The sequence below is a fragment of the Hevea brasiliensis genome, chromosome 15, assembly GCF_030052815.1.
Source record: "Hevea brasiliensis isolate MT/VB/25A 57/8 chromosome 15, ASM3005281v1, whole genome shotgun sequence".
Taxonomy (NCBI): domain Eukaryota; kingdom Viridiplantae; phylum Streptophyta; class Magnoliopsida; order Malpighiales; family Euphorbiaceae; genus Hevea; species Hevea brasiliensis.
The window spans coordinates 70803294-70932036 of record NC_079507.1 but is presented as its reverse complement, the minus strand read 5'-3'; the positions used below and the strand labels follow the sequence as shown (position 1 = coordinate 70932036).

General features: G+C 35.9%; 10 protein-coding genes, 1 long non-coding RNA gene and 2 pseudogenes across 18 annotated transcripts; 8 read left to right on the top strand and 5 right to left on the bottom strand.

The window, feature by feature from the left end:
* Window positions 1-8034: 8034 nt before the first annotated feature.
* LOC110641059 (histone-lysine N-methyltransferase family member SUVH9-like) lies at window positions 8035-16367 on the bottom strand. 2 transcript variants are annotated; one of them, XM_058136000.1, is made up of 3 exons: window positions 14232-16367; window positions 12707-12947; window positions 8035-9261 (listed from the first exon to the last, which is right to left on the bottom strand). In XM_058136000.1, exon 1 carries the CDS (start codon window positions 16299-16301, stop codon window positions 14331-14333), a length of 1971 nt encoding a protein of 656 aa, XP_057991983.1. In that variant the 5' UTR covers window positions 16302-16367; the 3' UTR covers window positions 8035-9261; window positions 12707-12947; window positions 14232-14330. The 2 variants fall into 2 exon arrangements, with proteins under 2 accessions (XP_057991983.1, XP_057991982.1); XM_058135999.1 differs by lacking the exon at window positions 8035-9261 and adding an exon at window positions 12350-12626.
* Window positions 16368-18591: 2224 nt separating this feature from the next.
* Window positions 18592-20874, top strand: LOC131168852 (uncharacterized). The gene is made up of 2 exons (XM_058136001.1): window positions 18592-20439; window positions 20544-20874. Exons 1-2 carry the CDS (start codon window positions 19978-19980, stop codon window positions 20634-20636), a joined length of 555 nt encoding a protein of 184 aa, XP_057991984.1. The 5' UTR covers window positions 18592-19977; the 3' UTR covers window positions 20637-20874.
* A 7819-nt stretch (window positions 20875-28693) lies between these two features.
* Window positions 28694-30181, top strand: LOC131174121 (probable leucine-rich repeat receptor-like protein kinase At1g35710). The gene has a single exon (XM_058137192.1). The coding sequence runs from the start codon at window positions 28694-28696 to the stop codon at window positions 30179-30181; it is 1488 nt and encodes a 495-aa protein (XP_057993175.1).
* Window positions 30182-30369: 188 nt separating this feature from the next.
* On the top strand, window positions 30370-32945 carry LOC110641065 (MDIS1-interacting receptor like kinase 2-like). The gene is made up of 2 exons (XM_058137190.1): window positions 30370-31993; window positions 32384-32945. The coding sequence occupies exons 1-2, from the start codon at window positions 30370-30372 to the stop codon at window positions 32734-32736; spliced, it is 1977 nt and encodes a 658-aa protein (XP_057993173.1). The 3' UTR covers window positions 32737-32945.
* Window positions 32946-35132: 2187 nt separating this feature from the next.
* On the top strand, window positions 35133-38836 carry LOC110641061 (uncharacterized). The gene is made up of 4 exons (XM_058136002.1): window positions 35133-35505; window positions 37457-37527; window positions 37908-38043; window positions 38573-38836. The coding sequence occupies exons 1-4, from the start codon at window positions 35346-35348 to the stop codon at window positions 38656-38658; spliced, it is 453 nt and encodes a 150-aa protein (XP_057991985.1). The 5' UTR covers window positions 35133-35345; the 3' UTR covers window positions 38659-38836.
* A 650-nt stretch (window positions 38837-39486) lies between these two features.
* LOC131173776 (histone-lysine N-methyltransferase family member SUVH9-like) lies at window positions 39487-56678 on the bottom strand. Of its 6 annotated transcripts, XM_058135994.1 has the most exons (5): window positions 54450-56678; window positions 52920-53160; window positions 49425-49503; window positions 47741-49297; window positions 39487-47608 (listed from the first exon to the last, which is right to left on the bottom strand). In XM_058135994.1, the coding sequence occupies exon 1, from the start codon at window positions 56529-56531 to the stop codon at window positions 54549-54551; it is 1983 nt and encodes a 660-aa protein (XP_057991977.1). In that variant the 5' UTR covers window positions 56532-56678; the 3' UTR covers window positions 39487-47608; window positions 47741-49297; window positions 49425-49503; window positions 52920-53160; window positions 54450-54548. The 6 variants fall into 6 exon arrangements, with proteins under 6 accessions (XP_057991977.1, XP_057991976.1, XP_057991979.1 ...); XM_058135993.1 differs by having other exon boundaries at window positions 39487-49297; XM_058135996.1 differs by lacking the exon at window positions 47741-49297 and having other exon boundaries at window positions 39487-39990.
* A 14446-nt stretch (window positions 56679-71124) lies between these two features.
* On the bottom strand, window positions 71125-73134 carry LOC131173863 (uncharacterized). Its single transcript, XR_009144171.1, has 3 exons — window positions 72710-73134; window positions 71909-71965; window positions 71125-71333 (listed from the first exon to the last, which is right to left on the bottom strand). It is a non-coding gene; the product is annotated as an uncharacterized LOC131173863 (long non-coding RNA).
* A 27662-nt stretch (window positions 73135-100796) lies between these two features.
* LOC110660112 (membrane protein PM19L) lies at window positions 100797-101878 on the top strand. Its single transcript, XM_021818293.2, has 3 exons — window positions 100797-101047; window positions 101137-101314; window positions 101415-101878. Exons 1-3 carry the CDS (start codon window positions 100921-100923, stop codon window positions 101644-101646), a joined length of 537 nt encoding a protein of 178 aa, XP_021673985.2. The 5' UTR covers window positions 100797-100920; the 3' UTR covers window positions 101647-101878.
* A 578-nt stretch (window positions 101879-102456) lies between these two features.
* Window positions 102457-104109, bottom strand: LOC110660111 (ribosomal RNA-processing protein 14). Its single transcript, XM_058136267.1, has one exon. The coding sequence runs from the start codon at window positions 103836-103838 to the stop codon at window positions 102717-102719; it is 1122 nt and encodes a 373-aa protein (XP_057992250.1). The 5' UTR covers window positions 103839-104109; the 3' UTR covers window positions 102457-102716.
* Window positions 104110-107015: 2906 nt separating this feature from the next.
* LOC110660069 (endochitinase EP3-like) lies at window positions 107016-108343 on the top strand (annotated as a pseudogene).
* Window positions 108344-116406: 8063 nt separating this feature from the next.
* LOC110660110 (transcription factor MYB2-like) lies at window positions 116407-117707 on the top strand. Its single transcript, XM_021818291.2, has 3 exons — window positions 116407-116677; window positions 116901-117030; window positions 117143-117707. Exons 1-3 carry the CDS (start codon window positions 116521-116523, stop codon window positions 117645-117647), a joined length of 792 nt encoding a protein of 263 aa, XP_021673983.2. The 5' UTR covers window positions 116407-116520; the 3' UTR covers window positions 117648-117707.
* Window positions 117708-121273: 3566 nt separating this feature from the next.
* Window positions 121274-123029, top strand: LOC110660109 (pentatricopeptide repeat-containing protein At3g12770-like; annotated as a pseudogene).
* An 86-nt stretch (window positions 123030-123115) lies between these two features.
* Window positions 123116-127161, bottom strand: LOC110660108 (probable folate-biopterin transporter 8, chloroplastic). Of its 2 annotated transcripts, none has more exons than XM_021818288.2 (2): window positions 126385-127161; window positions 123116-125243 (listed from the first exon to the last, which is right to left on the bottom strand). In XM_021818288.2, exons 1-2 carry the CDS (start codon window positions 126887-126889, stop codon window positions 124093-124095), a joined length of 1656 nt encoding a protein of 551 aa, XP_021673980.2. In that variant the 5' UTR covers window positions 126890-127161; the 3' UTR covers window positions 123116-124092. The 2 variants fall into 2 exon arrangements, with proteins under 2 accessions (XP_021673980.2, XP_021673982.2); XM_021818290.2 differs by having other exon boundaries at window positions 123116-125232; window positions 126385-126435.
* Between the last annotated feature and the right edge of the window lie 1582 nt (window positions 127162-128743).

The following is a 128743-nucleotide window of genomic DNA, read 5'->3' as shown; positions in this document are numbered from 1 at the left end:
TAGATACCCCATGGACTATTGACATAGAGAATCTCATTTCATGAGTACCATCTTCAGGTCAAATATATTCACAACTCAACAAGAAAACCAACTAAAAATCATTGAAAATGACCTCGGGTATCTGTGCATGAACGGACAGATTCCTATAAAAGCTTATAAATTTTGAATTTTGTATATACAAGCCACTAAGTAAAAAAAGTTAATACAGTCCTGAGTACAAGCTTACAAAAGCCTTATGGTAATTATTCCCATGGGATTAGCGGGTGCAAGGCTTCCTAGAGATCCATTGAAACTGTGAAACCATTACATTGCATACAATGTTAGTGACATCTATGACATCCATATATTAGTGTTAAAATTTTTGATTCAGTTTTTGACACACTGACCCCTTATTTTGTTTAACCCTTTGACCGAATGTTAAGCAGCCTCTCACTCTGTTTAACCCTTTGACCGAGTGTTGATACTTTGACTGCCACGTTGGATCCTATGCCCCAAGCGCTGACTATTTGACTTAGTTTTGAGCAAGTAATATCATTAGTCTCCCCCCCTCCAGTCATTACGAATCTTTAGGTTCGAGCACCTCTTGTCCGGTCACCTAATACAGAGTGCCCTTAGGGGATGTGATCTAAATTAATTGTCGTGTGGTTCAAGGACAGCTGTCAGGCACAGATTGACAACGTGTCGCTTCAACATGGCATGCCCTAATTAATACTGCCCTTGAAAAGGCGAAAGACCATTTTGGCGCTTTGGTTTGGCAGCGAAAAATTTAAAATCTTACATTAAATGCCCCACAACTCGCTATGTAAACCCTCTTTTGTGTCCCTTTTCCATTTTACTTTCAGCTTTGCTATCTTCCAATTTGTGCTCTCAGCTTTCTCCTGTGACTCTCCGTGAATTTCTATTTCTTCCAATTCTCAGGTAGTCTTGTGTCTTTTCTTCTCTTTCCTTCTTTTTGTCCAACTGTTTGCTCCAATAAAATGAGTGACTTAAGGGAAGCTGGGGTTCAAGCGTGACTCCCTCCTCATCGATGGTTGTTTTCAGTCAAGGTTCAAGTATCTGATTACTTTTCTCCAATTCTGGTCACCCAGGAGATGTCCCTAAGGTTACTGGACCACCAAATACAGCAACTGTTGAACCCACAGTCGCAGTCGAGGCACCGTCCCACCATAATGTTGGTGCAAGCACTTCTAAGCCGAGCACGCCCGCTAGAGTCTCTGCGGCCATTTTCTCCTTGGGCGAGTGGGATCTTCTTGAGCAAGTCCTATGGCATCGACAATGAAAGATTCTGGCTGTCACTCGTCGAGCGTCAAGGATTGGCAGACAACACTTTTCTTCGCCCGGTTCAGGTAACTATCTATGAGGATCAGCATAAGTCTGGTTTGCAATTGCTACTCGATCCTCTCAACATTGAAATCCTCAAATATTACTGATTGTCCACCCCTCATATGCATCTGAATTCCCAGAGACTGTTATCAATGTTCAAGGCACTATGCCAAAGAAAAACACTACATGCTTCAGCTCGGGTATTTTCCACCTTTTTGCAATTGAACACACGAGATATCGTGGAGTATTAGCACTTCCATGCCCATTAGGGGATAGGCTTATTCACTAGTCTTCCTTCCTCACTGAGGAAGTGGAAGGATAGATTTTTCTGTGGAAAACACTGCCAATGAGCAATGGGGTGGAATCCAGACCGCCTGGAATTCTTTAGCGGACAAGAGGGCGAGCGACTGAGGCTGGATGCCAAAGAGAAAACAGTGGTTAACGAACTAAAGGCTATTGTTTGGCAGGAGAAAATACCGATCAAAACTCTAATAGAGCTTAAGGACAAATAATGGGAGGCCTTATATGGGTCTAAGAATCTGGTGGTGGCCGAACATTAAAACCTCCTGATCGAGGGTAAAGACTTGAACTCATCTTTTGATCATTTTTACTCACTGAAATTCTTTCCTTTTCACAGAAATGTCGAACGGGGCAAAGAATGTGGAGCAACTGATTCAAAAAAAGAAGGTCGAAGCTCGCCCAATTGTCACTACCACCCTTCTTGCTCCAAAGAGGGTTAGGGTTACAACACTCTTGGCCTCTCCTACTGGTGGCGAGCAACAGACGGCTCCCCCAGTCACTGAGCCGAGAGTTGAAGAGTAAGAGAATGTGCCAGCTGCACCCTTTCAACCAGTTAGGCAACAAACTGTTGAGCAGCTTCTATCCGAGCAGTCAGTGGTCGAGAACTTCAAATTGGCCGACTGGCTCGCCAAGTGATACACTCTTCCCATTGATCAAGCTTGCCTAGATCAAAACGATGACAATGAGCTTGCCCTCTGAGCCATGACACTGCAAATGTAGCAAAATATCTGCACACAGCTCCTTCGAGAGAGGAACAAAGCTTTGAGGGGGCATGTTTGGTAGTCAGGAAATAGAGATTGCTTTGTTAATTGAGTTCATCTTTGCCTCTAAGAAGAAAATTCAGAAGCAGGAGGGCAAGCTTCAAAAGCTGAAGGTGAAGATGTGCGCTCTTGAGGTCGAAGCTCAAAATTGCCCAGGCAAAACAAACCAAACTTAAGAAAAAGGTTGAAAAGCAAGAAGCGGAGCTCTCCACCACCGACGATCAACCAGTTAACATTTATGTCAAAGCCCAAAAAGACATTGTCATTGAGCTTCAAAGGCACTACCCAAGGAATCACTTCTCCTAGGTAGAGGATTTAGGTGGTGGCGAAGATGAGGCTGTAGACGTCAATGATGTTAATGCACCTGAGCAGGGGGTTGCATATGATGAGTAGGCCCCTATACTCGATAATCTTTATATCTCCTTTTCTCATCAATGAACAGTATTTTCCTTTCTTTACTTTTTGAAAGTTGCAAAGTACCATAGCTCGGAATAAGTAACTGAACACAACATTAAAACTTATTAGTAATAAGTGCTCGGATTCATAGGCCAAGTAAAAAATGTAATGACAATAATAATAAATGCTCGGACCCACAGACCGAGTAGAAAATGTAACAATAATAATTGAACAATCTTGATGAATTAACTTCCGTAGGTGATAAATGCTTGGACCCATAGGCCAACGTACCACTAAGGAAAACACCAGTAATTGCTCGGTATTCCTGCATCAACAAGTGTTAAAAATTTGTGTATAAAATTTCAAGTAATTTTTTCTCCGAACCTTAATTATTAATGAACCTTGGGTGCCGTGTATGAGTCGTAATGTCATAAAGCATGAAATTTCACTTGGTATAGAATGTGACAAGGACGACTGCTCGGCTTTACCCATGATCAAAACGTAATTAATAAAACATAGAGAAGATCACTCAAAATTTTGATCGAAGAAAAGCATCAATAAGACAAACCATTCGTGCATACAATGTGTTGCTCAAATATTTACAGTGATTATCTTTTACTTGTTCAAGACATTAGATCATAATCTAGGCAGCTTATTCGTCATAATTCTTATTAATCTTGCTATCGGGGTAGTTGCCCTTAAAGTTTGCTTATCTTGTAGCTCATCGATGGGTATGAGCTAAAGGCTCTTTAGTTTATTTTAACTTTGTGAACTATTGCCATTAATAGACTAAGCACCCTTAGATTATTTAGCCTAACAGACTATTATCATGGATGAGCTAAACACCCTTAAATTATTTAGTCTAGCGGACTGTAGTCATGAATGGGCTAAGCATCCTTAGATTAGAACAATTAGAGATTCTGAAAAATTCCTCTTTGTTTATAATACTTGCAAAAATTATAGATATTCAATGCTCAGGGCAAGACTCTGTCGTTTGTCTCGGCTAGTTTGTAAAACCCTAGGCAGATAACCTTAGAAATGACAAAAGGTCCAACCCAGTTACATCCTAACTTCCCAGCTTCGACTATGCTGCTTGTGACATTGTCTCCCTTAAGAACAAAGTTTTCCACCATGAATGCTAGATGTTTTGACTTTTTGGTTGTACATATTGATTATCTTTTATATGTACTGTGCCATTCAAATGAAAGCTATCTCCCTTAGCTTTTTTGTCCTGTCAAGATTGAACCATAGGTCTTCCTATTGTGAAGCTTCCTTAGGGTGCTCTGTTTGAGCTCTTGGGATGTTGACTCCCGAGGGGGTTACTGCCTCTGATCCATATGCGAGTGAAAATGGAGTTTTTCTTGAAGCTGACCTAGGTGTAGTTCGATAAGCCCACAGGATGCTCGGCAAATGGTTAGGCCAAGCTCCTTTAGCTCTACATAGCCGCCTTTTCAATCCTTCAAGTATTGTCCGATTTGCGACTTCAATCATTCCGTTTGTCTGCGAATGATAGGTTCAAGCGAAGCAAAGATCAATCCTAAGCTCTCTGAATTTGTTACTAGCGAGCTGAGTACCATTGTCTGTTATGATAACTTTGGGAACTCCAAACCTGCAGAAGATATTCTGTCTGATGAAAGCTATTGCTAGGTCAGCTGTTAAGTACTGTGATGCCTCGGCTTTTGGCCACCTGGTCAAGTGATCAATGGCGACTATGCGTACTTTCGGGAGCTCGATGCCATTGGAAAAGGCCCAAGAATGTATATGCCCCACTTGTAGAAGGTTCATGAACTGCCGATGGATGAAAGTTTCTTCACTGGGAGGCGAAGAATGATGCTATGCTCTTGGCATTTTCTGCATTTCTGAACTAAATCTTTGGCTTCCTGCACTGCAATGGGCCAAAAAAACCCTTGTCCGAGTGCCTTTTTGGCAATTATTCTTGCCCCTTCATGTTTATTGCACAGTCCCTCGTGGATCTCAAGTAAGACCAACAAACCATCCTCTCTATTAACGCATTTGAGCCATGGTTAAAGGTAGAATCTCCGGTACAGCCAGCCATCAAGTATACTATACTTCGTTGATCCCTGTACTATCTTTTTGGCTTCGTAGTGTGCCTTGGTCGAAGCAGCAGAAGATGGGTGTCATCCACGTTTCTCCAATATCGATTGGCAATGCCTCTTCCTTGTAATCGGTCGGTGCTGCGATCTCCTCAAAAGGGATGGATTGTGTCAGGTATTGTTCTCCCACTACTGCTGCCTTTGCCAGGTAGTCTACCTCCTAGTTCTCCTCTCTTGGTATTTAGAGAATGTTTACTTTTCCGCTATCTACTCAGATTTGTGCCAACATACTTTGCATTCATAGCTCATATCTGCCCAAGTTCGAGTATTCGACTTAATAACTTTCCTGTAGTTGTTTAACAACCAATTGTAAGTCATAAAAAATGTTGACTTTTTGGGCTCTTATGCTTTGATGATGTGCAGACCCATGAGAATGGCCTCATATTCAGCCACGTTGTTCTTTGCTCGAAATGCTAGCTTTGTCGCGTACTTTAGCTTTGCTGTGTGTGGTTCTTTAAGGATCTACAACTATGCCCGCACCAGTTGAACTCGATACTCTATTCGCCCATACATTCCATTACTCCTTTGGTTTTTCCTCAATTTTGGGTACTGGTGTTAGCTCAGCCACAAAGTCTACAAGTACCTATGCTTTGAGTGTTATCCTCGGGACATATTTGATGCCATATGGCCTTAGAATCACTGACCATGTCACTAATAATCAAGACGCCTCTGGTCTGTGTAGAATCATCGGCAGAGGGTAGTTTGTTCAGACTTCTATTGTGTGGGCTTTGAAGCATGGCTTTAACTTCGTCGCCGAAGATAGAACTGCATAGGCAAGCTTTTCTAATATTAGGTAGTTGAGCTCAGAGCCCTTCAACACTTGACTTGTATGGTACACCAATCTTTGCTCACCATCTTCTTCTCAGATGAGGACCGAGCTTACTGTCTCCTTTATTACTGCAAGATATCAAACAATACCTCACCCAATTTTAGCGAGTCAAGTAATGGTAGAGATGATAGAAAATGCTTCAAATTTTCAAAAGTTACCTGGCATTCTTCTCCCCACTTTAAATTGATTTTTGTTTTCCATGCCTGGAAGAAGGGCAGACATTTTCTGGCCGAATAACTCATGAACCTATCAAGATCAGTGATTCGTCCGTTGAGTCGTTGAACTTCCTTTATATTGCTTGGTGGTTACATACCCATTATTGCTCAGATCTTTTCTGGGTTTGCCTCTATCCCTCGCTCGGATATCATGAAGTCAAGGAACTTGTCAGCCTTTACCCCGAAGGCGCACTTGTCTGAGTTCAACTTCATCCTTGTTCTGTCCAGCACATCAAATGCTCCAGCTATGTCTCTAGCATGGTCCTTGTCTCTTGAATTTGATGATTATGTTGTCTATCGTCTATAATACTTTGATGATTCTGCCCTTCAAATCTTTGAACATTTGATCCACCAATCTTTGATATGTTGCCCTAACATTATTGAGACCGAATGGCATGGCCTTGTAACACAAAACTCCAGATTCTGTCATGAAAGCAGTCTTCTCTTCATCTTTCAGATCCATTCTTATTTGATGGTATCCGAACAAAGCATCCACCAGAGATACTACCACGTGCCCAGCTATTGCATCCATTAACTTGTCAATGGTTGGGAACAGATAGTAATCTTTTGGGCATGCTTTGTTAAGATCTGTATAGTCCACACATCCACCATTTTCCATTTGCCTTTCTGACTAAGACGATATTGGCTACCCAAGTTGGGTACCTCACTTCTCAGATTAGACCTGCGTCCAATAGCTTCTTAACTTGCTTAGCAATAATCTTCTATTGTTCAAGTGCGAAACACTTCTTCTTTTGTTGAACCTGCTTAGCTTCTGAGTCCACACTCAGCCTATGAGTGATTATGGCTGGATTTATGCCCTTCACATCTTTTGTTTACCATGTGAATGTTGCCATTCTGTTTTTTAATGTTCAAATTACTTCTTCCTTGCTTGACCCGCTTAATGCGGTTACGAGGCAAATTTTATTCCCTTCTTTCAACTCCTTTTCCATTACTTGATAAGTTGGTTCTAGTGAGATTTGACTCTCCAATTTCTCTAGCAGCTCGATCGATAAAGTCACCTATGTCACCACTTTGGTTAACTTCTGATAGCACTCTTATGCTAACTTCTAACTTCCTCGGACAATGGCTATGCCTCCCTTGGCGGGAAATTTCATGCACAACCATTGTATGCTAGTGTTGATACTATTGCTACTTAGGAGAGGGCAACCAAGAATAATGTTGAATAATAACAGGATGTCGATCACTATGAAGTATATATAGATCTCACGTTTATACCCCTCATTGCCCAGTATCACTGCCAGATTGGCGATTTCGAGTACAAGAACTATCTTATCTCCAAGGCCAACCAATGAGTACATCACCTTTGCCAAACCGTCTTGATTGTGGCTGAGCTTCTCAAACACTTCTTGGTGATGAGGTTGATCGAGATTGCCATATCGATCAACATTCTTTGTATTGTGTACTTGCTCATCTGCACAAACACCACCAAAAGGTCAGAATGTGATTGTTTTACCTCATGGTCACTAGGACAGAACGTGATGATTTCCTTGCTCAGCTCGTCCTTATCAACCGAGAGGATTGTTCGACTACTACTGCTACTCACCTCTGCTAACCTCTTTTTACCAGACTTCCCGACACACGGCCCACCTGCAATGACATTGATTATACCAATTAGGCCATTATGCTTCTCTATGATGGTGATATCTTTGCTTCTGAAGGTTGATCCCCTCCTTTCTAAAGGTCCATCGTTTCGATTATCCCTTGTGAACCTCCTAAGGGACTGTCCCTAATCAGTCGTTCAATCTCATCTTTGAGCTGCCTGCACTCATCTGTGGTAATCATGGTCCTTATGGAACATGCAGAAACTTGCTCTTGTCCTGCTTTCCTGAAGTGTCTACATTGAGCCTCTTTGGCCATTTTATGTATTTGCCATTCTTCTGGATCCACATGAGGACTCTGGATCTTGCCTCATTCAAGGGTATGTAGCTGTGGAATCTTTCTCTGCTCTGCTCGATGTTCTTGTCTGAGCTATAACCTCTTCGATTTGAACCATAGTTCTTCTTGTTCTGCCTCCCCTCATTGTTCTGTCTGAGCTATAACCTATCGCTCATCATCCAGCCGAATGTACTTCTGAGCTCTCTCCATCAGCTAGTAGTAGTCTATCACCGAGTTCTCGATCAACAAATCAGAAAACTTGACATTCCTTATCCCCCTTTTCAAAGCCACACACACGGTCCCATGATTCAAGTTTTTAACTTGTATTGCTTCAGCATTAAATCAAGCAATGTACTCCCTCAAAGACTCCCCCTCCTACTGCTTTACTTTCTGAAGATCCAAATATAGCTTTTTCGGTGAAATGCAGGAGATGAACTTATTCTTAAACTCAATGACGAGCTAGTAAAAATTCTAGATTGACTAAGGCCTGAGGTGCTGGTATCATTTCTGATCTAGGCCGATCAATGTTATTGGGAACACTCGACAAAGGTAGTAGTCACTCACGTTCTAGAGCATCATCGTTGTTCGAAAATTTACCACGTGGCTCCTCAGGTTTGTTGTTCCTACATACTTGTCCAGGATGGGTAGCAAGAACTTTGGTGGGAACTGCTCAACTAGGAATAGTTCGAACAATGGAGACTCATCCTCAATTCTTAAATTTTCTTCCTCCACCTGCTTCTGGTACCTCTGAACAGCTTTCACCGAGCACTACTTCACCTTTGGTTGTGGTGATTCATCAAAAAGTTCTTCTTATTCGTCCTTCCCTGTCTGCTCTGTCTTTATCCCTATGTTGTTGATTGATCGAGTAACCTCGACCTATTCCTCTAGGTTGAGCTGGATTGGCCTCTCCAAATGGTGGTCCTAGAGGAAGTTCTGCTCCAGAGGCAATTGCTCTGGGCAATGAACTAGTTCCAGGGATCAGTCCCATCAAGAAAGCAATTTGAACCTCCATTTCTCTGATGCGCTGGTGAACTTGGTCTGGTGTTAGTCCTTGTGGTAGGCCCTATTGGTCAGGCCTGATAGGAGGCATTCTGGTGTTGCGCAGCGAAGCTTGGCCACTAACAGTATTAGGACCAATCACACTTTGGATTGTTGCAACTACTAGTGGGTTGGTCCCAGTCACTAGAGTCCCAGCCAGCACATTCTTGCAGCATTTCTTGGTTCTATAGCCATTGAAAATAGCAAAAAGACACAAAGATGAAAATAAATTAGGACTAAATATTAAACTCACAAGAAGCACAGAAAATATAGAAAAGGAAAGAAATGGTTTCAAATGAGGGATATCAGCTAATAATATGAGTTTCCCATAAACGGTGCCACTAATGCTACCATGAGCCTTTGAAATCCAATCCTGGTACCACGTGACGCTGTAAAGCAAGGAAATGTGAGGTCGGTGGCAAAACAAATCAACATTCAAAGTTTAAATCAAAAGTTACAATCAAAATAATATCTTAATAATCATAGCCAGCATTAAAAGCTTAAATTAAGAGATTACAATCAAAATAATATCACAATTAGAATCTATATTTTTGCTAATAATTAACTATTGTCAATTCTCCTAGATGCTATTATTTACTTACTAATATTGTGATTTATTTGTTGTCACTTTCATTGCTATCAACTTCCTTATCTTGTAGTCCACTCCTTGTATAACCCTTTCTTATGAATGCATCCCCAACACTACTCTCCTCCTGAAAAAAGAGCTTGCCCTCAACCTCAAACTTTGGATAAGCATGTAGAGATACCTCTAGTTTCTTAGGCTCGGCTTGATTCTGGTCTTCTACTATATTGTCATGATCATCTATCTCCAGCAAGAATAATTTTTTACATTGGTGCCTAAAGAGTATGGTTCGTCACAATTATAGTACAACCCTTTAGTTCGCCTCTCTACCATCTATGTTCAACTAAGTTTTTTAACAAAAGGAAAGGATACACTGCTTGTGCTGCTATTTCCGAAAATAGTTGTTCCTCCTAAATTGTTAGCGGTGTGCCCAAAGGTGCCATAAAGTGCAGCTCATTGGTTATGAGTCACGATAATACTCCTTTTGCTATCTCCAGAGCTTTCTAGTTGTTGTCGTTTCACATAAGCCTCAGTGAGATTCATGGCCATTACCAAGTTGGGTGGGTTCCGCAATTCAACATCCATTCGAATTGTGTTAGTTAATCCAACAGTGAAGAGATTTACTTGCTGATCAAGGCGAACAGTAGTTGCTTTAGCTAAAAGTGATTGGAACTGGCATTGGTATTTTGTTTTAAATTCACCTAAGTAATTGCTTTGCAACAACGAACCAAAGCATAAATTACAATAGTTTTTTGAAGCTATTCCAATTCATCCCAACCTCTTCTTGTTCAGAGTCAGTAGAACCACAATTGAGCTTTCCCCATCATATGAAACGCCGCCAATCCCATCTTATTGGTTTCCATGGTTTGTTGATTGTAGAAAAATTGTTCACATTAATTGAGCATAGTTTTAAATCGCGGTCGTGGTCACGTTCATGGTCACTGTCGCAAGTGACAGAAATAACGTAATAATAACGCCTATTGCTATGCAAATTTTTTTGAAAATTTTGAAAAATTCATGAAATGAATAAATATTCAAAAATATAATTAAAACTAAGATATATAACTAAATAATAAGCACAAACATATCAAATAAAAACATTAGATCCACCATTCTTATACATCATTAGTATTAATCAATTTAAAATCAAAATAACTAAAAAGATAATAAATAACTAACATTATCAATACCAAAATGAGTGTTTAAAAGATTCTTAATTATCTTGACTTTGATCCTAAGATTGAGATGTGACTGGTTGTTTTGATCATTTGTTAAGGTTGTAAACTTACTTTGTAATTAGGTTATTTAACTTACTATGCAATTAGGTTGTAACGTTACTATTTAATTTAGAAAATAAATTTCAAGAGCTATTTCATAATTATTTATTTTTCTTAAATTTTATCTTTATCAAATATTATTTAAGCTTAAACTTTCTTTGATATTATTTTCTAATTATTTATGTATTTACCTTAAAAATGATTAAAAAATATCTAAAAATTAGGGGGGAAAAAATAATAACACACCCTTCAAACTCCTTTACTTCAAAACTACCTTATTTATTTGATGATCCATGCTCTTGAACTAAAAAATTTGTAGAGATGAATGATTTCACTTGAGTTGGTTTTCAAGAAAATAAAAAAAAAAATATAACTTATTTGCCTAAAGAGAATAAAAAGGCGCCAAAATGAATGAGCTAAGATAGTTTCTTATCAAAAAAATAGGCTCCCTCTACTATATTTCAAATTAAAGAGATAAAAAAAATTTTTTAAAAAAAATCTTAGTTGAAAAAGTAACAGCCGTTACAACCATTACATAATAGTCGGTAATGGCCGTTACCTTTAGATAACCAAAACGACCTTTACAGTTACAAATTTAAAAATTCATTAAATAACGATGATAACGATAATGGTAAGCCAAAAAACTTTTAAATAACAATGGTTATGTAATATAACGACCATTATTTAAAACCATAATTGAGCCATCAAAAAAGATCGTTGAACCCATCAAAGGAGGGAAAATCCAATTTGGTGTAGTGGGGAACCATTGGTGCTCCTTGTCGTCCTCTAGATCTTTCCCCACTACAATTCAGAAAATTGGTCTGACTGTTGCTACTAGATTCACTTTCCAATTTTGGGTTGTCTGTTGCTAGTGCTTTTGAAGAATTCCCTTAATTGGCGAGACAAATACTTAATCTGGGTTTCTACTCATGCATTTGATTTTTGCATTTTCTAAACCATTGTGTGTGTGTCCTAATGAAGGTCTCAACCTTATCCTACCAAGTTGAATCGCCCATGACACCTTGCTCTGATACCAAGTTATTATGTGCCTTAGATTAGGATTGAGTCATTGGCTGCTGAATAGGGTACTCTCCTTCAAAGTTGGATGGGTTTCCCTTGTTGGTGTTCTGGCCTTTCCGTAAGCGACCTATGGTGAATTGCAAGAAAACTCGTTGGAGGGAGCTTTAATCTTAAAATTGTAATGAAGCTCGTTGAATAAATTTCACTCAATGTCCTTCAAATTAATGTATTGTAACAATGTGATCCTTGAACTTCATTTTGTGACATAAAACCATCTCAACTTTCATATTTTTGCACAATAAAATCCCTTCAACTCCCAATAGCCGGTTTACACGTAATTTGTTTGCATGACTTTCTAGCGTGGCATCTATTATCTCTCTCTTCCTAGCATTGAGTAAATTTCATGAATCTCTCTCTCTCTCTCTCTCTCTCTCTCTCTCTCTCTCTAATCGAAATATTTTGAATCCTCTCTCCTTCATGCACGGACCTCTCTCTTGATTTTTCTCTCTAATAAACTAAATCTTTTCTCCCTCAATCCCCACTAAACAATCAAAGAGAAATCTCAAAATCCTATCTCAAAATCAATGCAATACAAAATTTGCAAATTGAAAAATCATAAATCAAAACCTTAATTGCATTTTAATTTACAAATTGTAAAATCAAATGGGCATATCGATTTACTCTTGCTATAGATTTACAAATTCTTCCTATTGAACCATTCCAATCCTTGCTCAAAATGACCCTTGTTAACAAATATATCAATGGACATCATCCATGAAATCCCATCCCTTTCAAGCATTTCATCAAGCAGCTTGATCACATCTTAATCTTGCTAGTTCTAACTCTTTGTCCAGCAACCAACGCCTCAAGGAAGCTAATGTATCAAAACTCATCAATTAACTAAAATACACTACACATTTAGAAAGCTATAAGGAAGAGTGAGAGTGTTGTTACCTCCATTTTCCATGGGAAAGCTTCCATTGCAGGAGCTTAGCATTCATAAATGTTTATTGCCGATGTAGTTTCAAACCCATGAGGTTCATGAGCAGTGATGCTGCTATAGAGTTATTGTCTTTTGATCTTGATTCCTTTGACTTTCTTCCTTGAAAATGTCTTGGGATGGAGGTCTATTCTCAAGTTGATGATTCAACATAAAAACTTTAATTCAGGTGACGTTTTGTGCTTCAAAAGCCACCTAGTGTAAATTTTGAGATTTACAAATTAATTATTGTTAATGACAATCAAATGAGGCAAAGATGAAAAATTTTTAAAAAAATTGATTTTAAAGGGGAGATCGATAGAATAATAATAAAAGGTGTGGCAATCAGAATTGACCATAGAGAGAAGAAGAAGAAGAAGAGAGTTTTAGATAAGAAAAGAAAGAGATGTGTTTTTCATAAAAAGAGTTATTGACCTCATTCTTGCTGTTGTGCATGCTCTATTTAGTTATGATAAGAAGAAGTAAGAAGGAAGGAGAAGGTATGGTTTAAGAGATTGCATTCTGCAAAAAGGAAAATAAAGATAAAGAGAAAGGATGTTGGGTTCAGCCGCGCAATGTCGATAAGAGGTTTGATGTGCCTAAATTCGAGCAAATTGGGGAAGACAAGCTAAGATGAGAAGGAAACCGAGAGAGAATCATGTTGGCGTGGAAAGAACAGAATTATATGAGAGAGAAGTGTGTGGCAGAGAAAGAGAGTTGTTTTATTTAAGGTTATTTAGTAAATTTCAATTTTTTTAAACAAAAAGTAATAACATATCATATTACAACCGACAAACCAATTATAATAGGTTAGAGAGCTTTTATTGTGAAAAAAATGAAAGTTAAGATAGTTTTATATTACAAAACGAAATTCAAGTATTGTATTGTTACAATACTAAGTTGAGAAACAACGTGTTAAATTTTTCTGAAGCTCATTAGAGGAAGCTTGCAACCTCTTAACAATGTTAAAGAAATCTGCTTATTTTATTTATTCAACATGTTCTCCTTACATAGAGATTACATGGTCACACAGAAATAATCTCCTAATTATAGCCAACATTCAAGGCTTCAATCAAGAGATTACAATCAAAATGATATCTTAATAATTATAGCCAACAATGAAGGCTTAAATCAAGAGATTACAATCAAAATAATATCACAATTAGAATCTATATTTTTGCTAATAATTAGCTATTGTCGATTTCCCTTGATGTTGCAATTTACTTGCTGATATTATAATTTATTTGTTTCCATTTCCATTGTCACTGGCTTCTTTATCTTGTGGTCCACCCCTTGTATAACCCTTTCCTGTGAATGCATCCCTAACACTCTAATTGTACTATGAATAGGTAACATTGTTGACAGATCAGACTATACCAGAATTACAAGGCAGACATCAATCTAAAACCAGCTTTAATGATGAAATGTTACAAACTAAAATAAGGCCAATTTATTCATGTTCAAGTAGACAAGGAAATGCAACAAAATAGTTAAGTTTACCTTATAAGATAATGTCTTCAGGATGCTGTGCTACACCACATACAAAGGGTTCCAACAACTCTTCTAGCCTATTTATTTGCAAATAAAAAGCTTCCTCGTTCACTCATCAACCACACCATAATCAAGGCTAAGCTTCCTCAAAGGAGGAATGTTCTCCATTGCAAAGAGCATGAGGTGAGGGAACATCAAATTATTGTGATCATACAATACAAACTGCACCAGCACATTTGGAGTTGAACTGTGGCTCACATAAGAAGCAACATTCCTCATTCTCGACACATCCAATGCAAAATCCAAAGGTGGAATAGATGGATAAGATGGACACACATAACCAGGATATATCTTAGATAAATTCCCCCATTCAACCCACTTTTGAGAAAATCTACTTGGATAAATCAAATTATCGCCATTCATTGTGAAAACCTCAGCTTGCTCTCTTGTAAGAACAACCCCTGCATATTCACATATAAATACACCAGCACGTATCAAATCCAATGACCTAACTCCCCAACCTTTCTCCCTTGACCTAAAGATCTCCAGTCTATTTTTCAACCCCTTTTGAGTTACCCGGTTCCGGCAACTTAGTGGGCACCTACAAAAAGCTCCACATTCAAATACTATCGGTTTCCCTCTCAACAAGAAACCATTCTGATCATAAGCAAACTCTCCCCCATTCTTCCTCGAGCAAATACAACCTGAAACACACTCACACCCTGTCCCGTTACTTACATGATTAAATGCAAAGGATGGAAACACTGTCCTCACCAGATACTCATAACACAGAGGATCATGATGATTATCAATATCATTAAACAACATCACTGGCATATTCTCCTTCTTATTGGAAATATCAAGACTAAGATAACCCCTAGGCCTCGCACTCAAAGGACTGGTCCTCAAACTCTGTGCAAACCTCAAAATGGAACTACCCATTTCCGGTTGCCCTTCAATCCTCAACAGCTTATACTTGTAAACGCCAAACCCAGATCTCCCCACATCAAACCAACAATCATGAATTTTATACAAACCATCATAAACGTAAATCTTATGAAAACTCCTTGCATATTTAAAACCTCTAATCACTCTTACCTCAATCCCATAACGCATACTCCTCTCCAATGCTAAATTCCCTCCTTCGAGCTTCTGTTGCATACATTGCCTCGAAAACTTATCCTGTCCACCGTGCCCCGTGTAGATTAACATGTCTCCGGAATCCTCATTGTCCTCATAGCCACCTGAAACAATTATGCTTGTTGCAATGGGTTGCCCATTCAAGCTCTGGCTTGCCAGAAGGTAATCAATACCTGCTTGGGTTTTTCCATGCAATCCAATCATACACAATTCCATCCGGGAAAAGAATACATCCCCAACTTCAACTCCAGGGAGGGGCCCCACAATCCGTTTATCACGGTTGAGCCAGAGCCCGTGGGCACGCATCTCAGAGGAGGCCAGGACATCGCCTCGGGCCCGGAGGTTGAGGCTGTTGCCACGGCGTTTCTCTTCCTCCAATACGAAGAATATGCGGAGGGCATCATATAGCATACGGGTTCGACGAACGGAGTCCCGGAAATACCGTTGGTCCTCGATTCCAAGGTTTGCCCAGCGGACAAGCTCAGAAGAGCGCTTCGGGTATCGACGAGGAGGTCGGGTGACGACAACCGAGGAGATGCTATTGTTTTCATTGCCAGGGACGATCGCGCGAGAATCCGGGTCTAACACTGAAATGTCGTCGTGCTTTTCCTCCAAGCGTTCGGTGAATTCATTGCGAATGAGCTCGGAGATTATATGATATTCGGAGTAGGCATCCTTTTCTTCAGAGAAGGAGAATCTGGAGGATTGCCAGTGAGGGGTATGTTCGGAATTAGAGAAAATGTTAGGGGTAAAATCGGGAAACAAAGAGTCCTGAGGTTCTTCGGGCTGAGGTGTCACAACAAGAATGTCAAGCGGCTTAAGTTTAGGATCAATCCTTGGGATTAAAAGAGGAGGCGGGGAAATGGCGGCGATGTTGATGGACGGCGCAGATGGAGATTGAGAGAGGTTCAGGTCTTGAAATGGGACAAAAGACCCCATTGTGTGATTTTCGTCTAAATATATAAAAAATTTATTTCCAAAGGCAGAGGATGGGCCAGCATAGAAAATATTTTCGGTTAGGATTTTTGCAATGGGGGAAGGGCTTCAAGGTGTTTCCATAGCGAATTTTTTTTAGAAGAAATGAAAGATTTTGGACAGTTATTATTTTTAGCAGTTGTAGAGCCAATATTAAGGGCATGTTTGGATTAACCGTTGAATACAACTGATAGCTGTTAGCTGATAGTTGTTACTGTTAGCTGATAGCTTATAACTGATAGCTGATGATAGCTGTTTTATATTAAGTGTTTGGTAAAATTATATTTAGCTGTTATTATTAATATATAAAATGACTAATAAGGGTATATATCATATAATTTAGTTTATTATTTAAATAAATATAAAATTATAAATTTATTACATTATATTATTTATTTTATTATTAAATTAAATATATAATTATTAAATTAATATATTATATTATTTAAATAAATATATAATTATTAATCTTTTATATTATATCATTTATTTTATTATTGAAATAAGAAAATAATTATTTTTTTAAGATAATTAAATAATTTTAAAAATATAGATAAAATAATAAAATAATTATTATTATTAATAGAAAAATTTATAATTAATTTTAAGTTTTTGGATATAAATAAATATTTTATATTTTATGTTATTAATAAAAAATATTTTAACAAAGTTGAAATACATTAATTAAAATATTAAAATTATAAATAAAAAAATAAAAATATTAATAATATTAATTTTCAAGTTAAATAAAAAAAGGATAATATGGTCAAAATAAAAAATAAAACCAGATCAGCTATCAGCTGATGAGAAACAGCTCTAAAAATAGAGCTGATACAAACTGCAGCTGATGGGTATCATATCAGTTGCCCATCAGCTATCAGCTCTATTTTTTTAAGCTTGCCAAACACCATAATTTACCTGTTTGGGTGTCTATCAGCTATCAGCTGAACCCAACAGGTAAACCAAACACCCCCTAAATTTTGCTCAAGTTGGTACCTAGAAGGGTATGGTACCTAGGAAGGTATGGAACATTTGGATCTAGGGGTGGTCAGTTATACACGCAACATTTAGCGCTAAATTGGTAATTAGAAAATAATATATTTATTTCTCTTTTTTCCTTAAAAATATAAAATATACGTATGCAGTGACGTATATAATTTTAAATTTAAAGGCGATTAATGACGTATGCAATATTTAAACGTAAATTTGTATTAAGAAGGATAAACATTTTTCTTACTTCTTTAAAAATATAAAATGCATATGCAATGATGCACTTAATATTTTAAATATAAAAGTAGTCAATAATATATGTAACATTTATAACTAAATTAATAATTAGGCAGCAGTATGCATTTCTCTTTATTTATGCATTTCTCTTTATTCTTTAAAAAAAAATGTGTATACAATGACACACACAACATTTGAATCTAGTAATGGTCAAAATGTATACAACATTTTAAGTTAAATTAGTAATTAGCAACAGGTATGCATTTTCCTTTTTTCTTTAAAAATGTAAAATATTTATGCAGTGATGCACATAATATTTAAACCTAGAGGTAGTTAATTATGCATGCAACATTTAGAGTTAAATTGGTAACCATGAAAGGATATGCATTTCTCTTTTCTCTTTAAAAATATAAAATATGTATGTAGTTGTCACGACCCAACCTATGAGTCGGACCGGCACTAGGACCTGGGCCAGCCTAAAGCCACCGAGGTCTGTAGTAAGCCTAATTATTTCTTAACCCAATCCTAAGGCCCATTTTAAGCCAAATTTCAAAAATTCAACCGAACAGAGTCCGGCCATAATATGGACTATACAACAGGGAGTTTTTGATTCGCCCGACCTGTAAACACAATACATAATCATTTGGGGAGCTCAGCTCACCCTCCACATACTCATAATATCATTAAATTCAATGAGAGCTCAGCTCCCTCATCCAATCCAGTCATGCATGCATTTAATGTTCTTACAAATTCAACATAATATTATATTACAGTCCCAAATTGGTTAAAATACTCATAACACATACGGAGTCTAAAATTTGACTAAATTATACAAAATACATTAGATATTACTAATTGACCAGCGAAGAAGAGGAGTAAGTTAGTCACAACAAGTAATCCTCCTGTATCTTGGAAAAATAAGATGAACAGGGGAAAAATAAGATGAACAGGAGTGAGCGGAAAATACAAATTTTAATTACAATTTCTATAGCTACCTAAAGCTAATGCATCCTAAGAAGTGGAATGCAACACCATCAAAGTTTTCATACATATCACATCATAACAGCAAAAAGGCAATTTGGGAGCTGATAATGTTCAAACAGTACATATATGGGAGCTGATCCTTATATAGCTCTCTTAATCCAACCTTTGTCAGCGAGTGTCTCTCAAGTCGAACTTTCGCTTGATTAACCAAATGCGGGGGCCAGCGAGATCATCTCGAGCTCTAAAAATTTTAAAACTTTACCCTGGAGTCCTTAGCAATATTATTAAGCTATTTGTGTTTCATAAATATTTGTGTTTTTAGCCCATAATAGAGCAAATTTAGACAAAAGTTTCAAGAATTTCTACTATATCATGAAGCAACAAACCGTTTGGAAGAACCAACAAAAAGGAAGTGCCATACTCCTTTGCCAAACGTGCTAAACAATCAGCTGAATTATATCCGCAAATCCTCACTAGGATCACCAGATTATCACATCCAAGAACCACTTAAGAGAGACCCAAAGTTCTACCTATTTTGAGACTTTGATATGTATGCTGCCCACAAAACCATTAATCCAGTTCCCTTCAAAGAGAAATTCTTGCCTAGACCTAAATTGAATATATCAATTCCTCGGATTCAACTTTCCCTATGTGATTTACAGACAAGATTTCTCACTATAAAATATGGAGACAATTCTATGTGCAGACCAGATTCAACTTTTACATATCATGCATTAATTGAAATTTTTATTTAAAGGGTTTAAGTTGGAAATTTATTAAAATTGAGGCAGTAGAATCATTAGGAATCAAGAAGAAATATCCAGCCAGAAGTTGAAGAAAATTGTAGACAATTCACTTAAACTTATGGTGGAAATTATTTGGACTGCTGTCCCTTACATCCACTGTAAACAGTGTTGGTAAGAGCCGTGCGTGTGAAAGAGAGAAACATAAGAGAAATTTTATTGTAAATGGGTGATTTTATATACGCATATTATATGAAATGGCAAGCATATAGAATTATAGTTATTGAATTATTAAAAAAATTACTTAATAGTTATAATTTTGTGAGGTCTATATATATATGTATATATATATATTCAATTTTTATAGCTATAGCCAGGCTACAATTGTTTTTCATTTTCTGAAGGAGGTAGGATCAAGGAAATTTTCGTATGCTAGGCTCAAGCAATTCACCCTTCATTAAAGACAATGGAATCAGACACTGGAAACGACAATTTAATTCTGTGGATGCATTTGTCCATCCAAGCTTGTACGCTAAGCCGTCTTTGATCATGACATTTTTCATTAGATAATTAAGATAAGCTTCAAAGCACATTGTTTTCAGAAAATTAATTCCTTACTCAGCAGCACCAACGCTTTCTCTTTTAAGAACAGGCTGCCACATGCATACATATAGATCCACATAGACATGGAGGAGATATCAGAGACGGCTAAAGCTTACTATGCAAACTTGTCAGACAAAGAGAAACGATTGGCAACCGATCTTTTCAAAGCAATTGATGTAAACGGAGATGGGAAAATTAGTTTCGACGAATATGCGCAATACCTGAAGCAGAAGGGCTTTAAAACGATTTCTTCTCCTGACTTCTTCAGAAAGCTAGACAAGGATGGTAATGGCACCTTGGATTTCGATGAATTTGTCACTGTGCACTACATATGTTCGAGCGAAAGAGTTTTCTCTTGCGACGGGTGCAAAGTCTTTCTCGATGGTGTTTACTTTACATGCTTTCAATGCTTTAATGGTCCTGGTAATACCTATGATCTTTGCTGTGCTTGTTATCGAGATAAAAATGTGAATCATCACAAGGATGCTGTGTTTCTTGATAATTATACACTGCTACAAGCCAAGAGGCAGCAGAATAAGGATCAGGTAAATACCATTGATTTGAGATTGAATATATATATATATATATATATATATATTCTTGGAATTAGCTAATCAAGCTCTCTATTATATCAATTTTTTTCCCTCAGTACAAAAATGAAGGAGTTTCAGAGGTTGTTGAACTTGCAGCCGCTGGTATTGAAACTACATCCAATGTTATCAGCTTATGCAACCAAATGTAACCTAGCAAGCAGCATCCCTTGTTGCATACAAACCCGACATCGTTTCCTTCTGCCAGCAGCTCAAAACAAAAATATACTCTGTTCTTCTGTTGCTTCTTTTTGTACTATCCATTTTTTTCCCCTATTCCTGAAGTAAGCTCTGGTATTGTATTTTTATTGACAATAAAGGCTGTGTATCTTTTCTACTTGGAGTTTTGAAGTATTTTCAATATATCAAATCCAGGGATATTGCTGCTCTTGCCCAATGGGTCAAGATCAATTGCAAATGAAAACAATTGAAAAAATTAGCAGCCCAGACATGATAACATGTTGCTTAATTCTTTATATAATTTCAGGTGGCAATCCTTTTACCACCTTTGCCACTAAAATTGTGGGAAATTCTTACACATTATTTAATGGGAAATTCTTAGTGAATCTAGTCTACCATGAAATAAAGACACAAAGTAAATCTCACTAAACATTCTATATCTTTAATTATAGTAGACCCAATTTAAGTAAAAAATCAAATCCTAAAATTGATATTTTTATATTATGGAATTTTTTTAAAATATTGTACTTGTTCTTATTTACTCCAAAGACTTCTATTTTTATTCTATACGGTAAGAAAAAGGAAATTATATTTGAATTTAACAATGAAAAAAAGAAGAGAAAGTGAAAAGGCACTAAACTTTACATCTTACATAATGGTTAATGACAAAAGAATCTAAATAAAAAATAAATTATTCATTTTGAAAATCTTTTATCTTAAATATTAAAAATTTTAATATTTATATCTATTATTATATGTTAATCATAAAATTTTTTAACCATTCATTCATTCATTCTTATATATATATATATATATATATATATATATATATATATATATATATATATATATATATATTTTAGAGAATGGAAAAAATAAGTATACCCTCTTTAAATTGTCAATGCGAGTTTAAATTTAATCGAGATATTAATTAGAAAATAATTTAATTAGAGTTTCAAATCCATTTTTTGTATTGGGGTTGGTAGCTTGTTTTCATGGCCATCACTAAAAAAAACAATCAGATTTGTAATTAATTATGGTAACTGATTTCAATAAGTTACTATTAATAATTAATTTTATAATTGATTTATAATTATTTTTTTTAGTAAAATAGTTAATTTTTAAAAATTTAGTAACCGATTCAAGAATCGATTGTTAAATTACTTGTTATTAATAACTATTTTATAATTGATTGTTAAAATCGATTGTTATTAGTAACTGATATATAATAAGTTGCTAAATAAGTTACTAGTCAATATTGTAAAAATCTTAAATATACGATAACGATTTTAAAATAAATTGCTATTAACAACTGATTAAGAAATCAGTGACTAAAATTTGTTGCTAATAGCAATCGATATTAAAATCGGTTGCCAACAGCAACTAATTTAAGGAATTAATTATTAAATTAAAGAATTATTTTAATTGGCTCTAAAGTTAGCAATCGATTGCGATCGATTACTAAAATCGGTTATTATTTGTAACTGATTTCTTAGCAACCAATTTTGTCACGACCCAACTTTTGGGCTGGGCCAGCCTAAAGCCCCCGAGGCTCGTAGTAAGCCTAACTATTCCTCAACTCAGCTCTAAGGCCCATTTGGGCCCAATTTTAAGAATTCAACTGGACAGAGTCCGACCATAAAATAAATCATTTAACGGAGAGTTTTTGACCGCCTGACCTGTAAACACAATATATAATAAATTAGGGAGCTCAGCTCACCCTCCACATAATAAAAAAGGTCATAACTCAAATGGGAGCTCAGCTCCCTCATCCAATCCCATCAAGCATACAGTTAATAATATTACAGGTCCAACATAACTTTTATTATACAGGCCCAAATAAAATAAGTGCTTCTAACACATGCGGAGTATAAAATTTAACTCAATTATACAAAATACATTAATTACTATCAATGGACCTGCGAAGAATAAGAGCATATTAGCCACAACAAATAATCCTCCTCTAGCCTGGAAAAATAGATGAACAAGAGTGAGTATTCGACTCAAAGAGTAAAATATCAATTTTAACCATAATCTCTATAGCTATCTAAAGCTAATGCACCCTATGGAGTGAAATGCAACATCGTCAATATTTTCATATCATAATAGCAAAAAGGCAATTTAGAGTACTCATACACCCAACACTTTCAAACAGTACATATAAGGGAGCTAATCCCCTATAAAACCCTCTTAATCCAACCTCTGCCAGCGAGTGTCTCTCAAGCCGGACTTTCGTTTAATAACCAAATACGAGGTCCCAACGAGTGTCTCTCAAGCCGTGTCTATCCCGAAGGACCAGGTCCCAGCAAGTATCTCTAAAGCAGTGTCTATCCATCCTGTCCATATCCACTACCATACCACATGCACGCCACCCATACACACTGCTCTAAATTACCACAAATAATATCCATAGCACTTCAACAATTTCGAATGCAATATAAAATGTGCCTAATATATAACTATATAGATACATATTTATAAGTGATGCATGGGTATGCTTGAACATATAATAATATCGAAATTACAATTAAAATTAATATTTTACTCACAAACTCAACCGAAGTCACTGTGGCGGCTGGACAGAGGAGAAAGGCTGTCCCGGCTTACCTAATAATTTTATTACAATTATTTAATACATTTGACTCAATACAAACTAAGAAAGACCAAAGATATCCTAAGTCGTGTCGAAAATCTAGCAGAGTCTCCCCTATACCTAAGATTTACCCAACCTACAAAAGAGCTTAAAACGTACTTCTATATCCACAAACCACACACCTACAACTCAATTACATCACATAGCCCCTCCTGAGCCCATCCAAACAGTCAACCATCACTATATGAAAAATTACAGTTTAGTCCTTATAATTAACCCTTTTGCAAAAACTACCCAAATGAGCTTTAAAAATTCTAAAACTTTGTCCCGTGATCCTTAGTATTATTACTAAGCTAATGCAAAAGAAATTATAATTTTCTAAGTTTCCACGAATATTTTATGAATTTTTAATCCCATTCAAGCACTAGATAATTACGAAAAAATAAGGTTCGGGTTTACCTATGCCGATTCCGATAAACTTTACATCTTACATAATGGTTAATGACAAAAGAATCTAAATAAAAAATAAATTATTCATTTTGAATATCATTTTTTATTTAAATTTTTTGTTAATCTTTTTATAATAGTTATTATTAGTAATTTTTTATAATATTTTTATATTAATTTTTTAATACTAATTTTTCATTAATAATTTATTATTTTAGTAATTTTTTGAAAAATTTATTTATTTGAATTTTTTATTTGAAATTTTAATTTTTTTTATAATTGTTTTTAAATTAGCAACTTACTTAATGATTGTAAAATTACAAAATTAAAGACAATTTTTTTGTAATTGATTGTATTTCAATTGTTATTAGCAATAGATAAGTTTTTATTAAAAATTTTATTTTTTTAAATTCAATTAATTTAACTACCGATTTAACTTTATTGCAATCAACTTAATTGATTGCTAAACTGATATCTTATAATTTAGCTTGCGTTCAATGTCAATTCAAAGTCTTGAACTTTTTACGAGTTAGTTTCTTTCTTTCTATTTTTACATTTATTTTCTTGACCATTGTAGCTTGCTTATTACCTGTTTGATGTTTTGCAGAGCTAGCTGTAGAATTGCTTGACTTCTAATTTGGATTAAATAATCGATAAAATATGGCTTCCACATTGTTTAGAAACATTCAAACCTACCCTTTGTTGCTATACCAAACTGTATGCATTCTTAGAAGAAATAATTTTGTTCTATACTGCACGATGAAAAGCACCACACAAAATCAAACAGCTTAGCATGCAAATTAAAGTTTCCCCGCAAACCCAGTCAAGAACCCTTGATTAACTCACGAAAGATTATGAGGCCATCATTGTTATAGAGACCCATTTCCAGCTTTCTACTTTAACCAAGGCCTTCTGCAGCTGCCCATACAACTGTGGGGGCGTAGACCCAAAATGGACCGCTTGGCAATTAGCATGCTTCAATTTAATCGTTGTAAATAGAATATTTGTTGGTTGGCTTCAATGTATTTTAATAGAACAGATGATTGAAAGGAAAAACAGGCATTAGCGTTTCCTTTTAATCTTTTAATGGTTAGTTGAGAACCCATTATAACCCAATATCGATGCATCTTTTGAATGGAAAAGGAGCGCACTTCATATGGTATAATTTTTTGCTTGACCCTGTTTGGTGGAAGGAGCTTATATGAACATGATATATATAATTTATAATATATAATCAAATCATAATTGCAGGGTATAAAAAGCTTTTCAAACAATGTGTTTATGATCCTAAAGCAAGAACACACCTAGTCACCATGTGAAACCGACAGCAAATTATATTATTTTCACAAATATATATTACACTACGTTGCATTGCTTTCAGAAGTAGGATATATATATCTAGAGAAAGAGGCAGTTGATTGATTGAAAGGAAAAATGGTGGAGAAAAGTGGAACTGGGGAAGAGAGAAGATGGTGAGAGAGGGAGATGGTCTCTTAATAAAAATTTTACAAGGATGAGCATTTAAATATCAACATTAAAGTTATGTGATAATATTAAAATATAATTTTTTTAATTAGGTTTTTTTAAATTTTAAACATAAATATTATTGCATCGAATCAATTTACTGAATTTATTTAATTAAGCTCCTTATTGATTCATTTATTAAAATAATATTTAATTAATTTAAAGTTAGTTAAATTAAAATAGAAATTTTTTATTATTACCTTATTAAAATTAAAGTGCATTTTACACTACATTTGGATAAATTTTGAGAGATAGAAAAATAAAAGAAGGAAAAAAAATTGTTCTTTCTTTTATTTTCCTTCTGAGTAAAAGTTAAAGAAGGAAAAATAAAAATTGGCACTAAAATCAAAATATAAATATGTAATTTTTTTAGTATAAGTTTAATTTTTTTCATTTGATTTTTTACTTTCTTTTCAATTTAAGGAGAAAATAATTAAAAAAAAATAATCTTATTTTTCTTTCCTCCCTTATTTTTCCTCTTTTATCAAATAAGAAAAAGTATTTTCACCTAGTTATTTTCTTCTTTCGCTTATCCACCTATCCAAACATGGTGTTAGTTTATCAATAATTATTTTTAATAATAGAAGTAATTTATATTTTATAAATAAAAACAAAATACTAAAAATTTAAATTAATTATAAAAGAAATTGTTAAAATTATAATTATCTATCATTTTTAAAAATTATTTTATTCATAATTATTTGTCATTATTGATTTCAATAAGTACTAATTATTTGTTTTTCAATTTTACTCTTATTTCTATTAAATAATATGATTTTTTTAAAATGTATAATATCTTTTTCTCTCTCCCCCTTAATTTAGGTGAAATAAAGGTGAATAGATGATAGATAAAGGTAGACAAAGGAGGTAAGATAAAAGAAATTATTTTATGTACTCAATGCGCATGTATTCTCTCTTTAAATATGTGGATCTCCCTCTATTATAAGAGAAAAACTTTTTTTTTTAATAAGAGAAAACACTATTTTTTTAAATATTTCTGGTATATGTGATGATCCATAAAAAATTAACAAACAATAAGAATTAAAACTTAATTCTAAATTGATTTGAGTTAATCATACGAATTATTTTTTTTTGCCATACAAATCAACCCTATTAGACACTAATCAAGCTTTTGATTCATGCTCAGATTTGCTTCTATTAAATAAAAAGAAAATAAACAAATTTCAAATTATTGACCATTAATAAAGCCGCTAACATGGACCGAACTAGGGGTGGCAATTTGGATTGACAGGTTGTATTCGTGTTGTATCAATATGCGACACAAATATGATTAAGATCAACATAAATCTAACAAAATTAATAAATCATGTAAAAAATTTAAATGCAAATACGATCCTTCTATTATACGGATTATAAAATACGATACGATTAATATTAAATTACATTATGTGTATTTAATACGATACGATCCATTTAACATGATTTGACACGACTTAACTCATTTAATACTCTATATAAGTAGGTTTATGGGTCATAGTGTATCAAATGGGTTAGTAGGTCATTAGTCAACACTTACATGAGTATTAAACCGTGTCATAAATGTATAAAATCGAGTTAGCGGGTTAACTTGTGACACGACACGATTATACCGGTGTCATAAATGGGTGGGTCGACACGAATTCAATATAAACACGAATGCATAACTCAAATCCCATATTTTCATATTGTATTTATATTGTATTCGTGGAGTTGTGTCTAAAATTATCACCTCTAACCTATAGCTAAGTATTTCTACTGTTGTCAAATCAGAACCAACCACCACGGCGTTGCTTGCCGGCGACTCCATACAAAGGTATAGATATTCTTCGTAGTGGATTGATATTTTGGTAAGACTGAACTTGGATAAAGAACAGGAAGTCTTGGTATTGTTTGTTTTGTCAAATTTGTGGTTGAAGCGACGCGTCTTTGAGCAGCTATACCACGGTGTCTTTACAAGGGATGACTAGAACGATCAACGACGAACTCTTCCTGACTGCCTGTAGAGAACAATGAATGCTCTGAAATGGGCCAAACGGTCAGCAAGCTTTTCACCCTTTTAGCTATTGTTGCTATTTTGTTAGTGTATTCCCATTACCAGTCCTAAAGTTTATCTGACCGTACTTTGAATTAATTAATTTATACCCACCTTTCTTAAAGAAGTAATGATGCATTCCAATTCAAAAATATTATCCCCTAGACCGCAATCTGATTAGTTGGCGTGCTATTGCTTGTTTTTTTTTTTTCCCACAAGGTGCTTGTTGCTTTGCCTGAAACGAATCATGGTGGGTTTCAAGCATATTGTAATCCCTTTTGATCTTCATTGGTTATATTAAAACGGTTGTCGTGGAGACTGGAATAATCTTACTCTGATGTGTATTATTAGAGTGGAAACTGGAATAATCAGCTGTCTTTTCTAGGTTTATATTTAATAATGTTATGATTATCATGTGGGCTCCATTCCAAGGTCACAATTCTCCGCGTCAGAGTCTCAAAAACTGAACATCAAGACTTGCTTTGTGTATTTATACTTTCTGGATACCTATCTTATGAATATTAATGTTGTTTCAGTTAAAAGTTGTGGTCAGCTATTTTGTTGGCTATTAGCAGATAAATTTTAACTATTAATTGTTATGTTTATATAGTTATTTAATGTGAAAATATAAATATTATTTTTTTATTCTAATTAAAACACTCTTTCAAAAGGTAACATTCCATGATTATATAATAAACTTCTAAATATTAATATAAATATTATATCGTCTAAGTATCATATGAAAATAATCATTTTGATAAGTACTAATTAAATTTGAAATTCATTTTAACTTATTTTTTTAGTTGTAAATTAAATTATTAGTATTAGATGCTTAAAAATTGCATAAAAATTTAAAAATGGGATCAAATAATAAAGTGACACCCTACAATTTTATATAATAATAATTTGAAAATAAAAAAAATATGCAACACATGGACAAATGTCTAATTTCATTGATAAACAGAGAATTTTCAAAACTAATGCTAAGTTTTTTTTTTCTTTTTTTCTTCATTTTCTTGGCTTTTCAAACTCTCTTTTCAGCTCTCACTCTTTTCTCTCTGCACAACATACTTACAACTACACTAAAGCTCTAGTACTCTTTTTTTTTATAGGTTAAGGAGTGTCTTCTTTAAGTCAACAAGTACCTTACTTGTTCAAATATTTTTTCACCTAATATTTACCAAAGACTCATCAACTCCAGCGAATACTGTAAAAATTTGCATATAGTAACCATATTGAAGCAATTATCAACGTCTCAGATAAATTATAGTTCGGTTGGGTATTGAAATCAATGATAAAGTTTTATCACTACGACTGAAATTAAGTTTTTAATAAGAATAAAAAAAGCACTTTATGAATTCATCACCTCTATATAATTTAGTAACAATAGCATCCAAGCCATTCTACCACCCACCTTCCTTACAGCTAAAGCCATGGCATTCTCACTAATTAAAAGATTGCCTTTCATCCTTACCATCTTCATTGTACTGTTATTTTCTTCCAATGTTGTTTTAGCTTTTGCTTCTAATAAATCAGCTGTCCAGATGAAAGGACAAGAAGTAGACGCTCTTCTCAAATGGAAAGACAGCCTTGACGAGCCCACTAATTGCCTCCTTTGCTCTTGGAATTTTGTTCATCATAACTCCACTTCTTCTGATCTCAAAGCTGACATCAATACTTCCCCTTGCCAATGGGTTGGGATCACTTGTGATGAATCTGGACATGTCATACACATAGACCTTTCCTTCAGTGGTTTGGGAGGTACTTTACAATTCTTCAACTTCTCATCTTTCCCTAACCTTATCAGCCTTGACCTTTCTCACAACTTTCTCCATGGAAGCATTCCCCCCCACATCAGTAACCTTTCCAAGCTCATGTATCTAGACTTGGCTGTTAATAATTTCTCTGGTAATGTACCATCTGAGATAGGTTTGATGGCAAGTCTTCGCTGCTTGCTTGTCCACTATAATCAGATTGCTGGATCTCTACCTTGGACGATAGGGATGTTAAAATCTCTCGACGTGTTTGTTTTTTCTTACAACAATCTGACAGGTCCTATTCCTGCTTCTATAGGAAATTTGATTGAACTAAGAGCTCTAAACCTTCGTTACAACAAACTTTCTGGTTCAATCCCTCGGGAAATTGGAAAGTTGAGGTCACTCAGTGCTGCCTTTTTGTCTCACAACAAGCTCACAGGTCGACTTCCTGCTTCCATAGGAAATTTGGGCAAACTTACCATTCTACACCTTCATGACAACAGACTGTCTGGTTTAATTCCTATGGAAATAGGAATGTTAATATCCCTTAAAGAACTTGTTTTGACAAACAACAGTCTCACAGGTCCTATTCCAGCTACTTTGGGAAACCTGAAAAATTTAACTTCCCTTTATATTGTAAACAACAAGCTTACTGGATTCATTCCCAAAGAATTAGAGTCACTAAAATGTCTTCGTGAGCTTTGTTTGCATTCTAATAGTCTTCAAGGTCCAATTCCCACTTCTATAGGAAACTTGAGCATCCTAGAATTTTTAGACCTTGGTTTCAACAAGCTTTCAGGATTCATCCCTCCAGAAGTTCTATTGCTGAAATCCCTGAATTGGATTGGACTGAATGACAATGGCTTAACAGGTTCAATTCCTGCTTCTGTTGCAAATTTAGGCAGTATAGAATTTCTATACCTTTATCATAATCATCTTTCTGGAACTATCCCTCTTGAATTAGGAAAGCTGCAATCTCTTATTGAGCTTGACCTGTCAACAAACAATCTCAGCGGTCCCATCCCCGCATCTATAAGAAATTTGAGCAACTTAACTCTTCTGTACCTTCATAACAACATGCTTTCTGGATCAATTCCTTCCACCATAGGGAACTTAACCAAGCTCACAGAGTTGGAACTATCAATCAATCATTTTTCTGGCTAAATTCCTCCAGAGATAGGAAAGCTCAAGTACCTTACTGACCTTAGGTTATTCATGAACAATCTTAGTGGCCCAATCCCTCTAGAAATGCATAATTTACATCTTTAAAATCATTGCAACTGGCTGATAATATGTTGTCTGGATATTTACCCCAAAACATATGCCTTGGTGGAGTACTTGAAATTTTCATCATGGGCAATAATAGTTTTGTGGGTTCCATACCAAAAAGTTTGAAGAACTGCACAAGCTTAATCAGAGTTAGGCTTGAAAGAAATAAACTAGATGGACACATATCAGAAGATTTTGGCATATACCCAAATTTGAAATTCATTGATCTGAGCTACAATAGGTTGCATGGTGAGCTTTCTCAAAATTGGGGGCATTGTCGTAATCTGACACTCTTGAAATTGTCCAACAATGGAATTTCTGGTGGGATACCACCGGAGCTTGGGAAAGCAAATCAATTGCAGGTACTTGACCTCTCCCAAAATTGTCTGGTAGGGAATATTCCAAAGGAACTAGGGGCATTGAAGTTGTTGTTCAAACTTAAATTGAACAATAACAAACTTTCAGGTAATATTCCCACAGAACTTGGAATGTTATCCGAGCTTACTGATCTTAGCCTTGCAGTAAATGATCTCAGAGGATTGATTCCAGAACTGAAAGACTGCTTAAAACTACAGTTCTTGAACTTAAGCAAAAACAGGTTCAGTAAAAGTGTTCCATTTCAAGTTGGCAAGTTACTTTCTTTGCAAATGCTCGATCTAAGTTACAATTTGCTTGAAGGAGAGATACCACCGGAGCTTGGATATTTGCGTGACTTAGAGACATTAAATCTCTCCCACAATGAACTCTCAGGTTCCATCCCATCCACTTTCAGTGAAATGTTGAGCTTGACTGCTGTTGATATCTCCTTCAATAAATTGGAGGGTCCACTTCCCAACAATAAAGCCTTTAGCTGGGCACCAGTAGCGGCATTGACTAATAATAAAGGTTTATGTGGCAACAATCCTTGTTTTAAAGCTTGCCCTTCTACAAAGATAAGCAGATTGAGCAGAAAAGATGGCAACAAGGCAATTGTATTGATCGCAGTTCCTCTTTCAAGCACCTTAGTCCTTGTATTTGTCCTTTCTGGAGTTGTTGCTCTTGTTGGAAAAAGAGCCGGGATCGCAGATGAAGCCAAAGAAGAAGGAAAGGATAATATATTTGCAATATGCAGCTATGATGGGAAAGTTGTGCATGAGAGCTATGATGGGAAAGTTGTGCATGAAAGCATAATGGCAGCAACAGAGAGATTCAGCTCCAAGCATTGTATTGGAGTGGGAGGATGTGGGACTGTTTACAAAGCAGAGCTTCCAACTGGTCAGGTTGTTGCTGTGAAGAAGCTTCACCAACATGAAGGGATTGAAATGTCCAATTTAAAGGCTTTTACAAGTGAAATTTGTGCATTAACCAAAACAAGACACCGAAATATTGTGAAGTTCCATGGTTTCTGCTTGCATGCACAGTACTTATATTTGGTTTACGAGTTCCTTGGAGGAGGAAGCTTGGGAAAGATACTACAGGAGAAGGTAAAAGCCGAGGAGTTAAAATGGATCACAAGAATAAATGTTGTGAAAGGAGTGGCCAGTGCCTTAACTTATATGCACCATGATCGCTCACCCCCTATTGTTCATCGTGACATATCAAGCAACAATATATTGATGGATTCAGAGCAAGTGGCTCACATCTCCGACTTTGGCACAGCAAGGATTTTGAAGCTGGACTCTACCCGTTGGACATCTTTTGCTGGCACCCTTGGCTATTTGGCTCCAGGTTATTTGTTCTTGCTCTATGTTTGTCTTGCCTTGGTTAATTACTTGAAAATAATTAAACTGAATTTTATATGATATATGGAAAAATTTGTGTTTTGCAACTGAATTATTCACATATCCCTTTATAATTTTTACTTTTAACTTTTGACTTAAAATTTTTTTTAATTTTTAAATTAATTTAAAAATAAATAAATAATTATTTAATAAAATTATTTAAAATTAACTTTTAAATAATTTAAATGTTTTGTTAAAATGTTTTTAAAATTGGTTAAAATGACAAAAAATATGTGATTGGGTGTTAGATTATGTTGATATTTTTTGCTTTCTACTTATAAGTAGATTTGTCTAATTTATCAACTAAATTAAATATCCTTATATATTATTCTATTAGAACTTGCCGACAGCATGGAAGCAAATGAGAAGTGTGATGTGTATAGCTTTGGAGTGGTATCACTGGAAGTGATCATGGGAAGGCATCCAGGGGATATAATCCTGTCTCTATCAACATCAACACCATCAGCTACCTACGAAATTCTCCTGAAAGATACATTGGACCAACGCCTCCCACCACCCACAAATAAGGAAGCAGCGGAAGTAGTTTCCATAGTGAAATTAGCATTTGCTTGCCTCCATGCCAATCCAGGGTCTCGGCCAACCATGCAACAAGTATCTCAAAAGCTATCAATGAAAGTGAAAGCACTGTGGAAGCCATTCCGAATGTTTACTTTAGGAGAACTTTTGTAGTTATACAATTTTCATTTGGATGCATCTCTTCCCAGAGCTGCATCCTGTTTGTGCATTTCTTGTTTTCCTTTTATTATCTTCCCTTTTCATTTCTTGTTTTTGCTTGCTCTTGCTTTGAATCGACGTTTAGAGAAGCAGGGAAATGTATTGGAATCAGGACTTCACCTGAAAGAAATGACCAAGACAATAATAAGGATTTGAATTGACTACCGATTTGTCTCTGAATGCTGGAAATTTGTTGGCCAATGCTATGCAAAGTAATGGTAAGTGTGAAGAAAGCATGTTTGTAAAGCAATAGAATGTAGTGGTTCTTAGCAAAGTAGATTAAACTTTAATCTGCTTTCAAGGCAGAATTGATGTGTTGATGCAAAAACGAATTGGAAGGAAAAACAAATAACAAGATCATCTGCTTTAGGTAGTGGGGACACAATTATCATGTGGTTAATCCATCTTTAAATGTTTAATATAATAAAAAAAAAAATCTATAAAGAGAGTGAGAAAGAAAAGGAAAGCACATCAACCCTTCGTTAGATGAGGCAACTTCAAAAAATTGACTCCCCAAATACTCTTTAACCACATTTATTAAGTCTTAATTCCAGTCCTTGGGAAGCAATTAACTTAAAGCAAAGTTTGATTGAATAAAATCGAATTCATATATTCTAAGATGGGCATCACCTTTATGGGTAGGGATCCCATGCGACCAGAGAATAGTTTGCAGCAAAACAGATTTCCTGATAACATGTTAGAAATTGTTAAATTTGTCCAAATATTACTTCATTTGCGCTGGAGTATTAATTGGCATTAAAATACTTGCACTTTCAGCTTATTGCTAACATAGTAAGCTATGTCCAAGGAAAAGCATAAAATGAAGCTAGAAACTGGTTGCGCAACAGACCAGAAACTGTTCAAGTCCACGACATGAAATGAAGAAGAAGAAGAAGAAGAAGAAGAAGAAGAAAGCAACCTTCCTTTCATTAGCATGGCAGTTTATGAATGAAAGCATCTCCTTTTCTCTTAAAAAATGTTCATCATCATCTTTCTCACAATTCATGTAGCCATCGCTCTGACGCTCCCCAAATTTTCATGGTGACGATAATAGATTAATTGCCTGTTCTGTGAATGTGAGATACTGAAAGAGATACAAAAAAAAATTACGAATCTAGCTCGTTAAGTATATTTTTTCATAAAAAAAAAAAAGTTTACAAATTGAGCTCGTTAAATATATTTTTTCATAAACTCAAAAAATTTTAAAATTTGTGTCTTAAGGGAAAATATGTGTATCAAGAAAGCCTTATATTTAAGTCTCTTAAATTTAATATATATATATATAATTTGTACATCACCTAATTGCTGATTTATCTAATTTAAACTTAATTATTTAATAATTAACATGAGTAACAATAATAACAAGACTAAAGGCTTAAGGAGTGTTTGGTTTATTTATTGGGTGCAGCTGATAGCTGATAGACACCCAAACAAATGAATTAGAGTGTTTGATAACCTTAAAAAAGTAAAGCTGATAATTAATATTATTTTTTTTATTTAACTTAAAAATTAATATTATTAATATTTTTATATTTTTCATTTATAATTTTAATATTTTAATTAACACATTATAACTTTATTAAAATATTTTTTTATTAATAATATAAAATATTTATTTATTATAAAAAATACATTTTTTATATTTAAAAACTTAAAATTAATTATAAATTTTTTCTTTATCAACAATAATAATTACTTTGTTATTTTATAACTATATTTTTAAAGTTATTTAATTATTTTTTAAAGAATTTATTTATTTTTTATTTTAATAATAAAATAAATAATTTAATATATTAAATTAATAATTATATATTTAATTTAATAATAAAATAAAAAATATAATATATTAAATTTATAATATTATATTTATTTCACTAATAAAATAAATTATATGATATATATCCTGATTAATCATTTTACATATCAATAGCAACGGCTAAACATAATTTTACTAAACACTTAATATAAATCAGTTATCATTATTTATCAGTTATTAGTTAAAAGCTAATAAAAACAGTTATCGATTAACAGTTATCAGCTATATACAATAGTTGAATTAAGACATTTAATTTCTTGAAAGTTTAAAGATTTAAATATGAATTTTACTTTTATTTTTTAAAATTAAACTTCAAATTTCTTTTTATTTTTTACAAAGAATATTAAAAGCATATTTAAGGATAAATCGATTAATTAAATCAACTTGAGCGAAGTTCATTTTGAAATCCAATATACTAATTAAATAAATATAATTCAATAAAGAAAGTGTTAATTTACAGTTTTTTTTTTTTTTAACCTCTGCAAACAGAGACAGCTATTTTATTTTGTCCGTAAATCTACGGATAATAGCTTAAACAAGAGTCAACATGCAAGAAAAAAGAAGTCAATCACTGTGTGGAATGTAATTGCAATTGCCCAATGGAGTTCAAAGAGGGGCGTCAAGCAGTTGACTTGGGTATTTGCTTTTGGTTCTCTGCTTAGGAAATGAAGAAACCCTTTTAAAACCATCGGAGGAGCGTGTGAATTGTGAAACCAATTGGTACTTTGAGAAGGTGAAGGAGAAGGAAATGGACATACAGCAGTCATGGAGGGTGAGATTGTCCTTCAAGAACGCGACGATTGTCTTGACAATATTCAATGTGATCACTGCCCTTTTCTTGCTCCAGGGCTTTCTCTCCTCTGCCTCTTACAGCAACAACAGACTCTTATCTAACCAATTTAATTCAGGCAATTCTTTCCATCCCTCTCTTTGACCATCAAATACTAGTATAAGCAAATGTGGGGAGGAATGGATTTTGTGGAATTTTGCTTAATTAGTATGAAATTTTTTTGTTTGTGTGATAATTCTACTGTATCTGAAAGAAGGGACCCGATCATTATCCTGTCTAACTTCTATATGTTTTCTGATTTTTGGGTAATTTGATGATAGATATTGAAATAAAGTTTTTTTTTTTTTTTTGGGTATTGCTTGTGTATGCATGTGTTTCTTTTCATTGATGAATTAGAAAGCCACTTCTGTTACGGTTTAGTTTTATGGTTTCCGAACTTGAATGTGGAAATTGGTGGATTGTTTTGTGTACTGGACAATGAAACTTGTGCAGATCCATTAGTTTTGAATTTTCTCGGGCCATAGTTGAATATCTCAATTTGGTTTGCCAATTGAATCTTTAGATCATACTGAGTTGAAACGAGGCCTCCAAGCTGATATATATATATATATATATATATATATATATATATATATATATTTTTTTTTTTTTTTCCACTTTTGTATTTCTGGTTATGAGTTATGAGCTATATCAATGGCTTTTATTTGACATATATATGATTAATCTGGCTGAATCCAGCCCCACTAACTTCAAGATTCAGATGTATTTTGAAAGTTTACCTCTAGTTGGATTCATTCTTTAAGCTACTTTGCTTCCCCTTTAAGGCTGGGTCCTGTTTGGCATACTCAGTTGAGGAAGATTATTGCAAATGTGAAAAATATGCTGACTTTCTAAATATGCTCAATTTAGAAGTTGTGCACTGGGAAGGCCCTTTTAATGATCAATTTAATTTTTAAGTTTTATTGGATATGACATTTTTGTTTTGTTTTATCACTAAGATATTAAATAAGAATGGTATACTGATCATGGAGAGACCACCATAGAATATCATGGCTTATTTCTATATAGATTTGTTCCCTTATGGTATATGCATATTCATTGTAAACTTTTTGCCAGCCTTAATGGAAATCCTGATATGGAATGCTTGGAAGTTCTGATGGTACATGCGCAGAACTCTCAGACAATTTTCAATCTAGATTGAACATTAGAGAAAACTCTGCCTATGTGAGCTTAACAAAGCATTACTGGTCCTGAACGTAGGAAAAGGAGGAAGGTTGCAGTAGTTTGACAGCCATGTAAAACTCAGTCAATTCTCATGAGTATTGAATGTTCAGTACAATCAAGTTTTTCTCTCTTCTGAATGTTTACCTAATCCTAAATTTTGTGACAAACCATTTATTCTTGTCTTCTTCTTGATCACATTTTCCGGTTTAAGCCTGAAGTTTATATTTTTTCCATGATTTTCTTTTGTCATCAAATAATTTTTATATCCTATTGTTTTAGAATTCTAAAGTGAAAATCATAATAAATTACTACATATTACAATCAGCACAATTGTGATGCATTCTTTCAAGATGCTACCTTTTTAAACTTGATCCCTTCAAAATTAGTTCACTATTGTTGACATTCTTGGTATCTGAGATTTTCATCAAGTAATTTCACCTTAATTGAGTAGAGTCTGAATCTAAACACGGGATTGGCACCAGCGGCATACTATCAACAATTGTTAGTCCCTAGGTGGTATGATTTCATGATTGAAAAAGCACCTGCTTTGATTTGGTGTATTTTAATATTCTGCCATATCTAAGACTTTTTGGTCAGTAAAATTTTACTTAACTTAGAAAATACAGCTGCTCAAGTTATAGTTCTTGAACAAAGTTGTTGTGGCATTATATATTACTAAGGCTTGACATGACTCTTCAAGGTTGCTGTTCTTTTACAAGGTTCACTGAGCTTATTGATCATATTTCTTGGTTTACAATGCATTTTGTTTCTTTATTTTTTTCTAGGCCACTCAATGAGCAATCAACATGTAATTAACCATGTTCAAATGTCAATTTGAAATGCAGTTCAGCTGAGGTACATCAAGGAGTCTGAAGAAATACGCCTTGCCAGGCAACCTTGGGCACTGATAAAAAGAGTATGACTGTGGCTTTAAACTCGTAATATTTTCAGTTACTAGTTACTATGGCAAAAAAGGATTCATATAGCTAATCCCAACTAGTTTGGGATTAAGACTTTGTTGTTGTTGTTGTTATGGTTACTAAATTTTCACAGCTGCCACATGAAAAGCTTTTTGGGTGTAAAGTTCTTTCCTTTTGTTTTCTTTGTTTTCAAGTTAGTGTTCTGAGAAATGAGGAGCTTGAATTGCATATTTTCATCGAGGTTGGACTATCGCTCTCAATATATAAATATATCCTGCTTGAAATGACCCATGAGCACCAAAAATTTGTGAAAATTCTGCATGCTCATGGTTTGGAGTTCATTCTTCATAGGACTTGTATCTTTCTGCATTTGCAGGTGAAGGAAATTGAACAGGAAGCATATGCAGAACCAGAAGTAGTACAACAGAAAGATACAAAGCAAACTGCTGCTGTTGATCTTTCTAAAAGATTAAAGGATTTGCGTTCTATTAATGATGCTGCCAGCTTGAAAGGTGACTCACCATACCACCCATTAACAAAATTCCATCTCTCTCTATCTGCAATTGGTTGCATCTCTGTCTGCGTGATTCATGATTCCTACATGGAATGAACTTATATATAAGGTTCTATGACATAGTAAGTTTTTTCTCTTTTTTTTGGGGGGGGGGGGGGGGGGGGTGGTGTTGGGGTGTGAGTGGTGGTTTAGAAAACTTACTGCTTAGAACCTGAACTGTGCATAGCTGTGAGTCTGTGACTGTAAGAAAGGTTTGCATCAGGGTTATTAAATAGAGATGATTTGTCAGTTTCATGGGTTAAGGAGTTAAGGTAAAGGCCTTATTAGTTTCATTGCTGTAATTCTACTACTAGAACACAATTGATGTTTCTGGATTCTTAAGACTTGGTTTATATGGTAGCCATGTTTCTTAGTTACTGAGGTGTGACATGATATTTTATCCTTATATACTAGGATGTCTCTTGTAAAGATGCATTTTGTTAATCATATAATCATGGTGATACTACTAACATCTACTACTTCCTCAGCTCTGGAGGAATGGCGTAAAAGAAAGATGGAACGAGCCAGACTACGGGAACGGGAGAAGAATGGAACAGGGACCTCTCAAGCTTGATGACCTTCCACAATTGGTTGTTCCAATAATTATGTGGACTTCAAACCTTCTGCTCCATAAAAGTTATTTCAAAATGTATACGTGTATATATTGCAACCATAATTCCATGAAAAATAGAGCACTTGTATTTGCCATCTCACAGATCATTTTATTATTATTATTTTTATTATTGCAAAAACTAGTTTTGTTCAATGTTTCCAGTCGCTGATGAACGTATTTTTGTTTCGGCAGCTAGAACTAAGATTTACCTGCATTCAGAAGTATACAAGTCTGATTATGATATTTGCTGTTTAAAATTCTCTACCCTTAGAATGAGATTAAGCCAGTGCAAGGAACAGCTTCAAAATTTTATTAAGTTAATTAGAATATGCAGGTTATAATGACGACCCCTGTTATAAAACAATTGCGAGAAATTTTATCTGCATCAAAACCGTATTTACGTTTCCCATGATCGCTTATGTTTTTATTCCTCTGTACAGCCGCTTTCTTTGCCTGATATGACTAATGCTAAAGCACAGGGGAAATTATCTCATCGAGGATGAAACTTTGAGTCGTTCCTTATATGGGATCTACAACTTCTGATTCAAGATAAATGAAACTTAAGAATTAAAAATCTCTAGATGTAGACTGATAGAGAAATTGAAAGCTGTTATTTGAATTGGATAAAAATAATTCTCAATTTCCAATTTCCTCTCCACTAAACCAGAATACATACCCCATGGACTATTGACATAGAGAATCTCATTTCATGAGTACCATCTTCAGGTCAAATATATTCACAACTCAACAAGAAAACCAACTAAAAATCATTGAAAATGACCACGGGTATTTGTGCTTGAACGGACAGATTCCTATAAAAGCTTATAAATTTTGATTTTTGTATATACAAGCCACTAAGTAAAAAAAGTTAATACAGTCCTGAGTACAAGCTTACAAAAGCCTTATGGTAATTATTCCCATGGGATTAGCGGGTGCAAGGCTTCCTAGAGATCCATTGAAACTGTGAAACCATTACATTGTATACAATGTTAGTGACATCACAACAGCAGCATCCATATATTAGCCGTTAAAATTTTCAGTTCCAGGTTTTTGACACCTGCCTGACCCCTTGACTAGGAAAACAAAAAATTCTGAACCACCTGTGAGCCTTTAGCACTTTGAGTTTGAGATTCAACGAAGAAAATAGAAAGATGAACCATGGCAGCATATAATGAGTGAAACTATCTATATTCTGATAACATAGGGAGATTTGCACAATCAATTATAAAGGTAAGACCAAACACTTCAGGACAGTGGGTCAGAAAACTGGCAAAACCATTGAACAGTAGCCACCTGCAAAATACAATCAACACGAGAACAATTTTAACTTTTTCATTATCCATATTCAACAATATAAAGGCCACAAAGGATCCAAGCATCCAACTAATCTCAGAAACTATAATAGAAGGTAAATGCTAAGTAGCAGCAAGAATGGTCATCACTTGGTGTGCAGCATTATAGACTATTAAAACTATCATTGTGATGCTGCCATGAGCCTCTGAAATTCAATCTTGGTGCCACGTGAGGCTACAAAATACAGAAATGCGAGGTTTGTAGTCTTCTAGCCAGTCACTCCGATGCTCAAGTTAGAATTTGTAGATAGAGAGTGTAAATGAAAATCAGATAGTAAATGAATAGTAATTTTGACAGAATTTTTGAACCTGATTCATGGCAGTTTCTAATATTTATAGGCTTAAGTAAAATAGCCATTGTAGCTATTTGTCACAATCTTGAAAGTTTAGTTGATATCCAGAGATTGTTTCCTATGAATTCAAGCTTAATCTTTGACTTGGCGATGTTGTAGCTTGGCATATATGATGCTCAGCTTGACAGGTGAGCTTTAACACTGCTGGTCATATCGGTCTGTTACTATCCAGTCCAGGCCTAGACCGAACTGTCCTCTGATCGGCTCAATCCTATTCAGTCTAGATGGTTAAGCAGCCTCTCACTCTGTTTAACCCTTTGACCGAGTGTTGATATTTTGACTGCCACGTTCGATCCTTTGCCCCAAGCGCTGACTATTTGACTTGGTTTTGAGCAAATAATATCATTAGTCTCCCCCCCCCCCTCCCCCTCCAATCATTACGAATCTTTAGGTTTGAGCACCTCTTGTCCGGTCGCCTAATACAGAGTGCCCTTGGGGGATGTGATCTAAATTAATTGTCGTGTGGTTCGAGGACAGCTGTCAAGCACAAACTGACAAGGTGTCACTTCGACATGGCATGCCCTAATTAATACTGTCCTTGAAAATGCGAAAGACCATTTTGGCGCTTTGGTTTGGCAACGAAAAATTTAAAATCTTACATTAAATGCCCCACAACTCACTATATAAACCCTCTTTTGTGTCCCTTTTCCATTTTACTTTCTACTTTGCTATCTTCCAATTTGTGCTCTCAGCTTTCTCCTGTGACTCTCCATGAATTTCTATTTCTTCCAATTCTCTGGTAGTCTTGTGTCTTTTCTTCTCTTTCCTTCTTTTTGTCCAACTGTTTGCTCCAATAAAATGAGTGACTTAAGGGAAGCCGGGGTTCAAGCGTGACTCCCTCCTCATCGATGGTTGTTTTCAGTCAGGGTTCAAGTATCTGATTACTCTTCTCCGATTCTGGTCACCCAGGAGATGTCCCTAAGGTTATTGGACCGCCAAATACAGCAACTGTTGAACCCACAGTCGCAGTCGAGGCACCGTCCCACCAGAATGTTGGTGCAAGCACTTCTAAGCCGAGCACGCCTACTAGAGTCTCTGCGGCCATTTTCTCCTTGGGCGAGTGGGATCTTCTTGAGCAAGTCCTATGGCATCGACAATGAAAGATTCTGGCTGTCACTCGTCGGGCGTCGAGGATTAGCAGACAACACTTTTCTTCGCCCGGTTCAGGTAACTATCTATGAGGATCAGCTGAAGTCTGGTTTGCAATTGCTACTCGATCCTCTCAACATTGAAATCCTCAAATATTACTGATTGTCCACCCCTCACATGCATCTGAATTCCCAGAGACTGTTATCAATGTTCAAGGCACTATGCCAAAGAAAAAGACTACATGCTTCAGCTCGGGTATTTTCCACCTTTTTTCAATTGAACACACGAGATATCGTGGAGTATTAGCACTTCCATGCCCATAAGGGGATAGGCTTGTTCACTAGTCTTCCTTCCTCACTAAGGAAGTGGAAGGATAGATTTTTTTTGTGGAAAACACTGCTGATGAGCAATGGGGTGGAATCCAGACCGCCTGGAATTCTTTAGCAGACAAGAGGGCGAGTGACTGAGGCTGGATGTCAAAGAGAAAACAGTGGTTAACGAACTAAAGGCTGTTGTTTGGCGAGAGAAAATACCGATCAAAACTCTAATAGAGCTTAAGGACAAATAGTGGGAGGCCTTATATGGGTCTAGGAATCTGGTGGTGGCCGAACATTATAACATCCTGATTGAGGGTAAAGACTTGAACTCATCTTTTGATCATTTTTACTTACTGAAATTCTTTCCTTTTCGCAGAAATGTCGAACGGGGCAAAGAATGTGGAGCAACTGATTCGAAAAAAGAAGGTCGAAGCTCGCCCAATTGTCGTTACCACCCCTCCTGCGCCAAAGAGGGTTAGGGTTACAACACTCTTGGCCTCTCCTACTGGTGGCGAGCAACAGACGGCTCCCCCATTCACTGAGCCGAGAGTCGAAGAGTAAGAGAATGCGCCAACTGCACCCTTTCAGCCAGTTGGGCAACAAACTGTTGAGCAGCTTCTATCCGAGCAATCAGTGGTCGAGAACTTCAAATTGGCCGACTGGTTCGCCAAGCGATACACTCTTCCCATTGATCGGGCTTGCCTAGATCAAAACGATGACTATGAGCTTGCCCTCTGAGCCATGACACTGCAAATGTAGCAAAATGTCTGCATACAGCTCCTTCGAGAGAGGAACAAAGCTTTGAGGGGGCATGTTTGGTAGTCAGGAAATAGAGATTGCTTTGTTAATTGAGTTCATCTTTGCCTCTAAGAAGAAAATTCAGAAGCAAGAGGGCAAGCTTCAAAAGCTGAAGGTGAAGATGTGCGCTCTTGAGGTCGAAGCCCAAAATTGCCCAGGCAAAACAAACCAAACTTAAGAAAAAGGTTGAAAAGCAGGAAGCGGAGCTCGCCACCACCGATGATCAACCAGTCAACATTTATGTCAAAGCCCAAAATGACATTGTCATTGAGCTTCAAAGGCGCTACCCAGGGAATGACTTCTCCTAGGTAGAGGATTTAGGTGGTGGCGAAGACGAGGCTATAGACGTCAATGATGTTAATGCACCAGAGCAGGGGGTTGCATATGATGAGTAGGCCCCTATACTCGATAATCTTTATATTTCCTTTTCTCATCAATGAACAGTATTTTCCTTTCTTTACTTTTTGAAAGTTGCAAAGTACCATAGCTCGGAATAAGTAACTGAACACAACATTAAAACTTGTTAGTAATAAGTGCTCGGATTCACAGGCCAAGTAAAAAATGTAATGACAATAATAATAAATGCTCGGATTCACAGGCCAAGTAAAAAATGTAATGACAATAATAATAAATGCTCGGACCCACAGACCGAGTAGAAAATGTAACAATAATAATTGAACAATCTTGATGAATTAACTTCCGTTAGTGATAAATGCTTGGACCCATAGGCCAACGTACCACTAAGGAAAACACCAGTAATTGCTCGGTATTCCTGCATCAACAAGTGTTAAAAATTTATGTATAAAAGTTCAAGTAATTTATTCTCGGAACCTTAATTGGTAATGAACCTTGGGTGCCGTGTACGAGTCGTAATGTCATAAAGCATGAAATTTCACTTGGTATAGAATGTGACAAAGACGACTGCTCGGCTTTACCCATGATCAAAACGTAATTAATAAAATATAGAGAAGATCACTCAAAATTTTGACAGAAGAAAAGCATCAATAAGACAAACCATTCGTGCATAAAATGTGTTGCTCAGATATTTACAGTGATTATCATTTACTTGTTCAAGACATTAGATCATAATTTAGGCAGCTTATTCGTCATAATTCTTATTAATCTTGCTATCGGGGTAGTTGCCCTTAAATTTTGCTTATCTTGTAGCTCATCAATGGGTATGAGCTAAAGGCTCTTTAGTTTATTTTAACTTTGTGAACTATTGCCATTGATAGACTAAGCACCCTTAGATTATTTAGCCTAACAGACTATTATCGTGGATGAGCTAAACACCCTTAAATTATTTAGTCTAGCGGACTATAGTCATGAATGGGCTAAGCATCCTTAGATTAGAACAATTAGAGATTATGAAAAATTCCTCTTTGTTTATAATACTTGCAAAAATTATAGATATTCTATGCTCAGGTCAAGACTCTGTCATTTGTCTCGGCTAGTTTGTAAAACCCGGCAGATAACCTTAGAAATGACAAAAGGTCCAACCCAGTTACATCCTAACTTCCCAGCTTCGACTATACTGCTTGTGACATTGTCTCTCTTAAGAACAAAGTTTTCGACCATGAATGCTAGACGTTTTGACTTTTTTGTTATACATGTTGATCATCTTTTATATGTACTGTGCCATTCAAATGAAAGCTATCTCCCTCAGCTTTTTTGTCGTGTCAAGATTGAACCATAGGTCTTCCTATTGTGAAGCTTCCTTAGGGTGCTCTGTTTGAGCTCATGGGATGTTGACTCCCGAGGGGATTACTGCCTCTGATCCATATGCGAGTGAAAATGGAGTTTTTCTTGTAGCTGACCTAGGTGTAGTTCAATAAGCCCACAGGATGCTCGGCAAATGGTCAGGCCAGGCTCCTTTAGCTCTACATAGCCGCCTCTTCAATCCTTCAAGTATTGTTCGATTCGCGACTTCAATCATTCCGTTTGTCTGCGAATGATAGGTTCAAGCGAAGCAAAGATCGATCCTAAGCTCTCTGAATTTGTTACTAGCGAGCTGAGTACCATTGTCTGTTATGATAACTTTGGGAACTCCAAACCTGCAGAAGATATTTTGTCTGATGAAAGCTATTGCTCGGTAAGCTGTTAAGTACTGTGATGCCTCGGCTTTCGGCCACCTGGTCAAGTGATCAATGGCGACTATGCGTACTTTCGGGAGCTCGATGCCATTGGAAAATGCCCAAGAATGTCTATGCCCACTTGTAGAAGGTTCATGAACTGCCGATGGATGAAAGTTTCTCCACTGGGAGGCGAAGAATGATGCTATGCTCTTGGCATTTTCTGCATTTCTGAACTAAATCCTTGGCTTCCTACACTGCAATGGGCAAAAAAAACCCTTGTCTGAGTGCCTTTTTGGCAATTGTTCTTGCCCCTTCATGTTTATCGCACAGTCCCTCGTGGATCTCAAGTAAGACCAACAAACCATCCTCTCTATTAACGCATTTGAGCCATGGTTGAAGGTAGAATCTCCGGTACAGCCAGCCATCAAGTATACTATACTTCATTGATCCCTGTACTATCTTTTTGGCTTCGTAGTGTGCCTTGGTCGAAGCAATAGAAGATGGGTGTCATCCACGTTTCTCCAATATCGATTGGCAATGCCTCTTCCTTGTCCACGGTCGGTGCTGCGATCTCCTCAAAAAGGATGGATTGTGTCAGGTATTGTTCGCCCACTACCGCTGCCTTTGCCAGGGAGTCTGCCTCTTAGTTCTCCTCTCTTGGTATTTAGAGAATGTTTACTTCTCCGCTATCTACTCGGATTTATGCCACCCCAGGTTCGAGTCTTCGACTTAATAACTTTCCTGTAGTTGTTTAACAACCAATTGTCATAAAAAATGTTGAATTTTTGGGCTCTTACGCTTTGATGATGTGCAAAGCCATGAGAATGGCCTCATATTCAGCCACGTTGTTCGTTGCTCGAAATGCTAGCTTTGTCGCGTACTTTAGCTTTGCTGTGTGTGGTTCTTTAAGGATCTACAACTATGCCCGCACCAGTTGAACTCGATACTCTATTCGCCCATACATTCCATTGCTCCTTTGGTTTTTCCTCAATTTTGGGTACTGGTGTTAGCTCAGCCACAAAGTCTACAAGTACCTATGCTTTGAGTGTTATCCTTGGGACATATTTGATGCCATATGGCCCTAGAATCACTGACCATGTCGCTAATCATCAAGACGCCTCTGGTCTGTGTAGAATCATCGGCAGAGGGTAGTTTGTTCAGACTTCTATTGTGTGGGCTTTGAAGCATGGCTTTATCTTCGTCACCGAAGATAGAACTGCAAAGGCAAGCTTTTCTAATATTAGGTAGTTGAGCTCAGAGCCCTTCAACACTTCACTTGTATGGTACACCAGTTTTTGCTCACCATCTTCTTCTCAGATGAGGATCGAGCTTACTGTCTCCTTTATCACTGCAAGATATCAAACAATACCTCACCCAATTTTAGCGAGTCAAGTAATGGTAGAGATGATAGAAAATGCTTCAAATTTTCAAAAGTTACCTGGCATTCTTCTCCCCACTTTAAATTGATTTTTGTTTTCAATGCTTGGAAGAAGGGCAGGCATTTTCTGGCCAAATAACTCATGAACCTATCAAGATCAGTTATTCATCCGTTGAGTCGTTGAACTTCCTTTATGTTGCTTGGTGGTTACATACCCATTATTGCTCAGATCTTTTCTGGGTTTGCCTCTATCCCTCGCTCGGATATCATGAAGTCAAGGAACTTGTCAGCCTTTACCCCGAAGGCGCACTTGTCTGAGTTCAACTTCATCCTTTTTCTGTCCAGCACATCAAATGCTCCAGCTATGTCTCTAACATGGTCCTTGTCTCTTGAATTTGATGATTATGTTGTCTATCATCTATAATAATTTGATGATTCTGCCCTTCAAATCTTTGAACATTTGATCCACCAATCTTTGATATGTTGCACTAACATTATTGAGACCGAATGGCATGGCCTTGTAACACAAAACTCCAGATTCTGTCATGAAAGCAGTCTTCTCTTCATCTTTCGGATCCATTCTTATTTGATGGTATCCGAACACAGCATCCACCAGAGATACTACCACGTGCCCAGCTATTGCATCCATTAACTTGTCAATGGTTGGGAACGGATAGTGATCTTTTGGGCATGCTTTGTTAAGATCTGTATAGTCCACACATCCACCATTTTCCATTTGCCTTTCTGACTAAGATGACATTGGCTACCCAAGTTTGGTACCTCACTTCTCAGATTAGACCTGCGTCCAATAGCTTCTTAACTTGCTCAGCAATAATCTTTTATTGTTCAAGTGCGAAACACTTTTTCTTTTGTTGAACCTGCTTAGCTTCTGAGTCCACACTCAGCCTATGAGTGATTATGGCTGGATCTATGCCCTTCACATCTTCTGTTTGCCATGTGAATGTTGCCATTCTGTTTTTTAATGTTCAAATTACTTCTTCCTTGCTTGACCCGCTTAATGCGGTTACGAGGCAAATTTTATTCCCTTCTTTCAACTCCTTTTCCATTACTTGATAAGTTGGTTCTAGTGAGATTTGACTCTCTGATTTCTCCAGCAGCTCAATCGACAAAGTCACCTATGTCACCACTTTGGTTAACTTCTGATAGCACTCTTATGCTGACTTCTAACTTCCTCGGACAATGGCTATGCCTCCCTTGGCGGGAAATTTCATGCACAACCATTGTATGCTAGTGTTGATACTATTGCTACTTAGGAGAGGGCAACCGAGAATAATGTTGAATAATAATAGGATGTCGACCACCATGAAGTATATATAGATCTCACGTTTATACCCCTCATTGCCCAGGATCACTGCCAGATTGGCGATTTCGAGTACAAGATCTATCTTATCTCCAAGGCCAACCAATGAGTACATCACCTTTGCCAAACCATCTTGATCGTGGCTGAGCTTCTCAAACACTTCTTGGTGATGAGGTTGATCGAGATTGCCATATCGATCAACATTCTTTGTATTGTGTACTTGCTCATCTGCACAAACACCACCAAAAGGTCAGAATGTGATTGTTTTACCTCATGGTCACTAGGACAGAACGTGATGATTTCCTTGCTCAGCTCGTCCTTATCAACCGAGAGGATTGTTCGGCTACTACTGCTACTCACCTCTGCTAACCTCTTGTTACCAGACTTCCCAACACACGGCCCACCTGCAATGACATTGATTACACCAATTAGGCCATTATGCTTCTCTATGATGGTGATATCTTTGCATCTGAAGGTTGATCCCCTCCTTTCTAAAGGTCCATCGTTTCGATTATCCCTTGAGAACCTCCTAAGGGACTATCCCTAATCAGTCGTTCAATCTCATCTTTGAGCTGCCTGCACTCATCAGTGGTAATCATGGTCCTTATGGAACATGCAGAAACTTGCTCGTCCTGCTTTCCTGAAGTGTCTACATTGAGCCTCTTTGCCCATTTTATGTATTTGCCATTCTTCTGGATCCACATGAGGACTATGGATCTTGCCTCATTCAAGGGTATGTAGCTGTGGAATCTTTCTCTGCTCTGCTCGATGTTCTTGTCTGAGCTATAACCTCTTCGATCTGAACCATAGTTCTTCTTGCCTCATTGTTCTGCCTGGATTTCCTTTCCTCGTGTAGAGCCTATCGCTCATCATCCAGCCGAATGTACTTCTGAGCTCTCTCCATCAGCTAGTAGTAGTCTATCACCGAGTTCTCAATCAACAAATCAGAAAACTTGACATTCCTTGTCCCCCTCTTCAAAGCCACACACGCGGTCCCATGTTTCAAGTTTTTAACTTGTATTGCTTCAGCATTAAATCAAGCAATGTACTCCCTCAAAGACTTCCCCTCCTACTGCTTTACTTTCTGAAGATCCAAAGATAGCTTTTTCAGTGAAATGCAGGAGATGAACTTGTTCTTAAACTCAATGAAGAGCTAGTAAAAATTCTAGATTGACTAAGGCCTGAGGTGCTGGTATCATTTCTGAGCTAGGCCGATCAATGTTATTGGGAACACCCGACAAAGGTAGTAGTCACTCACGTTCTAGAGCATCATCGTTGTTCGAAAATTTACCACGTGGCTCCTCAGGTCTGTTGTTCCTACATACTTGTCCAGGATGGGTAGCTTGAACTTTGGTGGGAACTGCTCAACTAGGAATAGTTCGAACAATGGAGACTCATCCTTAATTCTTAAATTTTCTTCCTCCACCTGCTTCTGGTACCTCTGAACAGCTTTCACCAAGTACTAGTTCACTTTTGGTTGTGGTGATTCATCAAAAAGTTCTTCTTATTCGTCCATCCCTGTCTGCTCTGTCTTTATCCCTATGTTGTTGATTGATCGAGTAACCTCGACCTATTCCTCTAGGTTGAGCTGGATTGGCCTCTCCAAATGGTGGTCCTGGAGGAAGTTCTGCTTCAGAGGCAACTGCTCTAGGCAATGAACTAGTTCCAGGGATCAGTCCCATCAAGAAAGCAGTTTGAACCTCCATTTCCCTGATGCGCTGGTGAACTTGCTCTGGTGTTAGTCCTTGTGGTAGGCCCTGTTGGTCAGGCCTGATAGGAGGCATTCTGGTGTTGCACAACGAAACTTGGTCACTAACACTATTAGGACTAATCACACTCTAGGTTGTTGCAACTACTGGTGGGTTGGTCCCAGTCACTAGAGTCCCAGCCAGCACATTCTTGTAGCATTTCTTGGTTCTATAGCCATTGAAAATAGCAAAAAGGCACACAAAGATGAAAATAAATTAGGACTAAATATTAAACTCACAAGAAGCACAGAAAATATAGAAAAGGAAAGAAATGGTTTCAAATGAGGGATATCAACCAATAATCTGAGTTTCCAATAAACGGTGCCACTAATGCTACCATGAGCCTCTGAAATCCAATCTTGGTACCACGTGACCCTGTAAAGCAAGGAAATGTGAGGTCGGTGGCAGAACAAATCAACATTCAAGGTTTAAATCAAAAGTTACAATCAAAATAATATCTTAATAATCATAGCCAGCATTAAAAGCTTAAATTAAGAGATTACAATTAAAATAATATCACAATTAGAATCTATATTTTTGCTAATAATTAACTATTGTCAATTCTCCTAGATGCTATAATTTACTTACTAATATTGTGATTTATTTGTTGTCACTTTCACTGCTATCAACTTCCTTATCTTGTAGTCCACTCCTTGTATAACCCTTTCTTATGAATGCATCCCCAACACTACTCTCCTCTTGAAAAAAGAGCTTGCCCTCAACCTCAAACTTTGGATAAGCATGTAGAGATACCTCTAGTTTCTTAGGCTGGGCTTGATTCTGGTCTTCTACTATATTGTCATGATCATCTATCTCCAGCAAGAATAATTTTTTACATTGGTGCCTAAAGAGTATGGTTCGTCACAATTATAGTACAACCCTTTAGTTCGCCTCTCTACCATCTATGTTCAACTAAGTTTTTTAACAAAAGGAAAGGATACACTGCTTGTGCTACTATTTTCGAAAACAGTTATTCCTCCTAAATTCTTAGCAGTGTGCCCAAAGGTGCCATAAAGTGCAACTCATTGGTTATGAGTCACGATAATACTCCTTTTGCTATCTCCAGAGCTTTCTAGTTGTTGTTGTTTCACATAAGCCTCAGTGAGATTCATGGCCGTTACCAAGTTGGGTGTGTTCCGCAATTCAACATCCATTCGAATTGTGTTAGTTAATCCAACAGTGAAGAGATTTACTTGTTGATCAAGGCGAACAGTAGTTGCTTTAGCTAAAAGTGATTGGAACTGGCATTGGTATTTTGTTTTAAATTCACCTAAGTAATTGCTTTGCAACAACGGACCAAAGCATAAATTACAATAGTTTTTTGAAGCTATTCCAATTCATCCCAAGCTCTTCTTGTTCTGAGTCAGTAGAACCACAATTGAGCTTTCCCCATCATATGAAACGCCGCCAATCCCATCTTATTGGTTTCCATGGTTTGTTGATTGTAGAAAAATTGTTCACATTGATTGAGCATGGTTTTAAATCGCGATCGTGGTCGTGTTCATGGTCACTGTCGCAAGTGACAGAAATAACGTAATAATAACGCCTATTGCTATGCAAATTTTTTTGAAAATTTTGAAAAATTCATGAAATGAATAAATATTCAAAAATATAATTAAAACTAAGATATACAACTAAATAATAAGCACAAAAATATCAAATAAAAACATTAGATCCACCATTCTTATACATCATTAGTATTAATCAATTTAAAATCAAAATAACTAAAAAGATAATAAATAACTAACATTATTAATACCAAAATGAGTGTTTAGAAGATTCTTAATTATCTTGACTTTGATCCTAAGACTGGGATGGGACTAGGTGTTTTGATCATTTGTTAAGGTTGTAAACTTACTTTGTAATTAGGTTATTTAACTTACTATGCAATTAGGTAGTAACCTTACTATTTAATTTAGAAAATAAATTTCAAGAGCTATTCATAATTATTTATTTTTCTTAAATTTTATCTTTATCAAATATTATTCAAGCTTAAATTTTCTTTGATATTATTTTCTAATTATTTATGTATTTACCTTAAAATGATTAAAAAATAGCTAAAAATTAGGGGGAAAAAAATAATAACACACCCTTCAAACTCCTTTACCTCAAAACTACCTTATTTATTTGATGATCCATGCTCTTGAACTAAAAAATTTGTAGAGATGAATGATTTCACTTGAGTTGGTTTTCAAGAAAATAAAAAAAAAAATAACTTCTTTGCCTAAAGAGAATAAAAAGGTGCCAAAATGAATGAGCTAAGATAGTTTCTTATCAAAAAAATAGGCTCCCTCTACTATATTTCAAATGAAAGAGATAAAAAAAATTTAAAAAAAAATCTTAGTTGAAAAAGTAACAGCCGTTACAACCATTACATAATAGTCGGTAATGGCCGTTACTTTTAGATAACCATAACGACCTTTACAATTACAAATTTAAAAATTCATTAAATAACGATGACAACGATAATGGTAAGCCAAAAAACCTTTAAATAACAATGGTTATGTAATATAACGACCATTATTTAAAACCATAATTGAGCCATCAAAAAGGATCATTGAACCCATCAAAGGAGGGAAAATCCAATTTGGTGTAGTGGGGAACCATTGGTGCTCCTTGTCGTCCTCTAGATCTTTCCCCACTACAATTCAAAAAATTGGTCTGACTGTTGCTACTAGATTCACTTTCTAATTTTGGGTTGTCTGTTGCCAGTGCTTTTGAAGAATTCCCTTAATTGGCGGGACAAATACTCAATCCGGGTTTCTACTCATGCATTTGATTTTTGCATTTTCTAAACCATTGTGCGTGTGTCCTAATGAAGGTCTCAACCTTATCCTACCAAGTTGAATTGCCCATGACACCTTGCTCTGATACCAAGTTATTATGTGCCCTAGAATAGGATTGAGTCATTGGCTGCTGAATAAGGTACTCTCCTTCAAAGTTGGATGGGTTTCCCTTGTTGGTGTTCGGCCTCTCCGTAAGCGACCTATGGTGAATTGCAAGAAAACTTGTTGGAGGGAGCTTTAATCTCAAAATTGTAATGAAGCTCGTTGAATAAATTTCACTCAGTGTCCTTCAAATTAATGTATTGTAACAATGTGATCCTTGAACTTCATTTTGTGACATAAAACCATCTCAACTTTCATTTTTTTGCACAATAAAATCCCTTCAACTCCCAATAGCCGGTTTACACGTAATTTGTTTGCATGACTTTCTAGCGTGGCATCTATTATCTCTCTCTTCCTAGCATTGAGTAAATTTCATGAATCTCTCTCTCTCTCTAATCGAAATATTTTGAATCCTCTCTCCTTCATGCACGAAACTTTCTCTCTTGATTTTTCTCTCTAATAAACTAAATCTTTTCTCCCTCAATCCTCACTAAACAATCAAAGAGAAATGCAAAATCCTATCTCAAAATCAATGCAATACAAAATTTGCAAATTGAAAAATCATAAATCAAAACCTTAATTGCATTTGAATTTACAAATTGTAAAATCCAATGGACATATCGATTTACTCTTTCTAGAGATTTACAAATTCTTCCTATTGAACCATTCCAATCCTTGCTCAAAATGACCCTTGTTAACAAATATATCAATGGACATCATCCATGAAATCCCATCCCTTTCAAGCATTTCATCAAGCAGCTTGATCACATCTTAATCTTGCTAGTTCTAACTCTTTGTCCAGCAACCAACGCCACAAGGAAGCTAATGTATCAAAACTCATCGATTAACTAAAATACACTACACATTTTAGAAAGCTACAAGAAAGAGTGAGAGTGTTGTTACCTCCATTTTCCATGGGAAAGCTTCCATTGCAGGAGCTTAGCATTCATAAATGTTTATTGCCGATGTAGTTTCAAACCCATGAGGTTCATGAGCAGTGATGCTGCTATAGAGTTATTGTCTTTTGATCTTGATTCCTTTGACTTTCTTCCTTGAAAATGTCTTGGGATGGAGGTCTATTCTCAAGTTGATGATTCAACATAAAAACTTTAATTCAAGTGACGTTTTGTGCTTCAAAAGCCACCTAGTGCAAATTTTGAGATTTACAAATTAATTCTTGTCAATGACAATCAAATGAGGCAAAGATGAAAAATTTTTTTAAAAAATTGATTTTAAAGGGGAGATCAATAGAATAATAACAAAAGGTGTGGCAATCAGAATTGACCATAGAGAGAAGAAGAAGAAGAGAGTTTTAGATAAGATAGATAAGAAAAGAAAGAGGTGTTTTTCATAAAGAGTTATTGACCTCATTCTTGCTGTTGTGCATGCTCTATTTAGTTATGATAAGAAGAAGTGAGAAGGAAGGAGAAGGTATGGTTTAAGAGATTGCATTCTGCAAAAAGGAAAATAAAGATAAGAGAAAGGATGTTGGGTTCAGCCGTGCAATGTCGATAAGAGGTTTGACGTGCCTAAATTCGAGCAAATTGGGGAAGACAAGCTAAGATGAGAAGGAAACCGAGAGAGAATCATGTTGGTGTGGAAAGAACAGAATTATATGAGAGAGAGAAGTGTGTGGCAGAGAAAGAGAGTTGTTTTATTTAAGGTTATTTAGTAAATTTCAATTTTTTTAAACAAAAAGTAATAACATATCATTTTTACAACCGACAAACCAATTATAATAGGTTAGAGAGCTTTTATTGTGAAAAAAATGAAAGTTAAGATAGTTTTATATTACAAATCGAAATTCAAGTATTGTATTGTTACAATACTAAGTTGAGAAACAATGTGTTAAATTTATATGAAGCTCATTAGAGGAAGCTTGCAACCTCTTAACAATGTTAAAGAAATCTGCTTATTTTATTTATTCAACATGTTCTCCTTACATAGAGATTACATGGTCACACAGAAATAATCTCCTAATTATAGCCAACATTCAAGGCTTCAATCAAGAGATTACAATCAAAATGATATCTTAATAATTATAGCCAACAATGAAGGCTTAAATCAAGAGATTGCAATCAAAATAATATCACAATTAGAATCTATATTTTTGCCAATAATTAGCTATTGTCGATTTCCCTTGATGTTGCAATTTACTTGCTGATATTATAATTTATTTGTTTCCATTTCCATTGTCACTGACTTCTTTATCTTGTGGTCCACCCCTTGTATAACCCTTTCCTGTGAATGCATCCCTAACACTCTAATTGTACTATGAATAGGTAACATTGTTGACAGATCAGACTATACCAGAATTACAAGGCAGACATCAATCTAAAACCAGCTTTAATGATGAAATGTTACAAACTAAAATAAGGCCAATTTATTCATGTTCAAGTAGACAAGGAAATGCAACAAAATATTTAAGTTTACCTTATAAGATAATGTCTTCAGGATGCTGTGCTACACCACATACAAAGAGTTCCAACAACTCTTCTAGCCTATTTATTTAAAAATAAAAAGCTTCCTCGTTCACTCATCAACCACACCATAATCAAGGCTAAGCTTCCTCAAAGGAGGAATGTTCTCCATTGCAAAGAGCATGAGGTGAGGGAACATCAAATTATTGTGATCATACAATACAAACTGCACCAGCACATTTGGAGTTGAACTGTGGCTCACATAAGAAGCAACATTCCTCATTCTCGACACATCCAATGCAAAATCCAAAGGTGGAATAGATGGATAAGATGGACACACATAACCAGGATATATCTTAGATAAATTCCCCCATTCAACCCACTTTTGAGAAAATCTACTTGGATAAATCAAATTATCGCCATTCATTGTGAAAACCTCAGCTTGCTCTCTTGTAAGAACAACCCCTGCATATTCACATATAAATGCACCAGCACGTATCAAATCCAATGACCTAACTCCCCAACCTTTCTCCCTTGACCTAAAGATCTCCAGTCTATTTTTCAACCCCTTTTGAGTTACACGGTTCCGGCAACTTAGTGGGCACCTACAAAAAGCTCCACATTCAAATACTATCGGTTTCCCTCTCAATAAGAAACCATTCTGATCATAAGCAAACTCTCCCCCATTCTTCCTCGAGCAAAAACAACCATCAATACAACCTGAAACACACTCACACCCTGTCCCGTTACTTACATGATTAAATGCAAAGGATGGAAACACTGTCCTCACCAGATACTCATAACAGAGAGGATCATGATGATTATCAATATCATTAAACAACATCACTGGCATATTCTCCTTCTTATTGGAAATATCAAGACTAAGATAACCCGTAGGCCTCGCACTCAATGGACTAGTCCTCAAACTCTGTGCAAACCTCAAAATGGAACTACCCATTTCCGGTTGCCCTTCAATCCTCAACAGCTTATACTTGTAAACGCCAAACCCAGATCTCCCCACATCAAACCAACAATCATGAATTTTATACAAACCATCATAAACGTAAATCTTATTAAAACTCCTTGCATATTTAAAACCTCTAATCACTCTTACCTCAATCCCATAATGCATACTCCTCTCCAATGCTAAATTCCCTCCTTCGAGCTTCTGTTGCATACATTGCCTCGAAAACTTATCCTGTCCACCGTGCCCCGTGTAGATTAACATATCTCCGGAATCCTCATTGTCCTCATAGCCACCTGAAACAATTATGCTTGTTGCAATGGGTTGCCCATTCAAGCTCTGGCTTGCCGGAAGGTAATCAATACCTGCTTGGGTTTTTCCATGCAATCCAATCATACACAATTCCATCCGGGAAAAGAATACATCCCCAACTTCAACTCCAGGGAGGGGCCCCACAATCCGTTTATCACGGTTGAGCCAGAGCCCGTGGGCACGCATCTCAGAGGAGGCCAGGACATCGCCTCGGGCCCGGCGGTTGAGGCTGTTGCCACGACGTTTCTCTTCCTCCAATACGGAGAATATGCGGAGGGCATCATATAGCATACGGGTTCGACGAACGGAGTCCCGGAAATACCGTTGGTCCTCGATTCCAAGGTTTGCCCAGCGGACAAGCTCAGAAGAGCGCTTCGGGTATCGACGAGGAGGTCGGGTGACGACAACCGAGGAGATGCTATTGTTTTCATTGCCAGAGACGATCGCGCGAGAATCCGGGTCTAACACTGAAATGTCGTCGTGCTTTTCCTCCAAGCGTTCGGTGAATTCATTGCGAATGAGCTCGAAGATTCTATGATATTCGGAGTAGGCATCCTTTTCTTCAGAGAAGGAGAAGCTGGAGGATTGCGAGTGAGGGGTATGTTCGGAATTAGAGAAAATGTTAGGGGTAAAATCGGGAAACAAAGAGTCCTGAGGTTCTTGGGGCTGAGGTGTCGCAACAAGAATGTCAAGCGGCTTAAGTTTAGGATCAATCTTTGGGATTAAAATAGGAGGCGGGTTAATGGCGGCGATGTTGATGGACGGCGCAGATGGAGATTGAGAGAGGTTGAGGTCTTGAAATGGGACAAAAGACCCCATTGTGTGATTTTTGTCTTAATATATAAAAAATTTATTTCCAAAGGCAGAGGATGGGCTAGCATAGAAAATATTTTCGGTTAGGATTTTTGCAATGGGGGAAGAGCTTCAAGGTGTTTCCATAGCGAATTTTTTTAGAAGAAATGAAAGATTTTGGACAGGTATTATTTTTTAGTAGTTGGAGAGCCAATATTAAATTTTGCTCAAGTTGGTACCTAGAAGGGTATGGTACCTAGGAAGGTATGGAACATTTGGATCTAGGGGTGGTCAGTTATATACACAACATTTAGCGCTAAATTGGTAATTAGGAAATAATATATTTACTTCTCTTTTTTCCTTAAAAATATAAAATATACATATGCAGTGACGTATATAATTTTAGATTTAAAGGCGATTAATGACGTATGCAATATTTAGACGTAAATTTGTATTAAAAAGGATAAGCATCTTTCTTACTTCTTTAAAAATATAAAATGCATATGCAGTGACGCACGTAATATTTTAAATATAAAAGTAGTCAATAATATATGTAACATTTATAACTAAATTAATAATTTGGCAGCAGTATGTATTTCTCTTTATTTATGCATTTCTCTTTATTCTTTAAAAAAAATGTGAATACAATGACACACACAGCATTTGAATCTAGTGATGCACACAATATTTAAACCTAGAGGTAGTTAATTATGCAAGCAACATTTAGAGTTAAATTGGTAACTATGAAAGGATATGCATTTCTCTTTTCTCTGTAAAAATATTAAATATGTATGTAGTTGTCACGACCCAACCTATAGGCCGAACCGACACTAGGACCTGGGCCAGCCTAAAGCCCCCGAGGCCCGTAGTAAACCTAACTATTCCTTAACCCAATCCTAAGACCCATTTTAAGCACAATTTCAAGAATTCAACCGAACAAAGTCCTGCAATAATATGGACTATACAACGGGGAGTTTTTATTCGTCCGACCTGTAAACACAATACATAATCATTTGTGTAACACCCCTAATTTTTAAATTTATTATTTTTGGGTAAATATTGATGTTTTATTTTATTTGAATTTTAGAAAATTATTTGAAATTTTTCAGATTTTAGAAATCGGGTTCGATTTTTCGAAAATAAAAAGTTTGATGATTTTTAAATTTTAATTTGAAGACCACGTGGCAAAACTAAAAATGTATTTGGAGTCTACGAATTTTTCTGAGTTTTCTAGAAATTTTTTTGGAATTTTTGGGCCTCGTTTTCGGTCCCAAGGCAGAGTTAAAAATTTAAAATTTTATATTCTGAATCGAACAGGCCGAATCGAACCGAACCGGATCGGATCGGCCAAATCGGGTCAGCTCCTTTTTCTTCTTCTTCTCCTCTTCCCACGTGCGTTCTCCTCCCTCTCTCTCTCTCCCGTTTTCTCTCTCTCTCTCTCCTCCCTCTCTCTCTCTCTCTCGCGTTCGCCTCCCCAGCCACCCCAGCTCACCGGCGCGCCTCCCCAACCACCCCAGCTCACCGGCCGCCGCCTGGAACGGAGAGAAACGTCGCGCGAAGCAATGCACAACGCGCCGCTTCGTCTTCCCAGCCGATCCGGCCACCATTTGGGCCCAGTCTTGTGTCAAACAACATCTACACCTCAAGAGCTTTTCATAAACACAAATAACACCAAAATCCATTGAGCAGTTTGTCCAATTTTTGTCCGGGAAGTTTTAGCCCATTTTGACTTTTGGGCTAGATTTCTTGCAAACCGTGAACCCCAAGAGGAAACTGAGATTACCAGAGCGCTCCGCTCGTCGAGAGCTTCGCGTGAATATAAATTTCAAAATTTTTTGACACCATTTTTTGGTGGGTCCCACGGAACTTCGTAGTATTTTTCCGAGTATTAAATGAGCTTAGAAAATTTAGTAAAATTTATGTACTAACCCCCGTGTTGTGGGCTTCATGTAGGTACCTTCAATTCACGGAAATTTGACAGTTGTCTAGGTCTGCGAATTTCCGGCCAAATAGACCGGCTACTAAAAAAGTCTCCGAATTGGATCGAGATTTTGGCTACCCCACCGTTGTCAGACGCCCCGAGCGCGTTCCCGAGATCAAAATCGACATAGGTAAACCCGAACCTTACTTTTTCATAATTTTTTAGTGCTTAAATGGGATTAAAAATCCATAAAATATTCGTGATAGCTCAGAAAATTATGATTCTTTTTGCATTAGCCTAATAATATTGCTAAGGACCGCGGGGCAAAGTTTTAGAATTTTTAGAGTTTATTTGGGTAATTTTTGCAAAAGGGGTCAATTATAAGGACTAAACTGTAAATGTATATATTGTGATTGATGACTGTTTGGATGGGCCCAGAAGGGGCTGTGTGACGTGATTGAGTTGTGGATATATGGGTTGTGAATATAGAAGTGTGTTTTAAACCTTTTTGTAGGTTGGGTAGGTCCTAGGTATAGGGGAGACTCTGCCGGATTTTCGGCACGACTTAGGACGTATTTGGTATTTTTCTTAATTTGTATTGAGTCAAATTTATTAAATGATTGTAATAAAATTGTCAGGTGAGCCGGGACAGTCTTATTCCTCCGCCCAACCGCCACAGTGACTGTTGTCAAGTCTATGAGTAAAATATTAATTTTAATTGTAATTTCGATATTATTATATGTTCAAGCATGCCCATGCATCACTTATATGCATATATCTATGTAGTTAAACTCTAGGCATGTTTTATGTTGCATTCACAACTGTTAAAGTGCCATGTATGTTGTTATGGTAATTTGGAGCAGTATGCGTGCGTTGGCGTGCGTGTGATGTGGTGTTGGCTATGGATAGGACGGGTAGACACGGCTTGAGATCTTCGCTGGGACCCGGTCCTTCGGGGTAGTCACGGCTTGAGTTCTTCGCTAGGACCCCGATTTGGTTTATTAAGCGAAAGTCCGGCTTGAGTTCTTCGCTGGCACAGGTTGGATTTAAGAGAGCTGTATAGGGGATCAGCTCCCATATATTTATGATTTGACATTACTGGGTGCGTGAATACTCTAAATTACCTTTTTGCTGTTATGATATGAAAATATTACTGATGTTGCATTTCACTGTACAGGGTGCATTAGCTTTAGATAGTTATAGAGATTATGGTTAAAATTGATATTTTACTCTCTGAGTCGAACGCTCACTCCTGTTCAATATTTTTCCAGGCCACAGGAGGATATTTTTGAGGTTAACCTGCTTTTCTCCCTCGCAGGTCATTTATTAATGTTTGTATAAACCTGTTAACTCTTAGAATTTTCGCATGTGTTAGAAATATTTATTTGAATTGGGTCTGTAATATAAATTGTCATTTTAGACTTGTAAACTTATTATTTTATGCTTGTGTGTTGGGCTGGATGAGGGAGCTGAGCTCCCATTTATTTTTCTGTTGTTATGAGTATGTGGAGGGTGATTTGAACTCCCCAATTGATTATATATTATGTTTACAGGTCGGGTGAGTCAAAAACTCCCCGTTAAAATGTCCATTTTATGGTCGGACTCTGTCCGGTTGAATTCTTGAAATTGGGCCCAATGGGCCTTAGAGTTAGGTTAAGGAATAGTTAGGCTTACTGCGAGCCTTAGGGGCTTTAGGTTGGCCCAGGTCCAAGTGCCAGTCCGGCCCATAAGTTGGGTCGTGACAATTTAGAGAGCTCAGCTCACCCTCCACATACTCATAATATCATGAAATCCAATGAGAGCTTAGCTCCCTCATCCAATCCAGTCATGCATGCATTTAATGTTCTTACAAATTCAACATAATATTATATTACAATCCCAAATTGATTAAAATACTCCTAACACATGCGGAGTCTAAAATTTGACTAAATTGTACAAAATACATTAGATATTACTAATTGACCTGTGAAGAAGATGAGTAGATTAGTCACAACAAGTAATCATCCTGTAGCCTGGAAAAATAAGATGAACAGGAGTGTGCGTTCGACTCAGAAAATAAAATACCAATTTTAACTATAATTTCTATAGCTACCTAGAGCTAATGCATCCTAAGGAGTGGAATGCAACACCATCAAAATTTTCATACATATCACATCATAACAGCAAAAAGGCAAGCACTCATACACCCAGTAATGTTCAAATAGTACATATATGGAAACTGATCTCCTATACAGCTCTCTTAATCCAACCTCTGCCAGCGAGTGTCTCTCAAGCCGGACTTTCGCTTGATTAACCAAATGCGGGGGCTAGCGAAATCATCTCTAGCTCTAAAAATTTTAAAATTTTGTCCCGGGATCCTTAGCAATATTATTACGCTAATGCAAAATGAATTATATTTTTTTAACCTATCACGAATATTTTATAGATTTTTAATCAAAATCAGACACTAGATAATTAAGAAAAAGTAGGGTTTGGGTTTACCTATGCTAATTCTGACCTTGGGGACGTGTCCGGAATGTCTGAAAATAATGGGATAGCCTATAATTTTGACTCAATTCTGAAACTTTTTCGGTAGTCTACCTGCTCGGGCTGAAATTATAGACCTGAGCAACTATTGTATTTTCGCAAATTGAAGGTACCTACTGAAAGCCTACAACACGGGGGTTAGTATATAATTTTTACGGAATTTTCTAAACTCATTTTATGCTTGGAAAAAAACAGTGAAGTTTCGGAGGACCTACCGGAAAATGGTGTCGAAAAAATTCGAAATGGGTATTGCTGCGAAGCTCTCGTCGAGTTGAGCACTCCGGTACTCTCAGATTTTTTATAGGGTTTACGGTTTTCGAGAAATCTAGCCCAAAAATCAAAATGAACTAAAACTTCCTGGATAAAAATTGGACAAACCGCTAGATAGATTTTTGTGTTCTTGGTGTCTATGGAAAGCTCTCGAGGTGTAGATATGTCAAGACCCGGTCTAATTGGTGGCCGGAATGGCCGAAATCGGGCCAGGAAGATGAAGAGTCACGCGCGCAAAGGGGGAACTGTGGCGCGACTTTCCGGCCAGCTGGGGTGTCGGCCGGCGGCGATGAGGAGTCCTGGGGGTGCGCCGGTAACCGGGGAAGGCTAAGGTGGTGGCTAGCCGGCGAGGGGAGGAGGGAGGAGAGAGAAAACGAAGAGAGAAAAGAAGGTGTCCGGCGCGCGAGTGAGAAGAGGGAAGAAAAAGAAAAGGCCGGTTCGATTTGGCTGCTTCGACCCGGTTAGATTCAGGATACCCAAAATTGAATTTTTATTCTGTCTTGGGAAAAAAATTCTAAAAAACTCAAAAAAATTAGTAAAATCTAAATATATTTTTAGTTTTGTCACATGGTCTTTAAATTAATTTTTTAAAAATCATCAAAGTTTTATATTTTTAAAAAATCAAACCCGATTTCAAAATTCGAACAAATTTCAAATAATTTTTCTAAAATTTAAATAAAATAAAATATTAATAGTTACCCATAAAATAATAAATTTAAAAATTAGAGGTATTACAGTAGTGACACACACAGCATTTAAATCTAGAGGTGTTTAGTGACACATACAATATTTTGAACATAAGGATGGTCAATGATATATGCAACATTTAAAATTAAATTGAAAACGAGAAGAGTGATACATTTCACTTTCCTCTTTAAAAAACATAAAATATGCATACAGCGACACACACACAGCATCTAAACTCAGTAGTTGTCAATGATGTATCCATATTTAGAGCTAAATTAGTAACTAGGAAGGGATATGCATTTCTCTTTACTCCTTAAAAATATAAGATGCGCATACATGTAGTGACACAACATAACATTTAAACCAAAGGGTAATTAATAACGCATACAACATTTAGAGCTAAATTGGTAACTAGGAAAGGGTATGCATTTCTCTTTTCTCTTAAAAAAAATATAAAATGTGCATACAATGATGTACACAGCATTTGGATCTAGTGGCTAATGATGTATACAACATTTAGAGTTAGTGTCATTCATAATTTGACTCTTTTTAATTTTTTTTTTTACATTTAGAAAATTATTTATAATTTTCTATTTAATTTATTTTTAATATAAATTATTATTTAATTTTTAAATATTATTTTCTTTTATCTATTTTTTGGATGATTATTTATGAGTGTTTTCAATTGTGACAACTCATCTAAAAAAATACAAGTCATCTTTTCCTTTTACTACTGTTTTTTTATATATATATTTTTCCAATAACTCTCATATCCAAGCAATAAAAGAAGGGGAATTAATACAAAATCTTCATATAATATGATAATTATAGTAATTAGCACTAATATGGTAATTGAGCAATTAAGAGATAATTTTTCAATACAATCAAAATTGAAAACAAACAAAAATTACTTGATTCTCATGTTATAGTGTGAATTTATATATTTTGATCCTAATATTTATCAAGATTTATTAGTTATATATTTGAAAATATTCCAGATCTTAGTTGGTATTTAATTTTGTTGGTTTTGATTTTTCATTTTGGCTATTGATTAGTTTTCAATGTTGCTATTATATTGGTTTTGGTGGGAATTGTTTTATTGATCTTTTATTGTTGATTTTTTTAATCATTTTTTTTAATTTAAAAAATAAAACAATATTTAATTCATTTGCATTATATAAAATTTATTTAAGGGCTAAATTGACTTTCTTAAAACTTAAATGATTTTTTTTTCATTTTTTTAAAATAAAATGCCACATAAAACAAAGAAGCACATGGATATGCACCGTTATGAAATTAGGTTAATTTTATCCGTAGTCCCTTAATTTTTGAAAAATGTTGCATATAAGATTTATATCACCTCTCTCTCTCTCTCTCTCTCTCTCTCTCTCTCTCTCTCTCTATCTCTCTATCTCTCTATCTATCTAATTATCCTCATACTCTCTCTTATCACTCTCCCTCTTTGTCTTCTATATCGATGAAAACAAAAAGTAATTCACTCTCTACTCCCTCGTGCTTTCTCTTATCACTCTCACTCTCTATCTACTACATCAAAGAAAACAAAAAGTAATCACTCTCTATTCTCTTTATTCTCAAACTAAAAAGAAAAGTCCCCCAAACAATGAAATAACTACCTAAATTAAGGGACGATCGAATTTCTCTGAACTTGTAATAAACTAGAAAATGAACCCTAAAACATTATTTTAAGGACTTTTTCTTTTTGGTTTGAAAAGGGAGGGAATAAATAGCGATTTACTCTTTATTTTCATCGATATGGTAGATAGAGAGTGAGAGTGGCAAGAGGAAGCATGGGGGAGTAGAGACTGATTTAACTTTTGTTTTCATCGATATAAAGGACAGATAGGGATAGTGATAAGAGAGCGCATGAGATATATATATATATATATATATATATATATATGAATTTCACATTTTTTTAAAATTTCTTTTTATTTTACACTGTAGCATTGCTATGTATAAGATTGGTCAGAGATATGAGAACAAATTGAAAATGAAGAACGAAAATATAACAACTTTAAAAGTTAAAGGACGAAAATGTAACAACTTTGAAAATTAAGGAATTAAAGTATAATAAATTTCAAAGTTGATAAATTTTATGATAAAAACTAAAGATAGAGATAAAAGTATAACAAATTCAAAAATCAAGAGACACTGGTAAAAATTAGCTCAATCATTAATATTGCCAAAATAAATTAAAAGGAAGATTCACCGTTACTTTTTCTCTCGTATTTGTATGTTTTTTGTGTATTTTCATTATTTAATATTTAATTATTTTAAAATGTATATTTTTTTATTGAAAATATAAATATCTTTACTTAGTTTGCTTTATAATAAGAAAAAATTATATTGAAAATCATATATATATATATATATATATATATATATATTTATATTTATATTTATATGTGTGTGTGTAAAATACATAACAGACTGCTAAGAGATTTTAAAAATAGATACTTTTTTAAGAAAAACAAATATAAAGCTACAAGAAAACACAAACATTAAAGAGTCCAATTATTGTAGTCAACTGTGAACATAAATTAATTTTTAAAGTCTTAATTAGTTTAAATACTTGATAGAGAAATGTTAGTAATAAGCACTTGAGAATACATGTAGGAATGTAAATGCCTGAATTTTTTAAAATCCAAGTGTAAGGAAAAAAAAATGAAAATAATAAAAAAAAATGATAAATCTTAAGTGATTGTCCAACACTCTTTATCCTATTAATCGGAGAATATTTATTATATTGTTAGATAATTTATTAATACATTTTTTTCCTCTCTTATAATTAATTTCTTTGAATAAAAATAACGCATTACCTTTTAATATAATAAATACTCTCCAATCAATAAAATGAAAAGTGTTGGACAGTCACTTCACTAGCATTCCTCATATTTTTTATTATGTTTGATTTTTTCCCTTCCACTTGGATTTTTAAAAATTCATGCATTTACATTCGTACACGTATTCTATTAGGTCTATAGTTTTTTGAAAAAAAAAAAAACATGTAATTTTATATGATTTATGAATATATGAACATATAATTAAGATATATTATTCACAACGAAATAAATGTAATAAGGAATAAACAAAATTGAAAATTAAATATTAAATAAATTATAATATTTAGTGGATGAGGGTATCCTCAATTTAATTTACACAAGCAAGAATACCAATCATATATTTATTTTATTTTTTGGTGGATTTTTTTATAATTAAAAAGTTATTTGCGTAATCTACTTATTTTTATTTTTTTGCTTTAAATGCTAATTATCACTTATAAAAGAACGATCAAAATATAATTAAAAAATATATAATTTTAAAAATGCAATTATTCAATTAATCAAGGGTAAAATTTCGGAATAATTATAGTTAAATATTATATAATTGTACAATTACATAACATATATGTATAATTAAATATTTAATTATTTAAATATAAAATACTAAAAATAGTTAATTAAAATATGATTTTTAAATTTTTAAATAAATTATTATTTAAATTAAAAATATCATTAAAATAATTATTTTATTAAAAAATGAAATTTAATTAATATAATTATTTTAAATTATTGTTAATTTAGATAGAAAAACTATTAATGAAACTAAAAAAAAAATTCTTATTTAAAAAAGAAATAAGAACCAATTAATAATTTTTAACATATTTTAAAATTTAATTTGTATTATCTGTACTTTTATATTAAATAAAGGAGCTTGCCTAAATTTAATGGTGAGCTTAGGTACTTTAGTGTGCTCCTATTCTCAATCACTATTAAATTTCGAGTTTTGAATTCTCAATCTATCATCATCGTTAATTTTCCTCTTTTGGGATAACTACTGAGTCTTCAAATAAATGGTACAGAGACTTTATGTCTTTCTCTCTCTAACAATGTTATCTTTCCGCTCTAAATTTCTCATTGCTTTCTTATGCATATATATGGAGAGTATGTTAGTCGATAAATTATATAATAAAACAGTAATTTTATTTAAGATATTTTATAATAATTTAATTATATATATATATATATATCAATTAATTAAACTATATATTCAAAAACTAAAAATAAAATTAAAGCTACATATTGATTCTCCATTTTAGTAAATCATAATTAGAAATTCAATTAATAATCATCAATAAATCAATTTGTACTTAAATTAAAATGAAAAATAATAATTTCAATATATTTATAGCTAGTTTTCATCTTTTTTTTTTTTTTAGTCTAACCTTTACTGAATGCAGTAATTTAATATATGATATTAAATTGTAATTAATTCATAATTTATTTTGAGATTGCTATGTTAACTATAACTACGATGGTTAGCCCTAATCTTATATTTTCATGTAAAATTAATATTGTTTAGAGATTTCTTCATATGAATTTCTTTATATAAAAATAAATAATATTTTTACATAGATTTTAAAGTATTAACTGTTAAATAAAATGTGATTAAATACTTTTTAGGACTATTAAATTTTATCAAGAAATATATAAATTATTGATGAAAATTAAGTTATAAATAGTCTTATATAAATTACTCCCTCCATTAATTTTTGTATTTTTTAGTTGTTTTATCCATAATTATATATCACTTTTAGAATAGTAAGGAATATTAATTTTTTTTTTTAATTTGACTCTTATATCTATTAAATACAATAATTATTTGTATAATTTTTTCAAGCTCTTCTTATCATATCATATCTTTTTTAATTAAGATAAATAAAAAGTAATTTAATAAAATTAAAAAATATTTTAAAAAGTATTATATATATATATATATATATATATATGTGTGTGTAAAGGCATAAATTTTTCTTTGTGTTGAGATGTGAATAGATTTACTGTTTGTGCTGTCATGTGATATTTAACGTATAAAGATTATAATTTATAATTATAGTAATTATTATTTATTATGTTAAGTATTTAATATTTTTTATTTAATTATCATTTTTTCTTTTAATTATCTTTATTATTGTTATTGTTACCTTAATTTTTATGACTAAATGATTAAAAATTTTATTTATTATTATATTTCTATAAATTTATCATCTATATATAGTAAATAAAATTTTTCCTGGTATTACTATATGTGGATAGATTTATTCTTGGTATTGCCACGTGACACTTAACATATAAAGATTATCATTTATAATTATAGTAATTATTGTCTATTATGCTAAGTATTTCATTCTTTCTTTTTATTTGACATATAAAGATTATCATTTATAATTATAGTAATTATTGTCTATTATGTTAAGTATTTCATTATTTTTTTTATTTAATTTTGTTTTTCCTTTTAATTATCTTTATTATTTCTATTGTTATCTTAATTTTCATAACTAAATGATTAAAAAAGTTATTTATTATTACATTTCTATAAATTTCTTATACAAAGTTTTAATATTTCATTTATTATAAAAATTGAATAATTATATACCTTAAAATAAAAAAAATTTCTATCTATATACATGAAGCAATTAGATTTTTTTTTGGCGTTACCATGTGGATAGATTACTCTTAATGTTGCCAAGTGGCAATTAATATATAAAAATTATCATTTATAATTATAGTAATTATTATCTATTATGTTAAGTATTTCATTCTTTCTTTTTATTTAATTTTGTTTTTCCTTTTAATTATCTTTATTATTTCTATTGTTATCTTAATTTTCATAACTAAATGATTAAAAAAGTTATTTATTATTACATTTCTATAAATTTCTTATACAAAGTTTTAATATTTCATTTATTATAAAAATTGAATAATTATATACCTTAAAATAAAAAAAAAATTTCTATCTATATACATGAAGCAATTAGATTTTTTTTTTGGCATTACCATGTGGATAGATTTACTCTTAATGTTGCTAAGTGGCAATTAATATATAAAAATTATCATTTATAATTATAGTAATTATTGTCTATTATGTTAAGTATTTAGTTTTTTTTTTCTTTTTATTTATTATTTTTTATTCTGTTAATTATCTTTATTATTATTATTATCTCAATTTTCATGATTAAAAAAATTATTTATTATTACATTTCTATAAATTTCTTATTTAATTGTTTTAATATCTCATTTTATTATAAAAATTTAAGAATTATATAACTTAAAATAATAAAAATAATTTAAAATTATATTACAAAAAGTTAAAAGTTTTGCTCTCTCCATTTTGTATATCAATAAATTTAAATTTACTTTAATATTATTTTATTTTAATATGCTTTTAATATATATATATATATATATATATATATATATATATATATATATGTGTGTGTGTGTGTGTGTGTGTGTGTGTGTGTGTGTGAATAAAAAATTTGTATTAATATCATTAAATTTTTTCTATTTTTATTAATTAATTATTTAATTAATTTCCTAATTATGTGTATGTAAATTATAAATTATTTAATAATTATTTTTTAATGTTGTAATAAGTAATATTTTTATAGGAACTTTTCTATTAGAAGTAATGGTATTTATCACAAAATATATATGTAACAACCCTTAAAAAAAAAAAAAAAAAAAATTGATTGATGGGAATTGGCGTGTGACAGTGGGTTTTCCCACTGTCACAGCAGCCATTTTTATAAAAAAAAAAAAAAAAAAAAAAAAAATTCAAAAGAAAAACGGGAGGAGGACCCCCCCATTTCTCTTCTTTCCCTCTCCTTCCCTTTCTTCTTCTTCTTCTTCCTTTCTCCGGTGACCGGCCAGCGACGTCCCAAGCAGCTCCCCACCGGCCGGCGACCCTCCGGCGACGGCCATAACCACCAGAAACGGCGGCAAGGGAGGGAGAAGAGAGAGAAAACGCGCGCACAGTGGGCAGCGGCTTTCCGGCGCGATTCCGGCTTCATCCGATTCGAGGTCATAGCCCCCGAGGCCCGTAGTAAGCCTAACTATTCCTCAAATCCATAACCAGGCCCACAATTTAGACCCAATATACATATAAGATAATTTAAATTAAACTGTTATAATTTCATTTTGGGCCAACTTAGCCCAGAACTTTTCAGAAAACTAAAACCAGGGGAGCCCAGCTCAACCCTATTACCTCATTTATAACCATTTAAAACTCATAAATTTTTTTTTTCTTTTCATTTATTAATATGAAAACTTGAATTCATACAGTCTCTGATAGGCTTAATGCTACTACTAGCACATGCGGAGTCCTAAATTACAAATTTAGAGAATAATAATACAATTAAGTAATCTTTTCATAACTTTGAGAGGAAAGGGACAGTTATTCAAAAATGTCTCCTCCTCAGCTTTGGAAAAATATGGTGAACAGGAGTGAGCGTTCGACTCAGAGAGTAAAATATCAATTTTAACCATAATCTCTATAACTATCTGAAACTAATGCACCCTGTAGAGTGAAATGCAACATCAACATCATATTCACATCATAGCATCAAAAAGGTAATTTGGAGCACTCACACACCCTGTAGTATCAATCATAACATATGGGAGCTGATCCCCTATACAGCTCTCTTAAATCCAACCTGGTGCCAGCGAATTACTCAAGCTCGGACTTCCACTTAATAACCAAATCGAGGGTCCCAGCGAATTACTCAAGCCGTGACTACCCCGTCCTATCCATAGTCCACACCACATCACACGCACGCCAACGCACGCACACTGCTCCAAATTACCACAACAACATCATGGCACTTTAACAATTATCAATGCATCATAAATCGTGCCTAGAGTTTAACTACATAAATATATGCATATAAGTGATGCATGGGCATGCTGAACATATAATAATATCGAAATTACAATTAAAATTAATATTTTACTCACGATTACACGTCGACTATTGTGGGCTTTGGATGCGGAAAATAGTTGATCTCGATCACCTAATAATTAAATTATAAATTTATTAGTACTAACTCAAAATAAAACTCTAAAGAGGCAATAGATACTAATTCATGCCTAAATCCGTGAGTTTCTCCTATATCTGGGACCTACCCAACCTGCAAAAAGGCTCAAATAACACTTCTAAATTCTCAATTTCCACAATCACATCTCATCAATATCACATGGCCCCTCCTGGGCCCTCCAAATCGGACAATACTCAAAATCTTAAAAATTACGTTTTAGTCCCTATAATTGACATTTTTCAAAAATCCACTCAAACAAGCTCTAAAAATTCTAAAATTTTGCCCCGCGGTCCTTAATAATATTATAAGGCTATTGCAAAATGAATTGTAATTTTCTAATCACCCATGAATATTTTATTCAAGAATTTTACTCGATTCCATAAGTTTCCAACAGCTAACATATTCCTAATTCAACCCAATTAAATATTCACATATTTAAACCTCCATCCTCAAGCTTCAACCAATTATATAAAATTTAATTATCTTAATTTCAATTAATCTTATATGCCCACATGCTAAAAATATAACTAAAATCCATCATATTTCTCAAAAATATTCTACGATCACCCAAAAATTCAACTAACACCATAGAATATCTCCAAATAATTTTACTTTCATCATATATTTTTCTTAGAATTTTTCTCCAATTTTTCCTGTTTAAGAAACACTGTATTTATGCTCCAGACATGAGAAATAATAAAAATTGTCTTACCCAAGTTTATCTGTGTCTCAAAATTCCAAAAATTTATGAGGAAGCTTCGAAGTTGAACCATCTTCATAGCTCATCGCCATCACGCACCACCACCGCACGGTGGTCGGCCACCACCGACATTTGCCGAATCTGATCATACCACCATGTTCCTCTCCTCTTCCTCAATCCATATGTGGTCTCGGATCGTCGATCCAACGGTCGGATCGTCGTAGATCTGACGAAAAAGCTTGAAAAATCCGAAACTTCTCTCCTCCATATCTCACTCATCCGACCTCCATTTGCTTCAAAATTGGTATCAAAAGAAAGCTCTCGGAACAAGCTTTCCAACGCCACCGGAATCGCCTCGAATCGGATGAAGATTTGTATGGAGATTTGTCACGACCCAACCTATGGGCCAGACCGACACTAGGACCTGGGCCAGCTTAAAGCCCCCGAGCCCGTAGTAAGCATAACTATTCCTCAAATCCATAACCAGGCCAACAATTTAGGCCCAATATGCATATAAAATAATTTAAATCAAACTGTTATATTTCATTTCGAGCCAACTTAGCCCAGAAATTTTTAGAAACTAAAATCAGGGGAGCCCAGCTAAACCCTATGACCTCATTTACAAACGGTTTAAATACCATACAAATCTTCATTTATTAATCTCAAAAATTTAAATTAACACAATTTCTAACAAGGTCCATACTATTACTAACACATGCGGAGTTCTAGATTTTTAAATTTAGAAAAGATAGTAAAACAATTAAATAATCGACGTTAAACCTGCGAGGAAGAAAACAGGTTGCTCTGTAAAATAACTCCTCCTGTGGCCTAGAAAAATATTGAACAGGAGTGAGCGTTCGACTCAGAGAGTAAAATATCAATTTTAACCATAATCTCTATAACTATCTAAAACTAATGCACCATGTAGAGTGAAATGTAACACCAGCAATAATTTCACATCATAACATCAAAAAGGTAATTTGGAGCACTCACACACCCGGTAATATCAATCATAATATATATATGGGAGCTGATCCCCTATACAGCTCTCTTAATTCCAACTGTGCCAGGGAAGAACTCAGCTCGGACTTCCACTTAATAACCAAATCGGGGTCCCAGCGAAGAACTCAAGCCGTGTCTACCCCGAAGGACCGGGTCCCAGCGAAGATCTCAAGCCGTGTCTACCCGTCCTATCCATAGTCCACACCACATCACACGCACGCCAACGCACGCACACTGCTCCAAATTACCACAACAACATACATGGCACTTTCACAGTTATGAATGCAACATAAATCGTGCCTAAAGTTTATCTACATAGATACATGCATATAAGCGATGCATGGGTATGCTTGAACATACAATAATAGTGAAATTACAATTAAAATTAATATTTTACTCACAGTACACCGATGACTATTGTGGCTGCTGGATACAGAAAAATAGCTGACCTCGATCACCTAATAATTAAATTTTAAATTATTAGTATTAAGTTAAGATAAAACTCTAAAGAGACAATAGACAGCCTAATTCATGCCGGAAATCCGGCAGAGTTTCCCTTATACCTGGGACCTACCCAACCTGCAAAAAGGCTCAAATAACACTTCTAAATTCTCAATTTCCACAACCACATCTCATCAATATCACATGGCCTCTCATGGGCCCTCCAAATCAGACAATACTCAAAATCTTAAAAATTACGTTTTAGTCCCTACAATTGACATTTTTTTTAAAAATCCACTCAAACAAGCTCTAAAAATTCTAAAATTTTACCCCGCGGTCCTTAATAATATTATAAGGCTATTGCAAAATGAATTATAATTTTCTAATCACCCATGAATATTTTATTCAATAATTTTACTCAATTTTATAAGTTTCCAACAACTAACATATTCTTAATTCAACCCAATTTAATATTCACATATTTAAACCTCCATCCTCAAGCTTCAACCAATCATATAAAATTTAAATATCTTAATTTCAAACAATCTTATATGTCCATATGCTAAAAATCTAATTAAAATCCATCCATATTTCTCAAAAATATTCTACAATCACTCAAAAATTCAACTAACACCATAGAATATCTCCAAATAATTTTACTTTCATCATATATTTTTCTTAGAATTTTTCTCCAATTTTTCCTGTTTAAGAAACACTGTATTTATGCTCCACAGACAGCGAAATAATGAAAATAGTCTTACCCGAAGTTTATCTGTGTCTCAAAAATTTCAAAAATTTACGAGGACGCCTCTGGAAGTTGAATCATCTCCATAGCCCACCGAAGCCACCGCCGGAACCACCGCGCACGGTGGCCGGCCGCCGGTCGCCGGTGACATTTGCCGGATCTGGTCATACCACCATGTTCCTCTCCTCTTCCTCAGTCCATAAGTGGTCTCGGATCGTCGATCCAACGGTCGGATCTTCGTAGATCTGACGAAAAAGCTTGAAAAACCCGAAACTTCTCTCCTCCATATCTCACTCATCCGACCTCCATTTGTTGCAAAATTCGTATCAAAAGAAAGGTCTCGGAACAAGCTTTCCAACGCCACTTGAATCACCTCGATCGGACGTCGGATGAAGCCGGAATCGCGCCGGAAAGCCGCTGCCCACTGTGCACGCGTTTTCTCTCTCTTCTCCCTCTCTTGCCGCCGTTTTTGGTGTCTGGCCGTTGCCGGAGGGTCACCGGCCAGGTGGAGAGCTGCTCGGGAGGTCGCCAGCCGGTCACCGGAAAAAGAAAGAAGAAGAAGAGAGGGAAGGAGAGGAGAGAAAAGAGAGAATGGGGGGGGGGGTGGGGGGGTTCCTCCTCCCGATTTTTTGAAGTTTTTTTTTTTTTTTTTTTAATAAAAACTTTGGCTGTGACAATGGAAATCCACTGTCACACGCCAAAGTCAAATCTGATTTTTTTTTTTCTGGTTGTTACAATCTTATATTTTTAATTAATATTTTTATTACATTGATATATTTTTTTATTATGAAATTTTCATTAAAAAGGTTTAAAATAAAATAAAATAATTAATAATAAATTTAATATATTGTTTTATTTTCATGTATTAAAATTAAAATATATACAACTCAACTAAACCTTTATCCCAAAAATTTGGGGTTAGCTATATGGATTCGCTTTCTCCACTCTAAACGATTTTCGGTTAAATCCTCAGAAATGTGTAATGCTTCTAAGTCATGTTGTACTACTCTCCTCCAAGTCAATTTAGGTCTATCAATTTTTTTCTTTCTATCATCTAACCTAATGTGCTCTACTTGTCTAACTGGAGCCTCCATATATCTACGCTTCACATGACCAAACTACCTCAATCTCCCTTCTCTCAACTTATCTTCAATTGGCACCACGCCTACCTTTTCTCTAATACTCTCATTACGGACTTTATCTAGTATAGTATGGCCACTCATCCACCTTAACATTCTCATCTCTGCAACTCTTATCTTAGACACATATGACTCTTTCAGTGCCCAACACTCACTACCATATAACATAGCCGGTCGTATGGCTGTACGATAAAATTTTCCTTTCAACTTATTGGGAATCTTATGATCACATAAAACTTCCGTGGCACGTTTCCACTTCAACCATCCGGCTTTAATCCTATGGCTAACATCTTCCTCACATCCCCCATCTACTTGAAGGACTGAGCCTAGATATTTAAAGTGATTACTTTGGGACAGTACCACTCCATTCAAACTAACTCCTTCCCTATCACCAGTTTGGCCTTCACTGAACTTGTAATGCATGTATTCTGTCTTCGTTCTACTTAACTTAAAACCCTTTGACTCTAGAGTACTTCTCCAAAGCTCTAGCTTTCTATTGACTCATTCTCATGTCTCATCTATCAGAACAATATCATCCGCAAACATCATGCACTAAAGAATACTCTCTTGTATATGTTTTGTCAATTCATCTAAAACTAATGTAAAAAGGTAGAGGCTTATGGCTGATCCTTGGTGTAATCCAATTGAGATCAGAAAATCTCTTGTGTCCCCTCCCACTGTGCACACAATAGTAGTTACTCCTTCATACATATCTTTTAACACTTGTATGTACCTAATAGATACCCTCTTTTATTCTAACACATTCCATAAGACATCTCTTGGAACACTATCATAAGCCTTCTTCAAATCAATAAAAACCATGTGTAGATCTTTCTTCACATCTCTATATTTCTCCATCAAGCTTTTAATGAGAAAGATCGCTTCCATAATTGAACGACCGGGCATGAAACCAAATTGATTGAGAGAGATAGAAGTATCATGACGTAGTCGATGCTCCACAACTCTCTCCCACAACTTCATAGTATGGCTCATGAGTTTAATTCCCCTATAGTTTGAGCAACTCTGTATGTCTTCCTTTTTTTAAAAATAGGTACTAAAATACTCCTCCTCCATTCATCAGGCATTTTCTTTGAGTTTAGAATCTTATTAAATAATTTAGTTAATCATGCCACTCCCATATCTTCCAAACACTTCCACACTTCAATTGGTATTTCATCGGGTCCATAAGCTTTACCCACTTTCATTCTCTTAAGTGCTTCCTTTACTTCTAAAGATCCAATCCTTCTAGTATAATTCATATTCTTTTCTATTGTTCTATAATCTATATTCACGCTATTACCATTTTGACTATTATTAAAGAGATCATTAAAATAATTTTTTCATCTTTCTTTAATGTCCTCATCTTTCACCAACACTTTTTCTTCTTTATCCTTAATGCACCTAACTTGATTGAGATCTTGACATTTCCTTTCTCTCCTCCTTGCTAATCTATAAATATCTTTCTCCCATTCTTTAGTTTCAAGTTTCTCATATAACTTTTCAAAGGCTTGTGCTCTTACTTGACTAACTGCCTTTTTTGTCTTTTTCTTTGCTATCTTGTACTGTCCATATGCCTCATTATTATCACATTTAGGTAATTTCTTATACCATTCCCTTTTTCTCTTCACTGCCTTTTGTACTTCCTCATTCCACCACCATCTCTCTTTTGAGCATGGTCCATGTCCTTTAGACTCTCCAAGTACTTTCTAGCTACTTCTCTAATCTTTGATGCCATCTGTATCCACATATCATTGGCCTCCATATCCAGCTTCCATACTTCAGACTCGAGAAGCTCATTTTTGAACTTTACTTGCTTTACTCTTTTGAACTCCCACTAATTTGTTCGAGCTACACTATTTCTTCTGACCTTACTTGAATTATTCCTAAACTTGATATCTAAGACCACCAACCGATGTTGACTTGTTAAAGCCTCTCCTGGAATGACCTTGCAATCCTTGAATAGAGCTCTATTTGTCTTCCTGGTTAAGAGAAAGTCAATTTGGCTTCTATGTTGCCTACTTTTGAAAGTCACTAAACGTGACTCTCTTTTTATAAAGTAGGTATTTGCTAGTATTAGGTCGTATGCCATAGCAAAATCCATGATGTTTTTTCCCTCCTCATTAAGACTGCCAAAACCAACACCTCCATGAACATTCTCATAACCTTGTCTATCACTTCCAACATGTCCATTCAAATCTCCACCAATGAAAACATTCTCTTCATTCGGTATGCTTTTTATTAAATCATCTATATCTTCCCAAAACCTTTATTTACTCTCACTGTCTAGTCCTATTTTGTGGGGCATAAGCACTAACTATATTTATTGTTTCTCCTTCTAGTACTAGCTTTACTAGTATAATTCTGTCTCTACTCTTTTCACAGCTATTACTGCGTCTTTCAATGTTCCGTCTATAATTATGCCCACTCCGTTCTTGTTTCTCTCCTTTCCGGTAAACCACAGTTTGTACCCTGAATTACCCACTTCCTTACTTTTCTCTCCTACCCATTTAGTCTCCTGAATGCAAGCAATATTCACCCTTATCCTTTCCAAGGTATCCACAAGCTCCATTAATTTTCCTGTAAGTAATCCAACATTCCAAATACCAATCCTGATCCTCCTCCTATCCTGCTCCTTCCTAATTGGTCTCTTTCTATGATATCTTCTATTGTTTTCTATGTCTATCTTGTATTCTGTTCCACTATCTGTTCTACTATCTGTCCTATGGACTAACTTCTTTACCCACACCCGTCCATAATGTGGGAACCCTTGCTCACTTAACACCACACTCGAGCGCCGGCATGGCGTGTCGCTTTCGGTGAACACCCTACACCCTTGCATATTTCTCACTACACCCAAGCTCCGATGTAGCGCGTCGTTAGTAGAGGACGCCCCAACGTTTATATCATTTGAATCCATATCATAAGGTGTGACGAAATTTTTACGCTGGTTGTCACCTACCGCAACCCTCCTCCTTTATCCGGGCTTGGTACCGGCTAAGCGCAAACTACTTAGGCGGAGTTAAAATTAAAATATATAAATTAAAAATATTTATATCTTAAAAATTTTATAAACCAACGGGCAAATTCACTAGTCATAGGTGAAAGGAGACGGATGGGTTATTGAGTAATCAACTCGCAAGGTGGCCATTTCTAGAATTTAAACCAAAGGGTTTCGCAAGGAGTTTTGCGGTCGCCTGAACGAACCCTCACCGAAGTGGGAAAGAGTGAGGAGTCGCCACCTTAGTTTTGGGGGAAACTAAAGAAAACCATTTATGAAAATAGATTGAAATGAAACCACTTCAAGACAGAGATTCTAGGTTCGGGGTCCGTAAACGGGTGGGGAAGGTGTTAGGCACCCCACCTCGTCCCTCAATAAGGGCAAGTAGATTTAACTTCGCGTTTTTCATAAATTAGTTAGGAGGGATTGGATGGAGATGTTAATCCTTTTGTCAAAAGGAAATTTTAATTTTTCACTAAATTCGGATCACCCAGATACATAAGTAAATGAGACAACCTTAGTGAGTTACTGTTGTATGTTAATTTTATTTGAAAGGAATATTTTATTAAAATTTAATTTAAGAATTGGATAAGAACTCTTCTCCGAACTCTTTAATATTTATTAAAATTTTGAGTTGAGACCGGATAAGAACTCTCTTCCGCTCTCTATTAAATATTTATTAAAATTTTGAGTTGAGACCGGATAAGAACTCTCCTCCGATCTCTATTTAATATTTATTAAAATTTTGAGTTGAGACCGGATAAGAACTCTCCTCCGATCTCTATTTAATATTTATTAAAATTTTGAGTTGAGACTGGATAAGAACTCTCTTCCGATCTCTATTAAATATTTATTAAAATTTTGAGTTGAGACCGGATAGGAATTCTTAAAATTCTGAGATGCCTGACAAAGTCAAAGACAGAAGGGGGAGTGAACACAACCAGATATAGTCAGAATGCTTCTACCTCTAAACCCAGAATTACTTTCTCACCCCCAGTAACCTCGCCGCCAGTAACGGTTATCCGAGCCCCATCTCAGCTCCCTGTTACCAACACCTACGCCATACCTTGGAACTACAATTTCCAAGTCTTCACTCAAGGAGCGTCGAGCAGTACATCAGCTCTTAATCTTGCCTCACCTCCAGCACCACCAAAACCATGTTTTACTCCTCATGAGCATTTTAGAATGACTTATGTCGGACCCACCACCAGTGCTACTCCTCAGGTTGATCCCCAACCCGTCGCTGCCACAAAACCCTCCTCCCTTGAGCAAGAGGTTGAGTTCATAACTCGAAGTGGGAGGTGTTACGGGAACGAAGAGAAAGAAAAGAGAAAAGGGAAAGTAAAGATGGGAGAGTCACTGAAGAACACCGAAGAGGAGGTTGAAAAGACAGAGGAAGTAGAACCTACTAGACATAAAGAAGAGGAGGAGCTGCTGCTCCAAATAATGAAACAAAGTGAGTATGATGTGGTGGAACAGTTGAGGAAGACGCCTGCACGGATTTCACTGCTGTCACTGATCTTGAGCTCAGAGGTACACCGTCAAGCCCTGTAGAAAATTCTGGATCAGGCCTTTGTGAGCCCCGACATCACAACGGGGCAGTTTGAAAAAATAGTGGGACAAATCCAGGCATCCAGTTTTGTCACTTTCTCAGAAGAAGAGATAGACCCTGCTGGCTTAACGCACACTAAAGCTCTGCATGTGACGGTAAAATGCAAAGGTTGTATAGTGGCCAAGGTCCTTATTGACAATGGATCAGCGCTCAATGTACTGCCTAATACCACCTTGGCCAGGCTGCCAGTTGACCAATCTGATATACGTCAGAGTGCTATGGTGGTGAGAGCCTTCGACGGTACAAGGAGAGAAGTGCTGGGAGACATTGACCTGCCAATCCAAGTCGGTGCATGTACTTTCAACGTCACGTTTCAGGTGATGAACATTGAGCCCGCATATACTATGCTATTGGGAAGACCTTGGATTCATTCAGCAAATGCTGTCCCTTCAACTTTGCACCAAAAGATCAAATATATTATAGACGGCAAAATCATCACAGTGAAAGGAGAGGAGGCCTTGCTGGTCACCAAGCCACAATCACTCCCTTATGTGGAAGCAGCTGAGGAATCGTTGGAAAGCTCCTTCCAGGCCCTTGAGTTACAAGAAACCAGAAATGGAGGGGCTATGGCTATGGTAGCCAAGATAATGACAAGGAGTGGGTACGAAGAAGGCAAAGGCCTAGGCGCCACATTACAGGGAATCGTTGAACCTATACCGGCTATCCAGAAGATAGGCCGTTGCGGATTGGGTTATGAGGAAGATGCTCTCATGGATGGGCGATTCTGGATGAGAAACAGACTTCGGGATCAGAGATTCGACCAAAAAATCGGGAGAATGAAAGTAGTCCCGAGAATCACGGATGTATTCACTAAACCAGTCATTGAAAATCCGGCAGATGTGGAAGAATCACCTGATCAACCATCCGTTGATGTCATTCACCTGGATTCCCTGTATGAGGCTCTGGTCTCTCCAATAGCTGAGGGACAAGAACTGGACAACTGGACGGCAGAGGACATCCCTGTACTCAATTTCGAGTAAAGTACCTTTGGTTATCTACACTTGATCATTTTGTCCATGGTGGCAAGTGTAACGTTGTAAATGGACCCTTTTCTTATGACATAAATTTTTAATGAATTAATAGCGCATTTATTTCCAAATCCTTTTTATGCTCTTCATTTGAATTCCTTCTTTATAATATATTCTATTTTCGTTCATCCAGGACCTTTCATCTAACACCTAATAATCCAATAGACTCAGAGATTCCTCTGGTTAATTTTGAAATCCCCATAACTGCCATTACTTCAAGTGATTCTGAGGTGGAGCTCACAGAGGAAAGCAATGAAAATGATAAACCTTCCCTCGTGCCTTGTGGAGATGAAACACGCACCATAAACTTAGGCACGGAAGAAGTAAAGAGGGAACTTAAGGTTGTGGAGAGTGAGGAATTGGGAGATATGATCGGTTTGCTCAGAGAATTCCTAGACGTATTTTCCTGGAGCTATGATGATATGGTTGGTTTGGATCCCCAGATAGTGGCGCACAAAATTCCCCTAATTCCAGGGACAATCCCGGTAAAGCAGAAGCTAAGAAGAATGAATCCTGACACACCGCTCAAGGTTAGGGATGAGGTCAAGAAACAGTACGACGTTGGGTTCATAGAAGTAGTCAAATATCCCCAATGGATAGCTAACGTTGTCCCGGTAATGAAGAAGAACGGGAAAGTTAGAGTGTGTGTTGATTACAGGGATCTTAATAAAGCAAGTTTAAAAGATGATTTCCCTCTCCCCCACATTGATGTGTTAGTAGACAATGCTACGGGATTGGGCAGGTGCTCATGCATTGATGGGGCATCTGGATACAATCAAATCCCAATGGATGAGGAAGACAAAGAGAAAACCGCTTTTATCACTCAATGGGGAATATTTTGCTATCGGGTCATGCCCTTCGGACTGAAGAATGCTGGTGCCACCTATCAGCGCGCCATGGTCACATTATTCCACGATATGATGCATAAAGAAGTGGAGGTGTACGTGGATGATATGATCATCAAATCCCGGGGAGAAGAAAGCCATGTGCAGGTGCTGAGGAAAGTATTTGAGAGACTCAGGAAATATCAGTTGAAATCAACCACCGCCAAATGCATATTCGGAGCTAGGTCAGGGAAATTGTTGGGATTCATAGTGAGCGAAAAGGGAATAGAGGTAGATCCAGACAAGGTTCGAGCTATTCAAGAGATGCCATCCCCAAGAACAGAAAGGGAGGTGCGTAGTTTCCTGGGAAAGTTGAACTACATCTCGAGGTTTATTTCCAATCTCACCGCTAAAGCCGAGCCTATTTTTAAACTGCTCCGAAAGAACAACACCACCCAATGGGATTCAGTTTGTCAAGAGGCTTTTGAGACAATCAAGCAGTATCTGTCAAACCCACCAGTGTTGGTTCCTCCCGTGGCGGGGAGGCCTCTGATCCTGTATATGGCAGTCCAACAGAACTCGATGGGATGTGTTTTGGGACAACATGACGACACTGGCCGAAAAGAGAGGGCTATCTATTACCTGAGTAAAAAGTTCAATGATTGTGAGTCAAGGTACTCTTTCTTAGAAAAGACTTGCTGCGCGTTAGCCTGGACAGCAAACCGCCTCAAGCACTACATGTTGAATCACAAGACATGGCTCATCTCCAGGATGGATCCTATCAAATATGTATTCGAAAGCCCATTCGTGCCAGGTAGAATAGCCAAATGGCAGGTTATACTCTCCCAATATGACATAGTCTATATGACCCGGAAGGCGGTGAAAGGTAGCGTGATCGCTGATCTCCTAGCAGAAAATCCTATCCAGGATTATGAAGCTCTGGATTTTGAGTTCCCTGATGAGCACATCAATGAAGTAGACTGCGCGGAAGGAGGGTCAGCCGATGTATGGGAAATGTATTTCGACGGAGCTGTCAATTTGTCCGGTAATGGAATTGGAGCTGTGTTGATATCCCCGGATGGAAAACATTTTCCGATAGCTGTCAAGTTGAGATTTGACTGCACCAACAACGTCATGAATCTGAAGCTTGTGTGATGGGTCTACAAGCTGCCATCGAAATGAAAATCAGGAAGTTAGAAGTATATGGAGACTCAGCCCTGATTATTTATCAAGTCAAAGGGGAATGGCAAACTAAGGATCCTAAACTAATCCCATATCATAAGTACTTACTGGAGCTGATTAAAAAATTCGAAGAAATCTCTTTCACTCACCTTAGTAGAGACAAGAATCAATTTGCTGATGCTTTAGCTAGTCTAGCTGTTATGGCTCAAATCAAAGAGGGTCAGATGATTCAGATGTTGAAGATTAAAGCAAGAAGTGAGCCAGCGTATTGCTTCATGATTGAGGAAGAACCAGACGGTAAACCTTGGTATCATGACATCCTGGTCTACATCAGAACCAGAGAATTCCCTCCAGGGGCCAGCAGAAACGAAAGAAGAATGATCCGAAGATTAGCATTGGGATACTTCCCCAGTGGAGAAACCCTATACAAGAGAAGCTCCAACGGCGAATTGTTGAGATGTGTGGATGCAAAAGAAGTGAAGAAGATCCTTTTTGAGACACATGAGGGAAATTGTGCAACCCATGCCAATGGGCACATGATGGCTAAGCAAATCATGCGACGGGGGTATTTTTGGACCACAATGAAAAAAGATTGCATCGAGTATTTCCGGAAGTGCCATAAGTGTCAGATCTATGCCGATCCGATAAATGTGCCACCTCACAAGTTGTTCAACCTCGTCTCACCATGGCCTTTCGCAATGTGGGGCATCGATGTGATTGGTCCCATCAATCCCAAGGCATCCAATGGGCACAGATTCATCCTTGTGGCCATCGACTATTTCTCCAAGTGGGTCGAGGCGACATCCTATGCGCACATCACACAGAATACATTTCTCAAATTTCTCAGAAGCAATATCATCTGCCGGCATGGTCTCCCCAATAAAATCGTCACTGACAATGCCACGAATCTCAATGGTCCAAAGATTCAAAAATTGTGTGATCAATACAAAATCCGACATCTCAATTCCTCCCCATACCGTCCCCAGAGGAATGGAGCGGTGGAAGCCGCAAATAAAAATCTAAAGAGGATAATCCGAAAAATGACAGTCACATATAGGGATTGGCATGATATGCTTCCTTACGCTCTTCACGCATACCGAACTTCTGTAAGAACCTCAACCGGGGCAACTCCGTACTCACTGGTTTACGGGATGGAAGCAGTATTACCTGTAGAAGTTGAAATTCCTTCCCTAAGGATCCTGAAGGAATCAGGGATTGATGAGTCAGAATGGATCCGATCGAGGTTGGATCAGTTAAACTTGCTGGATGAGAAAAGATTAACAGCGGCATGTCATGGCGATTATACGGAGGAGAATGGCTAAGGCATTTGACAAAAGCGTTCGCCACGCGAATTCCAACCCGGACCTAATTCAAGAAATGCTGCCGAATCAAAATGATCCCCGGGGCAAATGGTCACCAACCTACGAGGGACCCTATGTGGTTAAGAAGGCATTTTCTGGAGGAGCCTTGATCTTGACCCACATGGACGGTGAAGAGTTTCCAAGGCCTGTGAACGCTGACACCGTCAAGAGATACTATGCCTAAAAAAAAAATAAATAAAAATAAAAAATAAAAAAAAGAGAAAAAGTAGGAGTGAAAACCCGAAAGGGCGCTCCTAGCAAAATGTGGGAAAGAGGGTGAAAACCCGAGAGGGCGCCTTCTGCAAAATGAGTGAAGGATGAAAACCCGAAAGGGCATCCTGAAAAAGTGAGTTAAAAAAAAAAATCTAGGGGTGAAAACCCGCAAGGGCATCCCAAGAACCAAAAGGGAGAAATAAGGAAAGAAGCATGAGACCAAGAAGGGAAATAAACCATCGTGACATGAGGCTTCAGAGAATTTGAAATAATGGCAGTTAAGGGATTCCAAAGCCAGCCACAAGGAATATGTGAGATCTATCCTTATACCCTTCTTCTTTGAAACTTCTTCTTTGTTTTTATTAAAACCGTAATAAAATCACACTTCATTCCTCATGTTTCTATCTTTCCCTTATATTTATCTTTCTGCAATCTCGTTATTTAATGCGCTATTTAAATCAGTTAAAATTTTTGCCATAAGATTAGGATTTAACAATTGATAACCTCACATACTTTACTATGAGATTTACAGGGAATGACCAGGAAAAGGGTACACAAAAGGAAAATAGGGATGAAAACCCGAAAGGGCATCCTTAAAAAAAAGAAAAAGGAGTGAAAACCCGAAAAGGGCACTCCTAGCAAAATGTGTGAAAGAGGGTGAAAACCCGAGAGGGCGCCTTCTGCAAAATGAGTGAAGGATGAAAACCCGAAAGGGCATCCTGAAAAAGTGAGTTATTCAAAAAAAAAAAAAACTAGAGGTGAAAACCTGGAGGGGCGCTTCTAGTCATATAGACGAAGGGGAAGTGAAAACCCGCGAGGGTGCTTTTCGGGAGAAAGTCAAAAAAACAGAAATGGGGCATTTGAAGAAATGAGGCCATAGGTCAAGTCTTGCGACTCGTCCTCCATTCATCATCAGCCTTCGGGATTCTGTTAAGTACACTTCATTGGGAAAGAACTTCTTGTGTCCGGATTAGGCTTGCTTTGTAAGTGCAATTTAAGTTTCCTGTTATCAACCTCTGGTTCCTTGATCTAAGTTGATTTTAATTTCCTGCAATTTAAGTTTCCTGTTATCAACCTCTGGTTCCTTGATCTAAGTTGATTTTAATTTTCTGCAATTTAAGTTTCCTGTTATCAACCTCTGGTTCCTTGATCTAAGTTGATTTTAATTTCCTGCAATTTAAGTTTCCTGTTATCAACCTCTGGTTCCTTGATCTAAGTTGATTTTAATTTCCTGCAATTTAAGTTTCCTGTTATCAACCTCTGGTTCCTTGATCTAAGTTGATTTTAATTTCCTGCAATTTAAGTTTCCTGTTATCAACCTCTGGTTCCTTGATCTAAGTTGATTTTAATTTCCTGCAATTTAAGTTTCCTGTTGTAACACCCCTGATTTTTTTATATATTATTATTGGGCTTCGTGTAGATATCCTCAATTCGCGGAAATTCGACAGTTGTCCGGATCTGTGAATTTCCGGCCAGACAGACAAGCTACCGAAAAAGTCTCCGAATTGGATCGAGATTTTGGCTACCCCACCATTGTTAGGCATCCTGAGCACGTTCCCGAAGTCAGAATCGGCAAAGGTAAACCCGAACCTTGCTTTTTCGTAATTTTCTAGTGCTTAAATAGGATTAAAAATCCATAAAATATTCGTGGTAGCTTAGAAAATTACGATTCTTTTTGCAATAGCTTAGTAATATTTCTAAGAACCGCGGGGCAGAGTTTTATAATTTTTAGAGCTTATTTGGGCAGTTTTTGCAAAAATGATCAATTATAAGGACTAAATTGAAATTTTACATATTGTGATGAATGATTGATTTGATGGGCCCAGGAGGGGCTGTGTGATGTGATTGAGTTGTGGATATATGGATTGTGGATATAGAAGTGTGTTTTGAGCCCTTTTGCAGGTTGGGTAGGTCCTAGGTATAGGGGAGACTCTGCCAGATTTTCGGCACGACTTAGGACGTATTGGGTCTTTTCTTGATTTGTATTGAGTCATTTGTATTAAATAATTGTAATATAATTGTCAGGTGAACTGGGACAGCCTTCTTCCTCCGCCCAGCCGCCACAGTGATTGCCGTCAAGTCTGTGAGTAAAATATTAATTTTAATTATAATTTCGATATTATTATATGTCAGCATGCCCATGCATCACTTATATGCATATAATTATGTAGTTAAACTCTAGGCACGATTTATGTTGCATTGATAACTGTTAAAGTGCCATGAATGTTGTTGCGGTAATTTGGAGCAGTGTGCGTGCGTTGGCGTGCGTGTGATGTGGTGTGGACTATGGATAGGACGGGTAGTCACGGCTTGAGTTCTTCACTGGGACCCGATCCTTCGAGGGGTAGTCACGGCTTGAGTTCTTCGCTGGGACCCTCGATTTGGTTATTAAGTGGAAGTCCGAGCTGAGTTCTTCTTTGGCACGAGTTGGATTTAAGAGAGTCAGATAGGGATCACCCCATATATTATGATTGATGTTACAGGGTGCGTGAGTGCTCCAAATTTACCTTTTTGATGTTATGATGTGAAAATGTTGTTGATGTTGCATTTCACTCTACAGGGTGCATTAGTTTTAGATAGTTATAGATATTATGGTTAAAATTGATATTTTACTCTCTGAGTCGAACGCTCACTCCTGTTCAAAAAATTTTACAGGCCACAGGAGGATTTTTATTATGGGTTAACCTGCTTTTCTACTTCGCAGGTTGTTTATCAATATTTGTGTAATTTTATTTACTCCTAGAATTTCCGCATGTGTTAGAAGTATTTATTGATTATGGTCTGTAATATTATTATCATGTTGGACCTGTAAACGTATAATGATATGCATGTTTGATGGATTGGATGAGGGAGCTGAGCTCCCATTTATTATTATGAGGATATGAGTATGTGGAGGGTGAGCTGAGCTCCCCAATTGAGTATTTATTGTGTTTACAGGTCGGGTGAGTCGAAAACTCCCCGTTGGAAAGTCCATTTTATGGCCTGACTGTCCGCTTGTTTTCTTGATAATCCGGGCCCAAATGGGCCTTAGAGTTGGGTTAATGAACAGTTAGGCTTACTACGGGCCTCGGGGCTTTAGGGTGGCCTGTGTCCTAGTGCTGGTCCGCCCATAGGTTGGGTCGTGACAAATGTGGTATCGAGCTTAGGCTCCGATTCATAGGGAAAAATTATCTAAGTTTTGGGAAGAGTCTACTAGGAGTCACATGCGAGTATAGGATTCTGCTTGCCTTTTCCAAGAATTCTTTGTTTCTAGATTCTACGTTATACCCTGAAATATAAGATTACCTCAGTTAGTGTCTTGATTTTCGTGGAGTACACAGAAATGTGAAATAGAGTTAGTAGACATGTGAGGTCTATCATGAGGATACGTACTCCAAGAAATGTTATATTTTTGTCAGTATGGGTTTAAATGGTGTGCCCATTTCGTGTAAGGCACGAGTACATAAAAGTGAGTCTTAAAAGTACAGTTGCCCTAGATAAGGATGAGGATACCACTCACCGGTCATCGGTAGATGACCCAAATGTAATAAGTTTGTGATAATAGAAGATTCAGAGAGATAAGAAATTAGGAGACCTAGTCCGGGACGTATCGTAGTAACTATACAATGTTCTCGATGTCCGCTCTGTAAGTCGCAGACATGCATCGACATGAGATTATTGTGTAGAGCTGCGTGCATCCCCATGGTGCTCCATAATGAGGGTTTTTTAGATTGCTTCTGTTTTGTTACAGTTATGCCCAGAACAGAGTTCTATATTTGCAGAGGAGTTGGGAACTCCGGCTAAGAGTCTAGAGTTAGAATATTGAAAGGTCACAGTTGGGTGATAACTAGAGTCAGTGACTCAGTTACCCCAGCATGAGCTAGAGTTACATCAAGAGTTGCCATCAGACCAGAGGTTTCGGACTAGTTGCAAAGTAAAGGTGACACTTATAGAGTGAGAATAGTATACCTTGTGTGTATCAGTATGGAATAAAGTACAACTCTACTACCTAGAGAAGGTCGAAACTATGAATTGATGATTTATAGAGCTATGATATGATAAAAGAGTCATTAACTTGACATGGTTCTGGCAAGGTGGTAGATGTAGTACCTTTGTTGCAGCAAGTTAGGATATAGTCCTATCTTTCGTAATGGATCGAAGGTTATTACTGATAATGATGACTTATGGAATAGTGTCCCAGATGGGACTGTAGAGTGTGGTAGAGAGTAGTTGGCTCGGGTATCCTGGAGAGGATACAAGTTCCATTATAGGAATCATATATAATCAGATCACGATGGATGTAAATCCTTTGAATTGGATGACGGGTTTGGGTGCCCGAAATCTTAAGTTTTGGAATTGAGTAAACATGGAAAATAATAATAATAATAATAATAATAATAATAATAAAAATAAATAAAATTACTGCAGAATCAGTTCTCGAGGTAGTAAGGGTATTATGTAAGCTAAAGGATAAGAATAGAGATCATACAATAAAAGTATGACTGTAATTTGCTGAGTTCCTTTCTAATTTCAAATTATTCAAAACAATAGTATAATCTAATTATAATAGTGTTAAGAGTAATAAATTAGCGAAGATAAATCACAGAAGAATGGATAAAGAAAGTGCAGAATGAAAGTTTGGGCAATTGATTGCAGATGCAATATAATCTAATTGCTAGTGGAAGTACTAGCTAGAGTGGTCAAAGGACCAAATCTGAGTAGCACAGACATATGATAACGCGATAGAGACTCTGAAAGATATAGTTAGCAAGTACAACTATTATGTTAGGAAGAAGAATGGAACCAGGGATAGAATAGTCAAGTTCTATTTTGGGTAAGACAAAGGAAATAAATGAAAGGACAACCTAAAGAGCGCATAATAAAAGGAACAAAGTTAAGATATAGGATAGGCTAAGTGTTATTCTTGGCAAGGAGAATAACAAGGATGGAAAACCCAAAATGGGACCACATTAGTGAGAAAAGTGATGGAGGTATGGAATACAATAATAATGAGTAAATGTTAGAAGGTGTGCGATGGTATTGCGGAATACCTAAATAGGTAGAGAAAGAGAAGTTAGTAAGCAGTAAGTTGAATAAAAGTCAGTCTAAGGGATCAAATAGGTATGATGAGAGGAAAAGAATGATAGATAATGACACATAGGTTTTAGGTTAGACTTTTGAGATAGTGAGAAGGTAGTTAGATGTTCGTTATGAATGTCAGGCAACATTTTTAGTGTGATCAACAGAATCACTTTGTAGTGAAGCAATAACGACAGGACAATAGTAGGGGTAGAACGAAAAGTGACAAGTCTGGATGGTTATAAATCACTAGAAAGTTCAAGGATCAAATTAATGACCCTAGATAAGGGTGGAATTAGTGTTGGAAGAATTTATTAGTGAGAGAAATCTTTTAGGAATCAACAAAAGTTAAGGGCACAATAAAAACGATGATAGATATGAATCATAGGTCGAGTATAAGTAAAGTTAATAAATTATAAAATATTATGTCAAGAAGGAAAATGGTACGGTAAAGGGTTCATGCAGGTAGAGCATAATTGTGCTAGGAGATGATGAAATTTGGAGAGAAAGACCAAGAAACTTAGGTGAAACGTTATAATATGACAATCGGGTGTAGTTGAATATAAGAGGATATTTTCTTTCTTTTCAAGTTTAGCTTGTGCTTTTGGTTCTAGAAGGTTATATAAGGAACAGAAACTGAGTCAAGGAGACCTAGTTATTGAGAGTTTGGTAGGCACAAATTCATACATAATTTCCTGATATGAGAATGACAGTAAGTGCATACCTAGTATTAAGTATGAAAGGACGAACAGAGTAATGACAGGAGTTAAATTGAGTTAGCTACTAAGGCTTGCAACTGTTTTAAACTATGAGCTGGAGGAAATACTAATTGTGGATGAGTTTCAATAGATGAAATTATTGCTAATGGGTAATTTGAGGTTGAAGTTTGGAAAGTTGTGGGCAGTATATGTGATTATATTAAGGAAAATAAACACGTGAAGTATCTTATTTAGAATTAAGGCATGACACACATTTCCCACAGCCTTGTTAGTTCAGATGGAACTTATAGTTTCTGGAGCTCCTATCCATCCAGGATGAGCAATTTCCTACTAAGGCTGGTAGGGAATGATAATGTTCTGATAGTTAAGTTGGGAAAGGGGTTACAAAAACGAATTTTCTATGGTTAATTATAAGTGTTACAAAAGGTGAAGAATGTGCTGGTAGGAGAAAATCGTAAGGTTAGAATCCCCGAAGTAATGGAACTAGTAATCAAGATAAGACTAAGAAATAAAAAGAAAGTTAAAGTTGATGATGGGATAGACATCTTTGAAGGAAAAGGTGTAAGGATGAGATAGGACTAAAATTAAGGAATAAGTACAGCAGGTTGAAAAGATACCAACAATACCAAAAATAGGAAAAGGGAAGTGGATAAGATGCAAAGGACAGGAAGAGAGCTCGATAGAGTCAGTTATAATGATGAGGATAAGGAGTGTCTAACCATCGCTCGTGTTAACACTACCTATGAGCGGTGAAGGATACACCGTGTACTGTGACGCCTTCAGAGTTGGCCTAGGGTGTGTTTTGATGCGGAATGGAAAAGTAGTGGCTTATGCTTCAAGGCAGCTGAAGATGCATGAGCAGAACTATCCCACCCATGATTTGGAAATGGCGGCTGTAGTCTTTGTACTAAAAATCTGGAGACACTACCTGTATGGTGAAGTGTACGAGATATACACTGACCATAAGAGTTTGAAGTACATCTTCCAACAGAGGGATTTAAACTTGAGACAGAGGAGATGGATGGAGCTTCTGGAAGACTATGATTGCCCCATCCAGTACCACCCTGGGAAGGCCAATGTAGTAGCAGATGCTTTAAGCAGAAAATCTTCTGGCAGTTTGGCGCACATTTCAGCAGAGAAGAGACTGTTGATTTAGGAGGTACGTGAGTTGATGGATCAAGGTTTAATCCTAGATCTTTCAGATGAGGGGGTATTGTTGGCTCACTTTTCAGTGAGGCCAGACTTGAGGGACAGAGTTAAAGTTTCCCAGCACAGAGACCAACAATTGATGAAGATTATAGAAAGAGTACAGCAAGGTGAAGGTGGTGAGTTTGGATTTGCCAATGATGGCGCCCTAGTGCAAGGTTCTAGGATATGTGTGCCCGATGTGGACAACCTCAGGAATGAAATCATGCGAGAGGCACACTACACACTATATAGTGTCCACCCAGGTTCCACCAAGATGTACCATGATGTGAAAGATAGCTACTGGTGGAATGGTATGAAGAGAGACATAGCAGACTTTGTGTCCAAGTGCTTGACTTGTCAGAAGTTGAAGTTTGAACACCAGAGACCGTCAGGGAAGCTGCAAGAGCTCCCTATCCCAGAATGGAAGTGGGAAATGATCACTATGGATTTTGTGACTGGATTGCCTCGTACCACGCGAGGATATGATTCGATATGGGTAATTGTAGACCGCTTGACCAAATCAGCTCACTTCTTACCTGTAAAGACTACATACTCTGTGGCACAGTATGCCCGGCTCTACATTCGAGAAATAGTCAGATTGCATGGAGTTCCGGCTTCCATAATATCTGACAGAGGGCCCGATTCACTTCTCGCTTTGGAGAAAGTTGCAGGAGGCACTTGGCACACGCTGAACTTTAGTATGGCTTTCCACCCTCGCATGACAGACACAATTGAAAGGACAATCCAAACACTGGAAGACATGCTTCGCATGAGTGTTTTGGATTTTGGAGGTCAATGGGATGATCAGCTAGCTTTGGTGGAGTTTGCCTACAACAACAGTTATCACTCCAGCATAGGAATGGCACCCTATGAGGCACTATATGGAAGAAAGTGTAGGTCTCCTCTATGTTGGACAGAAATGGGGGAAGCGAAGGTGCATGATGTAAACCTAGTGCAGTACAATTCAGAGATAGTTCCTTTAATCAGGGAATGACTGAAAACATTTTCAAGAGGCGTAAGAGTTATGCACCCTGCACGGAGGGATGTGGAGTTTGCAGTGGGCGACTATGTATTCCTGAAGGTTTCTCCAATGAAGGGAGTCATGAGATTTGGAAAGAAGGGCAAGTTGGCACCTCGGTATATTGGACCTTTTGAGATTACTGATAGAGTTGGAGCAGTTGCCTACCGGTTGGAGCTACCACCCAACCTCTCTCACGTTCATCCCGTGTTTCACATCTCCATGCTCAGGAAATACATTCCCGATCCTTCTCATATGCTACAACCAGATGTAATAGAGCTAAAAGAGAACTTGACATTTGAGGAGCAACCTGTAGCCATAGTGGACTACCAAGTGAGATAGTTAAGATCAAAACAGATCCCTATGGTTAAGGTTTTGTGGAGGAGCCAGTCAGTGGAAGAGTGCACCTGGGAGTCAGAACGGGACATGCGTAGCAAGTACCCTTATCTGTTCAATGTGTAATCATGTACTTTATTCTGCCTTGTGTAAAATTCGAGGACGAATTTTCTGTAAGGGGGGAAGAATGTAACACCCCTGATTTTTTTATATATTATTATTGGGCTTCGTGTAGGTATCCTCAATTCGCGGAAATTCGACAGTTGTCCGGATCTGTGAATTTCCGGCCAGACAGACCAGCTACCGGAAAAGTCTCCGAATTGGATCGAGATTTTGGCTACCCCACCATTGTTAGGCATCCCGAGCACGTTCCCGAAGTCGGAATCGGCAAAGGTAAACCCGAACCTTGCTTTTTCATAATTTTCTAGTGCTTAAATAGGATTAAAAATCCATAAAATATTCGTGGTAGCTTAGAAAATTACGATTCTTTTTGCAATAGCTTAGTAATATTTCTAAGGACCGCGGGGCAGAGTTTTATAATTTTTAGAGCTTATTTGAGCAGTTTTTGCAAAAATGATCAATTATAAGGACTAAATTGAAATTTTACATATTGTGATGAATGATTGATTTGATGGGCTCAGGAGGGGCTGTGTGATGTGATTGAGTTGTGGATATATGGATTGTGGATATAGAAGTGTGTTTTGAGCCCTTTTGCAGGTTGGATTGGTCCTAGGTATAGGGGAGACTCTGCCGGATTTTCGGCACGACTTAGGACGTATTGGGTCTTTTCTTGATTTGTATTGAGTCATTTGTATTAAATAATTGTAATATAATTGTCGTGTGACCGACAGCCTTCTTCTTCCTCCGCCACCGCCACAAAGTGATTGCCGTCAAGTCTGTGAGTAAAATATTAATTTTAATTGTAATTTCGATATTATTATATGTCAGCATGCCCATGCATCACTTATATGCATATAGTTATGTAGTTAAACTTTAGGCACGATTTATGTTGCATTGATAACTATTAAAGTGCCATGAATGTTGTTGCGGTAATTTGGAGCAGTGTGCGTGCGTTGGCGTGCGTGTGATGTGGTGTGGACTATGGATAGGACGGGTAGTCACGGCTTGAGTTCTTCGCTGGGACCCGATCCTTCGAGGGGTAGTCACGGCTTGAGTTCTTCGCTGGGACCCTCGATTTGGTTATTAAGTGGAAGTCCGAGCTGAGTTCTTCACGGCACCAAAGTTGGATTTAAGAGAGTCAGATAGGGGATCAGCTCCCATATATTATGATTGATGTTACAGGGTGCGTGAGTGCTCCAAATTTACCTTTTTGATGTTATGATGTGAAAATGTTGTTGATGTTGCATTTCACTCTACAGGGTGCATTAGTTTTAGATAGTTATAGATATTATGGTTAAAATTGATATTTTACTCTCTGAGTCGAACGCTCACTCCTGTTCAAAAATTTTTACAGGCCACAGGAGGATATTTTATTATGGGTTAACCTGCTTTTCTACTTCGCAGGTTGTTTATCAATATTTGTGTAATTTTATTTACTCCTAGAATTTCCGCATGTGTTAGAAGTATTTATTGATTATGGTCTGTAATATTATTATCATGTTGGACCTGTAAACGTATAATGATATGCATGTTTGATGGATTGGATGAGGGAGCTGAGCTCCCATTTATTATTATGAGGATATGAGTATGTGGAGGGTGAGCTGAGCTCCCCAATTGAGTATTTATTGTGTTTACAGGTCGGGTGAGTCGAAAACTCCCCGTTGGAAAGTCCATTTTATGGCCGGACTCTGTCCGTTTGTTTTCTTGATACTGGGCCCAAATGGGCCTTAGAGTTGGGTTAATGAACAGTTAGGCTTACTACGGGCCTCGGGGGCTTTAGGCTGGCCCAGGTCCTAGTGCCGGTCCGGCCCATAGGTTGGGTCGTGACACCTGTTATCAACCTCTGGTTCCTTGATCTAAGTTGATTTTAATTTCCTGCAATTTAAGTTTCCTGTTATCAACCTCTGGTTCCTTGATCTAAGTTGATTTTAATTTCCTGCAATTTAAGTTTCCTGTTATCAACCTCTGGTTCCTTGATCTAAGTTGATTTTAATTTCCTGCAATTTAAATTTCCTGTTATCAACCTCTGGTTCCTTGATCTAAGTTGATTTTAATCTCCTGCAATTTAAATTTCCTGTTATCAACCTCTGGTTCCTTGATCTAAGTTGATTTTAATTTCCTGCAATTTAAATTTCCTGTTATCAACCTCTGGTTCCTTGATCCAAGTTGATTTTAATTTAACTTATGTTGTCGATTTCTAGGTCACTAATTTGGGTATGCTTTAGTTCCCTAACTTCGAGCACTTAATCGTCCAAAATATGGGTCTGAATCTTTACATAATTTTTACACGGGAAATTCTTTTTCCTTTGATAAAAATTATGTAAAAAGGAGCAGCTGTCGACACCATATTTTGGTCGATCCCCAAAATCAATAAAACTTCGAAACCGATCCCCAGTATTAAGTCTCCCTGTGACAACTAATCACATTTCCGATCCCACTTTGATAGACAATCACATTTCCGATCTCTCCTCACAAAGAATTGAATCAATGCTAAGTTCTCACATCAGTCAAAGCCTTACTGATCTCTCAAATCCATTGTCGAATCTCCGAACCAGTCAAGTATATTCCTGATCTCTGTTGACAAACGAAATGAACTGACACTAGATCTTTTCTTACCAGTTTTATTGCCGATCTCCCTTTCAAAAGTTTAAGAGCTAAGGTTTTGGTCCGGTTTAATGAGGATTCCGGTCTTAAGTGTTCAAGTCAAATTTCCAATTTTAATCAAGTCCTGTCAAAGATTTCTTCCCTACCGATCTCATGCTTATTGTGCTTTCCGATCTCTTACGCTTAGATTAATAATTGCATTTAGTTCTTGTTTTGCTATGTTCAGACAATCAAATACTTAGGCAATTCAGAGATTTTCCAATCACATCTAATCATTGAACAAAGGGCGATTTCATTTCATACCAACATTTGTACAAGTCATTCGGCTGGGGGATCACCCCCAGCCTGGTCTACATTTTGCTCATTTTCTCTCTCACCCTCGACCTCCTCTTCGCTTTCATCCTCGCCTCCGGGAGCCAGGTCGGCCATCCAAGAGAAGTCCTCCTCTGGGTAACGCTTCTGGAGCTCGGCCAAGAGATCCTTATGAGCGTTCACATAAGCACCGGCTATTCCTATCACCATCTCTTCATCTTTTGCCTTAAGCTCCTCAGTAAGGTGAGCGACCTGAGCAGCTTCGTTGGCCCGGAGCGCCTGGACTTCTCCAAGAGCATGATCCCTTTCAGCCAGAACATGAGTCTGTTCGGCCAGCTTATCCTCATAGTACTTCATACGCCCCTCAATTTGAGATATGTAATCCTGAGCGGATGAGAGTTGGGATCGGAGGGAGGCCACTTCTTGGCTCTTCTTCTCGACCTCCTTACCCAGGCGGTGAGCCTTTTCCCGAACTACGTGCTGGTTCACCAGGCACTCTACATTCAGACTCATAGATCGGGTCAGGATGTCGTCAAGATTGTCCGGAGACAGTCTGTCCCGATCCTCCCAAAGGAAGATAGAAGACCCCAAGACTTTGGCAAAACTGGGGTTTTCCCGAACAGTTCGGTTATTCTCCAGGGAAGCGATCAGCACTTGAGCGCCACGAGAAGGGGGCCTCGCAGAAGGTCGAGAAGGACCCCCTTCTGAGCTTGGAGCAACTGGAAGAGGTCGAGGCGGCTCTTCTCGTCCAGGAGGAGATCGGACAGCTCCTGCGATCGGCGGTCCCGAAGGTCGGGGCGGTCCTCTTTGTGTCTCCCCAGGTTCATGACTGGGTGTTTGAAGCAGTTCCGAACGCTTCATCTCTTTCATCTTCCGGGAAATCTCTCTTTCTTTCTTCCGCTTCCTTGAACCTTCACCTCCCGCCTTACCTGCACAAAAAAGAGGTCAATGAGATTGCTAAGGTCCTGAGATCTGAGATGTAGAAAATACCAATGCCGAGGTCAGAGAGCGGAAGTTCGCGATCTTGGCCAGTGATCAGCTGTATGGTCCAATGGTGCAACTTGATAGTCACCGCATCTAAACAGGAGAACTTCTGAGTGGCCGCCTAATTCTTCAGTTCCATCACTATTAGGCTTTCCTCCTTGTTCAGGGTAATACGCTTCGGAATCAAGGGCCCCTGGTGCCACCAGCTACGGGGGAAGTCCTCAAAGCAGGTCGGATTTTTGCTCCTCAGAATGAAGAAGCGGTTCTTCCAATTCTTAAGGGAGGAGGGCAGATCGGTAAAGAGCCCACAATGAGGCTTCGCCTGAAAAAACCAGTGCTCATCGTCCTTTCGACGAGTTAGCCTGTGCAGTTCGGCGAACAACTTAGCCGTAGGACTGATTCCCTTAGCTCGGCACAGGCCTCGGAAGGCTATTAAGATCCGCCACGAGTTAGGGTGAACTTGAGCAATGCATACTCGGTGATATTTTAGGACCTCCTTGAAGAAGTCATCCAGAGGGAACCGAAGACCGGCCTTTAACTATTCCTCGTATACCATAACCATGTCATTCTCTTCAAAGAAGTGATCTGCTCGGTGATCACCGTGACACCGGATAAGTTCGTACGAATCATGACGAATATTGTACTCCTGGCTAAACGATTGCAGATCGGATTCTTGCAAGATTGATGGCAGCTCGTCTATAGGAAGATTCTCCCTCCCCGAAGAAGGTACAAGCCTCGATGGTGCGATCCGCCCCCGAGCTGGAACGGAGACCCTAGGAGGTTCTGGTTGTGCGCTCGGCCCGACCACCTTTTCTTCATCAGACGACCACGAGAACTGAATGGAAGGAGGGCTCGTCGCTCTCTGACCTTCGGCGCCGCTCATTTTCAAAGGAAATAAAGAATTTAAACTAAAAAGAAGATCAAAGCCCTTACCGGAGTCTGATCGACGTCGGAAGAACTTGAGAAAACGAGAGAACTTTGAAGTTGTGAGCAAGAGACTGAAAATGAGATACAGGAGCAAATGGCTGACCCTTCACCCCTATTTATACTCGTCCGAGCATTTAATGCTCACGAGGTTCCAGGCAGCGCATCGGTTAGTGGGACTCGCCAGCTGTTCTGACACGTCTCACGCATATTCCCAAGATCCCATAAAGAGATCGGTTAATTATAGAGCGGCAGATTCAGGTGTTTCGAATTATGGATCGGATAAGTGTCATTCAGGTAAAGAATCAGATCGGATAATCATATTAGGGCTCGGAAAATAATTAATAAGATAATAATTGACAAAATAAAATCTTTATTTCCAAAAGATCGGATTACATCATTTGGGCGATCTCAAGAGATCGGAATACATTTCCAAAAGTCAGATTACATAATTTGGGCGATCTAAAGATCGGAATACATTAGAGATCTGATTACATCAAAAGGCCGATCTCTAAAAGATCAGCGGAACATCCTATCTAAAGAGGCCTGTGTCAATAGTCAACATTGTGACTGATCCAAAGGGTGTCGCCGACCGAAGCTTAACCCGCTGTCGGAACACCCAATGTGGAGGAAAGCCGCTGTCGGAACACCCAATGTGGTAAGAAGTCAAATAAACTTGAAAGAGCAACCGTCAAGGGTCGGCAGAACATCAATAATTTGCTCGGTCAAAATCGGTTCGCCGATTATGCCAGTTGAATGACTCGAGATCGATACAATCGAGGTCCGCAATCCAGATCGGTTAATTGATTTAGTTCTCTCACCATCATCAGATAAGGTCATCACGATTATTCGATCACCAGGGTCATGAGTTTTCAGTCGGGGAATAAAAAGGTCCATCGAAAAAGATCAAAAACCACGATCCTGCCGGAACAACGATCAAACGATCATTTAATAACTAGAATAGGAAAGTAAAGAAGAAAAGAGGAAAATCGATGGAGAAAGTTTTGGATCGGGGTATATATAGGGGAAATCAAGCATTTATTGTCGAAGGTAAAACGGCTGACGCCGGAATTGAGGGGAATTAATGCTTTGACCGGACCGGGCCTGGTTAAGGGAAGTATTGGAATAATAGAGATCGGAAGAGGGAAGATCGGCATGAAAGATCGGAGAAGGACCATGTTGAGAAGATTGGAAAGCAAGAGAGAACAGAAAACGAAATGGCGCCTACTGTTGTCACCATAATCAGAACCGAGGTAGTTAAAGCATTGCCAGGTAAAATCTCAACCGCACGCCCCAGAATCGCCCACGTTTCTGACATGCGCTGTACATCCTAATCTCCACCGTTGATCCAACTTGTAAGGACGAGCTCAGAGCCCTTGGATCAAAGAAGAAGACGACAAAACCAGCGCCTTTCACTCCTAGCCCTCAGATCCCCCCGGACAAGAGAATTTGGGACCGTCAGATTAGAAGAAGAAAATGACAAATTTTCTAAAGAGGATCTCAGCCGTCCATTCTGATCCTCTTTAATTCCTGAGCCTCAGATCATGTCCTTCGAAATCCTGACCCTCCATCTCCCTCAAAATAGATCATAACCCTTCATGGGGAGCACCCGGTTCCTATAAATACTTGCATGAAAACTGTTCAAGGGGGACGAAAAAAGAAAGAAGGTTGTTAATATAGTGGAAGAACTCTGAAATTTAATTCAGATTATTACTCTGCTTTCATAAGAAGAGCTTTTGGAACCAGTTTCCTGAAGTGTTTTCTTAAAAGATTTTGAACACTGGAACTTTTCATTTTCAGCTAGTTCATTATCCAGTAGCATTCCCATTTTTTTCGCCTCGTTACTGTATTTTTATTTTAACGTCCATGTTCAATCTCATTTAAACTCGGGTATAATTCTGACTCGATTGCATTTAGTGAAGTACTCTTTGTTTCAAGGCGGACCTTAGTCTCCCGGCTACCGACTTGCGATTTTATTACGTTCTGTGATTCTGTAGTTAGCTCACTAAATCCGACTTCTTACAGGTCAGTGTTCATATTGCCATTTTATTTAGTTTTTGTTTTGCGTATTTCCTTTTTTTTTCATGCATGTTATTTCCTTTAAGGTCATATCACATAGGTCTTGCTTCAGTTGGCTTCTACGTCGGCTAAATCATATTTTTGTTGATCTTTATTATTTTGGAACGCAAGTCATCTAGTCCTGAATAATATATAAGTGGTTAGGATAAAATAGGTAACTGTATTTTAGGGGTCTCTTTGAAAAAAGAGGGTCTAAATAACACGTCAGGGGAAATAGCTAAATCGAATCGCTAGGCTGACGTAGAAGATAGGCCGGCATAACACCATAAGACGGAATAAAGATCAAATCTCAGATGAGTAAAATGGAACAGAGGGAATACTGGTAAGACGACCACATGGGAGGTCGGTAAAATTCAGTCCGGCATCCCTTATTTAGTCACAAAATACCAATAAGTTAAAGGAAGCCTTATTACGACCCTTGGCATCTTTAAATACTAGAACTCTTAAACCTAGGCTCTTAAGATATATAGCTGTGACCAAATTTCGAAGAGATCAGAGGAGAATTCCTATCCGATCTTAACTCAAAATTTTAATAAATATTTAATAGAGATCGGAAGAGAGTTCTTATCCGGTCTCAACTCAAAATTTTAATAAATATTAAATAGAGATCGGAGGAGAGTTCTTATCCGGTCTCAACTCAAAATTTTAATAAATATTTAATAGAGATCGGAGGAGAGTTCTTATCCGGTCTCAACTCAAAATTTTAATAAATATTAATTCTTATCCGGTCTCAACTCAAAATTTTAATAAATATTAAATAGAGATCGGAGGAGAGTTCTTATCCGATCTCAACTCAAAATTTTAATAAATATTTAATAGAGAGCGGAAGAGAGTTCTTATCCGGTCTCAACTCAAAATTTTAATAAATATTAAAGAGTTCGGAGAAGAGTTCTTATCCAATTCTTAAATTAAATTTTAATAAAATATTCCTTTCAAATAAAATTAACATACAACAGTAACTCACTATGGTTGTCTCATTTACTTATGTATCTGGGTGATCCGAATTTAGTGAAAAATTAAAATTTCCTTTTGACAAAAGGATTAACATCTCCATCCAAGCCCTCCTAACTAATTTATGAAAAATGCGAAGTTAAATCTACTTGCCCTTATTGAGGGACGAGGTGGGGTGCCTAACACCTTCCCCACCCGTTTACGGACCCCGAACCTAGAATCTCTGTCTTGAAGTGGTTTCATTTCAATCTATTTTCACAGATAGTTTTCTTTAGTTTCCTCCAAAACTAAGGTGGTGACTTCTCACTCTTTCCCACTTCGGTGAGGGTTCGTTCAGGCGACCGCAAAACTCCTTGCGACAAAGGGTAATGTTGTTGGTAATTGTTAATTGGGCCAATGAACTAGCCTGCCTGCAAGATGGGATCTGTGGGCTTACAGCAGCGCGACAAGTCTATTCTGGAAAATTGGTATTGCTTTGCTTCATGAGAACCTACCTGTTTTAGCGTTTTTATACAAAGGCCTCACTATTTTTGTGTTTTGGTACACTGAACCTAATTTAGATAAAGAAAAGATGCCAATGCAATGCAATGCAATAATAGCTGTACTTGTGCTTCATGAGAAATTATAAATTTTGAACTTTTAATTTTTTTTTTAATTATATCAGAAATAATTTTTAAAGAGAGAAACTGTTCACCTATTTTAAAGAAAATAATGTTGCATGTATTTTTCATATATATGTTATTCCTTGTTGGGGGTTTGGTTCAGGGGGTTAGAGTCCTACAACTGCAAATAAATTTTAGGATAGCGGTGACCTTGATTGACACATGGCTGATGGTACACCTAAGAAAAAGGCCAAAAAAATAATAATAATAATAAAATAAACCCCACCGCTGCAATGCCCAATGGTTTTACTTTTACAGGGCCATCCCTTGAATACAAAGAATCATTCTACAAAAAGCAATGTCCAGCCAAAATTTTAAGTGCCTTCTAAGGAGGAGCTACAATCTGTTGCCTACACTTTAAAGCCAAATCAATTCCTTCTTACACGGAGCTAGTTAGCTTCTATTTCCTAAACTTGGAAACGAAATTCATATTCAAATTTCATTATAATCGTACAATAAATCAGGATTATATATAATTTAGAAGTTAGATATTTAAATAAATTCTTAGAATTTCACTATATACATATATAGTAACCCTTGATTCACAAACCCAGATGCAAAAAGCTGAACATAAGCAGGGTTAGATGCTTATCTAGAACAGGACATAGTAAAAATGGATATGCACCGTTTGGATATGGACTCGAGATTGAAAGAGAGAAGGGAAACGTAAGATGGAAGTTGACAACTGTCCTACCACCTGTAATCTAAACCAAGCATGCAGGTCCTTTTGGGTTTACACGTATGCTTAGAACTGCACACCCACCTTCTCTATATTAACATTCCTTTCCTACACTCTTTTGGGCTATCAAAGCTACCTACTGCAAGCGAAAAGAACTCCAGTTGCATTGTAAGAGGAGCTTAATTTCTTCTGGTTTTGTGGTTTTTGATTTTGAGGGCTAAGGTGAAAGGAGGAAAATGACAACTGTTGGCAGGAACATTGCAGCTCCACTGCTGTTTCTTAACTTGATCATGTATTTTATTACCCTGGGCTTTGCTAGTTGGTGTCTTAATAGGTATATCAATGGCCAAACCTACCATCCGAGTAAGCTCAATCTCGCTCTCGCTAAGCCTATTCCGTCCTGCTATGAATTTAACGTACTTAGCCTAATAATTATGGCAATATATTTTCAGGTTTTGGAGGGAATGGAGCTACAGGTTTCTTCCTCACCTTTGCCATATTAGCTTCTGTTGTTGGCATAGTGTCCAAGTTCGCAGGTGGCACCCACATCAGGGCCTGGAGGAATGACAGTCTAGCTGCTGCTGGCGCATCTTCAATGATAGCCTGGGCCATCACTGCCCTAGCTTTTGGGTACCTATCACTATTCACTACCATATCAATTAATTAATTTCGTACCTTGCAAATGCACCAACTATCGTTAATTTGATTTGATTGAATCCGCTGTTTTCAGGTTTGCATGCAAGCAAATAAACTTAGGAGGGCACAGAGGTTGGAGACTCAAGGTAGTGGAGGCATTTACAATAATATTGACATTTACCCAACTCTTGTATCTCCTTATGCTTCATGCTGGGATGTTTAGCAGCAGGTATGGCCCTGGCTACCGGGACACTGAATATGGCGTGGAGACCGGTGGAGATCCAATGCACAAGGGTGATGTTCCAGTGGCTGGAACTAGGGTTTGAATGACTATGTACTAATTAATGTATAAGACTAATAGAACCATCCCGTGTCAATTTCATCCCTTTGTTTGGGACTACTAGGTCTGGTTTGGGACTTGCTCTCTATGTTTAGTACAGTTCTGGTTATGCAAGTATAAAGTTGTGTGCATTATATCATGAATATATACCTCTATGGTCGTGTGCTTCATTGGCCTATAAATAATTGATGTTTAATGCTACAAGCAACTTTTGCCTACCATGATAGTTTTGTTGTTCGTTGATATGCCTATGCCGATGCTGGTTACAATCCTGTCCTCGTGCGCTTCCATCAGCCAGCACGCAGAACTTTACGATAGAATTAACACAGATGGTACAAATTTAACAGTTCCAATCCATGGCATGCACCATACAGATCCATGTTTTCCTCCTTTGCACTTCAACCTCACAAGCCATACATAATACGTGTAAACATAGACGTATACTATTAGCCTTCATCCATAATCTCAGCCAGCCAGCCTGGGGAATGTACATTGATATATTTAAGCCCTCCCAGACAAAAGTCCAAGCAACCAGGAAAAATTATAATCTGTCCCGATGTTACTGTTTTAATCATTTATAGCGCAAGTATCGATACCACATCAATGCAGAAATGGTTTATCTAATGGTGTTCTATAAATGCTAGCAAGATGCTTCTATCCGACGTTAATCTCTATAAGAGGATCCAAAATTGTCGTCACTCGTGAAGAAAGAAACCCATCTCATAAGACGCAGCAAGAACACCTCTTGATCAAAAACCCAGTATTATACTAATCTAAACCAGGACACCTTATCATATGTAATGTGAAATAGAGGCATCAATTGACACTAGAATCTTTAAACAAGAGAAACATATGAAAGGTGTAAAAAAAATGACGATGTTACATGTTCATTCTGGTGTGACAGTACACTGAAGCCCATCAAATATAATTGCAACCAAAAATACTAAATAATACGATTTAAAGGAGGGAAACACACTTTTAGAACAGGTTCCTAAAGCCAATTCTATTGCAAGTGTGGAAAAAACAGGGGACAGATTAAGATGCCAATACAAACTTCTAAGATGGGGCACCTTCAGTTGTACCTTCATTAATGTAACCTTCCTTCCGACCTTCAAACCCTGGCCGCATCAGCTTTTTCTCTCTCTTTGCAATCCGCCGCATCTTTTTCTGGTGAATTCTATCAGCTATATTCTTTGATCTCGCCTGCTGTTTTTCCGCTTTCATTTTCTGCTGGGTTTCAACCCTCTCCTTCCATTTCTCAACATTCTTTTGATGCCTCTTCTTCTCCTTCTTTATGCTCTGTTTCAACAGCTTCGGATCATCATGAATCTTAATGCCTGCAGCTCTGCTTGTTGCTGCTTTCCACGATTGCTTCTTTGTGATAATGTCCCCTTTCTCTGGGTCCTTCTTAGCTTCCTCCAATTTTTTTGCCTTTTCAAGTTCCTTCAACTTCAAAACTTTCCTCTTCTTCTTCTTTCCAAGCTCTTCTTCATTCCCAAGTTTAACATGACTAAATTTAAGTTCCTTTGTAGCCTCAGCTACATCCTTCTCGACTTTTTCCACTGTAGTACTCATTGTGGGTTTCTTTTGTTCAGATTCTGATTCCCTCTTGCGTTTCTTTTGCTGAATTCCTTTTGTCTCATTTTTCTTCTTCACTTTGTTTGAGCCACTACTGTTTCGACCTCCTCGTAGCTCTTCAATTTTGCGATGAAGTCGTTGCCGGAGTTCCTCATATGTTGCTGATTGATCATCACCTTCCAGACCAGATATCATTGGATTAATCTCCACCTCTTCTTCATCACTCTCATCATTTTCTTTTTCCTTATCCAAATTTTTCATTAGCAAATCTAGGGTAGTTGTAGAAGACTTCTGTGGATCTAGCCTCTCTCTCCGTGCTTTCTTGATGTTTTCTCTTGATTCCTTCTTTGCCAAAGCTTTTTCATCCTTGCTAAGGCCTTGGAACCATTTCTTCTCCTTATCATCAGTTGGAAGATAGAACTTAGCAGGGATGAGCTCAATCAACTTGTCAAAGAACAGAGAACTTTCATGGATGAAATATTTAAGATCAATATCCAGATTGGACTTATTAACAAGATTTTGGGTTTTCTTCTTCATTTGTGCAGAAACTGAAACTGCACAATAACAAAGGACAACAATAAAAGAATCAGTTTTGTTCATTAGGAAATAGTTATTTCACTTGTGTACTTTTCTTAGATATAGGAACTGAGATAAAGATTCTGAAATCAGAAAACATAAAGCATAATCTTTCGTTTGGTTCATGGAATATTATAAATGTATTAAAAATAAGAATAGCTACAGTTAACTTCGATTTAAATACAAATTCCATGTATAAGAGAAATTTATCCATTTCATAGTCATGCAACAACAATGCCACTCCTAATTTATTACATTCCGTAAAACAAAGAAAGAACTATAGCCAAACCATGAAACTGCACAAAATACAAATACAACATTTAAGGGATGCAGAAGCATATCTGCTAAAGAACAATAGCATATCAGAAATTCACAGATGCTAATCAGTTCTCTGTTAAACCTATAATATTAAAAAAGAAAATAAAATCAACCTTACTTCCGTTCCCACAATTTCAGAACTCATCGAAGATATATACACACACACACACACACACACACAAATTTACAAACAAAACAATCAGTTTAATTTAGAGATTTTACCTCAAAAGGATACTTTTTTGGGTCGGTGAAGACTACTTCAGTTCAATCTAAACGACGGTGATGGCTTCAAAGCGGTGAGAACGCAATCGTGAACACCACGAAGTGGTGCGGCAGCTGAAAGGGTTAAGCTGTTAGGGTTTTGCAAGAGGAAATTGCGAATACCATGTCTCTTACCTGTTATTGGTTCTTCCGGAGGACATTTCAATCAAAACTACGTAGTATCATAGGATTAAAACGGTGTTCATATATATATATATATATATATATATATATATATGTATAAGAGGGCCAACTCTTAAGTAGACAAAAATATCTTTATATATTTAATATAATTAATTTTTTTATAAATTAATCTTAAATCTTATTATACTTATTATAAAATTTATAATTTAATTTTAATGTAATTTTAATTAATTAAATAGATAAATATATTTATTATTTTAAAAATTATATTTTATTAATGATATTTTTTATGAAAGTTATATATTATATTATCAATTTATAATATTAATTTAATTATAAATTTAAATATAATATAATAAAAAATATAATAATAAATTTTAAAAATAAAAATAAGAATAAATATTTAAAAATTAAAATAAATTAATAATAAATACAAATGAACTCACTTAATTAAATTCATTTAAATTTTATTATTCTATAATCTTCGGTTCCTAAAGAGAACGTATTTTATGATATCCTACAAGATAAAGATAGGCCGGTTTAGATAGTATTACCTCAAATAAAACCAAGGCAAGTCTTCGGGTTGGGCTGGACAGTTGGATTGGAACTCAGATTTCTTTCGCATATGAATTTCACATAAGATAAATGATTATTTAGTATTTATATTTTAATTAAACCAATAATTTAGTTTTATACTTTAAAAATATATTATTTAATTTTTATATTTTATTTTTATTAAATTACTTAATTACTTCATTAAATTTTTCATTAATTAATATTGATTAAATTATTATTTAATCTTTCTATTTAAATGAAAATAATTAGTTAATCCCTATATTTTGTAACAATACATTAATTAATTTATGTAATTTCATTTTATTAATTATTTAGTCTCATAATTATTTTTTATACTTAAATTATCCTAATCATCTTCACTTATCTCTCTTCATATTTCTTTTTTATTACACGCAGGTACTTTTTTTCTTCATTCTCTTTTTGTTTTCATTTGTACAAGTTATTTATACAAAGTTAATCAATTTTTTAAAATTTCTAAATAAACAAATAAAATTATTTTTCAATAAAGAAAATAAGAAAATGATGTCAAAAAAATTAGAAATAAAAAATATATTTTTTATTTTTTATTTTTATCCAATAATATATTTTTTCAAAATATATGGACCAACTAATTAATTTTACTAAAATAATAAAACTGAATAGTAATATTATTCAAAATATAAAAATTAACTAATTAGTTTCCTTAAAATAGAGTATTTAAATAGTAGTTTGAATAATATGAAAAACAAAAAATTTGATGAAAATATTAAATAATTTAACGAAATTAAAATACAAGGATCAAATAGTATATTATTCAAAATATATGGATCAAATAATTAATTTTATTAAAATACAGGAAGTAAATAATAATTTTTTCTTTCACATAGTTTATGAAAAAAATAAATTTGAGACTATTTATTTTACAAAAAATAATTTATATATAAAAAATATTTTTAAAAATAATTTTAATGAAAATATTTTTTTATTTAATTGCAATATTAAATAAATTATATATATTTATTTTATATATGTATAGTTATTTTTATATTTTAATAAAATTATTAAAATTTGAAAGATAAAAAATATTTTTGTTTTTCATATTTTAAAAAATAATTTAATTTTTTCTTTAATTAAAAAATATTTATTAAAAATTAAAATATATATATTTTTTAAAAATGTATATTTCATGAAATAAATAAAATATAAAATTATAATATTTCCTAAAATTATAACATTTTAGACTACATTACAAAAACTAAAGCTACGTCGTTCGGATCACTTCTGTTTATTTATTTATTTATTTTCATGTCTACTTTTCTTGCATTTGTTTTCAAAACACGAAAGCAATAATATGAAGCAAGAGGAAGTGACTTTTTCGTGGTGGTTTCAGTGTTTTATGTTCACGCGCCCACTCCTCCGTTATTACACTACAATTATTTTTTAGGTAATTTTTCATTAAGCTTCTCTAAACTCATGTATATTATTTAATAATTACATTAACAGGATTAATTTAAATACATTAAGCTCTTATAAAAGTCATGAATATAATTCATTGATTGCAATCATTCCTCTATTTTTAATAATACTTTTAGATATAATATTTTTTTTAGTAAGCTATAACCAAACAGTTCTTGGTAAATGGTGACAAGTCAAAGACATATACCCTCCTTCCCGATAATTGAATGATCAAATTGAATTTCCAGCACCCACTTGACATCTCTCAAATCCTATAAATATAATGAGAGCTCACAGCCTCTACTCGCATCCCAAGCATCTCTTTCTCCATTTCACGCTGAAATGGCAAGCCTTACAAGAAAAAACATGGTAATTATCATTGTTTTAGTAGGATTTTTTGCCGGAGTCTTACCAGCGTATGTAGGGGCTCAAAACTGTGGCTGTGTAGCAGATGAGGGCGAAGAATAACGTGGCACTGGGTGCCAAGAAGGTCCTTGTGTTTCCCCTCCTACTAAAGCCGGCCAATTTGGAACTGAAATCGATCGGTTCAGTATGGTCCGATTCTTAGCCAAGTCCAAAGCCCGTTTTGGTCGTCCTAAAAAAGGTTTAAAACCATCAACAAACAATAATAAGGGAAAAGACCATGCCAAACCAGGAAAAAATTCCAATCAAGAACGAAACAATCCCCCAAACCAGAATGATGTCTCAGTGGATGGTATCGTGACAGAAGATTTTTTCAATCGAATAATGGACAAAGCTGAGGATAGTTGTGAAAGGAAGAAGTTCTACTCTCGAGAGAAGTTCCTTAATGCTCTAAAATCGTATCCTCGGTTTGGCACAGATGGTTCGGTTGATGAGTCCAAGCGTGAAATCGCAGCTTTCTTTGCCCATGTCACCCATGAGACTAGTCGTAAGATTTCTTACCCCACCTTTTTTTGTGATGTCTATCTAGGGGACCATGGTTTAAATTTCTGAATATTGCAAAACAGTGTTACAAAACGACGTGTTGCAATCTCTTCATAATCCTCAACGGAATTGTGAAAACCATACTGCCCCTCCCTCCATATATATAGTGGGAGTTTCCACCATTTCGATGGATAGAAAATCCGAACTCGAATCCTTTATTTTTCATTCTTATTTGAGGGTATAAAAAGACCAGCTAAATTATGTTCTGTTTACGATTAATAAGGTTTTATTATTTTACAAATGGCTTTGATTGAGACTAAAGTCAAAAGCTGGTAACAATTTAGAGACAATTTTAGTATTACAAAATAAATAAATAAAAAGCTATTTATATAGTAGAAATATGAGTTAACTGACAATTAACAAAAATGTATTTTATGTGCAGACTTTTGCTACGTAGAAGAAAAAGGTAGTCGTCCTCCCGGCAACTACTGTGACGAGGAGAATACAAAATATCCATGTAACCCCAGAAAAGTTACCATGGCCGCGGACCAATTCAACTATCAATGAACTACAACTATGGACCCGCGGGAGAAAGCAATGATTTCGACGGATTGAATTCTCCTGAAACCGTAGCCAAAGACCCACTCGTTTCATTTAAGGCTGCTCTCTGGTTTTGGATGACGAATGTCCATGATGTGATGATAAGCCATGGGTTCGGGGAGACCATTCGGGCCATGAATTATCGTTCTAATGAATGCAATGGTGGAGATGAAACTCGTGGGTATTATACTGATTATTGCAAGCAATTTGGTGTTGAACCAGGGGATAAAACAAGATTCTTAGGACACTATAAATCAGAATTACAAACACTTGCTCCTTTTATTGTATAAGTAAATTTGAATTATGCTAGGATTATACGTAAATAGAGATAATAAATTAAAATAATAATAATAATAATACTTTTTATAGTAACAAATAATAATACTTAACAAAACTTTTTTATTATAATCACTATGTGCATTAGTAATTAAATTGTGTGTAATGATTTTTATATTTTCGATTTTTATATAATTTTATATTATATATTAATTTAATCAATGAAATTATATATAATGTAATATAAAATTATACATAATACTTATTAACAAATTACACATGAAGTTGTTATTAATTAATTATAAAATTAGAAGCAGGATTATAGTTTTTTATTTATTTTTTTAATTAGTATTATGGTTATTTGTATACAGTCACATTATTAAACTTTTATATAATTTTAAATAATATTTTTTGATTTAAATATTCTCAATATTTAAAAGACTGAAAATAAAATTTCATTAAAAAATTACTATTAATGATTTTTTTAATATTCTGCAAGCGTATTGCATATAATATAGATAAACCACAAAATTTATATATTGTTTGAGGCATTATTTACTAGTGTAAGTCATATCCATCATGATTGTCTTTTAAAAAAAATCACCATAATTATTGTTTAATTAAAAATAAATTATTTTGATAAGATTATGACAACAAAAATATAAATAAAACGAATTTATAATTTTATTTTAAATATGTGAAACTATTCAATTATATTAGACCTAATTGAATAATAACTATATATATATATATATATATATATATATAATCTAGAACTATATAACAAAGATAGAGTCTTTAACCTTTCAATTTAATCCTTATATTTCAACACCAACAACAAAAGCAAATGCTTCTGATGTAGTATACATTACCTTAAAATAAAGCAATAGCTTAAAAAAAAAAAAACTAATTAATTGTTAAAAAGGTAAAAGCATGATGAGAAAAGCCTTTTTAATTAAAAAATAACCTTCTGCCATCATTCATTAAACTATAATTTTTTAAATTATTTTGATATTTATCTAAATGAATTATAATATCAATTGGTTCAGTAGTTTAGATTATGTTAATCTTAATAAAACATTATTAAAAAATTTAATAATTATATATATATATATATATATATATATATATATATATATATATATATATATATATATTTTTTTTTTTTTTTTTTTTATTTTAAGAATATGTGTACCGGAGTTCCTCATATATTGCTGATCGATCATCAACTCCCAGACCAGATATCATTGGATTAATTTCCACCTCTTCTACATCACTTCTCATCATTTGCTTTTTCCTTTTCCAAAATTTTCATGAGCAAATCTAGGGTAGTTGTAGTAGACTTAAGGATCTAGCCTCTCTCTCGGTGTGCTTTCTTGATGTTTTCTCTTGATTTTCTTGGTTCCTCATATGTTTTCTCTTGATTCCCCCTGAGAACGCAATCGTGAACACCACGAGGTGGTGGCTTCAAAGTGGTGCGGTAGATGAAAGAGTTCAGCTGTTTAGGGTTTGCAAGAGGAAATTGCCAATGTCACGTCTCTCTCTGGTTTTGGTTCTTTTGGACGACAGTTCAATATGAAACTACGTAACATAGAATTAAAGCGGGCATTTATTCTATTTAAACGACGTAGTTTAGGATATCCAGCAAGATCAAGATGGGCCGGTTTAGATAGTGTTACCACAAACAGCAGTTCTCTGGGTTGGGCAGGGCCGAAACTCAGATTTGTCTTGCTTATGCATTTCACATAATTTATGAAAGAAAATTCAAATGATAACATTTTACGCTGTAAGATAAAAAATTAAGACATGCTTACTTATCAAAAATCATTTTTAATTTGTAAATTTTAAGAGAATTTCAATTCTTATTTTTAAAAATGCTTAAAAAATTTATAAAAATGCATTCACCTATTGATAATAAAAAATATATTCATATCTTTTATAATTTAAAAATTCATTATAAAATATATTTTAAAACTTGATTTAATTTTAAATTCATTTACTTTTAATAATAGTTAAATAAATTATAATACCAACCCAACTATATTAGATCAGCAGTTTAGTGTACAAATTTTTTTTTTTTTTTTTATGGATTAGTCCAATTTAGCATTTGGGCAGTGCAAGAAAATGAAAAGCTGTGTAGATGAAGGAGAAGCTGAAGTGGGGTTTATATTTAAGTCTAAATTGAAATCAATGACCATAAAGTAGGATTTCTCATTTCTCCACTTCATATTAATTATTAAAGTGATTGACATCACTGTTTACCCGTAGCTAAAGGTGATGAAAGTGAAATCTCTACCATAGACTTCCTCAATTACATATTTACATTGTTTTGTTTATTTTATTCTCACACACGCATATGATGATTAAAACTCACAGAAAGTGCACCCATAGTGGATTGCACAATCCAATAGAGATGATGGATCTTAGTGAGTTTCTATAACATGCATCTGTGGAGTTATGATGCACAATCATCTTGACTCCCTCCATGAAATAGAGATAGATTTGTAAAAACAAGATAACTTTGTCTTGTTCCTTTCACTCATCTAACTCTCTGTGTTGAATAGATATTTCTCATTCACATTTGCGAACAGAAAAGCAGATGACAACAATGTAAGCCTACCCCAATTGTATTTGAAGCATGTAAAGGCCAAGAGTTGACCCATTGACCCACAGCAGAGCGTGATCTTGATGCTCAATGATCAAAAAGCAAGGTTAGAAAGGGAAGAGGGGAACAAGAACTGGATAAATTATTAGGTACACTCGGTGTATGCGTATCTTCATTAATGAAATAATAAGTCTTATCTTTTTATTTTTATTATGTAATTATTTTTATGTGAGTATGCGGTGTATTATTTTTTAATACACCGAATATATTTAATAATTTATTCAAAAATTAAAGACAAAAAAAGATAAAGTAGCAGAGCTTCTAACCACAAAATTAAATTAATGGTAAGTGATTAGCCAAAGGATAAAGACAACGAAAAGAAGATCATTTAATTATTATATCTTTAAGAGAGTTGTAGGCTTTTAATTAGTGTAAGCAAACATTGTCCAAGTCAAAGGAAACATTAGGGAGATTGGTCGGTAGTGCACAACAGCCCAAGCGAATATTGTAGATTAAGATCATGTTTGACGTACGACAAGAAGTTTGGTTAATGAATCTAAAGTGTCTGATGTGAAGGAATGAATTATGTAAATAATTTCATTTTCTCAATTATATTTGCCACTGTATAAATTATGTAAATAATATGAATGTTCAAAATTTTTTATTGGCTAGTATCTAGTTGATGCGGATATTTTCAATTGACACATATTATTATATATTATTATTGTTATTATATACTTCAATTATGAATGCCTACCTTGTAGTGAAAGTACACCAATTTTTCTTTCAATCTCTTTGTCGAAATGACATTATTGATTATCTCTAACATGCTCCTTGAATAACATAAACAATTATTTTATTAAAAAAAAAATACTCCAATCAAACCGGAGATGTATTGTAATGCACTTTGGGTATATTATGGTAAATTAAAAAGAAACCTTTCGTAGCGATAAAAATTAAAAAATATAGTAAAATAAAATTCAATAATCAATAAGATGAGAGTTTTTTTTATTAATTATGATTTGATTTTTGCTCTGCTCAGTAATATTAGTTATTTTAATGGTTATTGACTATTTTATTAAGTATTAAATGTTATATATTAATTTTTAGTAATTAATTATTAACTTTAGTCAAAATTTTATTTTAACTTCTAAAAATTAAGAAAAATAATTTTTTATGAACTACTTTCCTAACTTTTAAATACTACTGTAAACATTATATTACTAAACAGTATAAATTAAAAAGATAATATTTTAATTATATTCAAAATATTAAAAGCTATCTCCAAAGTTATTGCACAACAGAAATCTTTATTGAAAAATGTTATAAAAATATTTATTTTAAATTAACCACATTGACTTGAGAAAAGATGCTTTAAAAATGGCTCAGAAAAAATATTTAGTATCAATGCTTGTAAATTAACCCAAAAATATCATAATTGTTAATTATAACTATTTAGTACTAACAATTTTATGATAACTACTAATTATAACTAAGTCATTATTGGTATCAAAACTACATGACGTTTATTTGAGGAGCCTTCCCTAAGCGGGACTGACCCAATGACAACTCCTCTTAATATGGCAGTAGAGGCAATGAAATTAACTTGAAATGGCATTTTCTTTCTTTTTTTTTTCATTGTTAATTTCTAAACTACATGTCGTTTAGATGGGGATGATGAAGCCTTCATCCCTTTCCCTTTTCCTCTATCTTGTATTTTATTCCTCCTTTTTTCTTTTGGCCCAACTGACCTAAGCTCTTGCTTGTGCCACTACTGCATGCTACACAGAAATAGGAGCTTGAATTTTTATTTTCCCAGGACCATTGATCACCAATGCAGTCCATTTTTAAACCAAGTGGTGATATTCTTAAATGTTTTGAGGAACAAAAATTAGGTCCCCACTGCTAACCAAATTGTTCCAACATGTCCTATTGGACAAAGGTTTTGTGGGCTTTTACAGGTATGGTCAGAGTGCTTGAAAATTCATTTTGACTCAACTTAGTATTGGTTCTGAGTTCATCTCGTCACATCACAAAAATTTTCATCTCTTAATTATCCAATTTCTTTTTACCTTCCTTGATAGATACAGTCAAAGCAGAAGAATCACAAATCAAAATGGTTTCTGCAAATTAATTCCCTGCTTACCTACCTGATTAATAATATCACCACCCCCAATGGCCAGTGGCTTCAAGCCCTTCATTCTAGCCAATGTCATACTTCAAGATCACTTAATATCTTTCTTCTTTACTTTTAACTATTAGATTACATGTTTCCATTATGACCAAAGAAAAGATGGTTTCCATTAAAACTTAATAATTGAGATATTTTTTTAATGGTATGAAATTTTTAATTTTTTTTAGAGATTTTCATATTCACAAGATCATGACTATATCATTAGATTAATAATCTGATAAATAGAGTGATGGAGACGACCCAGAAAAAATTAGCCGTTGATTATATATATATTGTGTTCAAGTTGGCCAAGATTAATAATACACTGATAGAACCTGACAACTTGCATGGATATCAATTGGTAATATAGAGCATGCTTACCGTAAAGATCAAAGATGGAGATATAATTAATTAGTGTAATTAAGATATTGAAATCATTCTAATTCTAGCATTTGTTTCTAATTTCATTAAAGATGATTGAAGGTATATGGGCATGCCAGAGCTGTAGTTAACCATAGCCCACAGGCCGCTCAACTTGCTAGTGAAATTCTGACTCAGCTTAAATATCAACAATAATATAACCTTAATTTGACTAATTAATGCCCGTTCAAAATCAAGTATCAATTTTGATACCAACATTGTAAAGATCTTATAAAACATATTTTAATAATTTAATTAATTTCATAGAAATACAACCTAATTTAATTAATTTTTTTATATATCTTATATTCTGTTTATTTTATAAAAAATAATTTTAAATTTAAATATTAAAAAATATAAAAAATATTTTTTTACAAACTAAATAAATGGAGCGCTAAATCAGAATTACTCTTGTGTGTGTAATTCATATTGTGTTATGTCTATTTTAATTTTTTTTTTAAAATTAATTTAGCATATTAATTAATTAATTGTCATTATTTAAAAAAAAAAAGCAATAAAAAGTTAATAAAGCATTCTAGAAACTTATGAGTAAAGACAAAACAATCCCTTCAATTGAGGTAAAAAAACAAAAGGGACATTAATATTAAATGTCCAATCTAACCCCACAGTATCCCAAATGCTTTATCCTAATCTACTGTGAAAAGACACCCACAAATAAAATTAACTAAACAAGTACATGAGATCTAAACACATCATAATTGATTCACTTAAAAGTTTAATTAAAGTCCCACACATGCTTAGCTGTTAAACAAACTTGAGGAGGACAAGTATTTTTTTGTGTAGAATGACTAAAATGCCCACTTGCTTAGCTGTTAAACAAAGTTTAATGAGGCTAAGTATTATAAAGAATCAAACTACCTTTTTTTTTTCGAAAAAGAAAAGTCCGTACAAAACAAGGATGGTTAGTGCCTGATTGGGATTAATTAATTGCAGGAGTTTTGATAAATGACTAAGGAACGGTCAGTCTTTTGATGCGGCAAAGTTTGATGGTTGCTGGGGAAATTGTTAATGTCGTGACACATTTACTAGGAGATAAGGGAAATTGCACAAGATGGCCTTTGATATTTTTGAGTTAAATTTTTTTACAATGAGATTATTTTTTTATTATTATATTTATGACAAATAATTTTATATTTTTTTATATCACCCTTTCAAAATAAAGTAAAAAAATTAAAGATAATTTTAATGTGAATAATCAAAGCAATAAATACTTTCAAACGAGATAAATTTAAACAAAGATTCAATGAGCCAAACAAAAAAAAAAAGGACAAAATGATAATTTTGTTCGCTCGAACAATAGTTTTATTTGCCTAAACAATCAAAATGGCGAGCAAAATCCTTGCTGAGCAAACACCCAGTAACGGATATAACACAAATTCCTTAGACCGAGTAATAATCTCGCATATAATTCAATAAAAATTTATATTGCGAAGATTTATAAATATTCAACCATAATTATCACTTTCAACAAAGCAATGACTATTTCTTCTAAAGATCCATAAATATCAATTAAAATGAAAATTGAAATATACTTGCTATCTCTATTATTCTCTGTTACAAAAGAATACTTTAATTTCTCTCTAAAAGATTAAGAACACTGACTTGAGCGTTAGAGTGACCCACCAAAAGGCTGTCAACCGGGTCAAGATTAAAAAGACTACCGGCAGCATCACTTTTATTCTTTTTTGAAAAAATAACTTACATATTTTATATTTTATTATTTGATAATAATATTAATTTAATGATATATATATATTTATATTATATATATATAAAACTTAATTTTCTTTTTGATAAAAAAATATTTTTTTGTTGATTTATTTTTTAATATCTAAAATATTAAAAAATACAAAAACTATTTTTAAAAAATATTTTTCACAATTTAAAATAATTAATAGATTTCTAAATGCTATTTTAAAAGTTTTAATGTGCGAATTTCAAAGTGATTAGGAACAATTTTTCTTAAATGATAATTATTTAAATATATCTTATAGCAATTATTGATTATATTATCTAAATTGGCGTGAAGCAACAAAGCACCTGGTTCTTTTCATGAGTTTGCATTGCATACGAACTCATAAAAATGACCTCTGCACCTTCAGTTAAAAACTATGTTAAAACATGGAAAATACATACCCCAATAGAACACTCAAACACTGCCTTCCCAAACTCAGACCCAAAACCCTCCACCTGTCCCCAAGGTGACGTTCGAAACATATCAATAGCATCGCTTTTTTAATGCCCCCAGTAACCCAAAATGGTATCCAACAAAACTTATTTAATTAGGGTTTAATGGAGACTACATGGATCAATCTTCTTAATAAGAAAGGAAAACAGCACACCCGGAGAAAATCCATTGGTATACTAGTAATTTTCAGGTTAAAAAATTGCACCACCCACTTCAATTTTTTTATGTCCAAAATCTTGGATTATGCTCTGGGGCTATCCGTTTTTAATGTGTAGATGCATAAGCCCTAGTTCATACGTGGCACAAGGCCATGAGATTACTCTTTCTCTTTTGTCTCACTTTGGCATCAAGAGATGTAATCTAATTTGGATTTGATCCTTACTCGAACATGTCACCCAATGCCTTGACAATTTTTTGGATTTCCCAATTGCCCTTGTGTGTCACATGAAGTGGCATAGACCCATTGGGCTTTTCCCATTTCTAGAAGGCTGGATCATGTAATCACAGCCACTTGATTGGCATAGGCCAGCCTTTGAAGACCCACAGATGAGAGGGGTATATTGGTCAATATAGGAAATGATGATGGTATCTCATGAGAGGAAAGGATAGGGATGATTTGATAGTGACACTAAATTAAGTGATGGAATGTAGTAGGAGCAGAGGGGCTTTAGTGCAGATATAAATATGCAGTTATCACTGACCCCAGTGGCATAGAATTTGGAAGACAAACTTTACTTCAGACCTTAAAAGACCTAAAGCATTTTTTGTGCCTTCTCTTTTTAACATGTCTTGGGGAGTCATGGCAGGGCACCTGGGTTGGGGTGGCCTCATTGAAGAAGGTTGGAGGAAGGGTCCCTGGACTGCTGAAGAAGACAGGTTGCTTATTGAATATGTAAGGTTGCACGGTGAAGGGAGATGGAACTCTGTGGCCAGGCTTGCAGGTATTTAATTAACTTGCTATCTGTGCCAATTACCTCAGTTTTCATTGTTTAGGGGACAGTTTATAGTTTCTACTTCTTGTAGTGCCTGCTGGTGCATTTGGATTTCCTTGATTTGGTTAATTAGCAGTTTTCCAATTATGGTTTTTTTTTTTTTTTACCTTAATGCTATTATAGTAGTCTCCCCTAGTCCAAAATTCATCTCTCTTTGTTTTTGCCTGTATAGGATTGAAAAGGAATGGAAAGAGCTGTAGATTGAGGTGGGTGAATTACTTGAGGCCAGACCTGAAGAGGGGCCAGATAACTCCACATGAAGAGAGCATTATTCTTGAGCTGCATGCTAGGTGGGGAAACAGGTAAACAATTTGGAATTAACATTGCTCTTCTAATTTTATGAGTTTTCTTCTGAATTTTTTAAACAAAAAGTTTGAGTGCTAAGTTGTAACACTCACACATATATATATTCAGGTGGTCCACAATTGCAAGAAGCTTGCCTGGAAGAACAGATAATGAGATCAAGAACTACTGGAGGACCCATTTCAAGAAAAAAGCCAAACTCTTACCGGAAAACTCGGAGAAAGCAAGAAATCGTCTCCTGAAAAGGCAACAATTTCAGCAGCAGCAGCAGCAACAGCAACAGCAGCTGCAGCAGTCTCAACAGCAGCAGCTGCAGCTGCTGCAATTAAACCAATTGGACATGAAAAAGATCATGTCCTTACTTGATGAGAATGAAAACAAAGTCCCATATGTGCCTCAAATAAGGCAGGAAATGGCCACTGTATATCCTAACGCAACAGAGGAGCATGGCTTGTTATATAACATGTTCAATATAAATGCTTCAATTCCTGAGCCCTCCAACGAGGAAATTCTGTGGGATGGATTGTGGAACTTGGATGATGTCCATGGCAATTTTGGTGTGGCATGTGCACCAAGCAAAGCTAGCATGCACAATTTATTCGCACCCTTTTGTTAACCTTCTCGTGCTTTAAGAATTTTCATGGTATGTAATCCCTCCACAAACTCCCACCCCCACCCCCCCTTCCCCCCCCCCCCCCCCACCCAAAAAAAAAAATAAAATAAAATAAAATAAAATAAATGGTATCATTACAAAAAGTCATCAAATGAGAAGGCTCTTAATGTGGAGCTTTAGATTGATGCTCAAGGTGTAAAATTTTGGTTGTGACCAAAAGAAAAAAAAAAAAAAATCCAGAATCTGTAACCTGTTTATTAATGAAGTTTTCCAATTTGTATTAGATATTTAGAAATCGTTTGGAGCATTAATTCTTATTCTAAACTGAGTTATCTTAATCTTCTGATACGCAAATAAAAGTTAAACATATTATTCTATACTTTTAATTGAAAATAATATACTTAGCATATTCACCTACGCACACATATCTGGAGAAGTCTCAAGTTCACTATATTGAAGAAACCTTAATATATAATAATGATCCTATGAAGTCTAATTAGTTAAGTGAAGCATAAAATCACTATGCGTCTTGTATGGTTAAGAAATGTATACAATCCTCTTACTTTTCCAATTCGCTTTAATTAATATATATTTCTTTTCATAAATTAAGTTAGATCAAAGAGTTGATTATATTTATCAACTGATGAGAGAGAAAAATAGACTCTTTTTATGATTAATGCATACAAAAAAAAAATACCATCATTTAAAAACACTTATTTTTTTAGACAAAATTGAAAGAAAAAATATTTTTAGAAAAGAAAAAAATATTAAAATTTAATTTTTTGACATCTTATATTATTAAATAGATATTTGATTACCAGATGTGGGTTCTATGAGACCTTGCTGGAGGAGCTGTTTGCACTCTTCTTGGGCTAGAGCCAAGTCTGTAGGGTTCATCCCCGGGTGTGATGCCTTTGTCGGATTGATATCTTCATTAAGCTTGAACGGAAGATTGACAAAGAAATCCGGATTCTGCCACAGGGGGTGGCGATGATGAAAATGTGCATGGGAATCAGCACAGGACCGTAAGAGCAGCTCCTTGTGTTCTTGGAACTCAGCTGAGGCATCAGCCAGAGAATATAACCTTGGGACAGAAGTAAATGGCTGAAAGCTCCTCTTATACTTCAATCCTGTGGGGAGGATCTTCAAATGCTTCGCCTGTTGGTACAAGTCAAAGCCTATCAATAGATCCTTGTCAGGAAGATCAGGCAGATGACCCTAGTCCAAAGGATACAAGTGGGAAGAAGCTGGATTCCAATTGGGTGCTTAGTGATAAGGCTAGTTTTGAAAACGTTTCCATCTGCAGACCTTAAAGTATTCTTCATGAGGACCCGATGATTCGAGGGTAAGATGGCTGGGTTCATCATGCTTTTGTGAGCCCCGGTATCCAGGAAGCCAATGACACTAATGGGCCGTTCATACTTACTTGGAAGAATATGGATCGGGACTAAAGGAATTGGAATAGTGTCCGCCATAGGTGGATTGGGAGGATTGGATATGTTGGGCGGGTAAGGCGGGTAATGGGCTTGATTATGCGAACTGGATTCTTACGAAGTGAATGAGTAATCTTCTTACGATCCGATGTCTACTCCAAGGGCAAAGATCGTATCCTCATCGGGCTCATCCTGTTGGAGAACGAGATTCAACATCATCATGTTCGAGGAGATGTGAGAAGCCTGCTGTATGGGTTGTAATAGCTTAACTGCCTTATTAGGGTTTCTTGGGCAGTTCTTGGCATAATGACCTTGATTGCCACAGATATAACACCTTTCAGACTTCTTTGTACCCGTTCTTTTCTTTCGAAAGTATCTGACTGACCTTCTTCCTTTCTTTTGCTTGAAAGGGGGTTTGAATCCAGAAGGATGCTTCTTGTAATGTGCTTTCTTCTTTGGCTTGCATTCACAATTCTTCTCCTTGCATTTAATGGCAAGGTGAGACTTCTGGCATACATTCTTCAAAGCTTTGCTGTTGTCAATGATATCTTTGAACAGCTTCTGTTGTTCGCACATTTTATCCAGACAAGCCAGAGTCATTTGATGGATTTCTCCTATGGTGATGGCATTCATCGCTCTTCTGGTAGCAGCAATACTTCTATGGAGTTACGTTGCAATGCTTCTGGCAGGGAGGCAATATAGGTATGCCGGAGGTTGACATCATTGTAACCATTAAGCAGATAATAACGTTGAGTCATGCGCTGGTAGTGTTTCTCAATGTCTGATCTTTTCAAAGAACAGCAGCGCATATCAAAGAACTCTTGTCTTAACTGCTTGCTGTATAAGGATGCATCTCCCAGAAACTCAGCAAAGAGAGCGTTGATTGCTTGTAAGGGAGTCAGGTGGCAAAATTGAGCTTTTTGATATTCTCCAATGGAGGAAAACCAGTCTTGTAGTGTGCCAACTGTTCGAGAGATGAATTCTCTGAGTATAGCATGGGAGTCAGCACCTTCCCGGAGCATTTGGACATCAAGCCAAGCTTTAAATTCTGCAAGACGGTCTCTCCATCTTGATGGGGGAACATCATCCAAGGTGAACCATGGGCACTGGTGGGCTGGCTTTGTTGTGGAGCGACTGGTAGCCCAAAGTCTAGAATTGGTTCATCATCAGGAATTTCAACATGGGGGTCTTGAGGAGGCCCTGTAGGGCCTGTAGTGCCACTGGTAGAATCTGTGGTTGGTGAAGGACCTGTTTGGGAGGCTGTTGGCTGAGGATCAGCCATGAGCAGTGTCGTGATATGAGACATTTAATTTCATAAAATTTTTTAAAGATTGTAGAACATATATCTCAAAAACACCATTATAAAGTTTGAAGATTAACTTCACAAAGTAGTAGAGATGCTAGTAATAATTTGAGTCTTTTGCATTTTCATTTGCTTATTAATAAAAAATAGTTTGGTTGGATAACTCCACAAAAACTAAGCTCCGAGGAAGTTCACGCGCGCGTATAAAATTGTCTTTAGAAAAGAAAAGATACGAAGAATAAAATAAAAGATAATGGAGTACTTTCAACTTAGTACAATCCGTGCTGGCGCTTTAGGTTTGTTTAATTGTGTTTCTTTTGTCGTCATATGCTTTAATTTGCAGAAAGCTCAAAGGACATGAGCAAATGCTACTCTTTATTTAACCATTTTGTTTCTATCATTGATCCCACGCTAAGATTGGAACTTGATTCTCTCTTTAATCTTTTCTTCATTTCCTATCCCACCCTTTTTGCATATTCTTTGTGGCTAATTATCTTACCATTTTTTTCTGTTATAATTTGACATTCTCTTTACTTATTTGTATGCTTATACTTTACTAACCATAAATGGATATTAATGCTAATTTATTTTAATTTAATAGAATTAAAATTATCTCTAATATTTTAAGTATTTTAATTTAAATTCTAATCAAAATTAAATTAAAAAAATATTAATTAATAGCATGTAAATTTTTTAAATATTTCAATATGATGCACAGTATTATTATGATAAGAAACTTCTAACAAGGGGAGAATAATCTTTAAAAAAAAGGGTGTCTTAAACAAGGTACTTGGTAGGAATCAATTCATTATTTGCATTAATCTAATAAATTTGAAGGGAATTAATTGATGAAAACGACTTTGATAGATTCCTGTTATTCAATAAATGGAAAAATTTTATCATACTAAAAATTAAAGAAACATTAAAAAAGAAAAGAAAAAATTGGACCCACGCCCCCAACTCGACAGGTCCTGCGTAGGCTAGACTGGGTCAGATCCAAGCCCAATCTCCGTGTTTCCGTAACCCAGATGGGCCGAGTCAGCCCGTTACAAATTTCCTTTTATCCTCCCTCCAAGAATCACCCGCCAAATTCAAAACAAGCTATTACTCTTGATGATCCTACTCTCTGCAACACCATCAAAAGTTTGCATTGAGATCTGTGACTTGAAAGCAGGGAAACTGATCCACGGGAAAAGTGTAGCAATTGGGTTTGTTTTGGATATTATTGTCGCCAATTCTCTTATGTCTATGCATTGTATATTTGGGGAATTTAGAGAATGTTTGACATTGTTTGGTGAAATGCCAGAAAGAAATGCGAGTTCTTGGAATGTTGTTACAGCAGGATATGCGGATGCGGGGGGATCGTAATTTCAATAAGGAGATTATAGGATCCGTTAAATATATGAAAATTGAAATGTTCAAGCCTGGTGCATTTACAGTTTTAAGTCTTTTGCATTTGTGTAATATTGATATTGGGAAGATGGGTTATAGAAGGAAGCTTAATGGGTTCATTGTAAGAAATGAATTGTGTTGGGAGGTCTCGGGTTCAGATATTCATTTGGATGTTGTTTGATTGATATGTATTCGAGGAACAATAAAGTTGACGCGGGTAAACAAGTGTCTGATAGAAGGAAGAGGAGAAATGTATGTGTCTGGGAGGCAATGATCAATGGTTCTGTGCAAGATGGAGCTCTGAAAGAAGCCTTGGTTCTTTTTCATGAAATTCATATGAAGGATGGTGTAGAACCTAAGAGGGTGTCCCTAGAGAGTGTTCTTCGTACTTGTGGCTCACTTCCTGGTTTAAACTGGTAGGAAACCAATTCATAGATATGCAATCAGAAGAAAACTGAATCATGACGCGTCTTTTATGTAGCGCTTTGATTGAAGTTTATTCCAAGTGTGTGGTAATTTGAATTATGCAAGACAAGTGTTTGAGGTCTCTTTGTAGAGATGCAATCTTCTGGAGTTCCATGATTTCTGGACATGGATTGCATGGGAAGGAAGAGGAAGCTGTCTTTGTATATGATAGAATGCTTCAGAAAGGGAATAAACCAGACATGATAACAGTAGTAGGGGTTTTTTCTGCTTGTGGCAGGTCAGGATTGGTAGATGAAGGCCTTCGTATCTATAACTCTGCAATTAGTGAATATGGAATTAGTTAAGCCGACTGTTGAGATTTGCGCTTGTGTTGTGGATTCGTTAGGTTGACCAGGCCAGCTTGGACTAGCATCAAGATTCTATTAAAAAAATGCCGATGATGCCTGGTCCAAGTGCTTGGGGGGCTCTTGTTAATGCTTCCATATTGCATGGTAATCTTGAGCTGCAGAATCTAGCTTACAAGTTTCTTATTGAGTTAGAACCTGAGAACCCCCTAAATTGATGTAAATGAAGGGAACTGTTCATTCCCTCGATTTTCAGCGTATGATGTAATGTCTAGTATCGATGATCAATGGACTATTTTCTGGATCCCAATTTTGCGGGTATCGTATCATGCCATCAGTGGTATAATGCTATAACTTGACACTCGAAACTTGATTACCACCTATACTTTTGGTTACCTATTACTAGTCCCTGCAATACCTTCTATTGGTTACGTACGTTGGTTTCTAGTTTTTAACACAAAACAGGAAAGTATTGAAAGCATGCATCCGACTTCCAGTCAGGTTTTTATGAGGCAAATGGGATCATCTTAGAAGAAGTGTTAGTCATGCAGATTGTATATAGAATGTTGGAAAGCCTTCGCAACTTGGGAATTATTTCATTTGATAATTGTTCAAACAGCCTCTTAGCCAAAAAAATCCTAGGTTTGACTCAAAATTTTGCTATTGCAACTTGCAGGTGAATGGCCAAGCCATTTCGAGATCAGCTGTGTGATGCGCTTCTGCACCCATGGTTTGAGAAGGGACCATTTTCAGCTCCTTGCGGCTTCCTTTAATTTGTATGGTTTGAGACTTATAGGGCGCGTTCAATTGCTCAAGTTTCATAGATCAGTAAATCATCCTCAGCAACGCTCACACACTTTGCCAAGCAAACAATCGCCTATTGCAAGAAGCAGCAATGGTGAGCAGGGCTGCTACATTCATATAATAACAACTGAAGCCTTGTAATATCAATCACAACAACTCGTGGACTTTGGCCAATAGTTTTGGTGAACAGTAAAACTAAACAGTAGGTAAACTACCGTTATACAAGAATTTCACGAGACCACAAAAGGATTCTGCTGGAGAGTTTCAAAACAAAGTGCAATGAGATGACCCAATTCATTTGGATACCTTTCTGCTTGATCACCATCACTTGTGCTGCCTGATTGATAAGCTTGGGTAACACATTTACACATCTGTGCACCGGTAATCAAATTCCATGCTGCACGGTGAATAAAAAGCAGGTCTTGACACCCATCAGCAATATCCTAATAAAGTAATAATAACACTTCCTGCTCAAGGGAGCACAGAGATGAACGCACATATGAAGAGCAATAACGCTGTTCAATAAACTGGTCACCTTTTGCATGTCTTAAATCATTTGACAGACAGTTCCAATCTGAATTGTGGCTGAATAACCCTTACAAACTCATGGCACTTTATAGTTCATATTCTTCACTTTCTCAGATAGCTTATCAATACTTCAGCCAGAGACTTGCACAATCCAAGTGCTTCGAATTTTTGCTCCTCTTCATAAAATATATGCCACTGTTTTGCCAAAGCAAAGTCATTTACCTCTGTGTCTCAGATTCTCTCTCTCGCCGGTAAACATAAATGGAGCCTAAGACCACTCTTCCAATCCTTCTGCTTTTTCGAGTTCTTTTACTTACACCTTTCTTTCTGTCCTTCTTAACTATAGGTTGGGAGGGTACAAGCTGAATCCATCTCAAAGGCAGTAATGCTGCAACAAATTGTATCAAAATTACGATAGGCAGGTTCGAGTAATTACCAGCTGTTATTCCCATAAAGGAAGCTAGGCCAACACCCAAAAACCCACCAAGAATTGATGACAAACACAATGCTGATGCCAAGAAAGAAGTGAGGGAACCTTCAAAACCCTTGGGACATAAACTTGCCAGTAATACTGAAAAGGGAAGAAGCTTAAATTGTGCAAGCGTTTCTGCTAAACCCGAAAAACAACAAACAAATACCTCATTGGGAATCCCATGTCTAAGATTGATCTGTCTCACTAGAACAAAGTCAAGAAGAAGAGAAGCAGCATAGAGGAATTGCATTGCACCTATCAATTTCCTCATGGGCACTTCTTTCCAGTAACGGTCATAGAGTATAGACATAGAAAGAAGCATCAACTGGCCAATTACTCGTGACAATCCTATAACTGAAGGATCGAGATGTAGACATTGCATTTGATAGCAAAAGATAGAACCTGAGAGAGCTGGGACTGTGGCAATGGAAGCAACAATCCAAATAAGAGGGCAAGAGATGGATTCCTCACGTAATGCCTTTTTAAGACCACTTAGCTGTTTTCCAATATTTTCCCAGATTGATTTCTTTGCAAAAATGTGATGTGATAGTTGTGATAAACCCAGAGACTCCTCCCTAGCTGTCGATGAAATTGTAAGTTGAATAGATAATAAAAAGGCAAATATGATAAACATGTTTTGTGGTGGTGTTTTCAATAAGAAGCAACCACCAAGTAAGTTGCCTAGGATTCCACCCACAGCTGAAGCCATAAATGCATAGGACTGGAGACCTGTCTTTTTGTGTTTTTGGCCATACTCTGCAACAAGAGCATCCTTTGCAACTTCTGTAATTGATGCGCCAAGATTACCAAGAAGAACACAAGCCAGAAGAGTAGGAAGGGCTTCACGGGCAACTGGGATGAATCCTAATGGCCCCCAAGATAGGACCTGCATCAAGACTGAGAAATTGAATTCTATCAGAACCTTCATCTAGTTTGATTGATCAGCTAGTATCAAAGCCTTCACCAGCAGAATCATAAGATTATCAAGTCAACTGGAAACACAGGAGAAAAAAGACAGCACAACATCCATCTAAGAAGCAAACGGAATTTTTTTAAGCAATATGAAGTTTGTGTAAATCCAAATATGAATCATTTTACATTATACACTTAAATCCTTGCTTTTACCATATTATGGAATGCTAAATGAATTTTTAACCTTTTGAAAAAGCCAATAGGAAGATTAAAAGAGCGCAATTAAAACAATTGTTTAAAACTTAAGCAAGCCTTTACAATTGAGGATTAGTAATGCTAATCTGTCAAAGAAAACCAAGTAAAATATACTTACTATTCTTACATTCCCAGGAATTCGAAATGTGAAACTAAGTTTACTCCACATAACCTATTAGCAGAAGGTTTGGATTTGGACATTGAAATAGAAAGACAGAGTCTCAGAACTAGAATAAAACAGGGGCCATACCAAACTAAGAAGCAAACAGCAGATGCTACAATAATATTAAATCACAAAAGATATGAAACATAAAAAACATCTAAAATAACAAGTTAAGAATAACGACAAAAAGGAGCAATTAACATGGTAACACTTGATAGTATGAGCTAAAGGTTATGTTTGGTTTGGTATGACGTAATAAAAAATATAATATTATATATTTAATTACATTATTTAGCGAAAAAATTATTATAATGAAATGACAATTAACCTTTTATACCACCACCATTACCCAGCTAATATCTCAATCCTATCACCACCACCACCACTTGACCTAATCACCGCTATCACCGCTTATCCTCTGCCCACTCTATCACCACCAGGCCACTACCACTACTATTACCTCAGCCGCCACCATTACCATTCCACTGCCAATACAAATATAGGAATTACATTACAAATTTTTTCTCCGTTGAGGCAAAACACAGGCACACCTGGGTCAGAGACAGAAACAGGAATGGCACACTCCACAGCCGCCGGCCGATATATGGGAATTATCACATTAAGCTCAACCAAAAGTAACCTAAATGTATATAAAATACAAAAAGGACCACATCAAGTAAACAGGGGAAGAGAGAGATGTGAACTAACCCCCAATGAGGATATAAGGTATTCTATGAGCACCACCAATGGATATAGCATCAGAGAGGATTCCATATAGAGGCTTGGCCACCATGGGAAGGTTAGCAGAGTACTGCACAAGCTGCAATAATGATGGGTGCAGATTGAGATTGTTGGCCATGTGGAAGTTGAGAGCCAACCATGGAAAGCACCTAAAACCCTGCATCCAATACCCAAACCCACATAATAAAGCCATCTGCTGGCCACCCGCTTGGGCAAAACCTCTCTTCTCCTCATATCCCCTGCTTATATTGCCCTTCTGGGGAAAAACTGGACTTGGGGTAATTATTCCAAAAAGATGGGTTCTGGGTTTAGCAAGTGTGTTGATGATGTTGGGATTTTGATTTTGAAAAGAGCATTGAGTCGGTCTCAAGTGGAAGTGAGATAATCTTAGGGTAGGTAAACATAAATTTGGGTTTTGAGGAGCTATCGTTGTAATTGGGTTTTTAGTAGCAGATGATGATGAAGGAATCATGGTTGTAGAGTATTATGAGGTTGACAACAGTAATCTATGTAATAGTTGACCCAAAGCTAACAAACTTGCATAAGTTTTGCCTGTGAGAAAGCCAAAGAGAATAATAACAGGGGACAAATGACAAGAAGTACAGCATAAATAATAAGAAGGCAGCGAAACCCACTTTGTGAATTGCTCGAGGAAGAAGAAAGAATATAATAAATGGGAAGAGAGATCTGGAAGGGTTTAGGCAAAGGTTCTTCTCCGTTGGAGAGAGAGAGAGAGAGAGAGAGAGAGAGGTGACCCCAAGCCCATGATGCCTTGTTTTGTTGGTTTGCTTATTGTAATGGAGATCTGAAGGGTCCCACCATCCAGTACAGAAAATAGGATTTGATAGGACATTAACGTTGCCCAATAGCATGTGAGCATGATAGGGATTGTAACGGAAAACTTGAACTCCGTTTGGATAAGGAGAAAAGGAGAAGGAAGAAAATAGTTAACTCAATTCAATGAAGTTTTTATCTTAAAAATTTAGAGTTGATTGTATGAATTTTTTTTTACCCTAAATAATTTTGAGTTAAATCTTTAAAAATATATAATATTTTTAGGTCATATTGTATTACTTTTCTCTAGGTCAGTTTAAGTCTATCCCTTCTTTTCTTTCTATCATCTAATCTAATGTGCTCTACTTGTCTAACTAGAGCCTTAGTATGTCTATACTTCATATGATCAAACCACCTCAATCTCTCTTCTTTCAATTTATCATCAATTGACATCACTTCTACCTTTTCTTTAACACTCTCATTATAAATTTTATTTAGTCTAGTATGGTCACTCATTCACCTTAACATTTTAATCTCTGTAACTCTTATTTTAGACACGTACGACTTATCCACCTTAACATTCTTATCTCTGCAACTCTTATCTTAGACACATATGACACTTTCAGTGTTCAATATTCACTATCATATAACATGGCCAATCATATGGCTGTATGGTAAAATTTTCCTTTCAACTTATTGGGGATCTTGCAATCACATAAAATTCCCGTCGCACGTCTCCACTTCAGCCATCTGGCTTTAATCCTATGACTAACATTTTCTTCACATCTCTCATCTACTTGAAGGACTGATCCAAGATATTTAAAGTGATTACTTTAGGACAGTACCACTCCATCCAAACAAACTCTTTTCCTATCACTAGTTTGGCCTTTACTGAACTTGCAATTCATGTATTATGTAATGTAACACCCTTAATTTTTAAATTTACTATTTTGTGGGTAAATATTAATATTTTAATTTATTTGAATTTTAGAAAATTATTTGAAATTTTTTGGATTTTAGAAATCGGGTTCGATTTTTTAAAAATATAAGATTTTGATGATTTTTAAATATTAATTTAAAGACCACGTGATAAAACTAAAAATATATTTGAACTCTATAAATTTTTCTGAGTTTTCTAGAACTTTTTTGGAATTTTTAGGCCTCGTTTTCGGTCCTAGGGCAGAGTAAAAATTCAATTTCGGGTACCTTGAATCAAACAGATTGAATCGAACCGGATCGGATCGGACCGGCCCATTTTCTTTTTCTTTCCTCTTTCGCGCGCCCCCGTCGCTCTTCCTCTCTCTCTCATTTTCTCTCTCCTTCCTCCTCCCCTCGCCGGCCAACCACCACCCAGCCTTCCTCAGCTCGCCGGCGCACCTCCAGGCCTCTTCCCAGCCGCCGGCTGATGCTCCAGGAGGCTGAAAATGTCACGCGAAGACCCACCTGCACATGCGCGTCACTTTGCCTTCCCGACAGAAATTCGGCCGATCAGGCCACCGATAGGAGCGGGTCTTGTGCCAAAACACATCTACACCTCGAGAGTTTTCCATAG

Bases quoted from the DNA above. Each gene is read 5' to 3' on its own strand.
- LOC110641059 (XM_058136000.1), bottom strand. From the start codon at position 16,301: ATGGGGTCTTTTGTCCCATTTCAAGACCTGAACCTCTCTCAATCTCCA.
- LOC131168852 (XM_058136001.1), top strand. From the start codon at position 19,978: ATGGAGGAGATATCAGAGACGGCTAAAGCTTACTATGCAAACTTGTCA. The intron at 20,440-20,543 runs GTAAATACCATT...TTTTTCCCTCAG, and splicing joins GGCAGCAGAATAAGGATCAG to TACAAAAATGAAGGAGTTTC.
- LOC131174121 (XM_058137192.1), top strand. From the start codon at position 28,694: ATGGCATTCTCACTAATTAAAAGATTGCCTTTCATCCTTACCATCTTC.
- LOC110641065 (XM_058137190.1), top strand. From the start codon at position 30,370: ATGGGCAATAATAGTTTTGTGGGTTCCATACCAAAAAGTTTGAAGAAC. The intron at 31,994-32,383 runs GTTATTTGTTCT...TTATTCTATTAG, and splicing joins CCTTGGCTATTTGGCTCCAG to AACTTGCCGACAGCATGGAA.
- LOC110641061 (XM_058136002.1), top strand. From the start codon at position 35,346: ATGGACATACAGCAGTCATGGAGGGTGAGATTGTCCTTCAAGAACGCG. The intron at 35,506-37,456 runs GCAATTCTTTCC...TTTGAAATGCAG, and splicing joins ATCTAACCAATTTAATTCAG to TTCAGCTGAGGTACATCAAG. The intron at 37,528-37,907 runs GTATGACTGTGG...CTGCATTTGCAG, and splicing joins CTTGGGCACTGATAAAAAGA to GTGAAGGAAATTGAACAGGA.
- LOC131173776 (XM_058135993.1), bottom strand. From the start codon at position 56,531: ATGGGGTCTTTTGTCCCATTTCAAGACCTCAACCTCTCTCAATCTCCA.
- LOC110660112 (XM_021818293.2), top strand. From the start codon at position 100,921: ATGACAACTGTTGGCAGGAACATTGCAGCTCCACTGCTGTTTCTTAAC. The intron at 101,048-101,136 runs GTAAGCTCAATC...ATATATTTTCAG, and splicing joins TGGCCAAACCTACCATCCGA to GTTTTGGAGGGAATGGAGCT. The intron at 101,315-101,414 runs GTACCTATCACT...CGCTGTTTTCAG, and splicing joins ATCACTGCCCTAGCTTTTGG to GTTTGCATGCAAGCAAATAA.
- LOC110660111 (XM_058136267.1), bottom strand. From the start codon at position 103,838: ATGAACAAAACTGATTCTTTTATTGTTGTCCTTTGTTATTGTGCAGTT.
- LOC110660110 (XM_021818291.2), top strand. From the start codon at position 116,521: ATGTCTTGGGGAGTCATGGCAGGGCACCTGGGTTGGGGTGGCCTCATT. The intron at 116,678-116,900 runs GTATTTAATTAA...TTGCCTGTATAG, and splicing joins CTCTGTGGCCAGGCTTGCAG to GATTGAAAAGGAATGGAAAG. The intron at 117,031-117,142 runs GTAAACAATTTG...ATATATATTCAG, and splicing joins CATGCTAGGTGGGGAAACAG to GTGGTCCACAATTGCAAGAA.
- LOC110660108 (XM_021818288.2), bottom strand. From the start codon at position 126,889: ATGATTCCTTCATCATCATCTGCTACTAAAAACCCAATTACAACGATA. The intron at 125,244-126,384 runs GTTAGTTCACAT...TCAATTTCTCAG, and splicing joins ACCTTATATCCTCATTGGGG to TCTTGATGCAGGTCCTATCT.